Here is a 144179-nt window from a genome sequence, read left to right on the forward strand (position 1 = left end):
ATGAGGGACTGTGCAGTGAGGGACAGAGCTATCTGGCCCAGATACTATGTTTTTCCTAGCCTTCACAACCCACAGACCAGGAGATTTCCTTGGGTGCCTACACCACCAGGGCCTTGGGTTTCAAGCACAAAGCTGGGCAGCCATTTGGGCAGACACCAAGCTAGCTGCAGGAGTTATTTTTTTGTACCCCAGTGTTGGCTGGAACACCAGCGAGACAGAACCATTCACTCCCCTAGAAAGGGGGCTGAAGCCAGGGAGCTGAGTGGTCTTGTGCAGTGGATCCTACCTCCCACAGAGCCCAACAAGCTAAGATCCACTGGCTAGAAATTCTCGCTGCCAGCATAGCAGTCTGAAGTTGACCTGGGACACTCAAGCTTGGTTGGGAGAGGGGCATCCATCATCACCGAGGCTTCAGTAAGCAGTTTACCCCTCACAGTGTAAAGCCACCAGGAAGTTCAGACTGAGCAAAGCCCACCACAGTGGGGTGCAAAGCCCCTGTAGCCAGGCTGCCTCTCTAGATTCCTCCTCTCTGGGCAGAGCATCTCTGAAAGAAAGGCAGCAGCCCAAGTCAGGGGCTTATAGATAAAACTCCTATCTCCCTGGGATAGAGCACCTGAAGGAAGGGGTGGCTGTGGGCACAGCTTCAGCAGACTTAAACGTTCCTGCCTGCCAGCTCTGAAGACAGCAGCAGATCTCCCAGCACAGCGCTCGAGCTCTGCTGAGGGACAGACAGCCTCCTCAAGTGGGTCCCTGATCCCCGTGCCTCCTGACTGGGAGAGCCCTCCCAGCAGGGGTCAAGAGACACTTCAAACAGGAGAGCAAACTAACACAGGAACAGAAAACCAAACACCACATGTTCTCACTCATAAGTGGGGGTTGAACAATGAGAACATATGAACACAGGGAGGGAAACATCACACACTGGGGCCTGTCCTGGGGTGGGGGACAAGGAGAGGGAGAGCATTAGGACAAATACCTAATGCATGTGGGGCTTAAAACCTAGATGATGGGTTGATGGGTGCAGCAAACCGCCACGGCACACATATACCTATGTAACAAACCTGCACGTTCTGCACATGTATCCCATAACTTAAAGTATAATTTAAAAAAAGAAAAGAAAGTCAATTAAGCTAAAAGCTATTCCTTGGAAAGATTGATAAAATTAATAAAACTCCAGCTAGAGTAATTTCCTCAAAGAAACAAAAAACTTAGAGGTAATAAATTATCAGTATCATAAATGTAGTAGGGAAGGCATCTCAATAGACTTGGCAGACATTAAACTATAAAAAAAGGGATAATACAAACACCTTTATGCCTATAAATTCAACAACTTCAATAAAACTAAAAAGAATTCCTTAAAAGACACAGTATTATTAAGGCTCACAAGAAAAAAAACCTCAGAATACCCAGATCTATTAAATTATTTGAATCCATATTTTTTTAATTTCAAGTTTTATTTTAGATGCAACAGGTACATGTGCAGATTTGTTACATGGGAATATTGCATGATGCTCACATTTGGAGTACAGTTTCTGTCACCTGGTAGTGAGCATAGTATTCAATACATACTTTTTTACACCCAACCCCACCCTTCTGTAGTCCACAGTGTCTATTGTTCCTGTACTTATGACCATGTGTGCTCAATGCTTAGCTACCACTTATAAATAAGAACATGCGGTGTTTGGTTTTCTGTTCTTGTGCTACTCTGCTTAGGATTATGGCCTCCAGATGCATCCATGTTGCTCTATAGGTGATATTTCATTCTTTTTATAGCTGCATAGTATTCCATGGTGTATATGTACCACATTTTTTTTATCCAATCTACCATTGAGGAGCACCTGGGTTGATTTCATGTCTTTGCTATTGTAAATAGTGCAGTGATGAATATATGAATGTATGTATCTCTTCGATATGATGATTTATTTTCTATAGGGTATATATCAAGTAATGGAATTCCTGGGTCAAATGGTAGTTCTGTTTTAAGTTCTTTGAGAAATCTTCAGACTGCTTTCCACAATGGATGGTCTAATTTACAGTCATACCAACATTGTATAAGCATTCCTCTTCTTTCAAAGCCTCACCAGCATCTGTTTGTTTCCAATTTTTAAAAAACAGCCATTCCAACTAGTGTGAGATGGTAGGTATATCATTGTGGTTTTGATTTGCATTTCTTTGATGATTAGCGATGCTGTGCATTTTTTCATGTTTGTTGGCCATTTGTGTGTCTTCTTTTGAGAAGTATCTGTTCATGTTGTTTGCCCATTTTTAATGGGATTATTTGGTTTTTGTTTGTTAATTTAAGTTCCCTATAGATTCTGGATATTAGGCCCTTGTCAGATGCATAGTTTATAAATATCTTCTCTCATGCTGTAAGTTGTCTATTTGCTCTGTTGATAGTTTATTTTACTGCACAAAAGATATTTATTTTAATTAGGTCCCACTCATCTATTTTTGTTTTTGTTGCAATTGTTTTTGGAGGCTCAGCCAAAAATTCTTTGCAAAAATCAGTGTTGAGTATTTCCTAGGTTGTCTTCCAGGATTTTTATAGTTTGAGGTCTTACATTTAAATCTTTAGTCCATTTTGAGTTAATTTTTGTATATGGTAAAAGATAGAAGTACAGCTTCAATATTCTGCATATGCCTAGTCAGTTATCCCAGCACTATTTATTAAATAAGGACTCTTTTCCCCATTGCTTGTTTTTGTCGACTTTGTCAAAGATCAAATGGTTGTAGGTGTGAGGCTATTTTACTGAGTTTTCTATTCTGTTCCATTAATCTATGTGTCTGTTTTTGTACAAGTACAATGCTGTTTTGGTTACTGTCACTTTATAGTACAGTTTGAAGTCAGTAGTGTGATGTCTCTGGCCTCTGGCTCTGTTCTTTTTGCTTAGAATTGTTTTGACTATTCAGGCTCTTTGTTTGTTACATATGAATTTTAGAATACTTTTTAAAATTCTGTGAAGAATATCGATAGTTTGATAGCAGTAGCAATGAACCTGCAAATTGCTTTGGGAATTATGGCCATTTTTACAACATTGATTCTTCCAATCCATGAGCACGGAATGTTTTTCCATTTATTTGTGTCATCTCTGATTTCTTTCAGCAGTGTTTTTTAGTTTTCCTTGTAGAGATCTTTCACCTCCTTGGTTAGCTGTATTCCTAGGTATTTCATTTTCTTTGTGGCTATTGTTAGTGGGATTCTGTTCTTGATTTCACTATCAGCCTAGAAGCTGGTGTATAGAAATGCTACTGATATTTTGTCATTGAATTTGTATCCTGAAACTACGAAAGTCATTTATGAATCCTAGGAGCACTTTGGCAGAGTCTTTAGGATTTTCTTGGTATAGAATTATATTGTCACTGAAGATAAATAGTTTGACTTCTTTTCCTATTCAGATGCCTTTTCTTTCTTTCTCTTTCCTGATTGCTCTGGCTAGGACTTCCAGTATTTATGTCGAATAAGAGTAGAGAAAGTAGGCATCCTTGTCTTTTTCCAGTTCTCAGGAGGAATGTTTCAGCTTTTCCTCATTATTACATTGGATATAGGGTTGTCATAGATTGCTCTTATTATTTTGAGATATGTTCCTTTGATGCCTAGTACATTGATAGAATTTTTATCATGAAGTGATGTTGGATTTTATCAAACCTTTTTCTGCATCTATTGAGATGATCATATGGTTTTTGTTTTTAGTTCTGTTTATGCAGTGAATTGTATTTATTAATCTGCATATGTTGAACCAGCCTTGCATTCCAGGAATAAAGCCTACTTGATCATGGTGTATTAACTTTTTGATGTGCTGTTGCATTTGATTTCCTAGTATTTTGTTGAGGACTTTTGCATCTATGTTCATGAGGGCTAATGGTCTGAATTTCTCTTTTTTCATTGTGTCTCTGCAAAATTTTGGTATCAGGCTGATGCTGGCTTCATAGAATGAGTTAGGGAGGAAACCCTCCTCCTCCTCGACTTTTTTTGGGATAGTTTCAGTAGGATTGGTATCAGTTCTTCTTTGTACATCTGGTAGAATGTAACTGTCCACGTGATCCAGAGCATTTTTTAGTTGGTTGGTTCTTTATTGCTGATTTCATTTCAGAAGTTGATATTTGTCTATTTAGGGTTTCAACCTCTTTCTCTGAATCCACATTTTTTGAAGTCCCAGCAAAATAATGCCAGGCATAAATGGCTTCTGTTAAACCCCTAAAGAAGAAATACTGACAATTCATCCAAACTCTTCAAGAAAATGGAACAGACAAAAATATTTCCTGTGATGATTAATATAGAGTGTCAAATTGATTAGATTGAAGGATGCAAAGTATTGTTCCTGAGTGTGTCTGTGAGGGTGTTGCCAAAGGAGGTTAACATTTGAGTCAGTGGACTGAGACAGACAGACACACCCTCAATCTGGGTGGGCACCATCTAATCAGCTTCCAGTGCAGCTAGAAAAAAAAGCAGGCAGAAGAAGGTGGAAGGAGTGAACTTGCTGTCTTCCAGCCTTCATCTTTCTCCCATGCTGAATGTTTCCTGCCCTTAAACATCAGACTTCAAGTTCTTCAGCTTTTGTACTCAGACTTACACCAGTGGTTTGCCAGGGGCTCTTGGGTCTTCAGCCACAGACTGAAGGCTGCACTGTTGGCTTCCCTATTTTTGAGATTTTTGGACTCAGACTGGCTTCCTTGCTCCTCAGCTTGCAGACAGATGGCCTATTGTGGGGTTTTACCTTGTGATTGTGTGAGTCAATACTCTTTAATAAGCTTTCCTTTATATATACATCTATCCTATTAGTTCTGTCCTTCTAGAAAACCCTAATATACTTCCCAACTAATTTTATGAATCCATCATTACTCAGATACAAAAACAATAAAAGACATTACAAATAAATGAAACTACACACAATATTTCTTATGAATATGCACACAAAAATTCTCAAAAATATTGGCTAACTGAATCCAGCAACATATTAAAAATACAAAAATACAATGAGGAAATGAGACTTATACTGAAAATTCAGGGTTGGTTCGTATTTGCATGTTATATGATAATCTTAGTAAAAGAAGAAAAAAAACCATTTAATAAGATTCAACATCCATTAATATTAAAATCTCTCAACACCTAAAATGTGAAGAAAAAATTTTTTTAAAAAACTGACAATACCAAGTACTACCTAGGATACAGTGTAACTAACACTCTTACACATTGCTGGTGGGAATGTAAAATGACACAGACACTTTGGAAAACAGTTTGCCAATTTCTAATAAACTGTCTTAGTCCATTCAGGTTGCTATAACAAAATATCATAAAGTAGATGGCTTATAAACAACAGAAACTTACTTCTCACAGTTCTAGGGACTACAAGTCTGAGATTGGAGTGCCAGGATATTAGAGTTCTGGTCAAAGCTTTCTTCTGGGTTTCAGACAGTTGACTTCTGACCATAAACTCAGATGGTGGAAAGAGGGTAATAGAGCTCTTTAGGGTCCCTTTTATATGGGCACTAATCCCATTCATGAGGGTCCCACCCACAATACCTAATTACCTCCCAAATACCCCATCTTTTAATACCATTCCATTGAGATTTCAACATATGAATTCGATGGGGACACATTCAATTCATTGCAGAGACTTAAATATACACTTTTTATATGATCTAACAATCCTTCTCCTAGATATTTATTCAAAAAGGAGAAAAGTTATGTCTCCAAAAATCTCACGGATAGATTGTTAGACCATTTTCGTGTTGCCATAAATACCTGAGGCTGAGTTATTTATGATGAAAATAGGTTTAATCAGCCCACAGTTCTGCAGGTTGCACAGGAAGCATGGTGCTAGCATCTGCTTCTGGGGAGGCCTCAGGAAGCTTATAATCATGTTGGAAGGCAAAGAAGGAACAGGCATATCACATGGCAAGAGGGAGCAAGAGAACAAAGTGGGGAGATCCTGGACTGTTAAATAACCACATCTTGTATGAACTGAGTGAGAACTTGCTTATCACCAAGGGGATAAGTGTTAAACAATCCATGAGGCATCTGCCTCAATGATCTAATCACCTCCCACCAGGGCCCACCTCCAACACTGGGAAACACATTTCAACATGAGATTTAGAGGGGATAAACATCAAAACCATATCATTCCCCCTCTAGCCCCTCAAATTTCATGTCCTTCTCACATTTCAAAATATAATCATGCCTTCACAATAGTCTCCCAAAGTCTTCACTCATTCCAGCATTAACTCAAAAGTCCCAAGTACCAAGTTTCATCTGGAGATGAGTTCCTTCCACCTATAAGCCTGTGAGATTAAAAAAAAAAAAACAAAAAAAAACAAAAAAAAACATTTATTTACTCCCAAGATACAATGGTGGTACCAGGTATCGGATATACATTCCCATATCAAAATAGGTAAATGGGACAAAAAAGGGGGCTACAGGCCCTAAGTAAGTCTGAAACCCAGCAGGGCAGTCATTAAATCTCAAAGCTCCAAAATAACCTCCTTTGACTCCATGTCCACCATCTAGGACACACTGCTGCAAGTGGTGGGCTCCCAAAGCCTTAGATATCTCCACCCCTGTGGCTTGCAGGTTGCAGCCCCTGTGGCTATGTTAATGGGTTGGAGCTGAGTGCCCGCAGCTTTTCCAGGCTCAGCATGCAAGCTGCTGGTCGCTCTACCATTCTGGGGTCTGGAGGGTGGCAGTCTCCTTTACAGAACTCCACTAGGCAGTGCTCTGGTGGGGACTCTGTGAGGGGAGGACTCTAACCCCACATTTCTCCTCTGCACTACCCTAGTAGATTTCTGTGAGGGCTCTGTTTCTGTGGCAGGCTTCTGTCCAGGCAGCCAGACTTTCTTGTACATCCTCTGAAATTTAGAGGGAAGCTGCCAAGCTTCCTTCAGTCTTGCACCCTGTGTACCCACAGACTTAACACCACATGGAAACCACCAAGGGTTATGGCACTTTGTGCTCTCCAAAACAGTGGCCTGAGCAGTATCTGAGGCCCTTTTCACTGAAGCTGGAGCTGGAGCAGCCAAGATGTAGGAAGCAGTGTGCTGAAGCTGCACAGGGCAGCAGGACCTGGGGCCTGGCCAACAAATCATTCTTTCCTTCTAAGTCTCTGGGCCTGTGATGGCAGGCACTGTCTCCAAGATCTCTGAAATGCCTTCAAGGCGTTTTACCATTGTCTTGGACATTAGCACTTGGCTCCCTTTTACTATGTTAACCTCTCTATCAAGTGGCTGCTCCACAGTCTGTTTATATTCTCTCCTGAAAAATGGTCTTTCCTCTTCTACTACATGGCCAGGCTGTAAATTTTCCAAAGTTTTATGTTCTATTTCCCTTTTAAATATAAGTTCCAACTTTAAGTCATTTATTTGCTTTTGTATCTGATCATATGTTGTGAGCAGCAGTCAGGCCACATATTGAACACTTGGCTGCTTAGAAATTTCTTCCACCAGATACCTTAAGTCATCACTTTTAAGTTCAAACTTCCACAAATCCCTATAGCATAGACACAATGCAGCCAAGTTTTTTGCTAGGGTGTAACAAGGGTGACCTTTGATCCACTTCTCAATAACGTCCTCATTTTCATCTAAGGCATTATCAGCCTGGCCTTCACTGTGCATATTTCCATCAGCATTTTGGTTACAACCACTTAACAAATATTTAAGAAGTTCTGAATGTTCCCTTGTCCTCCTGTCTTCTTCTGAGACCTACAAACACTTCCGACCTCTACTCATTACCCAGTTCCAAAGCCACTTCTACATTTTCAGTTATCTTTATGGCAATGCCCCACTCCTCCCCAATTTTCTGTGTTAGGCCATTTTTACATTGCTATAAAGAAATGCCTGAGGCTGGGTAATTTATAAAGGAAGGAGGTTTAATTGGCCCATGGTTCTGCAGGCTATACAGAAAGCCTGGTGCCCACATCTGCTTCCAGGGGAGGTGTCAGGAAGCTTACAATCATTGCAGAAGGCAAAGAGGGAGCAGGCATAACACATGGTGAGAGGCATCAGTAGAGTGAGTGGGAAGAGGTCCCAGACTTTTAAACAATCATATCTCATGTGAACTGAACAAGAACTCACTTATCACCAAGGGGATGGCGCTAAACAATTCAGGAGGGATCTGCCTCCATGATCCAATCACCTCCCATCATAGCCCATCTCCAATACTGGGAATCACATTTCAACATGAGATTTGGAGGAGACAAATATTCAAACCACGTTATGGATCTTTGCAGTGGTTTTATCTCCAAGAAAGGAAAACAAATAAAGTGTCCTTCAATTTGTCCTTTAATCAAATAGTGTTAAATCCATACAGAGAAATACTACTCATCAATAAAGGGGAACAAAGTACTGATAGACAGCATGAATGAATCTCATGCTGGATAGCGAAAAGTAAAAGAAATGTAAAAGAAGCCAGGTGTGAAAAATTAAATACTCTATAATTTTATTTATATGATTCTACAAAAGGCCAAGCTATAGTGTTGGAAAACAGATCAGTGGCTGCCAGTGGATAGAGACAGAGGAAGAGGTTGACTTAAAAAGGGCAGAAGACAAAATTTTGGAATCATAGAACTATTCTATAGCTTGATTGTGGTAGGACTTATATACTGCATGCATTTGTCAAAACTCAAACTGTAGAACGAAAGAGTGAATTTTTCTGTAATTGAATTATGCCTCAATACTAAAAATAATGTCATATAGTAAACTGAGGCCCTACAAAGTAATTCAGATGTGACCCAGCTGATTGAACTATTGTACATCAAAGCATCTCATGCCAGCAAATCCACGGTATGCTTGGAACCACACAATCTTTATTCTGGAATAACTAAGAGTGTTGGATGGTATGTTCGGAAGACAACATACCTCAATTGAGTTACCCTGGAGGAACAGCCTTCAGTATTCAAAGCTGAGGAGTCACTGGTAAAGGTTTGGCTTAAGAACTGTTGAATTAAGTGAAAAAAGCAGCAGTGGAAAATTAAGCAATGGCTGTTACCAGTACCACCAAAGCAGACATTTTGTGAAGGAGGAGTCCCCCTTACACACAACTGAAGTAAATTCTTATCCTTGAATCTTGGAATTTTAGGTGCCTATGACTCTGATCGACCTGAGCTGTCTGGTACCAAGCAACGTGGAGGGGCTGCTGCCTCATCACTGGATTCTTAGCCTCGCGTTGCCCAACAGACACATCTGGTAATCTCTGGTCCTCCTGAGGTTTTGTTTCCCTATGTCATAGACTAATTTGTATAATTACTTTCCTCACCCAGAGAAGATGATCTTAGCAGCTGAAATAAATATCTCTTAGACCTCAAGGATCCCTGGCTGATGGAGGTTGGCATCCATCTTCAGTATGGCTTCTGACCCAGCCACACAGTTCCTCACAAAAGTCTATGATCCAAAGCTTGAGCAACAGAAAAACATTTTCAATCACCTTTAATGGGTAGACTTGAGAACAAACAGACCAGACTTTATGGGTTTATCTTTCTCTGTGGAGAAAACAATAATCTATCCATCTTCACTCATTGCCCAAGTTTTCTGTCTTCCCTTTGAGTGCTTCCATACCCAAATTTCTGAATCAAAGACAGTCATCAGATAACTTGGAGAGAACAGCAGAAATCAGTTTTCCCCAAGTTTCAGCGTGCCCCAAATTGAACTTAGTTCACTCAAAGCACTCCAACCAAAGTCAGTACAACTTAAGAATCCCTACTCCCCATGGGTTATCTTTTATCCTTTTCCAAAAAAAATTTAGGTTGTTGTCAAAGTTGGTGGCGGCGGGGGTCGGGGGTAGCAGTGCTTGCAAGTCTATGGGCAACATACAACTCCTACAACTCCAGTGCTGTGTACATCCTTCCACAGTAGAGGAAAAAAATGAGTATCCAATATGTTTTAGGAAGTTGCCTTCACTTTAGTATCAACAGGAGAGCTCAATTGGTTAAGCTGTATACTTATATTTCAGTTATCAATTAAGAAAAAGTAGTTTTAAAGTCTCTTAGAAATTAGGTAGCAAATAAAAAAGCATTCAATGAAAGACGGAAGTGAAACAATTTTAAAAGTTTTAAAAAAGGTGATATAGATTTAGATTAAGAAAATCTCTGGATACTGAGAAAAGAGAAAGAGGCAAAAGAAATTATCAGAGAAATAATGCAAAGAAGGCTGGGTGCGGTGGCTCACGCCTGTAATCCCAGCACTTTGGGAGGCCGAGGCAGGTGGATCATGAGGTCAGGAGTTCGAGACAGCCTGGCCAAGATGGTGAAACCCTGTCTCTACTAAAAATACAAAAATTAGCCGGGCATGGTGGTGGGTGCCTATAATCCCAGCTACTCGGGAGACTGAGGCAGAGAATTGCTTGAACCCAGGAGGCAGAAGTTGCAGTGAGTCGAGATCATGCCACTGCACTCCAGCCTGGGCCACAGAGAGAGACTCCATCTCCAAAATTTTTTAAAAAGCAAAGAAATGCCCCTAAACAAAGAAGGGCATGATTATCCAGCACAAGTGAAGAGTCTCAGACAAAGGTGTTTCACTGTACACTTTCATAATACCAAGAATAAATATAAATAGTAAACCCTTAAAACACACACACACTCTCTCTCTCTCTCTCACACACACACACACACACACACACACAAGACATCCAACCCAATAAAATATGTCCAACGCATTTGAGCAGAGAATACATGACAAATGAACACCTGAAAATGTGTTCAACATATTACAATGCAAATTAAAAGCAGGAGTATATACCACTACACAACTATTAGAATGACCAGAATTCAAACAATTGACTATACCAAGTGTTCATGATGGCATGGAACAACTATAGCCCTCATTTACTGCTAGTGGGAATGCAAAGTGGCACAGTCCACTTTGAAAAATATTTCACCTGCTTGGCAATAAAGTTCTACAACTGCAAACGAATTCAAGAAAAATAATTTATGGGACAAGCAAAGCAAACTATACATAGCATGTGAATGTTAATTAAAACATAAAACACTATTAAGAACAAAAAGATTATTTAGATTGGTGCAAAAGTAACTGCAGTTTTTGCCATTATTTTTCATTACTTTTAATAGCAAAAACTGCAGTTACTTTTGCACCAACCTAATATAATAAAATGTGCACATGAACTGAAAGGACTGAAAACTAGCTGTTCCACTGGCTAAAGATTTGAACTTGAATAAGATACTTACCTTCTCTGATCCTCAGTTACTTCATCTATAAAATAGAGATGATTAAGTGGAGAGATTTATATTTTTTATGAAAAAGGGAATAACAAACAGAGATTAAAAGTTATTTACAGTGAAACTACCTAGAGCATACACATCATCCCCTGGCAGAAGCTCCTCCCAACCACTCGGGTTTACATGGCCTGCTTCTGTGTTCTGAGCATCCCCTGGCTCATCCCTGTCATTGCTTGTTTTACATTTGTATTGTCACAATCTTCTGAATGACTGTCTATTCATTAGACTCTGAGCTCTAAGAACTCTTATCCTGCATGAAACATTCCTATGTCCTTAGCATCTTTCTAGACCAATGCCAAGAGCCTGATTCCCAGGTTATCAGACAAGTTTTGGTTTGTCTGCATGTTTGTAATATATGCTACTCACTTAACCAAATATGCCATTATTAAACCAGCAATTTGCTTACTGTGAATAATACATTGCAAATGACAAATCACAGGAACTATCTTTCCAAACTTCTGTTCTCTTACACAGGGCTTTGTGGCCTTCATCCCATACTTTGTCTGAAAGTGGTTAGTACTGTCGCATTTCCTACTTTTATATTCATAACAAATCTTGGACATCCTGGTCAGATTTTCCCTCAGCTAAGGGCTGTATTGGCCAATTCACTGATCTTCCCATATACAAAGGGGCTGAAAAACAGATCAGTCTATCAGTGAATATTTTTTTGAATCAAGACTGCCTATCTGGTTATTTTAGTATTTATAAGTGTAAGGCATAAATGTCACTCAACCTTATGGCAAAAATAATCAAGAATGTAAACCCAGTAATCAATGGATATGGGAAGTCCAATCTAGTGATTTTACTCTCATACTCACTCTTTTCCCTTTGACTCTTGATTCTAGGCTATGGTATTCATTGTTTTGTTGTTGTTTGATGGGCCCCTTGCCTGTGTTCCTCTTACTCTTCAACTGCTTTTCTATTTATGTGACTTTCTCCAATTAGAGTGTGGTATCCCTCATGGCAAGTACTTTTCAATTCCAGCATCCCAAATACTTCCTTAATATGGCAGGCATTAGTGCATGTCTATCATAATGACCCTAGCAATGGAAAGCATCTCCCTCACTTTGGAGTCATTATTGTGGATGTTATGTTTGAAGGTCCCACACATACAGCCTTTTGTTTTGTGCCAAACCCTGTAGGGGAACGACTCTGCTATGGTGCCCTGGAAACTCTGCATCTTGCCACATAGGCCCTGGTATACAAGCTTAACTGCAGTCTGAGCTGAGTCTTGGCAGAACACCCAGTGGTTCCTCTTGGCACAAGGAAAGCAAAGCAGCACAGTAAGTGGCTGCAATTAGGCAGTTTCTCACCTACCTCCCTATATTGCAGGAGCCTGACACAAGGCCATTACGCTTCCATCTCCCTAGTTTCAGTTGGGCACAGGATGTTCCTTCTTGCCCCAAATTAGGGGCACAAGGAAAGCAAAGCAGCACAGTAAGTGGCTGCAATTAGGCAGTTTCTCACCTACCTCCCTATATTGCAGGAGCCTGACACAAGGCCATTACGCTTCCATCTCCCTAGTTTCAGTTGGGCACAGGATGTTCCTTCTTGCCCCAAATTAGGGTACAGTTGTGGGCTACAAAACTGCCTACTATCATAGGGTATGGCTATGGGCTCATCACAGGCAAAGAGACCTACCACCTAGGCTCTCTGTCACTGAGCACGTCTGATTCAGTGTCATGCTGTAGCACTAGGGACACAGGGAGCTAACACAATTTGATCTTGCTTTTTCTTTCTCTGTAAGTTAATAAAATGTTTGGATCCATCAAGCTCATTGTCACCTTACAAGTTAAATCGATGTAAGTGTGACAAGCCAATCTAATAATACCAGTAGTGATACTTGAGTCTGTTTGACACTGCAGTGCTGCTTAGGAACAGCTTGACCACTTGACAGACTCTGGTACTGAGTTGTATGGTGTTGCATAACCAGAATATTGACTTACTTTCCTTGGCATCACACACCTCAAGGGACAGAGTTTTCAGCACACAGCAATATTTGTGGCAGATTTTGTCAGGTATGGGTAACTTGCAAATCAGCTTTAGAATTGATGCCATGTCTGATGCCAACTACATCATTCAATGAATATATTCAATTTAAAAAAGAAAAAGGCAATAAGGAAAAAAAAGAAAATGAAAATTCAAATCAGTTGAACTCAAATCCATCAAAAAAGTTAACTTAATATCCCCTACTTGAAATTCAAAAGCAATATTGTTTGCTAGAAGTGTAATTGTAAAGGTTAAAAAAAATGTAAAAAAGAAAATTTTAATGAAAAAATGTAATCTAACTAATGAACCAAATCTATTTATACTGTAATACCTAGCCATATATGTTTGCTCACTTATTCATAATAGCAGTAATTTAGTATACACATTACAATTTCTATTTTAGAAATATGGAAGCAGATCCAAATTAAGTATGTTTTCCAGCCAGGATGTTTCAGAACCAGGACAGAAACCCACAGCTGTTTCACGCCTTGGCCAAAAAGAGAGAGTATAGATATGACTCAAGAATCTTTGCCTCAGCCTATGGACCTCTCACATATTTTGTGGCAAATTGCGATACCTCTAAATTTAGGCTCATTTTTTATTTGGACCATAGATTTTAAATATTTTTGGATCAAAGAAATATACTTAAACCTCTGTCGAGGTAGAAATAATTGACCAATATAATCCCCTGCCATTCCCTAAGCACTGTGCACTCTGAATGAAGTCCTTTGTTGAAGAACTGTTTTTTAGATGTTAAGATGAAAATGGGGGCTCAGAGATCTAATGTAGAAACTTATCAATGTAATTCACCACATAAACCAATTAATAAAGAAAAAATCCAGCTGGGCGCCGTGGCTCATGCCTGTAATCCCAGTACTTTGGGAGGCCGAGGCGGATGGATCATGAGGTCAGGAGTTCGAGACCAGCCTGGCCAAGATGGTGAAACCCCATCTCTACTAAAAATACAAAAGTCAGCTGGGCACAGTGGCGGGCACCTATAATCCCAGTTACTTGGGAGGCTGAGGCAGAAGAATTGCTTGAACCCAGGAGGCAGAGGTTGCAGTGAGCTGAAATTGTACCACTGTACTCCAGCCTGGGTGACAGAGTAAGACTCTGTCAAAAAAAAAAAAAAAAAAAAAAAAAAAAACCTATGATCATCTGAATAGATGCACTACAAGTGTTTGATAAAATTCGACATATACTGAAGATAACTACTCTTAGTAAACCAGGAATAGAACTTCTTTACTCTGATAAGTTGCACCTATAAGAAAAGTACACTAACCATTATGGTGAAATGTGGAAAATGATCTGTTTCTGATTAGAAACAAGACAAGAATGTCTACAACCACCAACTGCATTCAAATTATACTGGGAAATTCTGTCCACTACCATGAATGAGAAAAGTAAATAAAAGGAATAATGTTAAAAATGGCAAAAAAAAACCCCTGTTATTATTAAAAGATTATACAATTGTGTATGTTAAAAATCCAAAAGGATATAGAGGTAAACTTTTGGAATTAATAAGCATAGTTAGAAAGGTTGCAGGATAGAAAATCAATGTACCAACATGTTCTCTCTATATACCATCTCAAACACAGGATTTAAACTTTCATAAAAGATGCAATTCTCAAGAGTATTAAAAATCTAGAAATAAATTTAACAAAAAAGTATAAGAAGTCTTTGCAGAAAACTGTAAAACTTTATTAAGAGAACGTTCAGCAGTCAAATTTCCAGCATAAGAACAATATTCTTGGTTTCAGTCCTCATTTGTCTTGGTTTAAACCTATAGTTGCCCTTCACCTATAATATAAATATAAAATTAGGGGACGTTACTCAGCAGATTTTTATTTAGATGACACTAGAGTTATACAACTACAGTGTTGATTAACTAAAATCAGAACCCTGAAGGTGTCCCTTTAGCTTACATCCAGCTAGCCTCTAAATAAACTTTGAAGGTAGACTTCCAGGCATATTAAGAATATTTTTTTATTATTATTATTATACTTTAAGTTCTACGGTACATGTGCATAGTGTGCAGGTTTGTTACATATGTATACTTGTGCCATGTTGGTGTGCTGCACCCATCAACTTGTCAGCACCCATCAATTCGTCATTTACATCAGGTATAACTCCCAATGCAATCCCTCCCCCCAACCCCCTCCCCATGATAGGCCCCTGTGTGTGATGTTTCCTTTCCCGAATCCAAGTGATCTCATTGTTTAGTTCCCACCTGTGAGTGAGAACATGCAGTGCTTGGTTTTCTGTTCTTGTGATAGTTTGCTAAGAATGATGGTTTCCAGCTGCATCCATGTCCCTACAAAGGACACAAACTCATCCTTTTTTATGGCTGCATAGTATTCCATGGTGTATATGTGCCACATTTTCTTAATCCAGTCTGTCACTGATGGACATTTGGGTTGATTCCAAGTCTTTGCTATTGTGAATAGTGCCACATTAAACATACGTGTGCATGTGTCTTTATAGCAGCATGATTTATAATCCTTTGGGTATATACCCAGTAATGGGATGGCTGGGTCATATGGTACATCTAGTTCTAGATCCTTGAGGAATCGCCATACTGTTTTCCATAATGGTTGAACTAGTTTACAATCCCACCAACAGTGTAAAAGTGTTCCTATTTCTCCACATCCTCTCCAGCACCTGTTGTTTCCTGACTTTTTAATGATCGCCATTCTAACTGGTGTGAGATGGTATCTCATTGTGGTTTTGATTTGCATTTCTCTGATGGCCAGTGATGATGAGCATTTTTTCATGTGTCTGTTGGCTGTATGAATGTCTTCTTTTGAGAAATGTCTGTTCATATCCTTTGCCCACTTTTTGATGGGATTGTTTGTTTTTTTCTTGTAAATTTTTTTGAGTTCTTTGTAGGTTCTGGATATTAGCCCTCTGTCAGATGAGTAGATGGCAAAAATTTTCTCCCATTCTGTAGGTTGCCTGTTCACTCTGATCGTAGTTTCTTTTGCTGTGCAGAAGCTCTTTAGTTTAATTAGATCCCATTTGTCAATTTTGGCTTTTGGTGCCGTTGCTTTTGGTGTTTTAGACATGAAGTCTTTGCCCATGCCTATGTCCTGAATGGTACTACCTAGGTTTTCTTCTAGGGTTTTTATGGTATTAGGTCTAACATTTAAGTCTCTAATCCATCTTGAATTAATTTTCGTATAAGGAGTAAGGAAAGGATCCAGTTTCAGCTTTCTACATATGGCTAGCCAATTTTCCCAGCACCATTTATTAAATAGGGAATCCTTTCCCCATTTCTTGTTTCTCTCAGGTTTGTCAAAGATCAGATGGCTGTAGATGTGTGGTATTATTTCTGAGGACTCTGTTCTGTTCCATTGATCTATATCTCTGTTTTGGTACCAGTACCATGCTGTTTTGGTTACTGTAGCCTTGTAGTATATTTTGAAGTCAGGTAGCGTGATGCCTCCAGCTTTGTTCTTTTGACTTAGGATTATCTTGGAGATGCGGGCTCTTTTTTGGTTCCATATGAACTTTAAAGCAGTTTTTTCCAATTCTGTGAAGAAAGTCATTGGTAGCTTGATGGGGATAGCATTGAATCTATAACTAACCTTGGACAGTATGGCCATTTTCACGATATTGAGTCTCCCTATCCATGAGCATGGTATGTTCTTCCATTTGTTTGTGTCCTCTTTTATTTCACTGAGCAGTGATTTGTAGTTCTCCTTGAAGAGGTCCTTTACATCCCTTGTAAGTTGGATTCCTAGGTATTTTATTCTCTTTGAAGCAATTGTGAATGGAAGTTCATTCATGATTTGGCTCTCTGTTTGTCTGTTACTGGTGTATAAGAATGCTTGTGATTTTTGCACATTAATTTTGTATCGTGAGACTTTGCTGAAGTTGCTTATCAGCTTAAGGAGATTTTGGGCTGAGACAATGGGGTTTTCTAAATATACAATCATGTCATCTGCAAATAGGGACAATCTGACTTCTTCTTTTCCTAACTGAATACCCTTGATTTCTTTCCTTTGCCTGATTGCCCTAGCCAGAACTTCCAACACTATGTTGACTAGGAGTGGTGAGAGAGGGCATCCCTGTCTTGTGCCAGTTTTCAAAGGGAATTTTTCCAGTTTTTGCCCATTCCGTATGATATTGGCTGTGGGTTTGTCATAAATAGCTCTTATTATTTTGAGGTACGTTCTATCAATACCGAATTTATTGAGAGTTTTTAGCATGAAGGGCTGTTGAATTTTGTCAAAAGCCTTTTCTGCATCTATTGAGATAATGATGTGGTTCTTGTCTTTGGTTCTGTTTATATGCTGGATTATGTTTATTGATTTGCGAATGTTGAACCAGCCTTGCATCCCAGGGATGAAGCCCACTTGATCATGGTGGATAAGCTTTTTGATGTGCTGCTGAATCCAGTTTGCCAGTACTTTACTGAGGATTTTTGCATCGATGTTCATCAGGGATATTGGTCTAAAATTCTCTTTTTTTGTTGTGTCTCTGCCAGGCTTTGGTATCAGGATGATGTTGGCCTCATAAAATGAGTTAGGGAGGATTCCCTCTTTCTCTATTGATTGGAATAGTTTCAGAAGGAATGGTACCAGATCCTCCTTGTACCTCTGGTAGAATTCAGCTGTGAATCCATCTGGTCCTGGACTTTTTTTGGTTGGTAGGCTATTAATTATTGCCTCAAATTCAGAGCCTGCTATTGGTCTATTCAGGGATTCAACTTCTTCCTGGTTTTGTCTTGGAGGAGTGTAAGTGTCCAGGAAATTATCCATTTCTTCTAGATTTTCTGGTTTATTTCGGTAGAGGTGTTTATAGTACTCTCTGATGGTAGTTTGTATTTCTGTGGGGTCGGTGGTGATATCCCCTTTATCATTTTTTATTGCATCTATTTGATTCTTCTCTCTTTTCTTCTTTATTAGTCTCGCTAGTGGTCTGTCAATTTTGTTGATCTTTTCAAAAAACCAACTCCTGGATTCATTGATTTTTTGGAGGGTTTTTTGTGTCTCTGTCTCCTTCAGTTCTGCTCTGATCTTAGTTATTTCTTGCCTTCTGCTAGCTTTCGGATGTGTTTGCTCTTGCTTCTCTAGTTCTTTTAATTGTGATGTTAGAGTGTCAATTTTAGATCTTTCCAGCTTTCTCTTGTGGGCATTTAGTGCTATAAATTTCCCTCTACACACTGCTTTAAATGTGTCCCAGAGATTCTGGTATGTTGTATCTTTGTTCTCATTGGTTTCAAAGAACATCTTTATTTCTGCCTTCATTTCGTTATGTACCCAGTAGTCATTCAGGAGCAGGTTGTTCAGTTTCCATGTAGTTGAGCAGTTTTGAGTGAGTTTCTTAGTTCTGAGTTCTAGTTTGATTGCACTGTGGTCTGAGAGACAGTTTGTTATAATATCTGTTCTTGTACATTTGCTGAGGAGTGTTTTACTTCCAATTATGTGGTCAATTTTGGAATAAGTGCGATGTGGTGCTGAGAAGAATGTATATTCTGTTGATTTGGGGTGGAGAATTCTATAGATGTCTATTAGGTCTGCTTGCTGCAGAGATGAGTTCAATTCCTGGATATCCTTGTTAACTTTCTGTCTCGTTGATCTGTCTAATGTTGACAGTGGAGTGTTGAAGTCTCCCATGATTATTGTATGGGAGTCTAAGTCTCTTTGTAAGTCTCTAAGGACTTGCTTTATGAATCTGGGTGCTCCTGTATTGGGTGCATATATATTTAGGATAGTTAGCTCTTCCTGTTGAATTGATCCCTTTACCATTATGTAATGGCCTTCTTTGTCTCTTTTGATCTTTGATGGTTTAAAGTCTGCTTTATCAGAGACTAGTATTGCAACCCCTGCTTTTTTTTGTTCTCCATTTGCTTGGTAGATCTTCCTCCATCCCTTTATTTTGAGTCTATGTATGTCTCTGCATGTGAGATGGGTCTCCTGAATACAGCAGACTGATGGGTCTTGACTCTTTATCCAGTTTGCCAGTCTGTGTCTTTTAATTGGAGCATTTAGTCCATTTACATTTAAGGTTAATATTGTTATGTGTGAACTTGATCCTGCCATTATGATATTAACTGGTTATTTTGCTCATTAGTTGATGCAGTTTCTTCATAGCCTCGATGGTCTTTACATTTTGGCATGTTTTTGCAATGGCTGGTACCGGTTGTTCCTTTCCATGTTTAGTGCTTCCTTCAGGGTCTCTTGTAAGGCAGGCCTAGTGGTGACAAAATCTCTAAGCATTTGCTTATCTGTAAAGGATTTTATTTCTCCTTCACTTATGAAACTTAGTTTGGCTGGATATGAAATTCTGGGTTGAAAAATCTTTTCTTTAAGAATGTTGAATATTGGCCCCCACTCTCTTCTGGCTTGTAGAGTTTCTGCCCAGAGATCTGTTGTTAGTCTGATGGGCTTCCCTTTGTGGGTAACCCGACCTTTCTCTCTGGCTGCCCTTAAGATTTTTTCCTTCATTTCAACTTTGGTGAATCTGGCAATTATATGTCTTGGAGTTGCTCTTCTCGAGGAGTATCTTTGTGGCGTTCTCTGTATATCCTGAATTTGAATGTTGGCCTGCCCTACTAGGTTGGGGAAGTTCTCCTGGATGATATCCTGAAGAGTGTTTTCCTACTTGGTTCCATTTTCCCCCTCACTTTCAGGCACCCCAATCAGACGTAGATTAGGTCTTTTTACATAATCCCATACTTCTTGTAGGCTTTGTTCATTTCTTTTTCTTGTTTTTTCTTTTGGTTTCTCTTCTCGCTTCATTTCTTTCATTTGATCCTCAATCGCTGATACTCTTTCTTCCAGTTGATCGAGTCAGTTACTGAAGCTTGTGCATTTGTCACGTATTTCTCGTGTCATGGTTTTCATCTCTTTCATTTCGTTTATGACCTTCTCTGCATTAATTACTCTGGCCATCAATTCTTCCACTTTTTTTTCAAGATTTTTTGTTTCTTTGCGCTGGGTATGTAATTCCTCCTTTAGCTCTGAGAAGTTTGATGGACTGAAGCCTTCTTCTCTCATCTCGTCAAAGTCATTCTCCGTCAAGCTTTGATCCGTTGCTGGCAATGAGCTGCGCTCCTTTGCCGGGGGAGATGCGCTCTTATTTTTTCAATTTCCAGCTTTTCTGCCCTGCTTTTTCCCCATCTTTGTGGTTTTATCTGCCTCTGGACTTTGATGATGATGGTGACGTACTGATGGGGTTTTGGTGTAGGTGTCCTTCCTGTTTGATAGTTTTCCTTCTAACAGTCAGGATCCTCAGCTGTAGGTCTGTTGGAGATTGCTTGAGGTCCACTCCAGACCCTGTTTGCCTGGGTGTCAGCAGCAGAGGCTGCAGAAGATAGAATATTGCTGAACCGCGAGTGTACCTGTCTGATTCTTGCTTTGGAGGCTTCCTCTCAGGGGTGTACTCCACCCTGTGAGGTGTGGGGTGTCAGACTGCCCCTAGTGGGGGATGTCTCCCAGTTAGGCTACTCAGGGGTCAGAGACCCACTTGAGCAGGCAGTCTGTCCCTTCTCAGATCTCAACCTCCGTGTTGGGAGATCCACTGCTCTCTTCAAAGCTGTCAGACAAAGTCGTTTGCGTTTGCAGAGGTTTCTGCTGCTTTTTTTTACTGTGCCCTGTCCCCAGAGGTGGAGTCTACAGAGACAGGCAGGTTTCCTTGAGCTGCTGTGAGCTCCACCCAGTTCCAGCTTCCCAGGGCTTTGTTTACCTACTTAAGCCTCAGCAATGGCCCCTCCCCCAGCCTCACTGCTGCCTTGCCACGAGATCGCAAACTGCTGTGCTAGCAATGAGGGAGGCTCCGTGGGCGTGGGACCCTCCTGGCCAGGCGTGGGATATAATCTCCTGGTGTGCCTGTTTGCTTAAAGCGCAGTATTGGGGTGGGAGTTACCCGATTTTCCAGGTGTTGTATGTCTCAGTTCCCCTGGCTAGGAAAAGGGATTCCCTTTCCCCTTGCGCTTCCCAGGTGAGGCAATGCCTCGCCCTGCTTCAGCTCTAGCTGGTCGGGCTGCAGCAGCTGACCGGCACCGATTGTCCGGCACTGCCTAGTGAGATTAACCCAGTACCTCAGTTGAAAATGCAGAAATCACCGGTCTTCTGTGTGGCTCCGCTGGGAGTTGGAGACTGGAGCTGTTCCTATTCGGCCATCTTGCTCCGCCCCCCTACTCTTTTTTCTCTACACTTATCTTCTAGCTTCATTTCATTCATTTGATCTTCAATCGCTGATACTCTTTCTTCCAGTTGATCAACTCGGTTACTGAAGCTTGTGCATTTGTCACATAGTTCTCGTGTTATGGTTTTCATCTCTATCAGTTCTTTTAAGGACTTCTCTACATTGGTTATTCTAGTTAGCCGTTCGTCAAATCTTTTTTCAAGGTTTTTAGTTTCTTTGCACTGGTTACATAGTTCCTCCTTTGGCTCTGAGAAGTTTGATTTACTGAAGCCTTCTTTTCTTGACTCATCAATGTCATTCTCCGTCAAGTTTTGCTTCATTGCTGGCGATGAGCTGCGTTCCTTTGGAGGGGGAGATGCACTCTGATTTTTTGAATTTCCAGCTTTTCTGCCCTGCTTTTCCCCCATCTTTGTGGTTTTATCTGCCTCTGGTCTTTGATGATGGTGACGTACTGGTGGGGTTTTGGTGTGGGTGTCCTTTCTGTTTGTTAGTTTTCCTTCTAACAGTCAGGCCCCTCAGCTGTAGGTCTGTTGGAGTTTGCTTGAGGTCCACTCCAGACCCTGTTTGCCTGGGTATCAGCAGCGGAGGCTGCAGAAGATAGAATGCTGCTGAACAGCGAGTGTTGCTGTCTGATTCTTGCTCTGGAAGCTTCATCTCAGGGTTGTACCCAGCCTTGTGAGGTGTGAAGTGTCAGTCTGCACCTAGTGGGGGATGTCTCCCAGTTAGGCTACTCAGGGTTCAGGGACCCACTTGAGCAGGCAGTCTGTCTGTTCTCAGATCTCAACCTCCATGCTGGGAGATCCACTGCTCTCTTCAAAGCTGTCAGACAGGGATATTTTCCTCTGCCGAGGTTTCTGCTGCTTTTTGTTTAGCTATGCCCTGTCCCCAGAGGTGGAGTCTACAGAGGCAGGCAGACATCCTTGAGCTGTGGTGGGCTCCACCCAATTCGAGTTTCTCAGTGGCTTTGTTTACCTACTTAAGCCTCAGCAATGCCAGGTGCCCCTCCCTCAGCCTCGCTGCTGCCTTGCAGTTAGATCTCAGACTGCTGTGCTAGCAACGAGGGAGGCTCCGTGGGCATGGCACCCTCTGGGCCAGGTGTGGGATATATCTTCCTGGTGTGCCGTTTGCTAAGACCATTGGTAAAGCACAGTATTAGAGTGGGAGTTACCTGATTTTCCAGGTGTTGTGTGTCTCAATTTCCTTTGGCTAGGAAAAGGAATTCCCTTCCCCCTTGTGCTTCCCAGGTGAGGTGATGCCTCGCCTTGCTTCAGCTCTTGCTGGTCGGGCTGTACCCACGGACCAGCACCAACTGTCCGACATGCCCCAATGAGATGAACCCAGTACCTCAGTTGAAAATGCAGAAATCACCTGTCTTCTGTGTCGCTCATGCTGGGAGCTGGAGGCTGGAGCTGTTCGTATACGGCCATCTTGGGCGTGCCCTCGGACTTTAAACTTTAGATCCTATTAACTGACATCTCAAGATAGAAATTTGTAATATGTAATCTATGATATAGTTAGAGGTGATTCTATTGTATGTGTCTTCAATCTAATTACACACAGTAGCTCATGAAGACTAACAGTAGGGCAAGGAGCATGCTCACTGACCTACATGCATTCTCCCTACTTCATGCGCCACAGAAACCTGTCTCCTGCCATTCTATTATTCAGATATTCAAGGCTTCACTAAGAGCTACAGAATTCAGAAGTTGACAAAATCCAAGAACAGTCATTAAGGTCTCCATATAGAGAAACAAATATCAAACAGAGTGGTTGTTTATTTTCTTAGGAGCAATGAAGTCTCAACTCAGATATTATAATTGAACTGAAGCTGATTATTATGATAAACAAATCATGAAAGTCGAGTATCTGTGTATTCTATCCAACAAAACCACAGCATGCAGAAATCAGCACTGAAATGGAATTTAATCTGATGTTAATTCACTATTTTCAATAAGAGCAAACGTGGGTGTAGAATTTATGGGATTCATTAAGAATCTCACAAATTATGGTAGAGCTGGTACTAGAATCCTCTTCAGTTCTCAGCACATTTCACACAAACTGTATTACAAATGATATTACAATGTATTTTTTAAAAGCAGAAATTAAAAACTAATCAGAAATTGTTAGCTGTTGGTTACACTCAGAAGAAAATGCTTTCACATTTGACGATTCAATATGGCTTTGACCCAATTTGTTTCTGTATCTGATAGTGTTTAAGTCTTGCAGTCAGGCATTCAGGGTCTGAACTACCTTTCAAAGAAAGTCTGCATTTAAGTTCTGTTTTTAAAGGGGCACTAATATTCTCTCTTTTTATTATCAAAAGTATAATTTTGTAGAAAACATAAAGCACCTAATTTTGCATTTAATGGATAATGTACCTGCTTCTGGCATTTTAAAATGCTCTAGTTTTGGCAGAATCTTCTCCTTGACATCAGGATCATCTCTGCATTCATTCCCAGTCTTTGACTGAGACAGCTCTTGGAGATCAGCTTCCAGGTCAGACACTTAAAAATGCAAAAATTATCAACTGAAGCAGACAAACATAAAATATAAATAAGGAAATGATAATATTCTTTTCCTCAGGATTATGAAATAAAAACCTGTAGGCTAGTGTCATAATAAATGTGATGCAAAAATGTTACAATTTCGTTTTCTTGTATTATGAAGTCTTATTTTATGTATTTAATTGTTTTTTGAGGCAGGGTCTCACTCTGTCCAGGCTGCAGTGCAGTGGTACCACCTCGGCCCACTGCAGGCCCAACCTTCTGGGCTCAACGGATCCTCCTGTCTAAGCCTCACGAGTAGCTGAGCCTACAGGTGAATGCCACCACCAAGTATAATTTTTGTATTTTTTGGTAGAGATGGGGTTTCCCCGTGTTGCCTGGCTGGCCTCAAACTCCTGGGCTCAAGAATCTGCTGGCCTTGTCCTCCCAATGTTTTGGGATTATATACATGAGGCACTGGTCCTGGCCTGAAATCTTATTTTAAATGACAATCTAAGGATAAACCACATTACACCTACATTTTCCATATGTTACCATTGTGTATTAGGAATAGCAAGTATCAACTATCTAAGATATCTGAAATCTGCCACATAAATAGCATTGTAATCATAACTTAAATGTAATTTTCTGAAAGTTTACATCAATGTATTGGCTGGCTTATGACAAGTCATACAGTCGTGACACCCATCCCTTGTTGAAGTAACTTGAAAATTTTCTGGTTAAAATTAATTAAAGTTATGCTTAGGTCCAAAGGCCCTATACGTAACTTTCCATAGATGAATCTCAATGAGAATAAAGTACCAACAACAACAGCAAAATCACTGTCCCACAGTGAGAGTACAGGAAGTTGAGTGCAAATAAATAACTGGGTATATGCCCAAAGGATTATAAATCATTCTACTATAAAGAAACATGCACACATATGTTTATTGCAGCACTATTCACGATAGCAAAGACTCAGAACCAACCCAAATGCCCATCAATGATAGACTGGATAAAGAAAATGTGGCACATATACACCATGGAATATTACACAGCCATAAAAAAAAGGATGAGTTCATGTCCTTTGCAGGAACATGGATGAAGCTGGAAACCATCATTCTCAGCAAACTAACACAGGAAAAGAAAACCAAATGCTGCATGTTCTCACTCATAAGTGGGAGTTGAACAATGAGAACACATGGACACAGGGAGGGGAACATCACACACCAGGGCCTGTTGGGGGCTGGGGGTGCTAGGGGAGGGAGAATATTAGAAGAAATACCCAATGTAGATTACAGGTTGATGGGTGCAGCAAACCATCATGGCATGTGTATACCTCTGTAACAAACCTGCACATTCTGCACATACATCCCAGAAACTTAAAGTATAATTTAAAATAAATAAATAAATAAATAAACAAACAAACCAGCATTATGGACAGCCATATTCTGGAAACCCCTTAACAGTGAATTGCTAAATAATCCATGGCCCAAATTCTGTCAGTGTTTACCTTGAAAATGCTACCTGTTGAGGAAACAATTTCTGTTTCATGATAATCTTATGGCACTTTAAGTTTTTTAATTATAAAAGTGTTTAAACAACTTTTAGAAGTCCCTCAAAATCATACTAATATAGCTATTCATATGCCAGTGTCCTGAATTATCCAACTTTTACCAAACATACTGTCAAAAACACCAATGAAAGGAAACAGTGGCTGTCATTCATTGAGCTTTTTTCTGGAATTTCTATCCTGCTTCACTGAGCCGTGTTTTGTCCTGAGCCAATACTGAAGTACCTTACAGTACAGCCATATTTGAGTATTATGCATCTTAAGCAAAACCAGTCACTTTCTCTTACAGCATAGATGATAGGAAGAATCATCATCTTGAAACGAAATATGAATTCTGTCTCCATGACTCAAGTGTTCTTTGGTAAACCTCAACCCATGAGCCTCAGTTTTCTTATTTATAAAATGGGGCTAACATCCCTATGCAAATGGGCTTTATTCAGGGTGTTACAAGGTAGGGTGACTTGGCACTCTACGTGCTATTAAAGGGTACATACAACACTGTGGACACCACAGCTGAGAAGATGATACAACATTCTAAGAAGATCAAATTACACTAGTGAAATAATGTACATTTTCTTACGTCAGATGGTTTCAAAACTCAAGTTTTGTTGGAATGCAGAGCCCCTCCCATTCGAATCTCCAGGGTGGAGTTGAGAAGATGCAACACAGTGCTGGGTGCTCTTCACTGGACACCTCTACCAAGCGCTCTACAGAACTCAAGGCTGTGGTCACCTAAGTCCTAATTTAGCAAGGACTGTATTTGCAAGCATACAAAGTAGATCGCAAAGAAAAAAGAGAAGATTCATTATATCCAGAGACTGCATAAGATGGCAAACTATACTCTTCACTTTTACAGCCAAATTTCAGCAAATGTTTGCGATCCTTTCCTAATGTTTTCTTTCCTCCCCTTACTGGTCATGGCATAATGCGTGATGCACACATAGGCCTCCTCCCCTTCCCACAGACATCTTTTTTTCCCTTCCCAGCACCTTGAATCTCAGCTGCACCCTGATCTTCTTCTCTTTCCTGACCAGGTGTAGGATCCTGACTTTCAGTTAGTGGTTCCTCTTCTTGAGACTCTTCATGACTGGGCTCCCGGGACCAGGAGCAGTGAGTGTGTGCAAATACACTGGCATACATCTCAATAATATAAGTGTACAGAATACATAGATACTTCTGATCATAAGTCTAAAGACATTTCTCCAACACTATTTCATATTCTTAATGTTTCATAAAGTTACTCTTCCCACAGAGAGTTTACTCTAAGACAGTCACCCTCAAGGGCTTTGGAAGCCATTTTAATCTATCTTGGTACAGATGTGTGCAATCAGTTATCAATAAGCACAAGAAGGAAGTCATGGGCAAAAAACCGGGGAACAGAAGATCATCCATTCAGACAAAACCAGAACATAATCCTCTTGCATTAGTCTGTCCTTCATGAGATGCCATGATCATTTTTGTATCAGCACAGAAGACCTTTACCAGTGTACGTATACTAGTTTAACAACACTATCACAAAAATAACGTTCTGCTAATAGAAAATATTGAATGTTAAGGCACTCACAAGCAGAGGCACAGTCAGCTCAGAAGGTCATAAACTTCATCTTGGTATAGGCCTATATGTTGATCTTCCTTGGTACCTCATATTTCACTATGCAAACAGAATATGGTGATTGGGAAAATGCACTTGAGAGGATAGCTATATTTGGCCACTTTTATGGACAAATGTTAACTTGTAATTTTTTTTTAATTTGGAAAAACTTTGAAAGTAAGTCCCAGGGGCAAATGTGTGTGTATGTCTTCTGAATCATATGTTTGCAAAGCAACTTGTTGGTCAAGCTAGCACAGCAATGTCTTAAGGCTCCTGGCAAAGACGCAGGAAATTTCTGATAAGGTTTTTGGTGTCACAATTGAACTCTTCATCATGGAGACATTTAGGAAAATACAGCTAGAGAATTAAAATTTGAGTGACAACGGCTTTTCTCACACACCCATTTGCTATGCCCATTTGCCCCCTAAAATCAAATTTTGTTGGAATGCAGAGCCCCGCCCATTCAAACCTCCATGGTGGAGTTCAGAAATTGCGACACAGCGCTGGCTGCTCCTCACGGGCCACCTCTGCCGGGCACTCTACAGACCTCAGGGCTGTGGTCACCAGCCCGCGGCATTCCTAGTTTCTAGGCTCCTTCCTTGCCACGCACTTCGTCCCTTCCCATTCCTTCCCACCCACCCAGACTCCCCACCTAGGAGTCTGGAATCTGTCCTCTGTTGGGGGTTCCAGATGCTTCCAGGACTCTGATACCTCCAAAAGCAACCCCAGCAGTTGCCCCATCTCCGCTGACCCCCCTCCACTCTGTGGCCCTCCTTCCTCCCTAGTTGTGGCCCTGCCAAGACCAGAAGGCCCATGGCTGTGGTGCCGCATGAGAAGGACAACGACCTTTAGGCATTTCTACCTCTGAGTCAGGGACCACGCAGCCTGACCCATTTAGAAGCTTACTGGCTCCTCCTCACACTCATTCTCACTTCACCTCCCGGAAGGACTGCCCTGCGGACCCACTCGCTACATTTCAGTAGGGGAGAAAGAGTTCAGACAGCAGGAAAGCAACCCTCACAACCTCTCAGCTCCATAGCGTTTGCAACGTGCTGCAAAGAGGTCGACCAGAAGAAGTCTAGTGAACATGCGCACTGAGGCGGCCACCCAAGAAGCATGCGCAGTGAGATCTGACTTTATCCTGTGGGCTGAGTTGCCCCTCCTTGTCCCGCCACGTCCAGTCCTCCTCTCCTTCCCAGGTCCCCACTAAGGAGGTTGAAATCCGTCCTCTGTGAGCGGATTCATATGCTCTAGGGACTCAAAGACCTCAAATAGTGTACCTCTTCACAACTCACTCCACGTTCAGCTGACCCTCCTCCCCTCCAGGGCCCTCCTTCCTCCCTTGTCTGGTCTCCCCATGACGACAAGGCCATGGCAGCATCACTGCCTTTTAGTAGAAGGATGACCACTTCGCAACCCTTTTCTCTATATGGCCATGGATCCAGTCGCCTGATGCACGCAAAGACCACCCGCCCCTCCTCACGCTCACTCCCCCTTCAACTTCTGGGAGGAATGATCTGCGGACCTATTGGCTGGATCCTAGTTGGCAAGAACGAAAGAAGTCACCATCTGTCGCCAGGCCCAGTGGCTCACGCCTATAATCCTAACACTTTGGGAGACCGAGGCAGACAAATTGTCTGAGCTCAGGATTTCGAGAACAGCCTGGGCAACACGTTGAAATCCCATCTCTCCTAAAATTCAAAAAATTAGCCGGGCACGGTGGTATGCACCTGTAGTCCCAGCCACTCGGGAGGCTGAGGAAGAATTGCTAGAACCTGGGAGGTGGAGTTTGCAGTGAGCCAAGATCATGCCACTGCACGCCAGCCTGGGCAACAGAGCCAGACTCCATCTAAAAACAATAAAAAATAAATAAAATAAAATAAAATAAAATAAAAAAGTCACCATCTGTCAGGGCTCTGCAGGGACAGGAGACAGACACTAAGGCACATGAGCAACAAAGGACTTGCCCAGCAAGGGGCATGCACACTATTAAGTCAGGCACATGCAGGGCCGGATAGGGTTTTCCTGCTGTCCCCAGACTCACATCCACAGGGTCTCAGGAACATAAAGAAAGGGACTTGAGAGATCTTTTTGTTTTGTTTTGTTTTGTTTTGTTTTGTCTCTTGCCCAACCATTCTCATGCATCCAGAAACTTTGGGAACAGACAGTCCCATATCACCCTTAGTGGAGGACGTGTCTCAGAAAAACCTTTTGTGAAAGAACTAAATTATTTTCATATCTATATTTATAAATGCTTTTCTTCAGACAGGATGTCGCTCAGTCACCCAGGCTGGAGGGCAGTGGCATAACCATACCTCACTGCAACCTCGATCTCCTGGGCTCAAGAAATCCTCAAGAAGCAGTTCCCCTGAGTGGCTGGTACTACATGTGTGGACACCACACCTGGGCAATTGATTGATTTATTTTTTTAGACAGTGGTCTCACTGTGTTGCTCAGGCCGGTCTTGAATTCCTGTGCTCAAGTGATCCTCCCACCTTGGCCAATTTTTATACATGCTTTGATTAACCAATTTTTATTTGGTTCTGTGTTTTCTATAATGCTTGCAATGAGTTTAACTAAATTCTAATGCAAACTAAATAAATACACACCTGTTTACTATTTTTAGGTTGTGTTATTGCACATTTAAGTCTCTGGAATAGTAACAGAGTTACATGAATATACCTGTAGGTCATTCAGGCAGTGTAAAGTTCAGAAATCTCCATAGATGTTGATGGTAGGATCTAGGCTCAGTCTACTGTGACATAATGCACAGCAGTAGTGACTGTGCTCATCATAAACTGTACTCCCCAAATAGCATCCAAATAACCTGTTCATAAAGCAGCTCCGACATTATTTGCATAACACTGTAAGGAAGAGCACTACCTCAAAAGAGCCACTAGTATGTCAGATGTGGACTGGCTTTAGGCACATTTATTCTGATTTTGAAATCTGGTGTAAAGTGGGTCTTTTAAAGTTGGGGATAGTTTTGTTAGAATTGGGTAGGAATCATAATGATTTAGGATTGATGGAGTCAACAAGACAAGGATTTTTAGACTAGGGCTTCAAAGAGTTTCGGGATTGAAAAACGTCATTTGACACTTTTTATTGAGGAGTTGATGGATCTTTCAGGCAGCTGCTGAAATGAACAGTAAAGTTCTTTGCAATGTTTATTTTCCTAGGCAAGAGATTCCTGTATTAGTAAACTTATGTCGATGAAGCTAGTGGAGTATAAACTCACACTAACGTAGACAGTAAGCTGTGTGCATGATTCCTGTTGTCTTTACTTTTATATTACTTAGCAGTTTAATGTGGGAAATAGTACATGAAAAGGAAGCATAGGAAGGGGGCCCTGATCAGACGTAGCTTTTTGTAAGTAAATTAGGAAATATAGTTGAGGTGACTCCTATATATTCCATCCAGCTGGGTTTCCCTTAAGGAAATGCCTTGAGTAGGAAAAGAGAGATGTCTCAATTTCTCTGTCTCTAAAAAGCAGCTTGAGTAGGAATTGTGGTTCTTCAAGGTGTTCGTTTGTTTGTTTACATGAAGTCTCACTCTGTCACCCAGGTTGGAGTGCCGTGGCACAATCTTGGCTCACTGCAACCTCCACCTCCCAGGTTCAAGTGATTCTCCTGCCTTGGCCTCCCGAGTAGCTGGGACTACAGGCATGCGCTACCACTCCTGGCTAATTTTTGTATTTTTAGTTCCACCATGTTGGCCAGCCTGGTCTTGAACTCCTGACCTAGTGATCCACACGCCTTGGCCTCCCAAAGTGCTGGGGTTACAGGCGTGAGCCACCGCACCCGGTCCTTGTTTTGGTTTTGGTTTTGTTTTGTTTTGTTTTTGTTTCTTTTTTGGAATAAGAGCTGTCATAATCCTGACCTAATATTTAGTGTATCTTTTATCTTTCTTGTTAATTCTAGTTTTTAGTATAGTGCACTCAGAAGTTCTCAAAGAATGGGAGATAGTGATTTCTGGATTTAGACTTTCTGTGAGCAACTAATTAGCACACGATCAAAGTCACAGCATCAGATGGCTGCATAGTTGTGCTTCATGGAGACCTGGATTTTAATGATTGCTGAGTAGCCACACTCCAGCTTAAAAGGGCAATGTTTAACCTCACGCCAAATTTAAGCTTCTTCCCACCATTCTTGTGGGAGATAACCCTTGACCAGCTGGATGAGTTCAAAGAATGATAATTTTAAAGAAATGAGATAAAATAATTAGTAAATAGTATCCATTGCATACAAAATATACAAATACATGGCATACCCACATATACATACTTATATTTCATTTGTGTACTGAAATATATACAAACTGTGTATTTCTCATGCATTATAATAAAAGAGTTTGAAGGTCACTACCTTAGAGATTACGAGACAAAATGTTTAGAGGCCCTTTCTTTAGCCATCTGTGAAGATGATGGATTAAGACTTGCTCAGAATAAATTCACTGTTGTCTGTAGCTTTCTACATAATGCTTTAAGTAACTCTCAGTGATGTTTAAATTGGTCAGTTTTATTGTGGGCATTTAACCCTTAGCAAACTCATTTGCGAACTCCTGAGTTGGTGAGAAAAAATCTAATTAGTGGTGGGGCTTTAGTTCCTACCATGTGTTTCTGCAGCTACAGGGTGTGTTCATGTGTGTACTTCTGCACTCGTCTGATGGTGCTTTGATGTGTTCCCTTTCATTTCCCCCCTTTATTATTGACTGTCTCTTGTGGTTCCTACTATGTACTTCATTAGCATCTAGTGACAGTGCCATCTGTGGCATTTGGATTTGATCCATTTTACACGTATTCCAAAATATTTTCAAGTGTGAATATATATTCTTACCAACTTTCCTGTAAGTACTTGGAGGAGTCCAATGCAATTAAATATGGATATTTGATGTTACATTTTACTGGGCAATAATTCTACTGCATTTATAATAGACTAACAGTTGTTACACTTGAGGTATGTCACCGTCAGGCTTACATAAATGACACATTGACCAAGACATAGAATGAAAGATTCTGAGATATTGACTTTTTTTTAAATGACCTTGAGAAATACACAGTCATGGAATACTTGGAAAAATTCTCCCTTTGAAACTGATGCAGGATAGGCTAGCCCCAAAATTGAAGCTTAGCCTGACACCGCTCTTGGCTTTGCCCAGGAGAGATTTCAAGTGTGAGCTGGTAGTGTCAGACAGCAATCCTTTATTGAATGGAACTGCTTCTTGCAGAGCAGGGCTGACTCATAGGCACTACACTCAGAGTCACCAACCTATGGGGTCTTTGCAAACACATTTCTATTGACTGATACGTACATTAAGGGCAGGTTAATGCAAGTTGAGGGGTGAGATATTTAGAACTTTCTATGAAAGGTGGTAACTTCCAGGCCATTGCCATGGGAAGCTGTTGTAACTTCCAGGTCATTCCCATGGCATTTGTAAACTGTGATGGTGCTGGTGGGAGTGTCTCATGCTAATAAGCAATAAGGGCAGCCAGGGATCACCCTTGTGGCCATCTGCTGGTTTCTGCCAGTTTATCCACTTTATTCTGTCTGAATCAGATCCTGTTTTAGTCAGCAGGGTTATGACCAGAAACAAGTCCTGACAATCTCCTACCTCAGATATATGTTTCTGTATTCATTTAAGCCCTGGGACAAGTTTCTCAGACCGAAAACATGGTTTGGTAAAGCTGGATGTTTTCTTAAGGGGATAGGGTAAGATCAGAAAGTAATCCATACTTTTCAGTCTGTGAGTAAATAAATTAAATATTGGTTGAAAATGTATGCCTTAATGTAATGCAGAATAGTAGATATTAGATTAATACAGGGTCATGAATTTTTCTTTAACAGGCTTGGCAATAAATGTTTTAGTCTTTGTGGGCCACATAGATTCTGTGGCATAATGCTGTGGTTTTTAAAAATAAGAGTTTAAAATGTAAAAAAAAAAAAAAAAAAAAACAGTCCTTCTCTTAAAGCTATGCAAAAATGAGCCATGGGCTGGATTTAGCTTCCAAGCCATAGTCAGCTATCCCCTGGATTATCTTTTAATTCAAATATTTGAATGCTGCATTTTTGTACCAGTAGTCAAAATATTAACAAAGGAGAGCTCTACCTCCACATAATATTTAGAAAGGCTCAAGAGAAGGTCACTTTAGCCCTAAAAATGAGAAAAAGCCTAATAATCTATATTATCATTTTTTTTTAGATCATGAGAGAGCTGAGGTAATAAGGCAGCCATGGAAACTGATACAAGAGGATGACAAGTCCCTCTGAGGAGAGATGAGACACACAAACTGTGTTACCTGTGGCAGAACATATGTGCGAGAAGTGACAGTCATAAAAGTGGGTAAGAAGGAAACAACTGAAATGTAACAAATTCATAAAGTTCAAACATAGGCAACTGAGAGAGCTGGAATCCCCAGAAGTCTCAGACATTAGTAGAATCCACGTTCACAGACAGATGAGATCCTGTCTCAAAGAAAAAAATAGTCAAACTGTATAAGGCTAAATAAAAAAATCAAGGACAAAAATAACAGATGCTGGTGACTTTATGGAGAAAAGGCAATGCTTATACACCATTGGTGGAAGTATAAATTATTTCAACCATTGTGGAAAGGAGTGTGGTAATTCCTCAAAAAGCTAAAAGTAGAACAACCATTTGACCCAGAATCCCATTACTGGGTATATAAAGACATATGCACAAGTATGTTCATTGAAGCACTATTCACAATTAAAAAAAGACAGAATCAACCTAAATGCCCATCAATAGTAGACTGGATAAAGACAATGTTGTACATATACATCATGGAATACTATGCATCTGTAAGAAAAAGAGAAACATCATGACCTTTGCAGCAACATGGATGGAGTTGGAGGTGATTATCATTAGCAAACTAATGTAGGAACAGAAAACCAAATGCCACATGTACTCACTTATAAGTGGGAGCTAAATGATGAGAACACATGGACACATAGCAAGGACCAACACACTGGGGCCTAGCAGAGGGTGGAGGGTAGGAGGAGGGAGAGGATATGGAAAAATAACTAGGCTTAATACCTGAGTGTCAAAATTATCTGTACAACAAACCCCTGTGACACACATTTACCTATATTGCAAACCTGCACATGTACCCCTCAACCCAAAATAAAAATTTCAAAAAAAAACCTCACAAAATTTATGAAATATTCTGATATTTCTACTGAGAAGAAATAAGTTCACTTATTTTTGTACAAAGAAGGAAGAAAGGAAGAAGGAAGGAAGGAAGGAAAGAAGGAAGGAAGGAAGGGAGGGAGGGAGGGAAGGAGGGAAAGAGGAAGGAAGGAGGAGAAAAAAACAGAGAAAAATAGGGCTGAACAAATGTGTCTGTCTCTACCCAAACAGCTCTTGATGAGAAGGCACTTCGAGCAACTTGAGTGAGAAGTAACATAAATCAGAGGATGTATTAGTCTGTTTTCATGCTGCTGATAAAGACGTACCTGAGACTGGGCAATTTACAAACAAAACAAAACAAAACAAAAAGAGGTTTAATGGAGAACTAACAGTTCCACATGGCTGGGGAGGCCTCACAATCATGGCAGAAGGCAAGTCACGTCTTACATGAATGGCAACAGGCAAAGGGAGGGAGGTTGTATAGGGAAACTCCCCCTTATAGAACCATCAGATCTTGTGAGACCCACTCTCTATCATGAGAACAGCATGGGAACGACCTGCCCCCATGATTCAATCACCTCCCACCAGGTCCCTTCCACAAGGTGGGGACATCACCAAACCATGTCAGAAGATCTCAATCATCTCCATTTCAAAAGTTATTATTTCAAAAGTTATTCTGGCTGTTGTTTCTGAGCAATTCAAAACTGCCTTGGGGCCCAATGAATCCATGTGTTCTCCTGTAGGCCAACTTTTCCCTGGATTAACAGCACAGCTGAGAACCAACACAGACCGGTTAGTTTAGGAAGAAAAAGAAAAGAAAAATACAGGAGATCAACATTTCCCTCCCCCATGATATTGTTCTCTTTTTACTTTTTCCATTCAATCTAGAGAAAGATTTTTGAATTCCAAAATTTCTAAGCTGAGAAACCTCTGAGAGATCATCCTATATAGCCATTTTCAAAATATTTTTAGCAACAGAACAGTTTTGTGAAATGAAATTTCATCTAAAACCCTACTGCGGAAAATGGGGCGATAAAGTAATACTTTTTCACATAAATGTGTCACTTTAGTTTCAAGTTATCTTTCTATAAAGGCTGTCAGTAATTTTGATTGAGGTTCTTTCAAGGAACCTAACAAATTATTCTGTGGATTTCTGCATAACACTTCAGTTCCATATTAGCTTCTACATCTGATTTTTTTGGTATTTTTACTGTTACTGTTTCACAGCTGCAAGAAGATCTTGATTTTCACAATATATTTATCACTAATCTGTATCTTGGGAAAAAAAGAACCTCACTTTAAAAATAAACAAGTTACAAGTAAAGGATGGAAGAAGATATACCCTGCAAATATGAATCACATAAAAACTCAAGGTGTCAAATTAATACCTCACAAAGCACACTTTGTAGTGGAGATTATTACAAGGAACAAAATGGGCCATTACATAATAATCATGAGGTCTGGTCATTTAAAAGTGTGTGGTGCCTCCCTCCCCTCCTCCAACTCTCTCTCTCTCTCTCTTGCTCCTGCTTTTGCCATGTGAAGTGCTTGCTCCTCCTTCACCTTTTACCATGAGTAAAAGCTTCCTGAGGCCTCCCCAGAAGCTGTTACCAGAAAGGGGTCCTGATCCAGATCCCAAGAGAGGGTTCCTGAATCTTGCCCAAGAAAGAATTCAAGTTGAGTCTACAGTGCAAAGCAAAAGCAAATTTATTAAAAAAGTAAAGTGGTGAAAGTACAGCTACTTTGTAGACAGAGTAGGGTATTCCCAAAAATAAGAAAAGGAATGCATCCACCTTAGGTACAATACTCATTTGTATACAGGATAAAAAAGATTATGGGGAGATGTGCTCTGCTACCAGGGTTTGTGATAAAGGATTTTCTTAATTTCTATATTTTACAAGAATCGATATTATGATTTTTAAAGCAAAAGTAGGAATGCTTCTGTTCTCAAGATATCGGGATATCAGGACACTCCTGAGTCAGGGTCTGTTCAGTAGAAACATCTAGAAGCTAGAAATACCTAACTTCCTGAGAATACAGCCAAGCAAGTCCCAGTCTCATTTTTCCTAGATTTTTCCTATTTTCTCAAGATAGAATTGCGCTGCTTCGAACGCCTCTGACAAATCCAGCGCCATGCTTTCTATACAGCCTGCAGAACCATGAGCTAATTCAAACCTCTTTTCTTTATAAATTACCCAGACTCCAGGTATTTCTTTACAGCAATGCAAGATGGTCTGCGTTGCTTAGGAGTCTCATGTTGATTGCAGTGTCCTCAGTGGTCTCTGAAGGAAGGCTAACTTATCTCCCAAATCCTGCTGGTGATGCTGATTTGCTCACAATATGTCTGTGGCTGGTGTAACTTGCATTTTTGTCTCTCTCATCTTGGTCAGAATCTGGTACTCCCTCGCTAACTCAGCCTCAGGCCATGTGTGCTGGCTTCTGCAGACCCCTCTGAATCTGGGCTTCATCCTCCCTTCCGCCCCTGTCCAGGGTTGTCCACTCCACAGCCTCAGCTGCAGGGTAACCTAGTCCCTATCTCCATAACCTCCAGCCCCCGAACCTTCCTCAGAGAATGCAGCCCCTTGGGGTCTCACCTACAACACAGCAGTAACCAAGATCAGCTCTAGAAAACAAAATCCCTCATTTCTAACCATCTATTTGCCCACTTTGTAGAAGACAGCATGATCCAATAGACATGGAGAATGTGGTGATTCAAGTAAAATGAATGATCATTACAAAAGCTTATTCCTTGAGAATGTGGAAGGGCATGGGATCCAAGTGAAGGATGTTAAGGAAAAAAATTATTCATGACATTTGTTAAAGAACAGTAAGGCAGACTTTATTCAGGACCATCAGGATAGGTGTAGGGACCCCTGGGGTTTTGTAGTGAAGGGAGAGAAACTGGGTTCCACTCCAAATACAACAACGAGAAGTGGGAATTTATAGCCAAGGAGCAGGGTGGGGAGCAAAGGATGGAAAATTACTAAGAGGAAACACCAAGGGTAAGGGGGTATTGTGGCTAAATTGAACTAACAGGATTCTTGGTGAAGGTGGGCCAGGGTGACCAGACATCACCTGAGGGATGAGGAACCTAACTGAGATACTGATGATGGGAAATTCTAACTAAACTAACTTAGCAGGATTCTTGCTAAAATTGCACAATGCAGAGACAAACATGGCAGTCTAAAAGTCCCCTGTCCAGGGCTGTCTTCTCCACAGTCTTGGCTGCAGGGTCACCTAGCCCCTAGCTGGGTTAGGCTTCCTTTATGGCACGATCTTTAGCTCTTGAATCAGTCACTTTCAACATCGGCCCCCTCCCCACCCCCATCCTCAGGGAATGCAGCCCCCTGTGGTATCACCTACTTAACAGCAAGAACCAGGATCAGCCTAAACTCTAGCACTCCCTTTGCCAACTTTATAGATAATAAAATACAGATAGAGGAACATGATAATTCAGGTGAAAGCATAACTGCAAAAGATGATCCCTTAAGAAGGTGGAGGGTATAGGATCCAGGTGAAGGGCCTTGTCTCAAGTAGGATCCTGTCACTTCCTCCAGGGAAGCAGCCAAGATTATAAGTGCAGGTCCACTGCTGTTGGGAAGTGGTGCGAGTTCCTCTCTGATTGTTTCTGTTTTCTCAAGGGAAAATCAGTGAATATCATGAGAAAATTGGGTGCTGGTGCTTGCGGAGGGATCTTGTAAGTAGACTAGACAGAGAAGGTACACTTGTGGAGGGTGTACATTGATTGTCTACTTGGCGGGGATTGCCAGGAGAGTAGGGAGGAGGCAGAGAGTTAATAGCTCTGGGTAAGCTGGCTAAGGAAGGTTAAATGGTGAGGAACGCGGTTGTGGTTAGTGGAGAGGTGGCCTCCTTGGGGCTGAAGGCTGTGGATGCTGGGGCATTGGAAGAGGGAGCTGTTAGGACAGGATCGGGTGCTGCCCGTTATGAGAGTGGGGGATGCAAGAAATGGCGGTCTTTCCTGAGGCTCAGGGCGTGACCGCGGGCGGAAGAGACTTAGGTGGGTGGGAGGAGAACCCCCCTAAGGACAGAGAGGCGCAGGCCACGGCCTGGTCAGCCCCGGGGGCGCTGAGATCGCCGAGGAGGATCAGCGGTGTGAGGGCTGTGAGGAGGACAGGGCGTGTACCACTTGAGAAGCGTGTTCAGAGGCTGGCTGGGTGGGAGGAGAATGTCCATGGGATTGGCACAGGTCTCGAACATGGGGCGGCTGGGGCAGTCGCGCAGCAGATCCTGACGCTCAGCGGATCGTCCCTCAGGTGTCAGCTCCCAACAGCAGGGAAGGAAGCCTGCGGCAGACCCAGAGGAGACCGGCGCCAACCTTCCCGGGCTCCGATGCACAGGCCCAGAGTCCGTCAATCCTATGCCAGCCCCGCCCTCCGGGCTGCGTTTGTCCGGCGGCGCAGGAACTTCCTGCGTGGTTGCTATGGTTCCGAGGGCAGGACGATGCGAGGCTGTCCTGTGCTATGGGAGGCTGCCCTGTACGGTAGGTTCGTCGGGGCCTTTCCTGCCGGTACCTGTTCGTTCTCTGGTCCCCACTGTCATCACGCTTTGCTTTCTCAGCCAAGATCTCGAGGCTCGGGGCGGAAACGCAGCGGAGATGTATTTTCTTCCGGGGTTGGTGGCGCTCTCATGACCTACAGGTGACAGTGTTGCCGGGCGGAGCGGCCCTGCTCGCCTCATGCCCCGCCCTTCTTGCTTGAAAAAAAAAATGCCGCGAACCCTTCTCCGAAAGAAAATGCTGGTCCTTTGGTTGTCAGTGCCTTACAAGCCCTGGAGGCGGGGATGAGGTGGGGATGTAGTCCCTCGCGAAAACTCAGTCAGTGGACAATAGCATTCTGTTTTTCAAATTGGCATTTCTTCGGTGAGGCTGCTAGGTACCCTAGCAACTAGTATTTCTATTTCTCTGATTGGTTTAGTCATCTTTCTCCACGTGATACGAGGGTTCTATGGGCCTTTATCAATGTATTCTTTCATTACAAACGTCTCTGAATCTCATGGTAGAAAACTTGGTTAGACTGTTAAAGCGTAATAAAGGAAGCCAATCTTATCCACAGTCCGATCACCCAGCCGTGACCATTAATCATATTTTGTGATAAAATTCCTTAGATGTTTTTCATTCATAAAGTTGTATTTTAAAAAATGAGATTAACATTGTTTCATGATTTGAACATTCCGCTTTTTAAACTCAGCTTCACACTTTGAAAATTCATTTTCATAGTATTAGTGTGTTTTTAAAAAAATGCAAACGTATTGTAAGCTGTTGAAAGTTTCAGTAAAACTTGAGCGCAAAATACTCAAATACTCAAAATACCATGATCAAAGACAAACATCACCATGCTCCCTAATGAAGGCAGGAGCTGTGGCATGTGTTTGTTTCACTCTTTTATCCTGGCACCTGGAGGAGTGCCTAGCACTTAGTGGATGCTCAATAAACATTGTGAAATAAAATAATATTTATATCCAGTCGTTTTTTTCTTTATATATAATGAATCATGTCATAACAGAGTGTAATACAGCAGCAGTTTTCTACGTGATTTTTTATTCAGCATTTTGTAGTCAGCATTTGCCTATGACATTAAGATATCTTAAAAATCAGTTTTACTGGCCTCAGCCAGTTCAGTTGACAAAGGCCATTTAGCTGGTTGGTAACAGACTCAAGACAAAGCCCAGATCTTTCCAGGTTCGAGGCTCTTTCTTTCATTTCATAATAATCTCACTGAGGCTTCAGTGAGTAAGATGTAGCATAGAATTTCCTTGGTAGATGCGGTGGATGTTTTATTGTTGCTCCATATTTTGATCAGCTGTTAGTATATTGGCTATCTTTTGACAAAGACCCTGCCCTGGATCAATTCATAGAACTGTGATTCTGGAAGGATAGGCATCCTAAGGTTATTTTCTGAAAGGTATGCTAAGGTTATTTTCTGGAAGACATCCTAAGGTTATTTATTCCGGTGGTGAAAAGCTAGTCAACCTAGCCTGCTGCATTGATTTAGATCATGTAATGAGGAGCTTGCAATATAAAGAAAAATACACTAACTATGAATTCAGGGGCCAAATTACCAACATGCTATTGGAATTAGAGACACAGACAGTTGACAGTAAACAGTATTTATGAAGCAAGCCTGATCTGACTACAAAGGTCTTTTTCTCCCCAAATCCCACTAAAACTGCTTTAGCATGTCTCACATATCTGGGTAAAAATCACATTTCCTGCCCAAAAAAAAGTGCCTTTTTAGACACTGTACACAAAGAAGCTGAATTCATTTATACTGGCAAGTTCTTTATCATAAAGATATTGTTTGATTTGGACATGCAGTTCTTCATTAACTTTTACTTCCTGAAAACTTTCCTGGAGGACCTTGGGCCAAGGCTAAAGAGAACTTTCCTTCCAGCCTCAGCTCTACCAGCCTTACTCATTTTACTGTCTGAGTCACTGTGCTTCTCTGGGCCTGCTCTTTCCTCAGTTTTAAGAAGAGAGGTCAGGCTATGTTAGTGGGTGGCACAGGAAGGCAGATCCAGGGAGGGATGTGGTTAAAGAGCCCCTGTTCCGAGTACAGGAACTCCTTTTTTTCCTATTATGTGTTGCTTTTTCTTTTCTTAAAGAAAGCAGTTTAATTTAACAGAGTGTTAGAAATCACTGCACTACATGACTAGTACTCAGTGTCCTAGAGATGAGAATTGATTAAAGAGTAATGAAATTATAAAAATTAGTAAACTCAGCCATTCTTAGGAGTGCCCATAACTCAAAAGTAGTCTCTAAGCAGATGGCTGGGGAGAATGTCTGATTAATAATAGAGTGCTGTGAAAACTATGTCAAATGCTGCAGTCTGATTACTTATTGACAAGGAACTTGAAACTGAAGATGTAATCTTACCAATCATTGAAAACAATTTTGAGAAATGAATGTTTCAAGGAAGTAATCAGCCACAATCTCATGGTGACAATCTAGTGCAGTAACTATGTCATAATACTAGCTGGTATGGCAACAGTAAGTGCCTAACCACATTCAGAATATGAGAAATATCTCTTCAGTGTCGCTACACCACTGGCATAAGAACTTAATAGTAGACACTGGCAGACACACATGTCTTAAGTGTTACTGAAGGGGTTCAAAATCACTTACCCTGGAATTGTAACTTCGTGGAGTCAAGACAATGAAACTAATTAGGTAGATTTTGAAAACTTAGCTATTAAATTCCTCGTATTCTTTATTTTCAAGGGTCATTTAAAGTTACGAAAATTATTTCTAGAAATGAAATGTACAGCTTGACTTTACTTAGAGTTCTTGTATTACATTTTTATCTTCATGCCTGGTGATGGAGTACTTATGACTTTTATATCTTGGGATAGCAGATAGTGACATATTTTTTCAGGCAAGGTCTCATATATGTATGTTGTCATTGCTTTACAGTTTAAGCATCCAAAAGATGAGTTGTTTCATCTAACAACTCTCTCTTTGCAATTTATTTTCAGGAAAAGAAGAAGAAATGGCAGTAAAGAGGGCAATCATCATTCTGCCCAGCCCAAAAGGAGTAAGAGAAACCCTATCTTTCAGGATTCTCAAGATACAGAGGTAGGAAGTATGGGCAGATACCCTCTATTTCGTTCATTGCCTACACTAAATTATCCAATTTGTACTCTGTAATGAAAAGAAATGTATTATTCCAAGAAACCTTCATAAAAGTTTTCTTAGTTGATTACAGTGGCTTTTGAGCTGGAGCTTTAAATTATGATATAGTATCTCACAGAAAATGGAAAAGAAGCACAGAAAAACTTTGCCAAACATAATCAGGAGGAATTAGCCCCTGTAATTTTGTCCCCTCATATGAGCAGGGAATAGTAGTCTTACTTCCCTTATTTTTATATGGAAAACATGTTTTCTAGTACATAGTGATATGTTATTAGCTGGAAGGCAAATCTTGCTTTCTCAGTGAAAAAAGTGAAAAATTTGGGGCAGTCTCATGATTTTTGCAAATTTAATGGTGCTAGAAAAAGAGTTTGAAGTTTTCAATTTTTTATTGATATAGAATAGTTGTACATATTTTGGGGGTACATGTGACATTTTGATACCTGTATGTAATGTATAATGATCAAGTCAGGGTAATTGGGATATCCATCACCTCAAACATATCTTTTCTTTGTGTTGGAAAATTATAATTCTTCTCTTCCATTTTGAAATAGACAATAAATTATTGTTAACTGTAATTTTCTTACCGTACTGTTGAATTCTGTAACTTATTCCTTCTATCTAACTGTATTTTTATACCCCTTAGCCAACTTCTTTTCATCCCCCGCCTTCCTCTTTTCTAAACCTGTAGTAACCACCATTCTAAGGAACTTGAATTTCAACTTCAAGGAGCATTCATTTTACCTTTCAGATTACTGAGTAGTACAAGAAATTAAGAGTGGACAATTAAGTAGATATACACACAAGTGGCTTATCTGGAGCAGATCTCTGCCTTTTTCTCTTCCCTACTGTATAGAGTAGGAAAAGATTTTGTGCCCTAATGCTACAGTTCCAAGGGGGTAGCAGAAGTAAGACAAATGAGAGAAAAATCCAGAACCAGGAAGCCCCAAATACATTTAAAATTAGAGTTCTATGAATCCTGTTATTTTTCAACTGACAGGAAATCTCCCCTTGTCAGGTTATCATTTTAAGTAATATCAATTCAGTTGACAACTGGGACTTTTTTTTTTTTTTTTTTTGAGACAGTCTCACTGGGTCACCCAGGCTGGAGGTGCAGTGGCACGATCTCGGCTCACTGCACCCCCACCTCCCAGGTTCAAGCAATTCTCGTGCCTCAGCCTCCCGAGTAGCTGGGATTACAGGCATGCACCACCATGGCCAGCTAGTTTTTGTATTTTTAGTAGAGATGGGGTTTTTCCATGTTGGCCAGGCTGTTCTCGAACTGCTGGCCTCAAGTGATCTGCCTGCCTCGGCCTCCCAAAGTGCTGGGATTACAGGCATCAGCCACCATGCCCTGGCCTTGGTGAAATTTTTTGAAGAACATTTTCTCTTAGATTCTTAGTAGTTTGCAGTCATTCTCATCACGTTTGATCACATACATTCTAAGAGACAGAACCACTTTGGGAGACATTTTGGGGAATGAAATCATTGTTGAACAAAATAATGGTCATTAGATGTGGTTTTAAACCCTGTGGGAAAATGGGAACCTTCTGAAATTAGCTTCTACTTAGAGATACATTCAAAATGGAGGAACAAGCTTTTATAAATTTAATTTCTGAGCTGGAAAATAACTTACAACTCAGTGTCTGTTCTAACTTCATCTTATGAGGGAAACTGAGCTACAAAAAGCATAGATTATTTACCCCATCAGCACAGAGAAGGTAACACATGACTATCATTGCCTTACTAATTTGGAAAATGGTTGTAATTCAACAACCTAATTAATTTGGTATTTTACAGTTCATAAGATTCCACAATGTTTCTAGTATTAGAGAATGCGTACACGTCATTTTAAATGCCTTGTAACTTTGGGAGCACATGTTTTAAGTGCCCTCTGATGGATTTGGTTAGGATCATCTGTTTACTTATTCAAGTTTCTATAGGTGCCTTTGAATAAACATCATATTATTATTCCAGGGGTAGACTGTGTATTAGGAGTGAATGTTTTGTTGTGGAGGTTCACATAAAGGAAAAGCTGTAGGCATGGAGGGATAGAATTGAGGGGAAAGCTAGGGCTTGAAAGAAAGTAAAATACTGGGCTGGGCATAGTGGCTCATGCCTGTAATCCCAGCACTTTGGGAGGCCAAGGCAGGTGGATCATGAGGTCAGGAGTTCGAGACTAGCCTGGCCAATATGGTGAAGCCCTGCCTCTACTACAGAAATACAAAAATTAGCCAGGCATGGTGGTACGTGCCTGTAGTCCCAGCTACTCAGGAGGCTGAGGCAGGAGAATCGCTTGAACCAGGGAGGCGGAGGTTGCAGTGAGCCGAGATCGTGCCACTGCACTCTAGCCTGGGCGACAGAGTGAGACTTCATCTCAAAAAATAAATGAATAAATAAATAAAATCCTGGGTTCATCTGCTTTTACAATTAAAAAGTGTTATATAATTTTATATCATAAATACATGCATGAATTTCTGCTCTTTTTTATGAAGATATTCCGTAATTAATATTCCTCCTCATCTCCTCAGTTTTATTTATCTCCTGTTTCCTTCATTAGCCTGCTAAGGCTCTCTTTTCACTCCCTAACTAATCTTGTGTCTAGTTTATTTTTCTCTCAAATATTGTGTCTTTTCCCTGTCTTTTAAATCCAAACTGTAATCTACATTCACTCCCTTTTATTCCTCACCTCCGTTCATGCAACTGCTCAGTAAACCTTAGCTCCTCCATCGCCTCCCTACTCCTTTGCTGTAACATATGTCAGGGAACGTCTGAGACTTCCTAAATTGCATTACCAAATATTTACTGAGCACCTACCATTTGCCAATCATTGTCCTAGGTGCCTGACAGCAACTTAGATGTCTCTGTCATTTCCTCAATGACTCCTTTCTATTCTACCTCTGCGTGTATCAGATATATCCCTTTCTTTACATTTCCACCATCCTAATTCAGGCTTGCATTGCCTCTTGCTTGATACATTGCAAAATTTCCCAGTGGTTTTTGTGGTCTCATCCACCCCCTATTTCATTCATCCATTAAAATGCTCTTCCTAAATATAGATCTGAGCATTTATCTTATGCTCAAATACCTGTTTGTACAGACTTCTTAGAGTGACATTCAAGGCCCCTGATAACCAAGCCATATCTTCTCTTGCATATTTTGGTTCTCACTAACTCTTCTCTCGGAGATACCAGCTACATCATCTGTGGCTTTGTCTCCTCAATAACTCTTTCAGCTTGCTTGTGTTCTTATTGCTCTCTCCATTTGTCACACCCTTCCTATTAATATTCTCTGTATCTTTGAAGGCCTAGCTTAGATGCATTTCATTTTAAGAAGGCTCCTCTATTTCCCCAGTCAGCATTCAGTGCTATATTCTTGTCATTGCAATAGCTTGATCCTGTCACTCTCAGAGTACTGTATTCTTCTTGATTAGGCTCAAGAATTACATGTTGAACCCCTAAGTATCCCAGGCAAAGTGCCTCCTTATACATTGTATGATATACATGCAAATATTTGTTTAGATATTGCTTGGGCATCAGAACAATCTGTGCCTACTTGAGAGCCTCTCAAAGGTTGGGCCCCAGCATGTGCACATGAGTCAAAGTGTCAGAAAGCCACACGGGTGATTTTGATGCCTATTCTAAAACAGAATGTGCTCTAGCAAATCCCTGCTGGTCTCAAAGTTTCTTTGGTTACAGGTAAGTATGCAGATTTCATTATGGCCCAAACTAACCTAAATCCTGCTTTTTCACACAGACCTGGACTCCAGGATTTTTGTAAAGTGCCTTTGTGAATTTTGCATAGTGAGATACCCTTCTTTAGAGTCTTCATAAATATAATTTTATTTTGCTATGTGTGTGAATTTGCAAGGGCTCTGTCCTTCATTTTCCTTGCACAGATATCAGCATTAAACCTATATTGAAAATTCAGAGAAAAAAGAATGAGCTTTGTAACTGTCAGGTAGGATAAGCATTCTGGTAAGACATTTGTATGAGGAATCAGGAGGGTGTTGAAGATGTTTTATATATTATGAGTCTTTCCAAATAGTGAGGTGCTTAAAATCTCATTTATTCTCTGATAAAAGAATTTGCACTTTGGGAGGCTGAGGCAGGAGGATCCCTTGAGCCCAGGAGTTCAACACTACAGTAAGCTGCAATTGCATTACAGCAATCCAGCCTGGATGATGGAGTGAGAGCTTGTCTCTAAAAACATAATAAAATAAAATAAAGTGTAGTAAGGTTAATGCTTCTGTACTAAGATAGCAGTTTCAAGTGTCAAAACCATACACCATCAAGAAGCAAATTTTCCTCTCAATCATTCTGACAAATAGTCCATTAAGTGGGATATCTCACATGAAATAGATCCACAGGGTAAGTGTGACAAAGCCCAGGTTGCATAATATAGGCTATGTTTATTAAATAAACAGCATTATTAGCCTAGAAAATGCTAGTGTATATGACTTTTTAGATGCTCTTTACTAGACTAAAGGAGGTTAAACTCTCTTCCCAAAATCTCATTTATGGAATTACAGCACTTTTTAAGTCTTTGCTTTGAAGTCAGAAGTAACTGAATCCATAAGCAGGAGATTGTATTTGGTTTTGTAGTAGCATTCTTTAGTTTGCCTACTTACAAATAAAATGTTTGTTTTTCACAAAAGAAATATATTTGTAGTAGATGAGTTAGAAAGTGAAGATCCAGGCTGGGCGCAGTGGCTCACGCCTGTAATCCCAGCACTTTGGGGGGCCGAGGCGGGTGGATCACAAGGTCAGGAGATCTAGACCATCCTGGCTAACATGGTGAAACCCCGTCTCTACTAAAGATACAAAAAAAAAAAAATTAGCTGGGTGTGGCAGCATGCACCTGTAGTCCCAGCCACTCGGGAAGCTGAGGCAGGAGAATGGCGTGAACACAGGAGGTGGAGCTTGCAGTGAGCGGAGATCGCGCCACTGCACTCCAGCCTGGGCGACAAAGCGAGACTCCATCTCAAATAAATAAATAAATAAATAAATAAATAAATAAGAAAGAAAGTGAAGATACAAAACTAAAATTTTTAAAACAGTATTTGAAGTCCCAACTATATGTATGAACTCAAAATATCTGAGACAGGTCTCGATTAATATAGAAAGTTTATTTTGCCAAGGTTAAGCATGCACCTGCGACACACACCTGACAACATATGCCCAAGATGGTCGGGGTACAGCTTGCTTTTATACATTTTAGGGAGATAGAAGACACCAATCAATATGTGTAAGATGTACATTGGTTCAGTCTGGAAAGACAAGACAATTTGAAGCTGAGACTTCCAGGTCATAGGTAGATAAGAGACGAGAGGTTGCAATCTTTTGAGTCCTTGATCTGCCTTTCACTGAATATACAATTTAGTCTGGCTCAGTGAATCTGCATTTTTACATAAACAATAGGGTAGAGGGAGTAATCAGATATGCATTTGTCTCAGGTGAGCAGAGGTGTGACTTTCTGTCTAACACCTGTGAAGATAAGTTATCAGTTTACATTGCCAGCTCAAAATTCAACAGGATTTCAAAGAGCTTGAAGCCCAAAAGAAATTTCTTTGTGGGCAAATTGTGAGAAAGGTATGTCGCTTTAAAAAAAATATTTGTAGCTGTCTGATTTAGGAATAAAATGGGAAGTGCGTTTGCCTGATGTAGTTCCTAGCTTGGCTTTTCCCTTGGCCTAATGATTTTAGGGCCCTGAGATTTATTTTCCTTTCACATTTCCCCCACTTTCTTTCTGAAATATTTTGGAGAAAGCATTTTAGAAGAAAATTAATCTCTGGTCTCAGATTTTGTTTGATCTCTTGTGGCAAGGATGGTTTATTTCTAGATGGGTAGGTCACACATTATTAGGAAACCTCATTTTTAGCAGGTTGTGAAGTATCATGTTCTGTGAAGAAAAAGTAGGGGGAGGAAGAGAGAAAGAAAACAACAAACAAAAAGATGGAGAACAATCCTGGAAAATCAATATAGGCCATATTACTCTGAAGTCCATACATCAGTAGGCAGGTATGAAAGTGTTTTATGTATGTAAATAGGTTGCTGTTATTTATTTCTGAAGCTTAAGTTGTCTAGCTTCAGTTCACAGGGTTTTAAGAAAGCACAGCTTAATTTTTAGTGATTTCAAATCAGGAAAAATGGGAAAAAGGAAAGGAAAGAAAGAAAAAAAACGAAAACATTATTTTTGGAGACTTGTAGCCAAGAAAAATTTTAGAATTCAGTCTAAACTAGAAAATAAGAAAAATTGAAAAAACATTCGGCAAGACTAGAATCTAACAACAAATGTACTATAGTTCATTTTGAAACATTATTTTTTCTCTTCAACCTCCATTTTCACTAAAAACAAATCATAGGACAAATTTGTGCATAAAATAAGTGTTAGTTCTATTATACTTTGCCTAAGTATTTGTATAAAGTCAGCAAGAATAACTATTTGCCATGCACACTCTTTTGTTTTTAAATTGGCTTTGCTGGAACTTTATTCCACAAAGAATCTCAGATTACACTTCAACGCCTTGAGCCCAGCCATGGATTTATCTGTGCCTGTAAATATCCACATTAATTGAGTGAATTCCTTACTGAGGTCCCAAGATAATGTGGGACTCCTTGGGCCTGTCAGAAAGTGCCATTCTTTACTTACCACAGGTCAGGAACCTGTACATGGACTGTGTAGACAATATATGAGGTCAGCTTTCTCAAGGGGATTTTATTGGCTCTATAAGTCAACTTTGATTACTTAAAGCAATCTGTTTGGATCTGCCATTCCAATCAAAGCCTCAGTAAAATCAGTGGCTTCAATTGTGTCCTGTTACAAAAGAAAACAGAGTCTTATCAAATTTTTGCAAATAACTATACTACCATAAACTACATATACTTGCAAATAGTTTTCAAATTCTGGAGAAATCAGGTAGAGAGAAATACGCTTCAGATTTTCTCACAGGAGCATAGTTAACCCAATATTAAAAGCTGTAAAATAGCTCAAAGAAAAATGGTTTTCTGGACTCAGAAACAAGTTAGAAAAAGAAACAAAGTTAGAATTCAGAAACAAAAGTTTCTGAGTTTCAAACAATGTTTCAAAGTCACAAAAAGATTATTTCAGTTTTCCATTAGTTTAGTCTGTGTAATTAACTCCTGTTCTGCTCAATGTTTATGAACACATTAGCTCTCTATGAAAGTCTTGGAAGTTTTTCCTCTATTCTAGTATCACAATCTCCAAAGTTATCAGAAACCTGCATTCAAGAGCACCGGTCAGAGTCCTATAGCTGATTATAAAACCACCTTTTGAAAGTGATAAAAGTAAAACAACCATGAATAACAAGAGTCTTAGAACAGTCATAAAGATGTAATTGACAAGGAAATTTGGTTACTTCTGTGGCATACAACTATTTTACATAATCATTATTACTACTGATAACATATACCAGGAGTTCCCAGTCCTCCGGCTGGCCGCAGACTTGTACTGGTCCATGGCCTCTTAGGAACCCGGCCGCACAGCAGGAGGTAAGTGGTGGGCAAGCAAGAACTACTGCCTGAGTTCTGCCTCCTGTCAGATCAGTGGCAGTATTAGATTCTCATAGGAGCACAAACTCTATTGTAAACTGCACATGTGAGGGATCTAGGCTGTGTGTTCTTTATGAGAATCTAATGCCTAATGATCTGAGGTGGAACAGTTTCATCCTGAAACCATCCCTTCCGTCCCCCATCTGTGGAAAAATTGTCTTCCACAAAACCGGTCCCAAGTGCTAAAAGGGTTGGGGACTGCTGACATGTACCAAGACATATCAGAATCACAGAAATTTCATACAATTCTTAAAAACATACTAAAAACACATTTATATAAATGTAATCCAAAGAAGGTTAAATGCCATTTTATATTTGACAATACTTCTGTATGATTATATTATATCAAATAACCCAAATATGTCTCTTTTGGACTTCAGGGGACCTAATATCAAAAGATTAATGAGGACCAAAGCTAGAATTTTATTTTGGAAAGTTTGTCAACTGTAAAAAGTTAAAAACACCTGATATCACAAAATAGGATCAAAGGTCATTGCACAATAAGTCATCCATTTAGCCGAGTGATGACTCAAAGATTTCAAAAAGGGACAAAAGTTTTTATTTTTTTGAGACAGGAGACTTAATTTCCCAAACAAGAAGCTTTAATGAAGGCAGCACAAGGCCCATTAAATCTGTCTTTTAAAATTTTCTAAACAAATTTATTAAGTTTTGGTCATCTTGACCATAAGATATAATTTCAATAAACTTTTTCATAACCTTTATTTTTTTTTTAATTAAGTACGTTAATGCTCCAAGGAAACCTTGCTACTCTGACATTGGGGCCCAGATGCTGGTCTTGCATCAGTGTGCCTTCAATATTAATAGTTAATTTATAGAGAAACCAAACTAATTTTATCTCTCAAAATTGGCCATTACAATCTCACACACCCACCTCTTCCATAATAGTCCCTAGGCCTTGAGGTATTTAATAGTTTTAATTTCTGGCCCTGTGTCTTATGCACATAGTGTATTTTGATTGGCATCTTCTACTGGGTCTGAAGATAAGGCTTTAACTGCTGTCATTGTTTAAGATTTAGCAAGACTTGGTGTTCTTTTTATATCCAGAAGTCAAAGCCCTATAACTTAAAGGTGCAAGGACTTTAAAAGCAAGAAATTACACGGATGTAGTAACCTTGATTTTTTAAAAAATGTAACCTCAGTTTTTTTTCTAAGCAAATTAAAACTTTAGTAACAATGACATAGGAGTTATTTTGATAAAATGTAAAATTTGTTTGTTAGACCAGTTACCAAAAGGGAAAAAAAAAAAAAAAAACCTCCTGTTGTTGCGGGAAGTCAGGGACCCCGAACGGAGGGACCGGCTGAAGCCATGGCAGAAGAACATAAATTGTGAAGATTTCATGGACATTTATTAGTTCCCCAAATTAATACTTTTATAATTTCTTATGCCTGCCTTTACTACAATCTCTGAACATAAATTGTGAAGGTTTCATGGACATTTATCACTTCCCCAATCAATACTCTTGTGATTTCCTATGCCTGTCTTTAATCTCTTAATCCCGTCATCTTCGTAAACTGAGGATGTATATCGCCTCAGGACCCTGTGATGATTGTGTTAACTGCACAAATTGTTTGTAGAGCATGTGTGTTTGAACAATATCAAACCTGGGCACCTTAAGAACAGGATAACAGTGATTTTCAGGGAACAAGGGAGATAACCTGGGCCAGGCAGGACACAGCCATATTTCTCTTATTACTGAAAACAGGTAAGAGAAGTATCGCTGAATTCTTTCCCCAGTAAGGAATATTAAATAATTAACAGCCCTGGGAAAAGAATACATTCCCAGGGGAGGCCTCTGAAATGGCTGCTCTGGGAGTGTCTGCCTTTATGCAGATATAGATAGGGATGAAACACGCCCTAGTCTCCTGCAGCACCCCCAGGCTTGCTAGGATTAGGAAATTCCAGCCTGGCAAATTCTAGTCAGACCAGTTCTCTGCTCTTGAACCCTGTTAAAATGTTCATCAATGACAATGCATACACAGCGGGACGTGGAAGTTCATTAGTGATTCTAGTTTCACCCTGACCTTGTGATCTCACCCTGACCTCCTGCCTTGTGATCTTTTGTTGCCCTTAAAGCATGTGATCTCTGTGACCCACACCCTGTTCATACACTCCCTGCCCTCTGAAAATTGCTAATAAAAACTTGCTGGTTTTACAGCTCAGGGGGCATCACAGAACCTGCCAACATGTGATGTCTCCCACGGACACCCTGCTTTAAAATTTCTCTCTTTTGTACTCTTTCCCTTTATTTCTCAGACCAGCCAACACTTAGGGAAATAGAAAAGAATGTATGTGAAATGTCAGGGGCTGGTTTCCCCCGATACCTGCAGTACAATTAATATTCCCTATGGAAAGTCCATTTAGGTAACCTGCAAATCAAAATTAATGAAAGTGATACTTGAATTAGTTAGACATAGGCAGAGTGTTTCCTGAGTAATAAGTGAAAATGTTTGGATTCATAGAAGAATTTAAAGCCAAGAGCACAGAATGTTATGTTGGAAGAAAACATTTTCTTTAGACCTTTAAGATAAAACATTTTTAGCGTCAGGTCATGACCAACAGTTAGAACCTGAGGAAAACAATTATGGAAGCTGAAAATGAGTTGAAGGAGACGGTTATTATCCTAGGCCTTTTCAAAGGGGAGAGAAAGCTGAAAACAGCAAGATAATAAAAGTTGAAAATTGGATTAAAAAAATTAAAATCCCTTGCAATTGTATTAAGAGTAAATCAATACCTTAAGAAAATTTTGTTGTTCTACCCAATTCTTTAGTGTATAAGTGTTTTTTAAAAAATCAAAACCCAATCTCTAAAAAGACTATTATAAATAATTTCCCTTTAATTATAGACAACTTGATACAAATCATTAATGAGATGCTCAGACTTCCTGTTTTATGCTAGACATCTTTCTTTCTTAAATAACCAGTTATTTTAGGATAGAAATTTACTAGACAAGATTCTTTCTCATATAAAGAAATTATTATTTCTCATAAAATAATTATTAAAAAATTATTTCCTTTTAACCTTTATTGCCAAAAATACCCCTTTATATTTATAAAGAGGTAAATATATAGTATGTAAAGAAGGAGATATTTCTTTACATTGCTCTTATTTACTGGTTACTTTCACCTTGTTTCATAAATAACTTTTAAGTAACCTTTGAATTAGACAAAAATAATTTTCTTTAAAATAAGAAAATATTTTTTAGAAAAATATTTTCCTATAATTTTTTAAAAATTGGAAGTGATCCAGACCTTTAATGAGTATTTATTATTTAACTTAATATAACTTTAGATTTTAAATTATATGACAAGTTTATTTATAGGCATTTATTCCCTTACATTTACCTAATTAATTTTTTAAATGGTTTACCCAGATGAAAGCTGTGTCATTGTTTAGTTATTTCTCTGTTAACTATTTTTATAGCCTATAAATTTAGACTTTTCTAAGAACCTGAAGTATAAAGACTTCTGATATAGAATGATATATCATTATTGTTAATGGCTGATGAGATTCTGTTGTATGAATGCATGCACTATAATTTAACTGCTTCTTTGTTTTTAAACATTTAGTTGTTTCTGATTTTCAGCTATTAAAAATATTGATAGTATAAAAATGTCTTAATGAGCATTTCTATTTATATCTGTACACGATTGAGTTTAAAAACTTTTAAAATGAAACAAATTAAAGGTAGATGTATTTTTTTCTTAATAATTATTCTAAAGAAATCCCTTCTAGCCTATGAATTTTTAATGTACACAGCATAGCATCACCCTAGTGTTGCACTGTAGTGTAAAATCAATATGATGTCATTGGAGATGAAAATTTGATTCATCAGAAATGATTTCTAGTTCTTGCCTTATTTTTCAGGCAGCACCTGTAACAAAAAAAAAACAACAAGGAAAGCCAACTAAGAGGAACCAAAGTGTGGGCTGTGGGTTTTTTATCCAATGTAATAGCTTACTTAATTTTGGAATATTCATAACTTCATTATTTTGTGACAGTGGGAGTTCTATATTTTTATACTCAGGCCTAGGAATTTTTTTTTAATTTTCTTTTTGAATTGACCTTGACATTTCATCCTTAAATCAATTTGATTGCTATTGGTAACTCTCACATCTGGCTTCATTTGGCCCCTTCTATCTCTTTTCCTGCACAGGTTCTTTTAACATATGTTTCTAGTTGGATAAAGATAAGCATAGGTTGTCTCTTGGTAGCTGTGGGCAGTGTACTGTGTGACCTAAGTTGAGCAGCTGCAAGAGACCTATGGACTATGACCATTCTTGGTTTAAGTCTTACTAATGTTGCCTTTGGAAAAAACTTACTTAGAAGAAATATAATACCAACATTATTAAATATTGTAATTTGAATAAGAGTCCTTGCCATTACCTTCTTCTTTTGGGAATTGTAACATTGGAAGGCAGGAAATTCTTGGAAATGACTGTTTACAGGCATCCCTGAGTAGCTTCTCCAATGTACAAAAGGCACTGAATCAGGTTAGTTCAATTAAAAAAAAAAAAAATCTTAAGAAGAAAATACACACCCTATTAAATCCATAAATATAGAAGAACAATAAATGCTAGTCATAAAATGCTAATAATTAGCATATAACTTTGACTAAAAGTATGTCAAATGCCTTTCAGGATATGTATGTAGCATTGAATTGATATAGGAAGACCATACATGTCCACTATCAGGATATGTGTACAAAATCATTGTTTATTTGTATCTATGTGTGTATGCATGTATGTATAAATGTATGTGTCTTATTTGCTTCATTGTAACTTTTACCCATAGTCCAACTTACTTGTTATGGTCATTATTTCTATTACATCCTTAGCATTAATTGATACTTCAGGTAAAGGATGAGTACTTATTTCTCTGATGCAGTAATTGGAATAAATGGTACAAGCAAGGGTAGAGAATGTGTGAAGGGGTTTGGAACTGGAAGGCCTGTGTTTGAATCCTCACCCTGCCACTTCATAGCTATGTGACTTTAGACAAGGCAGTGATCTGTTTCCTCATCTGTAAAATGGGGGCTGTTAATCCCAACTTAATTAAAGGGTTGTTGTGAGGATAGAATGAACTATCTTAAATGGCTTTTTAAAGCCCAGTATAGAGTTTTATGCTGCTATTCTCCAAGCCAAGTAGAAAAAATATTGTAATAGCATAATAGCAATCCCCTTTCTGTCTTTTTCCTTCCAGTTCTCATGGAGTGATAATGAAAGGAGCAGCAGCTGCATTAATATCCCAGAGAGAGCAAGTGGACCAGAAGGCAACTTAAACCAGATTGTTATTGAACCCAATGTGAACATTCCCCAGTTGTTGCATGAGGGGTATGTACCATGCCAAGGTCTTTACTCCCACATCAACCAGACCTTGAAGGAGGCTCACTTCAACAGCCTGCAGCAGCGAGGACAAGCTCCAACATGATGAACTAGGACTTCCTTATTCCAACCTAAACTGTGTTTATGAAAGCAATTGCATACACACCAAAAAAAGTCTATTGGTTTTTAAGTCTACATTTTAAATAACAAGTTAATGGGCAGTTGTTTAATTGGGGTTTTACTGCACTGTTGCAATTTTAAAGGGGCTGTGAAGAATTTTTTATGAAATTTTTATTTTTATTTTACTCTTTCTACATGGAGTTTTCAAATTGGGTGTCAAATTCATGTTAAGGTAGCAATATGAGGAAACTTATCCTGTGCATTGAAGCCATATGTCCAATTCAGATTGATTTCCAGATCTGTCAGTTAGAAACTCTATGTTAAACATCTTTTTAAAATACAAGTAAGTCTTCATTTTAAAAACTACAAGAGCCTAGTAAAGAGTATGTAGCTTTCATTTAAAAAACAAACAAAAAATCCACACTCAAAAAACTGTAAGTTAGTATTCCCAAATATGCAAAGCCAGATTCAGTCTTGCACTGAAATGAACTGCCATACTCCCCTCAGAAGGTAGATATTCTATTGAAATTGCCCTCTAGTTGTAATGGCAACAATCAGACCCAGTTTAGACTATGAACGTGAAAACCTCTCTCTAATAACTGTCTCTACACTTTGCATTTCCAGGGAGAATGTTTCTAAGGTTCTTGTATACTTAGATACCTTCTGTATCATTTATCCTCTAGAGTGTGCACTTCAGACTTAGTAGGAAACACTTCTCAATTCTGTCAGATAAGAAATATGTAATTACATTTTGTCTTAAATGAAAATTTATTACATTAGCACATTATGTGATCTCATAATTCCATCTATTATGTATAGAGTAAATGTTAATACAGTGTAAGCTTCTAAACTGATGTTTAAAGTAACAAGAATTGTGGAAGTGGGTTGGACAACTGCCCACTTTATGCTACATGGACCCTTTCATAGAGATTAGGGGGCTAGCTTCCATTATTAAAATTGAAAAGATTCGCATGGCTTAGAAACAATAAGCTGAGATGCCATTAGAAGAAACAGGCAGTAATATTGATTTAGAGATGGGGGGATCCCCATGTTTTAGTCATACTAAAGAAGCAACCAAATTTGAATAGGGAATTCATAGATGTGCTTCCTCAGTGGTGAGCTGTGCGAACAATGGACCAGGATGCATCAGGTTGTCTGCCCTGGAGTATGCAAGGGGTACAACCTGTTGGTAGATTTAAACAAAAATGCTTTAGAGTCTAACAGTCCTCTCCTCCCTGGTCACATTCTCCTTTGCACTGTATTTGGAGGTCCACAGAGTGGAAACTAGCAGATCTGTGAACTATGGATAGCTCTACCAAGAGGTGTTTGCCAATTGGCAAGGTTTGGAAAAGATGTAAGGTTACAGTTTTACTTAAAGAAGAATGAGACTTTATTAAATGATAGAAATAACATATGAAAATGAACACTATCCTAGGAAAAGAATACATACATACATACACACACACACACACACACAATTTTCATGGTTTTTTCCTTGAATATGGGTAGGATTTTAAGGAAGATACTTGTAGTAGAATTTTAGTGTTACGGGGAAAAAATTACAGCACCATATTGGCCCCAACCTTAGGGAGTAGGCATGAGTCAATTATTTCTCAATTAGATGGTTTGAGTAAAAACATTTTTTCTATGGCCAGTGCTTCCAAAGTCAATTCCAGATGTATGTGAGAAGAAATTTGAATTCTAAAAGGTTTTATGGCAGAAAATAGAGAAAGAATACCTGACCACCAGTTTCTCTAACAATAAAGTGAGCAACTAAACACTAAAGAAGATGAAATATTTGAACTTTCAACCCACATGTACACAACAGGATTCAGAAATACCTAGGAAGAATTTTGCGGGCTTAAATACACAGCATCCTACTGAAAGAAAGTGTCTATTAAAAACACAGTGTAGTTGAAAAGCTGAGAAAGCAAATTTCCATTCATTCCCCCTATTTAAAAATATGAAAGATAGAACTATCACCACGACAAAACACTATTTTTTCAAAGTAAAAAAAAAAAAAAAAAACATAATAAAGCAATTACATACACACAGAAAATGTGTTGGCTTTTCAGTCTCTATGACTTTTCAGTACTTAGTTGAACTGAGTAAGCACAGTCTTATTCCAGGGTGGTCAGTGTAAATCTCGTGTCCTAGTAAATACAATATGCAATCTCTGTCCTGTCTTTTGCAGATTGTCTAAACCTGTTCATGTCATAAACTGGTTTATGTCCTTTGGTCCTGAAATAAAACTCAATACTTCACAGCAGGGAAGGAACCAAGCTGTTTAAAACTAATTATCTCCGCTATGAAGGAGAAGTATTTTCAAGGAATATCAGAAGAAAGTAGAAAGTGAGAGGAGGTTCCAGCTGAGCTTCCTGGGTCGAGTAGGGGCTCAGAAAGCTGTGAAACTCACTCATTTCCTGCATCAGGACTTACTTTGGTCCTGGATGAATAATATTGAAGATACATGCTTAAAATATTCCTAACATCAGAATTTGTGCCTGTGTTTCCTTTCCCCAAGAAAGCTATAAACAGCAAAAATTTTGTTGTAAGCTTCGCTATGTCCTCTCTCTCTCTCTCTCTCCCCCTTCCCCTTCCCCTGAAACTAAAAGGAATGTTAAAAGCCCCTTTTTCTGTGACCAGCAGACCTTATCTATGCTCCCAATTCCAATTCCTTGTAAACACAATATGTAAAATCCTGTGAGATCCTGTTTCCTTTGCCATGCCACTGCAAGGTTATAAGTGGATCAAACTTAAGTTACAATTCCGGTTTGCCTCAAGATCTGAGTCATGTTAATTGTCTTTGTTTCTCGCTCTGGTAGCATCTTCCTGCTGCACATATTTCCCGCCTTAAAGAGTTTAAAAGGTGTTCAAAAAATCTAACACTGGCTACCCGCTTGGTACCTCTTCCACACTGTGGAAGCTTTGTATGGTCACTCTGCTTAATAAAGCCTACAGCTTTTTCTCTCTCGGTCCAATCTGTGTCTCTCTCTTTGGCGTGGCTCAGGCAAGAACCTTTGGTGTTAAAAAAGGACTTCTCTGGATTTTTTTTTTTTTTTCAAAATTAGGAGTTTAAAAAAAGGGAACCAGATTAGTTTAAAAGGTAAAATTGGACCCTGTTATATATTTTTAAATGAGAGTATAAAGCAAGGGCAGAATGCTGCACCAATAATGAGGTGTGGTGGTGCTTGGGGAAAGAAACTGCCCTTAAATTCAAACCCACCATTTGTCATATTCTGTGTGAGTTACTCATTAACCCCTGAGGTAGGTGGAGTGGGCTCTCCATTTCATAGGTGAGGAGTGGGAGGTTGACAGTAAGTTATCCCTATGACTACATACAATCCTGAGAAGACTGAGAGTGGTTAATGATTTGCTAAAAGAAACACAGTGGTCAAGCAGCAGTGCCAGGGTATCTCTGCTTATATAGTGAAGACCAGGGCTGCCAGGATACCTTCTCTCTAGGGAATAGTTCCCTGTTTACATAACCAAAGAAACAGTAGAATGAAACAAAGTTTACTCTAAGCTCTTCATCAGAGTCTACATGTTGAATGATTTTCTAAATTCATTTCTTTTTATACAGCAGCATTTTCAAGTGAATACTCTATAATATTGTCAATTAAATCCCTGCAGAGTGAGTCAGATCTTAAAGCTGACACGGTTACCAGACTGTCTCCATCTCAATTTCTTGTTCCTCCTTGCTGGAGGCTGTGGTCAGAGTATAACCTATATCATCTGAATGGAACAACTGTTGAATACATGAACCGAGGCTGGGCAAAAGAGGCAAATATTCTGACCAGGAAGCCATTGAGATCTATTTTATATTTTGTTTAAGACAATTTCTTGAGACCAACTGTACAAAGATGGTACACCTGCCTAAATCACATGTGGGATTCCACACTGATGCACATTTGACTAGTTGGCAATTTCCATGTATCTTCTGGCCACAGTATTGTTATAATGAAGGGAAATTTTCTGGTTACAAACAAAACTAGAAATTCAGATGCCAATTAAGATACTGGTGGAGACTTTAGGGAAAATATATAGCCTTCTCCAGGGAGAAAGTCATTCATTCATTCTCATCTGATGGAAGGGGAAAAAATCCAACTTTTTGGTCTATAAAATCTAATTAAAATGAAAGGAAAAGATTTTATATCTGTGCTATTTCTCAGGGATCAAGTGAAAGTAATTGTATAGAGTTAGACTTGCTCTTCCTTTACTACTAAAAGACTTTTTTGAAGTAGCCAAGATTGTAACATAATAAAATAAAACAAATAGATGATTAACAGATTAACATGGAAAGTATAAATTTACACATCACTCACTTTGACAATCCCCAGACTCCAGATTTGGTATTCCTTTAGACTAAGGAGTAGGTCTTTAACTTCCTGTCACTTAGATTAAGTAGAATCAATTTCTTCCATGTTTCATTGGCCCTGGTTCTTTTTTTGTCTTCTGTGGTTTCTCTGAGCTCCTTGAGTTGCCCCAAATGCATTTGTTTAGATGGTGTATTCGTCTGTTCTCACACTAATGTAAAGAAATACCCGAGACTGGGTAATTTATAAAGGAAAGAGGTTTAATTGACTCACAGTTCTGCATGGCTGGGGAGGCCTCAGGAAACTTACAATCATGGAAGAAGGGGAATGACAGAAAGGGAATGACAGAAGAGGAAGCAGGCACCTTCTCCACAAAGCAGCAGGAAGGAATGTGAGTGTCTGTAGGAAGAAATATCAAACACTCATAAAACCATCAGATCTCATGAGAACTCACTCACTATCATGAGAACAGCATGAGGGAAACTGTCCCCATGATCCAATCACCTCCCACTGGGTCCCTCTCTTGACACATGGGGATTATGGGGGTTACTATTAAAGGTGAGATTTGGGTAGGGATACAACCAAACCATATATTTCCATCCCTGGCCCCTCCCAAATCTCATGTCCTCACATTTCCTTTTTTTTTTTTCTTTTTTTTTTTTTCTTTTTTTTTCTTCTCTCTCTTTTTTTTTTTTTTTTGAGACAGAGTCTCAATCTGTCGTCCAGGTTGGAGTGCAGTGGCACAATCTTGGCTCACTGCAACCTCCACCTCCCAGGTTCAAGCAAGTCTCCTGCCTCAGCCTCCTGAGTAGCTGGGACTACAGGCACCTGCCACCACATCTGGCTCATTTTTGTATTTTTAGTAGAGACAGGGTTTCACCATGTTGGCCAGACTGGTCTCAAACTCCTGACCTCAAGTGATCTGCCTGCCTCAGCTAGGATTACAGGCATGAGTCACCACTCCTGTCCTCACATTTCAAAACACTGTCATTTCTTCCCAGCAGTCCCCCAAAGTCTTAACTCATTTCAGCATTAACCCAAAAGTCCAAGGTTTCATCTGAGACAAGGCAAGTCCCTTCCACCTAGGAGCCTGTAAAATCAAAAGCAAGTTAGTTATTTCCAAGATACAATGGGAGCACAGGCATTGAATAAATACTTCCATTCCAAATGGGAGAAATTGGCCAAAACAAAGGGGCTACAGGCCCCATGCAAGTCCAAAATCCAGCAGGGCAGTCATTAAATCTTAAAGCTCCAAAATTATCTCCCTTGACTCAATGTCTCACATCCAGGGCACACCAATGCAAAGGGTGGGCTCCCATGGCCTTGGGCAGCTCTGCCCCTGGGGCTTTGCAGGATACAGCCCCCTGTCCTGGCTTCTTTCACAGTTGACATTGAGTGTCTGTAGCTTTTCCAGGTGTACTATGCAAGCTGTTAGTACATCTACCATTGTGGAGTCTGGAGGACAGTGACCCTCTTCTCATGGCTCCACTAGCTGTGCACCAGTGGGGATTCTCTGTGGGGGCTCCAGTCCCTCATTTAGCCTTTGCACTGCCCTAGCAGAGGTCCTCCATGAGGGCTTCACCCCTGCAGCAAACTTCTCCCTGGATGTCCAGGCATTTCCATACATCCTCTGAAGTCTAGGTGGAGGTTCCCAAGCCACAATTCTTGACTTCTGTGTACCTGCAGGCCCAACACCATGTGGAAGCAACCAAGGCTTGGGGCTTGCACCTCCTGAAGCAACAGCTTGAGCTGTACCTTGGCCCCTTTTAGCCATGACTGGAGTTGGAGTAGCCGGGACATGGGGCACCAAGTCCTGAGGCTGCACAGAGCAGGGGGACCTGGGACCAGCCCATGAAACCATTTTTCCCTCCTAGGCCTTCAGACCTGTGATGGGAGGGGCTGCTGCCAAGATCTCTGAAATGCCCTGGAGACACTTTCCCCATTGTCTTGGCAATTAACATTTGCCTCCTCATTACTTATGCAAACTTCTGCAGCTGGCTTGAATTTCTCCCCAGAAAATGATTTTTTATTTTCTATCACATCATCAGGCTGCAAATATTCCAAACTTTTAGGCTCTGCTTCCCTTTTAAATATAAGTTCCAATTTCATATCAACTCTCTCAAGTTCAAAGTTCCACAGATCTCTAGGGCAGGAGCAACATGCCACGAGCCTCTTTGCTAAAGCATAGCAAGAGTGACCTTCGCTCCAGTTCCCAATGAGTTCCTCATCTCCATCTGAGACTGCTTCAGCCTGGACTTCATTGTCCATATCATTATCAGAATTTTGGTCAAAAGCATTCAACAAGTCTCTAGGAAGTTCCAAACTTTCCCACATCTTTCTGTCTTTTCTCTGAGCCTTCCAAACTGTTCCAGCCTCTGCCTGTTATGTAGTTCCAAAGTTGCTTCCACATTTTCAGGTATCTTGATAGCAGTGCCCAACTCTCCACAGTACCAATTCCTGTATTAGTCCATTCTCACACTGCTATAAAGAAGTACCCGAGAGGGGCGTGCCCAAGATGGCCGAATAGGAACAACTCCAGCCTCCAGCTCCCAGCGTGAGCAACACAGAAGACGGGTGATTTCTGCATTTTCAACTGAGGTACCAGGTTCATCTCAATGGGGTGTGTCGGGCAGTTGACGCTGGTCTGCGGGTGCAGCCCAACCAGTGAGAGCTGAAGCAGGGAGAGGCATCGTCTCACCTGGGAAGCGCAAGGGGAAAGAGAAGTCCTTTTCCTAGCCAAAGGAAATTGAGACACACAACACCTGGAAAATCGGGTAACTCCCACCCTAATACTGTGCTTTACCAAGGGTCTTAGCAAACAGCACACCAGGAGATTATATCCCACACCTGGCCCAGAGGGTCCCATGCCCACGGAGACTCCCTCATTGCTAGCACAGCAGTCTGAGATCTAACTGCAAGGTGGTAGCAAGGTTGGGGGTGGGGTGCCCACCCTTGCTGAGGCTTAAGAAGGTAAACAAAGCCACCTGGAAGCTCGAATTGGGTGGAGCCCACCACAGCCCAAGGAGGCCTGCCTGCCTCTGTAGACTCCACCTCTGGGGACAGGTCATAGCTAAACAAAAAGCACCAGAAACCTTGGCAGAGGTAAATGTCCCCATCTGACAGCTTTGAAGAGAGCAGTGGATCTCCCAGCATGGAGGTTGAGATCTGAGAACAGACAGACTGCCTGCTCAAGTGGGTCCCTGACCCCTGAGTAGCCTAACTGGGAGACATCCCCCACTAGGTGCAGACTGACACCTCACACCTCACACGGTGGGGTACACCCCTGAGACAAAGCTTCCAGAGCAAGAATCAGACAGCAACACTTGCTGTTCAGCAACATTCTATCTTCTGCAGCCTCTGCTGCTGATACCCAGGCAAACAGGGTCTGGAGTGGACCTCAAGTAATCTCCAACAGACCTACAGCTGAGGGTCCTGATTGTTAGAAGAAAAACTAACAAACAGAAAGGACACCCACACCAAAACCCCATCAGTACGTCACCATCATCAAAGACCAAAGGCAGATAAAACCACAAAGATGGGGAAAAAGCAGGGCAGAAAAGCTGGAAATTCAAAAAATCAGAGCGCATCTCCCCCTCCAAAGGAACGCAGCTCATCGCCAGCAATGGAACAAAGCTGCACGGAGAATGACTTTGACGAGTCGAGAGAAGAAGGCTTCAGTCGATCAAACTTCTCAGACTTCTCAGGACTTAAAAAAAAAAAGCCAATATATGGAACCAACCTAAGTGTCCATTGATGAATGAATGATAGGGAAATTGTGATAATTGTGGTATATGTGTATAAATGTGAAAATTATTCAGCATTAAAAATGAAGGAGATCTTGTCATTTGGGACAACATGTATGCACTTGGAGGACACTATACTAAGTGAAATAAACCAGACACAGAAAGAAAAGCACTGCATGATCTCATTTATACATAGAATCTAAACAAAGCTGTAACGTTTCCACGATGGGCAAATAAGTTCTTTCCTGTGACTGCATGCATTTTGATGCAGTTTGTGGAGCCGAGTTCGAAAAATAAAAATAAAAAAATAAAGTCGTCAACAGTTTTTCTCTCAGATTTGACTTCAAACATATGAGCAAAAGATTCTACACCAGACAGTTTGGGAGTTAAAATGACTTTGCAAGATTTGTTCCCAAAATCAAAAGGAAGGGAAGAAAGAAAAGGATTGCTATATGTGTAGTTTACAGACCTAACATTGAAGGAGAGGCTGGGAGTTAGGTGGTGCATGTGTGGGGAAAGCAGTGGAGGATCTGATCATAATAGCTGAGGTATACTAATTGCATCCTGTGTATCCAGCAGTGTATGCATTATTTCGCCTACTTGACCTGCTTGACCTCAGTCAGTCGGTCACAAAAGTACTATAATTTTGCTGCTATCATTATCTGCAATTTATTGAAGGGAAAAATCAAGCTCAGAGAATTTAGAACTTCGCACAAGTTTAAAGAACTTGGATGTTGCTGAGATAGAATAGGAATCCAGGGAATCTGACTTCATTTTTAATGACCATAAGCTCTGATGAATGTCAAGGGTTAAGAGTGAGTTCAATATGCCAATGTTATACCTGCAAACATCAATATTTACATTTTTAACTCATAAAATCACCACTGTAAAGTTATGGGTGTGAGCATATAATTATGCCCCTTTGCAGAGAGGTCTCACGGAGAGTCCCATTGTGAAATAAAGATGCAAGCTCTGGGCAGATGGGAAGTTGAGTAATATGTAGATGATGGATAGGTTGTGATGATGGAAAACCATGCCCTTGGGAGAACAGTCTTCCTTGTCTCCTTGATGGTGGACCTCAAACTTTCTGTTCACTGCTGGCATCCTGAGACAGAATTAAAGAGGGGCAGATTCAATTTTCTCAACATAAAGTCCATGACTCTGACCTCTATGAGGGTTGTGGTCAGGTGAGGGATGCTAGGGTTGCCCACAGAGAAGGCAGATTTCTTTCATCCATAAAGTTTTAGGGTATAACACCCAGAAGCAATTGCAGGGGAAGAAAAGTATCTCTTTTGTGAAGGCAATGGTCAGTTTCTTTAAGGTTTTGAAGCAACCTGGGTAATAAGAACTTATTGCAAGGATACCAAGGGAAAGGAGGGAGAAGAGAACTCTGCTTACTTCTTAGGTGCAAATCCCTCAAAGTCCCTATCCTTACAGCCTGGGAGAGACTCCATGCCTCACAGAGAATCCCAACATTCAAGCAACTCCATTAATATTAATGACAATCTGAGCCCCCCCCAAAAAATGCGCTTTCTCCATTTATCTGATTGGATTATTTTCCTAACACCCAATGAAGGACTCCTCCTCTGAGCAGAGTGACTAGTACAACCATCTTGGAGGCAGGTGTTCTCCCCTTTGTCCATCCAATTCATAGCTGCCTTTTTGTCCAAAATTTTGGAAGACAAAAGTAAACTTTGGAGAATGGATCCTCCAGCCTCTCTCATCTCCTTTTTGGCTCTTACATGTTCTCTCTTATGGAGAAACAGCCCAATAAGTTGTTTACTTGACTAGATAAAATGCAAGAGGGAACCCCAAATTTCATGATGAAGACCTCATTGATTGCCAGAGGTGAGTGGCCAAGAGGCCATTTTGGATTTCTATGTCAGTGTTTGGTATTATTAGTGGTCACTGGACCTTCGGCACTTCCATGCTTGCCTAGGGTGTGAGATCTCATAGGGCAAGCAGCAGTCTTCAAACTGTGTTCCTTACATTTATGGGAACTTGGGAATGCACAAAGTCTTTCCAAGATGTTGTGAGACCAGGTGGCTTCAGAAACTCCATTTCCAAGTCTTCAGACTTCCATAAGTGCTAGACTCATCTGCTGGAGAATGGCTTATGGGTTACACTTTTTTTGCCCTCCTTTTTCATAATCCTCCTCTTCCTACTTTACAAAAGAGAACTCTACTTCTAGCACATCCCTAATGTTATAATGGTGGATTAGACTCAGACTCTAAAATCTACGGGCACCAAAGGAAGAATTTGAATATTTGAATATTGATGTTAGCAAACATCCTTTGATTCAAAGACCCCTAACATAAGTCTGCTCCATCCATCTCATTAAGATACTCATTCCCAATGAAATTATATATATATAACATATATGATATCTAGAAAACATATATATAGGATATATCATATTTATATGTAACATTTAAGACTATATGTACATACATGTGTATATATGTCTATATATATATATATTCTCAAAATGTATGTGTTATTATAAATATGTGTGATGCATATGCCATTATGTACATATTATGTCACATGAATAAAGCACAAAAAACAGTAAAATTAGATAATAAGCCTTTTTTTTAACATAAAATAAATATGCTATTTTATGTCCAGACTGGTAGAGGTTCCTATTTGTTGCCAGATTTTTCTATTACTTCTTAGTGCATCTTGAGATACTCCTCAATCATTTATTAAATGATTCTTTACTGTTGAAAAAATTTAAGTTCTCATGCATACCGCTGTTGATTACCATGTGATTTACAATGTTGCCTATACATATTTCTTATCCTTAGATGCTTAATACTTCTATATTGCCTACTCTACCAAATATTCTTGATTTTGTCTTTCCTTGACTTTTAGGCCTAACTCATTGTGTGCTTTCTTAAAATGGCCTTAAAGGAACACAGTGATTTGCTCCTTTGCCCTAGAAAAGGAAAGACAATGAGATTAATTAGGCATATCTAAAATTCTACAAATGATAATTAATTCCAAAATAATGATAATCTTTTGTTTACAAAAATCACAGAAAAACACTGAAAATGAAAATTTCTCTTCCTATGTTAATTTTCTATAAAATATCCTAACAAAATATATTTCAAAGATTGTATAAGTTTTAGGTTAAAAGAAGTATAGGCAAGTTTAAGCAGAAAGACTGGTGTAGTAACTATGAAGAGAATTCTTTATGGAAATCTAGGTTCACAAATCCTTTTCATACTTTGTCCATTAAAATTAAAAGTTTGCAAAAGCACTAAAGGTCCTTTTAAGAATACATAGGAATTGTAAGAGGCCAATTACTTATTTTCAGTCTTTTATTAGATCTGGGTGCCAAGGCATATCTATCTACCTTGTCTAAAACCAATAGCAGCAAGAACCAAAGGTGCAAAAACTTTAGCTAATTTAGTTATTGGGTCTCCACTAAACTTACTGGTTCCCCAAACTATGTATAATATTCTATAGACAGGAAATCCTCAGCACTTCTTGGCTAGTCACCTACCCTCCTATGAAACATCATTGCTTTCCCCTTAACACATCCCTGTGCATTGCTGCACCTTCCTCCTTTGCCTGACAAAGAAAAGTATATGATTTCTTAACTGTGTTAGGCAATTATCCATATCCTGCACAGACCTTCTAAAGACATCCTTGGATATCCTTGATTTAATTCTGTTTGTGGTTCATACTGAAAAAGAAAAGTTAATAACTGGCAAGTGAGTTCTGCTACCTCAGACTGGAATTTACCCTTGAAATGTAAGTTTCTCTCAGAAATTAAATCTGTTCATTTGGTTAAGTTACTTGCCCTTGTCTGGTCCTGCCATCTGACAAATTATGAATGAGCAAATATTTATACTGGTCACAGGTGTGGTTTAGGGTTAGTCCATAACTTTGAAATGTTATAGAAACAGAGTTTTCAGGACTCTGTTAGAGAGGTCTCTCTGTTAGATAGATAAAGAAACTAGAAATGTTTACTAATTAACTTAAAGAGATTGCCATCATAAAAGTGGGGGTTAGAAAAATTATTTTATGTATTACAATAGCAAAGACAAATTGGCAATTATATAGAATCAACATTGATGGGATAATTTTCCAATTATTGCCACACACTCAGATGATGCCTCTAGTTTTGCTACCAACAGTTACAAGCTGCATTTCCAGAACACACACCTAAGCAGCCTCTGCATGACCTAATACCTGGAGATCTGTTCTTCTGGAAAAAAGTCGTTGAGGAAACACTGTCCTCAGGCAGCAGTGGAAAAGACCTTATCAGGTACTGTTAACAACATCATTTCATCCAAACTACAAAGGCAGACAACTTCTGTTCAAGACACCATTTGTTTTCCAATTCATTGGCACCTATTTTTTCCATTTAACAATTAAAATTGCTTATCCTAGTATTAGATAGGCAGACATGAGCAGGGCAGAAGAGCCCCCCTCCACCCCCTGCCCAAGGAATGTCAGGGGACCATCAGGTGATGGTCAGGCAGTTAAACTGTTTCTATAAAACAATAATTGGGCACAGCTGATGCCAGGGAACGACAGTCTCCTAATAGAAAACACTTGGAACTGGTGATCAGCAGCTTCCTGATAAGATCTCAGGAGTTGGGCGAGTGGGCTGAAGCATGTGCACTAAGAAGCAAAATGACAAAATTTAACCAGTCACACGTTCACAGACCTTCCTCTGTGAACGGGTGACTGCTTAGGGAATAATGCCTCAAGTGAGCATGCACACAATTTCAGTAAACAGGCTGTGCATATGGCCCCTGCCTAGTGCTGGCAGGCCACTGTGCATGCAGACAGTCCTCCTCAAGGGAAAAATCAAGGGAGAAGAAATGCAAACCCAGAACCATGCCAATGTATAAAGTCCCAAGTCAAGGGCCAAATGGGGCACTTGGATCTCTCAAGTCATCCACTTGGCCCTCTTCCAAATATACTTTTCTTCCTTTCATTCCTGCTCACTCCTGCTCTAAAGCTTGCCTTGGTCTCCCCCTCTGCCTCATACCTAGTTCTACCCCTCGACTGAAATCTTTCCTCTGAGGAGGCAAGGATCAAGTTGCTGAAGATCCATATAGATTCACCGCTAGCAGCACTGGTAAAAAATGAGTGACTGCAGCTTTTTTTCCAACTAAACCTTTGAGCATGGTTTTATCTTTGCACCTTCAAGATAAAAATTTAAAAGATGATGTAAAGTAAAAGTAAAATCCCAAACCCCCCCACTGCCTGAATGGACCCCTTCTTGACCAAGGGAACCCTAGAAAACTTTTAAAACTGTAACTGAAAAGCAGGTTAGTTGCTTGCTGCATGTAGAGTTTTAATTAACAAGAGCAAGGCCTAATACAAAAAAAGTGAATTTATTCCTAAGATAGCTTGGGGGAAGGGGCACAAAGCATCCTGCCTTTAAATGTGCCACTTCACCTGTGGAGCAGAAAGTGGGCATTTTTATAAGGTGAGGGGGAAGTGAGCAAGGGCGGGGGTCCCCTGCTAGCTTAGTGTCTTATCTATGGAACAGGTGAGTTGGTGCCTTTCTGGGCAGAAAGTGGCTAAGCTGGCGTGCTTTCAATAAGCCCTCCTGGTGGATGAAAGTTCCAAGGCAATCCCTGGAAGATGGAAGTTCCAAGGCAGCCCCCTGGAGGCAAAAGTTCCATGGTGCTTTGCTCTGCAAATCAGCTGTCAGCTCTGGAGAAGCGATCTGTCTTGGAGCAGCACATAGTTTGAAGAGCTTGTCCTGTAGGGAATGTCTGGTAAGAGGGAGGTGAAAGGTTATATTTGTATTTCTGAAGGACTAAGTAGGAAATGGAGAGCTGGGGAAATGAGAAAAGAGAGAGAGAGGAAAAAATAATTGAACAACCTCTAGAAAAATGAAGGTACTCAGTAAAAAAGCTGAGCTCCTGGCCATGAAGGGAAGGGAAGTCAGACATGCCCCGTTAAACCCCTCCCTTTTACGGTTAAGACACAGCAGCTTCCCAGCATTAATGTTAAAATAGAGATCATAAGACTGACAGAATGGACTCTTTGTGGCAACAAGATACCAAACTACAAACAAGACTTAAGGCCATGCCAGACAAGAGTAACAAACTCTGTTCTAACTGCCACAAGGTGTTTCTTTTTCTCTAGCAGCTAAAGGAGCGCTTGCCTAGAGATAAGCAATATTAAAACGATTGTAGCTTATCACCAGATACTAACTGACCTCCTGTTTCACAAGCCATAATGACAATTTTGATTGGACAAGAGACTGATTTCAGGAACTTTCTCCAGATAAGAAGACCACCAATCATAGACTAGTTCTGGTCAGTTGAGAGGCTTCGCACTTGAGTGCTTTTGCATCCTGAAAAGACCTTTTGACATATAGGGCCTAATTGTAATATGTTTAAATGTTAAAGTCTCCACCACAAGCTGAACACAGGTTTGTCATATGTTACACACATTTGTTCAGTAAGCATGCATCAGGACCACCTTCATGAATATTCATAGCTTCTCTTGTAACCTGATGAATATGTATATTTAGCCAACCTGTTCAGAATAAAGCACTTTACCCCAACCCTGCCTCCTTTGAAGTGCCCCTGTCTGATCTTTACCAGAGGCTATGCTTCCCAGCCTGTGAGAAGGCCACCTTGCAGGCTGTAACCCCTTATAAGAAATAGTCTCCTTTTTCCTAATTTATAATTCTGCGATTTTTTACATTAACAATACTTAATCATAGAAGTATCCCCCACTTCCTGACAGACAGCGTTCAATTAGAGAAAAGCCCCACTTTTTGAGCCCTCCTGCAAATCACCTAACATAATCCCAAGTCCTATAGAAAAGACTTTAAGAAGTACATTCTAGCACCATATTAATGAGATGCCCCAATGTGCTCCACGGTGTATGTTTTCTCCCTCCGTGAGACTTTGTTCAAGGTGTTCCTCATGTTCTTTGTCTGGAGGGTACCAGCAGAAGATACACGATGGGTTTGCATAGCACAAATGATTAAAGTCCCACAACTTATGCCTATTTGGCACTTTATTTTAAAATATTTTAGAGTATCATTTTGTTTTATGCCAAGAGATTTTTCTAAAATTAAGTATAGCATCATCATAAAACAGTACAGCTGAAGTGCAGGGAAAGCAGCAACTGTAAAAGTGACTTTTGATTGCAGGGTTCGAGGAAATGCTATCCTAAGTCATACTCTGCTAAGAATTATGTCAGCTTTCCTGCGGAGTTCATGGAAAAGTTAATCAGGTTCTCATCTTCATCCTTGAATCTTACAGCTGACTAGAAGTGTTTGCAGGATAATATAAATATACAAACTCTGGATTGGAATGGGAAGATTGAGGAGAGGTTTCTGTCAGTCTTACTTCCAAATGAAGTTAGTTAGTTCAATAAGCAGGAACTCAGTGACGTTTAGCAGGTTTCATCTAGCCAACTGATGCTGGATCTGCAAAGACCAATTAAACATAGTTCTTGCCCTCAAGGTGTTATAGGAGGCAGAAAGAAATTATTTAGGTAGACATGATAAAGCGAGTCCCCAGTAGAAAACTCCTTTTAACAAAAAGCGGCTCAAAAATAGCTCCCTTTCTAACCTTATGCAATTCAAAGAAATCACTTCTCTTCTAACAACAAGCAACCTGAAAGAGCAGACAATAAAACACAGATAAGACAACTCAAACACAGAAGGAGGTGGGGGAAGTCTCCTGGGTAATTACCAAACTTCTCACTTATACAATGGGCCCCAGTAAAACAGTGGGCCTTAATAAGGACATTCCTTTTCCTTTAGGCACACTAAGATACAGAAGCTAAAAACACACTCCGGGGGATGCCTGCAGTTGCAAGAAGATGTATTGGAACAGACACAGAAACTCTCCCTCCCAGATAAGCAGGACAAAGAAACACAGACTAAGAGTCAGCCTTTGTGGTCAGGGAATGGGATGGGATAAGAGCTGATAAAAACAAAACAAAACAAAACAAAACAAAAAACTCTGCTCTGTACAGATAGCACACCTGGTCCTAACTAAACAGTCAGGCCCTAGGAGGATAAGACATCCCCTCCTCACAAGCCCCCTCCTCGCTAGCCCATTTATAAAACCCCTGACATTTTTACTACAACTTAGCAACCCGCTCAGGATCCCTCTCTGGGATGGAGAGCTGTTCTTTCCTTTTGCCTATTAAACTCCTTCTCCAAACTCACCCCTGTCTGTGTGTGTGTCTGCAACCTCGATCTCCTTGGCCATGAGACCAAGAACCTTGGTATTTACCCCAGTCAATGAGGCTGCTTCAAAGGGTCTCACAGTCTCCTGGGAGAGGAGACCCATTAATTCAATCCAGTTACCTGTGATGGCCTGTGGTGTGCTGGGCACTGTGCTAGCCGCTGTGCATACAACAGTGACAAAAAGAGGCAGCGGAATCCACCCTGGAGGGGTCTACATTCTCTGAGGAGTGACTTTAGGGGAGTGACTGACAATTTACAAGAATTGAAAGACATTAATATGTAACAAACCTGCACCTTGTGCACATGTACCCTAGAACTTAAAGTATAATAATAAAAAAAATTGTATTACATTTAAAAAGTAATCCCTAAACATTAAAAATGAAAAAAGAAAGACATTAATAAGCAATGGCTCTACTAATCCAAACTCAAAGTAGCTTTGAGAAATCCTATATGCTACAAATTCTGTATCACATGCTGTATTTCCATTATTCCCTGTTCTTACATGCCCACACCAGAGTCACTGAGCTGAGTAAGGCACACCATGATGCAATTGTGATCACATATCCACCAAAAAACACCCCTGATGGGCCAAGAGATCACAACAGCTCTGTACATGTTACATGAAGAGGCTGGGTTGTGCAGAATTTGTTACCTAGGGGAGCCCTTGTGGTAGCTTCCTCCAGTGGACAGCAAACCCCCACGACTATACTTAAGCTATATTAGCTTGTCTCTCTATTCGTTTTCATTTTCTTTGAAAACTCCCAGGAATGTTTTATTCTTCTCTAACTGCTTTTAAGCTGTAAACAGGAAACCTACAATAATCATATAATAATAACCACAAAAACCCACATAGCTGAAATTTTTTAAAAACACTAAGTATCTCATTACTCAAAGGATAGATTTTGCTGAAAGATACGAAATACTTTATTTGGGAGGATGTCTGTGGAGTAATGCTCCAAGTAGTAGAGTCTACTGCTGCAGACTCTGTGGGGATAACATATTCCTAATATGTAAGTTCCAGACTCTTCAAACACTACTCTAGCCCTGGATAAAATAGCAAAAGGGTGAGCTTACAGTTCAGTAGGAGTGCAGAAACAGATAATTATGCAAGCAATTACAACAAACTGATGTGCTCTACCTAACACTTTAGGAGAATGAAGGTAGGCTAAAAGAGGATTTGGCAGGGTAAACTAGCCTAATGGAGGGGTGACAGAGAAAGCTTGCCTGAGGAAGTGCTCTGCAAGCTGAAATAACCAGGAGATCCCCAGAAGAAGGCAGAGGGTGTGTTTGGGGGGAATATTAAAGAAAGATGGAAAAACATGGCTAAGGTTCTGTGAGCCAAAGACAATACAGATAACCTGGTGGCCTTGATTGTCTCAATCCCTTCTCTACAGAGGCCACGTTTTATTTCCTGGATTTGACCTGAAGATCTCGTGGCCCACCTAGAGTTTTCAATACATTCCAGTGTATGGATATATATCAATGTTTTCAAGCAACTTCCTTCTGATGGGCATTTAGGCCATTTGAAGTTTTCTGCTCCTGCCAAGAAAACTAGGGTAATAACATTGTTCAAAAATCTTTGTATGCCTGTGTTATTTCCTAAGAATAAATAATTTTTTTGGGGGGGGACAGGGTCTTCCTCTGTCACCCAGGCTGGAGTGCAGTGGCATGATCTCTGCTCACTGCAACCTTCACCTCCCAGGTTTAAATGATCCTTTCACCTCAGCTTCCTGAGTAGCTGGGACTACAGGCACACGCCACCATGCCAAATTAATTTTTATATTTTTTGTAGAGATGGGGTTTCGCCATGTTGCCCAGGCTGGTCTCAAATTCCTGGGCTCAAGCAGTCCACCCACCTCAGCCTCCCATAGTACTGGGATTATGGGATGACCCACTGCCCCTGGTTGGAATAAATAATTTGAAGGGAAGTTACTGTATCTGAGGGTTTTTGTGCTTATACCATTGGTGTTTATTCCCAGGCTGTACAGTCCTACCTGCAAGGGTGCTAATGCTGGTTCACCACATCCTCACTGTGGTAGGTATTCTCTAAATATGGTCACCATCAAGAACTTGCTTCGCTCTCTGCATTTGTTGATTGTCATGCTATGAGATGGAGTCTAACTCCCTTCCCCTTGAATATGGGCTGTGTTGGAGCAATAGAACATGGCAGAAATGATGCATGTTTCTTCCAAGTCTAGGTCATAAGAAGACTTAATTCCACTCATGTCTCCTAAAGCTCTTACTCCTGGAGTGTTCCCTCTGAGAACACAAACATCATGCTAAGAGAACCCCAAGAGATAGGGAAAGGCCAGGTGGAGGATACAAAGTTGTAAACCTCAAATAAGCCAACAGTCAGCATGAAAAACCAGTCATGTGAGTGAGTCTACTTGGAAGTCCAGGCCAATAGAGTCTTTGGAACACCACAATTGCCATTCACAACTGACTACAACTGCACGAGAGACCCCAAGTAAGCTGATACCCGCCAACCCATAGAACTGTGTGGGACACAGACACATTTTTTGCTTTAAGTGGCTAAGTGGTGGAGCATTTTTTTAAATGTAGCAATGGATAACTGGATCATTCACCATCACTTTTTCTCTTTTATTTAATTATCTTACCCTGCGAGTAGGTATAAGGAGGATGATCAGATTTTAGCCCATATATAGAATATCTTTTATGCCCTTGTTTAATTAAAGAAATGAGATCCAGGCAATCCTACTGATTAGATATTAGGTGACTGGTATAATGATGAGTCAGAAGGTGTCATTGCCCAGGACCCCAGGACCAAACACTAGAACCTTCTAACATATTTTACTATTCCTTGAGGCAAGACATTACAGCACAGGGGTTAATAAAACTGGCTTTGGAATGAAGCAGATCTGAGTTATAATCTGAGCTCCAGCACTTACTACTTGTGTGAACTTAGGCAAGTTACTATGATTCTGTGGGCCTCCATTTCCTGATTGGCTAACTGGGATAATGGGAACAGTTGAAAGATAAGCGAAGGCCCATCTTTTGATGCTGTGTCTGGTACATTAGAAGGAGTAAGTAAATGAGAACTGTTATTGTTATTAGTATTATTAGTAGTAATAGTAGTAGCAGTAGCAGCAGCAGTATTGTGATTTATTGAATGCCCAATATATTCTAGGTATTGTTATCATTACATAAGGATTTTTTAATCAACAGCAATTTGAATCTCCTCTTGTCTGCCTGGTAACATGGCATCAATTCTAGATCCACATCACCCTCTTCCACTCTTCCTTGATCAGGGAAGATATAGCTTTTCTCTGCAGGATAACTTGTAGGAGGCCAGCCCTGGTTATAGCCTCCATGGGTCTCGTCTGGGTGAGGCCCTGAGACCTAATTCCATTTCTCCTGCTCTCCTTGAAGTGGGAAACATGGAGACCCAAACAGCCCAGCCAGAGCCTGGGAAAAGTCATTCACACTATGCCTCGGTAAGCCATACATCAGCATGGAGGACTATGTCAGGACACCTGGACGTCTAGTCTATCCTTGATCCAGAAAAAGGGCATTGAGTGTAGGGGCAAGATTTATGTCATTTTTTTCATTTCCTTTTTTTCTGCAGACCCTTACTACTATTAGTTGTGCTGTGCTAAGGGGAATTAAAATGACAAACTAAGTAAGTGAAGAGCTCACAGACAGATTTCACAGATGTGTCTGGAGAAACTAGCACCATTTCCGCCCTGGGTTTGTGGGACCTTTTGTAAGTGCCAATGGGATAGATGAGGCCTCTTTAAAGTCTCTGAATGGGATCTGAGATTCCTGCCTTCTTGGTAACTCGGAGTGAAAAGAAAACAAGTCCCCCTGGCACAGTGAGAAAGTGTACTCAGATGAGCTACTTTCTTTTATTGGAGGGACATCGTGGGAAAATCAGTTTAAATCATTATGGCAAATACTATCTCATGTAACAAAACATTCATGAATAGGGTTTCTAAGACTGTTTCATGGTTTCGATGACATCACAATTATCTCCACATTGCTCTTCTTTCTTTTTCATTGCACAGTTCCAGGATGCATTGTCAAAAACGGTAGTTTTTGTGAAGTGCAAAATATGGAACTGACTCTTAACCATGTGTTTCCTACTAAGAGCAAAGAGTCTTTTTCTAGAAACAACCAGACTCTGTTTCCACTGAGCTCATTCTGAAATTGAATAATATCTTAGTTCAGTGGTGAAATGCATAGAGAGCTTCCATCACATTTTATTCAGTTAAAGTTTCACATCCTTCCCCTTTGCTTTTTCATCTAGGTATAACTTTCACTGGCAGGTTAGAAAATTGACGTTTGTTTTAACATCTGCCCGCTGTCCCCATCTTAACATCTGATCTTCAACTGTAATACAGTTTATTCAAACCCAGGTGCCAGATACTGTGCTAGCCTCTTGGAATTTAGGGCTTTTTCACTCATGAAGATCACAAACTGTTGTAGAATGAGTGTTTGTGTGTGTGTGTGTGTGTGTGCGCATGTGTTTGCATGCACACATGTGTGGGTCAATAAAAGTAGCAATTACAACAACCTGAGAAGAAGTCTTTATTACAGGGTCACTCATTCAGTGGGTTCTGAGAGCTCATAGCCAGGGAAACTCGCCCAGGGCCAATACAAGTTAGGCAGGTGAAAAAAGAGGGTAGAGTGAAGTAATGTTTAATTGGCAGGTCCCTGTGACTGATTGGATATGTCGGGGTGGTGAGAGCAGTGGAGGAGTCTGAGCTAGTGCATGCAGGTAGATAGATGTCTTTCACAGAATTACTGATGCCAGAGAAGGCACTCTTCTGCAAGGTTGTTGGAGAGCATCAGTAAATTCAGGTTTGTGCACATGGAGTGTCAGGTATCTATGGGACTATCAGATAGAAATGTCTAGGAGGCGAGTGGGTACCTAGGTATTGTCACCAAGGAGAGAGAAGAAGCTGAAGATATGGGTCTGAGAGTCATCAGCAAATGACAGCACAATGTAGTGGGTAAGATCCAGAATACCTGGGTTTGACTCTAGGCCCTAACACTTATGACATGTATTACTTTGTGTAGCATACGTCAGTGAGCCTTCTGTGCCTCAGTTTCGTAATCTAAACAATGAGGATGATGATAGTTTGTAACAATCGCTTTTGTCTGTTGTGATCATTTAGTATAAAATAATGTTCCATTCTGTAAAATTCAAATGGCTGTTGAAGTGTGAGTTATTCCCTTGGCAAAAGGGGATTCCTTTTTTATGTATCTGTTTGAGTATGCATACAAGATGCATTGAGTATTTTAACACAGATGTATGTTCCTATTAGAAACAGATGTAAACAATTGAGCATAAATCTATTCTTTGATATGTACTCTAAAAGAAATAAAATTTCCAGCCAGTCACACAAAGATGCCCACCTGCTTTAAATCTCTCGACTCATTATTTCCACCTATCTGGACCTTCCCCCCACCACACCCACACCCACCACCAGAAGATTGGAGTTTATGATCTATTTCTCTATCACTCCACTGTTACATCACCTCTGGCACCTTGGAAGCTCTTCTTTTGTCATCAGGAGTCATGTGTCTCAGCAAACAACCAAAACATGAGGGAAGGCACCTCTAGTGTTGCCACACTGTCCTGTGAATGGGGCGCGTGTTGGTTTCTAGGGTCTCAATCAGGGAGTAGTGCTTTATTTCACATGAAAATGACAAAGAAATCTAACCGGCTTGTCACACCGAGAAGCTAATCACCATTTAGATGCTGGACCTTCCTCCTTCAGTCTCTCTAGACCTATAGGGTGAGAATTTAGGACACTGTTTATCTAATTTGTCCTATTCCTGTAAGGAAAGCTCCATTCTTCTAGAGAGTCCTGCTTATCTCAAGAATTGCTTGCCACATTCAATCACTACTCCCTAAGGGACAGCTGCTGGAGGATGCAGCTTTTCTAGGATCTCAGGAGGACTTCTGCTCTCAGTGGTCTAATGCCTATCTTCTCTAGGGGAAGCTCTTCATTTTGTGCCCAGAAGATTTGAGGCACCACTTGGTATTGAGACAGCACAGATCCAGACAGAGAAAGATGATCTCCTAAACACAGGTCAGGTGTTAGTTTGTGTTTCTATAATATCATGCACAAATGTAACCTTTATTGCTAACCATAAATGGGACTTCCTGCCTGAACAACTGTATTCCTCCGATGCCCTGTCTCCAGTGTCACAGCTTTTACAACTCTGTGTATGGAATGTTTTGTCTTTTTGTGGTTGGAGAAAGAGAATCTTTAGAATTTATATGGCACCGAAGAGCTAACTGGGTTTCAATCACTGTCAGAGATCATTCTTTCCTTGGCTTCTTGCTGTACAACTTGCATCCACCTTACAGAAAAGATAAGAATAATTTAAGTGTTTATGTGGGTGGTAGGCAGAATTCTACAGACATTCTGCCAAGATTCCCATCCCCTAGCTATTCCATTGAGCACATATCTAGGTATACTGATGGGAAGGGACTTTCTGCTATAATTCAGTTGACCTTAAGATAGAGAGATTATCCTGGATTATGTGAGTGGGCCCATTGTAATCACATGAGCCCTTAAAAGCAGAAGAGGAAGTCAGAGAGAGATGCTGCATGAGAGGGAGAGAGACTCAAGCTGTGGTTGCTGGAGAAGGTCAGAGGGAGAACATGAAAAGGAATTCAGGTGCCTCTAGGAGCAAAAACCCACCCTCAGTGAGAGGCAGCAAGGGAATGGGGCCCTCACTCTTAAGGCTGCAAGAAACTGAATTCTGCCAATAATCTAAATGAGCCTGGAAGCAGGTTCTTCCTCAGAGCCTCCATTAAGGAACACAGCCCTGTGGACATCTTGACTTTGGCCTTGTAAGACCCTAAGCAGAGGACCTAACCAACCCCACCCAGACTTCTGACATACAGAAACTGTGAGATAGTAAATTTCTGTCATTTTGTCATGGGACAATCAAAGACTGGAGAGACTGAAAAAGGTTCAGGAAAGTTTATTAAATTAAGGTGATCACCAGCTCAGCCAGACATACATCCAGAAAGTCTGAGCCCTGAACAAAGGACTTTTCCTACTTTTAAACATGTTAATGTGGGAACTACGGGAGGCAGGGAGTTACAGAAGCAAGAAACAAAGGTAGCATTACAACATTTCTTACATCTTGAGAGAAACATGTCTTGCAACCTAAACTTATCAGTCTTGTGACCCTGCAGCCATGCAGGAACTCGCTGGGCCTGTAATAAACTTTGAGGAATGTGGAGTTGGAGAGTATAGATAAGGTTCACTGTCTACAGAGAGAAGACAGGCTGTTAACATTCTCTTTTAACTTGAGTGTAAGGGAGGGGGCGTCACACTTTGCAACAAATTTGAGAGGATTTTAAAATTTCTGTTACTACTATTAGGTTATAGTTGATTTCATTAATTCCTTCTTCATTTCCCCTCTTTGGTGCTCGACACAAATGTAGATTAGTAAAGAGCAACACAGTTAGCTATTTCTTCTTGAGTGGGTACATACTCATTTTGGGATACCAGTTGGTACTTTTGCAGAGCCATTATTCGGGTGGTGATATGTCTGTCCTTGGTGGCTCTACTGCTGACTCTTTTTGTCCTAGATTTTTACAGATGGTCCCAATATTATTTAGTTTACTGAGATGTGCAGTTCGGCAGGCATCAAAATATATGGAGACAGGCCCTTTATGCGAGTAAGGGAATACTTCCGTTTTGTTTACAAGTTTACCAACCCCAGTTTCTGTGGGGTTTGTATATGATGGCATTAGGGGTTTGCCAATTTGGACTTCAAACCAGAAGTCATAAGGCAAGAACTCTAGGTCATAACATACTTGAGACTGCCCATTTCCACAATCACAGACTGGTTAACTAGTCTGGTTATAGACACAAGTTCCTATATGAGTCCCTGTACACTCATAATAGGTCTGGTATAACAGAGTTTTAGTCATACCTTTCCTGGACCAGGCTTCTATCATACAGTGATGACAGTCATCCTGGTCCCCTTTTATAACCATAGGTGAAAGTGTACTTATACTATGCATGGGCACCCTTCTGGGTAACAAGCTTGACAGCATCAGCAAAATAATCAGTACAAGTAAGAGTATAACTACATTTGTAAATTCAATCCACATTTACTTATCGATCGTTGACTTCCTCAGGCGTCAGCCATACGTAGACTAGTCAGCTTCCAGCTGTATGACTAGAGCAGGGCTCAATGTTTCTGCAAGCTTCAGCCATGCGTGGACTGACCAGCCTGTGGTGTGGTTGGAGCAGGGCAGTTGTTCTTGTCATCAGTGGCTGGGTTTTGCCACAGGATCAACCATGTTGGGTAGTCTGGGTTTTGTTGACAGGTCCACTGGTGCTGGGCGGTGGCTGCTGCTGGTTTCAGTTGGCTATGATGAACCCAAGGTGTGACTTTAACAGCAGTGGGGGTAGACAAGATCACAATATGGGGACCAACCCATAAAGGCCCTAAAGTGGTTGGGTTCCATTATTTGACCCAGATTGGAAGGGATGTACTGCATCTGTGAGGCTAAAAGGTATTCTTTCTCTTACCCACCCTTGCATTTCCTGCACGGCCTCACCTAAGGTTTGCATTTGCTTTATTAAGGTTAATTCCCCAATTTCTTTTAAGTCCCCATTTATCTGAGTTATGATTGGGGGTGGTTAGCCGAACACTATCTCATAGGGTGAATATCCAGTTAATTTAGTAGGGGCGCACCTGACTCAGAGAAGGACGATGGGCAGCACCTGATCCATCTTAGATGAGTTTCTTGGCAAAACTTCTTTAACAGCTGTTTGAGTGTCCGGTTCATTTTTTTAACTTTTCTAGAACTCTGTGGGCAATCAACTGTATGCAGTTTCCATTTGATTTTTAACATCTGCGTTAGCTGTTGTACTATTTTTGCCACAAATGCTGGGCCATTGTCTGATCCTAAAGTTACAGGCAGTCCAAATCTAGGAATAATGTCCTTTAGTAAGATTCTGGTTACTTCCTGAGCTTTCTCTGTCCTTGTGGGAAATGCCTCGACCCACTCTGAGGAAGTGCAGACAAACACTAGCATGTACCGGTAGCCTCCGGCTCGAGACAGCTTGGTAAAGTCCACAACCAGGTTTTCACAGGGTGTAGCTCCAGTTTCTTGAATCCCTGGGGGCTGTGTTGGCCCCTGCCATGGATTGTTTTGGGCACAAGTTAAACATTGCTCTCAAATGGCTTGAGTGATGGCAGTTAGGTGTGGCACATAGAAATGCCGTCCTACAAGAGTCTCTAATGCAGTTTTTCCCACATCCTTTCCTTGATGAAACTACTTTATGAACCAGGGGGCTATTGCTTCTGGGATGGCAAGCCTCCCGTCTGAAAACTCCCACCAACCTCCTTTCTGGTAACTTCTACTCTCCTGCTCAAACCAAGCCTTTTCATTAGAGGAGTAGTTAGGGGATTCTGTAGGGGGAAACTCCAGTAAGGGCACGGTAAGGGTTTCCTTTTTCTTCTTAGTTGCCTCTGTCATTGCAGCCCTTTGGCTTCTCTGTTTGCCTGTTTCCTCTAGCCACGTCACCTCCTCCTGTTTGATGCCCTTTGTAATGGATGATTGCTACCTCTTTTGGAGCCCATATGGCTTCTAAAAGCTGCTCTATTTCCTTTTTATTTTTTATTTCCTTTCCTTCAGTAGTTAATAATCTTCTTTCCTTATATCTGCCTCCATGGGCATGCAAAGTGGCAAAAGTATACCTTGAGTCAGTATAGATGTTTACTGACTTTCCTTTGGCCAAGAGCAATGCTCTAGTTAGAGCTATTAGCTCAGCTCTTTGGGCCGAAGTTCCAACTGGCGGAGGGCAGGTTTCGGCTACTGAATTCAGTGTTACCACTGCATATCCAGCCTGTCTGATACCTTCAGATATGAAGCTGCTTCCATCAGTAAAGCATTCAACATCTGGATCCTTTAAGGGCTGGTCCTTTAAGTATTTTCGGCTTGAGAAAACCTCATCCACTTTTTCCACACAACAGTGATATCCTGGGCCACACAACAGGGGCTTTCCATACTCTGCCCATCCTATTGACAGCAGTGTGGCTGGATTTAGAGTATTCACAGTCTCCAAGGTTATGTAGGGATTTTCACACAAAAGTCCTTGATATCTTAATATCCCAGGGTTAGAAAGCCAGCAATGCCCCCTCTGCTCCAATGATATTGACATAATTTTTATACAATGGCCCAATCGCTTGAGTTACTACCGAGTGCTCCACACCAGTATCGGCCATAAAGTCCATTTTTCAGCCCTCTACCTCCATTGAGACCATAGGCTCCTTGGGGCCTAATGAAATGGAGCCCGGTCTGTCTCAGTCCTCATAATAATCATTGATTCCTGCCAGTCCAATGAAATCCATGTCTGACTTCTGAACCCCTTGACTGGCAGCAGGGGGTTCTGGCCAGCCGTTTTTCCCTGACTGTTGCCTCTATCCTTTTCTCCTTCTGGGCATTCATTCTTCTAGTGTCCTATCTGCTTGCATCTCGCACATTGATCTCTCTCAAGCCTAGGTTGGCCCTCTTGTCCTGCTTAGCTTCCTGGTTTTGCTAGTCTTCTACCACGACTGCAACCACGACCACGTCCTCTCACAAAACTAGTTTCTCTTCCAACTAAGGCCACCACCAGCAAGTCTGCCTTTTCCTTAGCTCTGTGTCTAGCTTCTCTCTTGGCTTTCTCATCCCGATTTACAAACACCTTAGTAGCCACCTGGATAAACTGGGTAATATTCATGCCTTCAAAACCTTCTAACTTCTGAAGCTTTCGCTTTATGTCTCCTTGAACCTGGTTTACAAATGCCGCATTAACCATACACTGACTACCCACAGCCTCTTGGTCAAATGGCGTGTAAAGCTGGTAAGCCTCGCAGAGCCTCTCATAAAATTCACTGGGACTTTCATCTTGCTTCTGGTGGACCTCTGAGACCTTTCTGATATTGGTGGCCTTTTTCCCTCCAGTGTTTATTCCATTTAGGAGTTCCTCTTGATACTGCTGCAAACTTTGTAGCCCTTGAGCCTGGTTAGGGTCCCAGCCTGGGTCAACCTCTATTGGGAGTGCTTGTTGTGCATACTGCCTGGTATCTCCTGTGCCTGTAGGCGCATTGTTCTCCAGCCACTGGACAGCGGCTTGTATAACTCTACAGCACTCCTCCGTATTAAATAATGACAGAAGAAGTTGTTTGCAATTAGCCCAGGTAGGATTGTGAGTTAGGAAAATGTACTGCATTAGATTTATAAGAGCCTGAGGTTTCTCTGTATAGGAGGGAGTATGTTGTCTCCAATTTAAGAGATCAGTAGTAGAGAGGGGCTGATAAACGAAGAGCCATTCTCCCCCTTGGACTTCATTCTGTGTATTCAAATAAATTTGTCCCCATGTTTCTTGGAGGGGCATCTGCTCGGGCATGGCCTGACCTAAGGTGGCTGACCTCATCCCCCTGGAGTTCCTCCCTTGGCTTTTCAGGCAAGGGCTCTGGCTCCTCTCTGCATTGTGTTGCCTGAGGGGTGCTTTCTTCTGAGTCTGAACCTCCAGGGGCAGCCGGGGCAGCCTCCTGTCTAAGCCTTGCCAGCGATGGATAAATTGATACATGGCGGGGGGGTGGACTTTCTAACTCTTCAAGTGGGGCCTGTAGGACAGATTTTTTTCTGCTTTTTCCTGTGACTCTTTTTCTTTTTCTGATGCTTTGCAGTCTCTTTCTATGGTTCCTGGTTTTGTCCAGGCTGTTAGAGTCTTACAGTAGGTCTCAAAGCAGGTCTGCAGCCATTTAGGGAGGGTCTGAATTACACCTAGCCAGGAGTCGATATATGAAAACTGATCGAGGTGCCCGGGCTGTTCTCCAAGCCCGGTGACCACCCAAAACACTCAGTCAATTATCTCCCTGTCTATTGTTCCCTCGGCCGGCCACCCTACATTAAAAGATGGCCAGTCTATCTCACAAAGGGTTCTCAGTTTCTGTGGAGTTAGCTTAATCCCATAATCACCATTAAAACCTTTTTAAAAGTTTTTCAGTATGCACTCCAGTGCAGTAGGCTTTGATGCTTTTCCTCCCATTTCCTTTCTCATGGCATGCTTTCACTCTCATTTTCACTCTTGCGTCCACCAGATCGGATCCTATTATGGGAAGTCTGGACACTGCTTAGCCAGGAGTGTGCCTTGATTCCTGTCACAGCTAGCTGCAGCCATGGAACTGGTCCTATGGGCTGTATGCAGTGCCATAGGTCTGGTTTTTCCCACACTCGCCTCAGAGCACACAGTCCAGGCTAAGAGACCTGTGCCTCCCCACGTCACGCCCCATGTTGGTCTCTCCCAAGACCATCTCTTTCACACACGTTCACACACCTCCCCCGGCCCCGAAACGGTTTTCCTTTCTGACTGACTCATGAGCCTCACCTGCATCTGGTGTCGGTTAGGGTGTGAGTTTCCTCCGGGGAATCAATGGGCCTCTCCTGTTGTCCCAACCCCCTCAGGTCGGACTAGTTGTCACACCCTGGGAGGTGATCAGGCTACCCTTCCGTCCTTACAGGATGGGTCTTGCCTCAGGGCCCAAACCTTACCACTGTTCAGATGTCTGCATGCTGCTCCCGTGACTGTCCTGCAACCCTTTCTACTGGTTCTGTTTGCGCTGTTGGGGGAGGGCTCTGGAACACAGGAAGGTCATTCTCCTTTTGGGCTGAAACTCTCCTGGTGACACCAAGGACCCCAGGTCTCCTGCATCCTGGGACTCTAGCCCACAGGCAAAGGAGACAGAAAATCTGCCATCTCTAATCCCAGACAAGCTCCCAGAAATGTTACGGGACAATCAAAGACTGGAGAGACCGGAAAAGATTCAGGAGAGTTTATTAAATTAAGGTGATCACCAGCTCGGCCGGACAAACGTCCAGAAAGTCTGAGCCCTGAACAAAGGGCTTTTCCTACTTTTAAACATCTTAAGGTGGGAGCTATGTGAGGCAGGAAGCAAGTTACAGAAGCAAAAAACAAAGGCAGCATTACAACATTTCTTACATCTTGAGAGAAACATGTCTCGCAACCTAAACTTTTCAGTCTTGTGACCCTGCAGTTATACTCAGTGTAACAGGCTGGTTAACACCTTGGCAGCAGTGATCCATTTATTTCTCATTAACCTACTCTGTGGATGGAGAATGGATTAAAGCTTAACATTTTAGTAACAATCCAGCCTGTAAAAGAAGAAAGGCCTCATGTAACTAAAAGGTGTATTTATTATACTTTGCAGATTTGAAGAATGTAAAGGAGTGAACCAAGATAAGGAGGAAGTATGGGTGACAAATGTGAATAAAAACAGATGACTATATCATGATGGATAACATTCACAAGATTAGTAACATTCACAATGCAAAAGACTTTGCATTTCAAGAGACATAGGTTGAAAATGTGTTCCACCACTTGAGTTGCTTAACCTCTCTGATCCTCAGTTGCCTCATCTGCAAGTGAGGATGATACTGTTATATATCATAGCATGTCCTGAGAGAAGCTGTTCCTGACCACTTGGGCTAAGGGTCCCCCTGTGTGTTCTGAAGCTCCCCTTTCTCATGCCCACCATGGTTTTCATCCCTTGTTTTGTCATTATCTTCAATATGGCTCCCTGTCCCCACCAACTGTGAGCTCTTTGAGGTCTGCTATCCTGCAGAAAACATGGATGTGTGAGAAAAGTCCACCAAAGCACAGATCCTGGAGCCTGCTGCTCACAGATGCTCTGATACATTTATGTATGAGTGATGATGACCCATGCCACTCAGTACAGTGTAGCTATTTTTTTTTGTGGGGGTGGGATAGAGTCTCGCCCTGTTGCCTAGGCTGGAGTGCAATGGCACTATCTCGGCTCACTGCAACCTCCACCTCCTGGGTTCAAGCGATTCTCCTGCCTCAGCCCCCCCAGTAGCTGGGATTACAGGTGCATGTCACCAAGCCAGGCTAATTTTTTTTTTTGTATCTTTGGTAGAGATGGGGTTTCACCATGTTGGCCAGGATGGTCTCGAACTCCTGACCTTGTGATCCATCTGCCTCGGCCTCCCAAAGTGCTGGGATTACAGGCGTGAGCCACCGCGCCTGACCCAGTGTAGCTATTTTTATACAACTAATAAACATCAGTTTGTGTATTGGAAACAATACACAAATTCAGTAAATGACTGAATACAGCAAATCTTTCTATTAATAGAGAGGGTTTATGTGTTTTTTATCCCTACACCTTGTTCAGAACCTTATCATACCACTATAAAACACACATTTTCCCTTTCATAGTGCATCTTGGACAATGCAGTTTGAAGCTGCTATGAGTACTTCTTTGGAGCCTTCCTGTATACAATGAATTGATATAGCAGAGTAGGACTGCAATAAATACTTATTGGAAGAATGCAACATTCTTGTCCGTTATTTTTACTTTGTAGATGGGAGGCATGTATGCCATTTAGGCTTATCTCAGCAGGTTCAAGAACGTGAACCCAGTGATTATGGGACTTGGAAAGTCCAGGTAACCTTTTCCACTTCTACAGAAAGCCTACTCTGCTTACTTTCCTCCTGCCTCTGCCTCTTTTGGTCACTCCTTCTCAGTCTGTTTCCTTGAATCCCTCCCCTTGCTATTTCATATATATATATAGTCAGATGTTACAGTATTCTCTAGAGGTCTTACCTTATGGTGTATCAATTGGGTCATGCTCCTGATGATCATCAGTGATGCAAAAAAATACAAAAGTGCCACATAACATAATCATTCTAGCAATGGTTTTCAGAAATATCCTGTTCCCATGTCACCTGGATGTGGAATCCAGATGGTGGCCTGAGAAGAGGCTCTAGCCTTGGGCTCCAGGCATAAGTCTCAGAACATGCCAGAATAGGGATTTACTTTTGAATCATAATTATACTGCAAAATAAGGAAGAGGAACCTTAGACCTGAGAAGTTATGGGCAATTCCTGATTCAGATTGACTGAGAAAACCCCAAGCAAACACTAAAGAGGCATAAGAAAAGAGAGCTGTAAAAGTACACAGTAACTCAAGTGGGAATTCCAAATGTGAACTCAGTTCACAGGTCAGAAGTTGGGATACTGAAGAAGGAACAGTATTGGAGGCAGGCAGTGGGGCCCCACTCCCCACTATGGAAAGCAGTTGGAAGCATAGGCTCCTGCCTGCAAGTGTGAGTACCTTCCACCTTCACATTAGTGCTGATGTCCTTTGCTTAGATGTTCCATGTTTCTTTCTTTGTTCTCCAGTGCCTACTGCGGGATGACTATGAACAACAATGTAATGACTTTAGTATGGAGCCCAGAGCACCACTACGCCATTTCAAAATGGTATGAAGGTTAAGATATGTGTTCTGCTTTTTATGACATGTAAAGGATTAAATCTGTTTTCCTCATACAGCCCTCTGGAAAGTACCCAGCCAGTCACAACGACAGTCTCCTCATGAGAAAATAAGTACTACTCTGGGAAAATCTGTTTTTAATGACATATACATGGGTCTGTTGTGGCAAAAAAATAACTTCTTGTGTACCCAGAAAAGACTTCTGAACGGGTAAGTTCATGTGAACTCAGTTCCTCCGGTGGGATCTCAACAGAAAGTTTGAGAATTAAAGTGACCCTGGATGGTTCTTCCCCTGTCTCAGGGAGAGATGGGGAAGGATAATAATATATTTACTCTTAATTTAAAGGCCTAAACTTGAACAGAGGACTCAGGCTGCATGTATGTTGTGGGGAGATGTTATTAATCATGATATGTTGCCCTAAGCTGAAGTGTAGCAATTGTGTCTTGTGTGCCAGGCACCGTGCAGAGTATTTCACATGCTTTACCTCATTTAATCATCTCCAATAATTCTATAAGGTAGGTACAATCATTATCCTCAGTTGACAAACGAGATTCCAAGGCCCAGAGAGGTCACACAACTTGCTCAAAGATACAGCTTGTGAATGTGTGATCTGGGATATAAACCCAGGCTGTGGCTCTAGAGCTTGCATTCCAGATGGCTTTCCCCATTGCCTCTAAGGAATGGATGTTAAGGGCTAAGAGACAGTCCCATGAGTCAGGGTTACACTTGCAAGCACCAACATTTATATTCCTTATATCATATAATCCTCAACACAAGAGGTGCGAGTGTATAAATATGCTTACTTTTTAGAGAGATCTCAAGATAGAATTGTGGGGGAGCTGAGACTGAGGCTCTGGATTGTATGGGTGTTTTCCCTAACATCAGGTGGCTCTGAAGGGATCTACTGCATTGTTCTAGAAGCCACATTGTGTTAGCCAGTCAACCTTCTTTTATCCCTTCTCCTCGACCAGCTCAAATGCTTTTGTACCTATTCTGCTAGATATTTTGGGGGGCAAAGCCAGAACCAGAAGACAACATAATCCCTGTCTTTGAAGCATAGACATTCTATTGAGGGGCAGAAAATCAATGCACAAAATAATTAAGAAACACTTAATTGATTCCTTACGGGTCAAATTCTAGTAGGTCAGAGAAGATATATGAAGTGCTTAGAATAGTTCAAACCATTAGATGTGTTACTACTTCTGTAGTGGTGTTTGATGCCAACTGTTGCTTATAAATTATAAATAATTTTCCTTGGCATCATTCTCCTAACATCACTCTGCCACTATCACTCCACCCAAGAAATTATTTAAACTTAAATCTCCAGTATTGGTATCATCAGAACATCTTGTTTTGCTGTTTTTCAAAAATTATTTATCGATTTTAATGCACACATAAAAATTGTATATATTTATCAAGTACAACATGATTTTTTTTTTTAGATGGAGTATCACTATGTTGTCCAAGCTGGTCTCAAACTCTTGGGCTCAAGCAATTCTCCCACCTCAGCCTCCTAAGTGAGGCAGCGCTCCTTTCGCGGGGGCACTAGCTGCGGGGAGTCTGTCCCTTGCAGACCCCTGGCCCGGCAACGGATAAATAAAGTACATTGACTTACAGATATCCTGCTTCGCCAGTGCAGCTGAGGGTCCCAGGCCACTCAGAGACTCCAAGGAGAGTCCTGTAAACAATGGCAGCCGTGGTCCTGAGCACCTGGCACTTCAGGCATTTATTTGGTATAGAATTAACAACAGAAGCTTTGAGTAAACACACTTGTGGATAATTAACATGATTAAGAGGGTAGTTTTATGAATGATTAAAGCTCAGGTGCCATGATCTAAAGTAAATACCATTAGGGTGCAATTTCCCTGGTCAACCTTCCCCTCCCCCGGCCCAGCCCAGAAGGCCATCTGGCTCAAAGGTTAGTCAATGGAGGTAGGGTAAACAGACTTAACTGGGGAAGCCTCTATTGTCCCTAGTATTTACCCTATGACCTAATGCTCTAAGATAAGAACCGGCCGCCTTGAGCCTGTTCAATTATTACAAGCTATGTAACTTTTCGGCCTTCCAAAAAGGTTTGTGACTATTCCCTATAACTTTCCCTAATATTTCTGCAACCATCCTGAGTGAATCCCAACACCTGAGTAGCTAGGATTACAGGTGAACACTACCATGCCTGGTTTACATGATGTTTTGAGATATGTATTAATTGTTGAATGGCTCAATCGAGCTAATTAACATAGGCATTACTTCACATACTTAGCATTTTTTTGTGTGTGGAGAGAACACAAAATCTTCTAGCAATTTTCAATAATACAATACATTGTCATTATTATAGTCAACATGATGTACAATAGATCTCTTTTTTTCCAAAGTGAAAGCAAGTTTATTAGGAAAGTAAAAGAATATGAAAACGACTGCTCCATAAAGCAGCCCCAAGGGCTGCTGGTTGCCCATTTTTATGGTTATTTCTTGATGATATGCCAAACAAGGGGTGGATTATCCATGCTTCCCCTTTTTAGGCCATATAGGGTAACTTCCTGACACTGCCATGGCATTTGTAAACTGTCATGGCACTGGTGGGAGTATAGCAGTGAGGACAACCAGAGGTCACTCTCATTGCCATTTTGGTTTCAGTGGGTTTAGGTCAGCTCCTTTACTGCAACCTATTTTATCAGCAAGGTCTTTATGACCTGTATTTTGTGCTGACCTCCTATCTCATCCTGTGACTTAGAATGCCTTAACCAACTGGGAATGGAGCCCATTAGATTTCAGCCTCATTTTACTTAGCTCCAATTCAAGATGGGGTTGTTCTGGTTCACATGCCTCTGACATTTCCCCCCTCCCTTTTATAAGAGAACCCTTAATCCTAAGCGTTGCAGAGGGATGAAAATCCATCTTCTGTAACTTCTTCAGGTTAAGCAGGGGTGATGATATTCCTGCCTAACTATTAGGATCTCTTGTGTTCAGGGTAGAGAGGAGCTCAGTTAGAAAGCATCAGTTTGTTGAGGGCCATTTATGACTCTTGAGTTTTGACAAGAGGTGATATCTGGAAGATTAATAAGTGTTTAGTTTAAGAAAACATTCAGTAAGCTTGTCCTGTATTCCTACACAAAGAGCATAACAGCAATATATTCCACAAGAGTAAAGCAAAATAAGTAAAGTTATTCCAAGTAAACTAAATTAGAAGGTTTTTCATGAACTGAGCAATTATTGGAATTAAGCTGATATGGGGTTGTTAGCTGACTGTAATATGCCCAGAATTGGAATACTGATCCAGATTTTTACATTACCCATAATCCCTCTTGTTTCTTCTGAGCAGCAGTCAGAGATCACTGGTTGATTTACAGACATAAGCAGGGTTAAACTAAATTGCAGAAACAAACTTAAAAACAACTGATGAGACTAGAATTTAATGACAAGTGTACCACAGTTCTTGAGACATAACTAAAAGGCAGTACACCTTTTACTTTTCTGATAAAATATTTGATTTAAGCTCTTATTTTCAAACTAACTAATTAAAGCTCTTTCATATATAAACATCACACACATAATACATATAAATACATAGACAGAAGATAAAGGATCATCCCCTAAGCTAGGAATTGAACCCTGAACCCAGGCAGCCATTGTGAAAAGAGAAAGCATGGCCACATCGTTACAAGGTCAAGCTCCCAAGGGCATAACTGACCAGTGGGAAACATTCAGTTTACACACACACACACACACACACGGGGGGGGGGGGGGGAGAGAAAGAGAGAGAGCCAGAAATCTGACTGGCAAGAAATTCTTATCCTTTTGCTGGCATGCCAGGCTTCTGAGTTCCCTTTCCCTAAGCAGGCCTAGTGACCCGGCTGGCTACACCATAGCCATAGGAACCAAGCCACAACACCAAGGAAAATTATCTTTTTCTATTCTGGCCAGAGCAAAATACGTGTGAAAAAATACAGACATTACCCACTCTGGTTAGCACCCACAATTAAACTTGCAAGGCTTAAACTTGTCCCTGGTTGGGCCCTGTCATTGTTAATCCAACCTCCGACTAGGAGTTTCAACATGTGGCTTCTGGGCAAGATTGTTGCCCTGAGTAATAGAAAAGAAAGAGAAAGGAGAGAAAGAAAAGCATTGCCTGTGGCAGGGTGGGGAAGGCGAAATGATCAGGGAAGCCAGAGAAAGACCCACCCATTGCAGTGACACTGAAAAGTTCAGGCGGCTGCTGTCAGTTGAGCAGGGATCTTTTCCAGCAATCCTATCAGCTCTCAAGTTTCCCCTTTTAGGGAGGAAAAAGCTTCCCATGTCCCACGATCTTGTACATGCCTAATCCTATCACCCATTGCCATCAGCAAAGAGTGAAAGGCAGATTAATCCAAAGAGAATAGCAGTTCACATTCCATAGTGCTGAACCTGTTCTTAGCTGAGAGGGACTTTACCGAGAGGGGCCTCTAACCCCCTGAATCTTAGAAGGGACTCTAACCCTCCTAAGTCAGGCCTCTAACCCAAGGTCAGTCAAGCGTCCTTGCCTTTTATTAAGAGGGGCCTCTAACCCACTCTGTCTTAGGAGAGACTCTAACTCCCCTAAGTTGGGCCTCTAACCCAATCCCATTCTTTACCCTAGTACCCCACCACTTACCCAAAGTCATCCAATCAGTGCCGCACTCTATTACCTTTGGGTTGGTTGTGGGGGGGGGGGGGGTTCTTCAGTATTGTCCCTTCAGGATTTACCAGAAAGATGTTACAGGACCCCAACATTTACCCAAAGGTAGCTGTTGAGTCAGGGTTTCTGCACTATAGTCCCTTCTGTGGTTGCCAGAAATATGTTATAGGACAGGGGTGCAGATCCAGACCCCAACAGAGGGTTCTTGGATCTCATGCAAGAAAGAATTTAGGGTGAGTCCAAAGTGCAAAGTGAAAGAAATTTATTAAGAAAGTAAAGGAATAAAAGAACAGCTACTCCATAGACAGAGCAGCATACAATAGATCTCTTGAATTTATTCCTCCTATCTGAAATTTTGTATTCTTTAACCAGTATCTCCCCACTCACTCCCCAGCCCTGGTAACCCCATTCTACTCTTTGCTTCTAGGTTCAACTTTCTACATTCACACATAAGTGAGATCATGCAGTATTTTTCTTTCTGTGCCTAGCTTATTTAACATAACATAATGCCCACTTTATATTACAGTGTTGATGTGTTCAACACATAGTGATTGGAAATAATAATCATCATTACTCTTGATAGTCATTTAATAGAAGGGAATGATCAGATTGCACTGTAATTGCATTCATTTTTAGTGGGGTAATATTAATATTATTATCTGTTATTAATACTGACAACTGAACAGGGGGTGACTGGGAATTTGAAGCACTTATAAACTTGAGGCTTGACGAGGTAGCATAAAGGAAACTACAAAGGAATCAGGCTCCCACTTCCTGCCTCAGGGCTCCTCTCCATCCTGGGTGTGGACCATTTGACTAATAAGGGTGGCACCTGCTCAATCAAGAACAACTGCTAGGGTGCTGGCCTAGGCAACTAGGTGGATGTTGGTGACTATATCCAAGCAATTTCCTTCCTCAGTGTCTCGGCAACTTGTACTGTTCTCTCATTGACTATCTCCTCTCCTCTCCTCTTAGCTTCAATCAACCAGGAAAGCAGCAATAATAAAGGCTGTAATTCACTCAGCACCCTCTCCGTGCCAAGTACTTCATTCATTCCAGATATAAACATTAATTGAGGGCCTTTCTTTTCGGTGTATGCACAGTAGTGGAATTGCTGTATCATATGATAGTTCTTTTTTTTTTTTTAGTTTTTTGAGGCACTTCTATACTGTTTAAAAATAAAAATATTTTACAAACATGCATTCAAGCAGACAGACATATCAAATATAATAAATAGATTCTACTTTTAAGTACCCTTTTCTGAGGCAGAATTAAATCTTGGTCCATTCAGAAAATTTAAAATCCACCTTCTTCATATTCCTTCTAGTAAAATTTAAGTGTTTCTGCTTATAATTTGCAAGTAACGGAAACTGGTGCAGCATCCAAATCTGTCTACTAACCCCCCCCCACCCAGTAATTGACCTTTCACTGTGGCCTTCCACAGTTGTTCCCAGCAATGTCAATATTTTTACTTGAAACATGTGATGGAAAGTTCACAGGCTCTAGAGCCATATATTGTCCATTATTACCAAAAAAAAAAAAAAAAAAAAAAAAAGACCAGTGTAAACATCTTCGATCATAAGTCTTTTTACATTCAGTTATTTCTTAGAATCAATTTTAGAAGGGAAAATGTGGCCATTTCTAAAAAGCCTAAAATGGACAAGCTCTGTGCTAATCACTCACACACAATGTAACAAGAAATAGTGGATTTTATTCTTTTTTAATTGAAGTAAAATATACATATAAAATGTATCACCTTTATCATTTTTACCTGTACAATTTAGTGGTAATGAGTGCATTTATTTTCTTTTTTTCCCTTCATCCCTCTCTCCCTTTAACCTTCCTCGCCTCTCATAATCACCATTCTCCTCTCTTACCTTCACGCCACCCACTTTTTTAGCTTTCACACAAGAACATGCAATATTGTCTTTGTGTTTTATTGCACTTAACATAATGGCCTCCAGTTCCAACCACGTTGCTGCAAATGACAGATTTTCATTCTTTTTTTATAATGAAATGATATTCCATTTTATATATGCACCACATTTTATTTATCCATTCATCTGTTGATGAAAACTTGGGTTGATTCCATGTCTTTGCTATTGTGAATAGTGCTGCAATAAACATGGGAATGCAAATGTCATTTTTATATATTGATTTATGTGAATAATGTCATTGGTATTTTGATAGGAATGGCACTGAATTTGTCAATTACTTTGAGTAATATGGTCATTTTAACAATATTAATTCTTTCAATTCATGAGCACGGAATATCTTTCCATGTTTAAGTCTCAATGACATTTATGTATGTTCTGATCTTTATTGTTTATTTTCTTCTACTAATTTGTGGTTTGTTCTTTTCTAGTTCCTTGAGATGCCTCATTAGGTTGTTTATTTGAAGTCTTTCTACTTTTTTGATAGGAGCATTTATTGGTATAAACTTCCCTCTTAGTGCTTTTGCCATATCCCATAGATTTTGGTATTTGCTTTAAGACATTGTTTAATTTCTTCATTGACCCACTGGTTGTTTAGGAGCATGTTGTTTAATTTCCATGTGTTTGTGTATCTTCCAAGGTTCCTCTTGTTACTGATTTCTAGTTTTATTCCATTGTGGTCAGAAAAGATCCTTGATATAATTTCTATTTTTAAAAATTCATTTAGACTTGTTTTGTGGCCTCAGATATGATGTATTCTGGAGAATATTTAATGTGCTGATGAAAAGAATGTGTCTTCTGCAGTAATTGGATGAAATGTTCTATAAATGTCAGGCCTATTAGATCGAGTGTGTAGTTTAACTCTGATTTTTTTGTTGTTGTTGATTTTCCATCTGGATCATTTGTCCATTACTGATGGTGGAGTATTAAAGTCCCCTACTAATATTGTATTGCAGTATGTCTCTCCCTTTAGATTTATTAATGTGTGTTTTATATACTTGGGAGCTCCAGTGTTGGGTGCATCGAAACTTAGAATTGTTATATCCTCTTGCTGAGTTGACCCCTTTATCATTATATAGTGATCTTTTTTGTCTCTTTTTAAAATCTTATATTTGTAGTCTATTTTATCTGATAGAAGTATAGCTTCTCCTGACCTTTTTTTTTGCTTCCAGTTGCATGGAATATGTTTTTCTACCCCTTCACTTTCAGTCTATGTGTGTTTTTATAGGTGAACTAAGTCTTCTGAAGGCAGCATATAGTTGGGTGTTACTTCTTTATCCATTCAGCTACTCTGTGCCTTTTAACTGGAGAATTAAGACCACTTACATTCAGTGTTATTATTGTTCAGTAAGGACTTACTACTGGCATTTTGTTCTCCGTTTTCTGGTTGTTTTGAGACTCCTCTCTTCTTCTCTTCCTTTATTACTTTGTGGTTAAGTGATTTCTCTGGTAGTATGTTTTAATTTGTTGCTTTTAATTTTTAGTGAATCTATTAAAAGATTTTTGTGCCATTGTTGTCATGAGACTTACACAAAATTGTATAGATATAACAAGTTATTTTAATGATACAACTTATATCACAAATAAAAATAGAAACAAATGAAGACAAAAACACACAAAATGTCTACACTGTAACTCCACCTCCTCCCCATTTTGCTGAGGTTGGGGGATACCACCATGTTAAGACCAGAAGTTATTATTCTTTAGTTACAGGGAGAAAACAGGTTCAGAGAGTTAGAGGGTCTTGCCAAGAGCCACTTCTTCCTCTGTTAGTGTTCTCAGCTTTTCTTCCATTCATCACCCACTTCATTGGGATCCTGAACAGGAACTACCCACTCCCAATGCATGTGCCCATGTCTAGCAATTATAAATATATAACCCATAGATTGTCTGGATCAGTTGAGCTCATGCCCAATTCTGTCCCCAGAGATATTGCAGCTTCATGCTGGATGGAGATTGTTCCAGGCTGTCATATGGTCTGTGCCTTTGTTGCTGCTCTTACCACAGCATTCGGTGCTTTCCATGACCTAATCCTGACTACATTTTCATTCCCAGCCCCCTTTACTCTTCCATTCACAATTATTATTGACATTGGTTTTGGTGTAATATAGAACACATATGAATTCCAATCCTGGCCCTGACACTTAAGTCATTCTGCCATTAAGCCTCAGTTTCTTCATCTACAAAATAACAATAATCTTACCTACTTTGTAAGTTGCAGGGAAGATTAGTAAGCTAATGGATCTAAAACTCCTAACTCTCAGTACCTGGCCCACAGGCTACACTAAATAAATAGTTGTTATTATCTGTCACATATCTCTGTATCACTGGCACAGGAGAGGTCATGAGACAGGCACTCAGTAAGTGTGTGTAAGACTAAGAGGGAAATCTTGCAAAAGACTGGAAGAGTAAACTGTGGGAAATCACCCACCAAATGGAATCTGTGGCCAATGACTTTCTCTTTCGGTTCATTTTCCTTTTTTCAAGTCTTTTGCTTGTCTTAAGAAAGGATGTGGGTTGGTGAAGGAAACTCTAGGTAATGAGCAATTTGAGCACATATTTGTTCCAAGGAATATTGAATATTTAACCCTCTAGAGTGAGTAACTGTAGCTGAGGGAGAGAGGAGTCATAAGGAGCTGAATTAGTTGCGGCTTGCTTTTATTGCTTTCATTCTTCCAGTCCAAATAAATAACACTGTAAATGTATCACTGTCCCTAATATCTTACCTCCTAGGATCAGGAATAAATTTATTCATGGGGCCTAAGAATCTCAAGGTGCCCATTGAGATAGGACTGCCTCATATTACACGAAACTAATGGAGGGAGTCTGAGGTGGTGGGTTTTTTTTTTTTGTTTGTTTGTTTGTTTGTTTTCTTTCCCGGAGTCTTGCTCTGTCACCAGGCTGGAGTACAGTGATGCAATCTCAGCTCCTGCAACCTCTGCCACCCGGGTTCAAGCAATTCCCCTACCTCAGCCTCCTCCTGAGTAGCTGGGATTACAGGCACATGCCACTACTCCTGGTTTTGTATTTTAGTAGAGATGGGGTTTCACCATGCTGGCCAGGATGGTCTCGATCTCCTGATCTCGTGATCTGTCCACCTTGGCCTCCCAAAGTGCTGGGATTACAGGCATGAGCCACCGCACCTGGCCTGAGATTTTTTTTTTTAAGCCAAAGAGTAGGCTTTTTGAGGAACAGTGCTGCAAAAGATCTCAGTATTTGTACCTTTAGAAATTGTGATATGTACTCTCCACTTAAACATGTGTGATCCTGAGGTTTCTTGTGGCATGTGTAATCCAGTGGGGATAAAATAGGGTTACAGCCAATATTTCCCATTTTTGGACTACATTATTTGCTTATGTTGGTGCTTACCAAAAGAAATTACTAAATAAATTAGATTTCAGTTGCTGAAATTATCAGGGACTCTTCCTGAAATGTGTGTGTTTATAGGCCTTCCAGGAATAATATGCAACATAACATGTTTTAAATACAATCTTTGTGTTTCTAATATATGTTTTTATTTTCTTTGAGAGGATGGAAGAAGATCAGCAGTGGTAAAGTTCAAGGTTACCTCAGGCAAAAAAAAAAGTTAGTAGAATGCATGAGACAGAAATATATCAAGCCCGTGACACCTTATCAGGTTAACAGAAAAGCAAAAGCCTCCTTCTCATGTGATACAGATCAGAAGAGATTCAAATGTGAATGCCACTGCTGCCAGAGGTATATGGGAAACACTTCTGGGATCTCAAGCAGGAAGAAAGTAAACTTCCATTCTTCCTGGGGTAACCTAACACAAGAACTCAATCACTTGATGCTCAATTCTGAAACTATCCATCCAACCTACTCTCCTACAAGAAAGGGCAGAGGAAAGAAAGCCCAAAACAGAATAATCAGAAAAGCAAAATTACATTTCAGAGGCTCCTATAAACATAAGCAGAATAACTCTTGAGACTACCATCCTCAGGTAAAGGAAGATCAAAATAAATGGGATCATGAACGTCAACATTACCAATTGCTTGAGTGGAATCCTTTTGAAAACATGGTCAGGAGGAGTAACAGCATCCAGTTTTATGACAAAGAATCACATCAGCTGGCAATTCAATCCAATTGTGGCATCAGCATCTGTCCTCCAGTATTTTAGCATCACCCTGGCATATGCTGGAAGCAATTGCTCTTTGGCAATGGCAACAGGGTAGCAATGATTCTATACTCTTGGTAATATTGTTTTCATGGTGCAAGCTGTCATTTTCCCTCCTTAGGTTTCAGTCTTTCCTCCCTTACCATGTTGACAATAAGGTATAAAGCATCTATGCAGTGTTTCTGACTTCCTGTTTTTTAAATGGTTTCATTTCACTTTATTGATTGGATCCCAGAAGCACTAGGTCTGTTGAAATATACTTGTGTATGTGTGTGTGTTCACTTTTTATTTTGAAATTATAGATGCACAGGAAGTTGCAAAAAGAATACAACCTTCACCTAGTTTCCCCCAAGACAATTTATAGCTTACATAACTATAGTATCAAAATCAGGAAATTGACATTGGAACAATGTGTATGTAGTTCTGTGTCATTTTATCATATGTGGAGATATGTGTAATCACCAATCCAATCAAATTACAAAACTTTTTCATCACCACAAAGATCTTTCTCATGCTATCCCTTTGTAGTCACACTCACCACCATCCCAGCACAATTTCTAAGCTCAGGTAACAACTCAACTGTTCTCCATCTCTCTAATCATTTCATTTTAAGACTGTTACTTAAAAAAGAAACATGCAATATGTGTCCTTTTGGGGCTGGCCTTTTCCATTCAGCATAATGCTCTCAAGGTCCATACAATTTGTTGTGTGTATCAAAAGTTGCTGATTAGCATTCCATGGTATGGATATGCCATGGTTTCTTTATCCACTCGCCTCTTGGTGGACATGTTGGCTCTCAAATTTGGGCTATTACAAATAAAGCTTCTATGAACAAATCTTTTTGTGAACATTTGCTCTCATTTATAATAGCCAATTCAGCTGCTCTAATAGATATCTACTGATATCTCATTGGAAGTCTCTGTAGACCCCTCCAATACCTGTACCATCAAAACCCACTATTTTTCAACTCTACTCATTTTTTGTTAATGAATAGGAATTGCTTCATGGCTTGAAACAGTTTAGGTGGGAATATTCTGGTACTTTTGTTCAGAATCATCCCTACTAACACAATGAGCAAAGTAGTTGTTTTTAAGGATGCATTTTATTATACTCCAAAATAACCTCCATGAATTCTAATCCCTTGTATGCTATTTTAAAACTCTGCAATCATTTGCAAATTACACAAGTTCTTTGTGTCTCAGTGTTCTGATCTGAGAAAAAGGAATTGTAGTATTACCAAACACAGAGGACTTCAGCTATATGAACTAAATGCAATTATGTCAATAAAGTGTAAGAAATGCTTCATAGTATGTTAGTTAAATTAGTTATATATCTCTTAATCCTCTTACTAAAGATATTATGGAGGTACAGATGGTATTTTTTGAATGTCTGACATGATGATCAAACGAAACAAAATAGAAAAAGTTCTTAGAATAGTACAAACTATTAGATGTACCATTACACCTACTATGATATTTAAGATATCCCATAGTATGGTTTTCACAATAGTTTATCATTGCATTTATCAGATGATACCTTTTGAATCAAAAATATATATTAAATGAAAAATACTTTTATGCATCAGAAGCATAAACTCTGAAAATGTAATTTACTGTTTGAGACTTGGGAAATGGTACCCTAAATTTCACACTATACTGAGAACTGTGTCAGCTACTATGTGGATTTTCATAGAAAAATTTCTCATGTTCTAGCCATTGAATACCTCATAGCTGACTAGACAGATTTTCAATGTACGTAATTTTTTAAAAAGTCACACATACTGTGCATATGAAGGTAAATTCCATCTTATCTCCTGACAGGAATGGAAAAGATGTTCCTATTTATGCTACTTCCAAAAGATCAATTAGTTCAACAAACATTCATTGACACCTGCCAGCTTTCAAGCAATATCTTAGATTCTGAAGGTGGTGATATTGAGAAAGACTAACCAATCAATGTGTTAAATTCACAAATTGCATGGTATTTTAGAAAGTGCTAAGTGCTGTAGAAAAGGGGGGAGTCAAGCAAGGCAAGGGAAATTTGGAGTTTGACAAGGAACTGGGTGAGCTGCAGATTAAATTATTACACAGAGTGACCAGGGTAGGCTGCATTGAGAAAGTAACATTTTGATGAAGACGTGAAGGGGTAGAGGAGTCAGCCAAACAGATAAATGGGGTCAGAACTTTCCAGACAGATGAAACAGTTTGGAAAAAGTGTCAGAGGCAGAGCCTGCCTGACATAGCTCAGACGCTACAAGGACAACAGTGCAGCTGGGAGCAGGAATGAGGGCTGAACAGAAGGCAGGAGATGACAGGGTGACAAGGACAGGATCTTGTTGGACCTGGTAAGCTTTGACTCAGCAAGCTAGTCTGAAAAGAACAACCAAGGGGCATAAATACTGAAGGCAAGTCTGTGTGGGGTAGTCGAGTTCAGGCAAAGGAAGGCCATGGGAAGAACAGAGAAGAGGACATAGGGATAATCTGCATGTCTTTTATATATGTGTGTGTGTTCAATTTAACCTGCAGCTCATCCAGTTCCCTGTCAAACTCCAATACATATAATACATATACACACACACACATAATAGTGTGTGTGTATATATATATATACAATCTGCATGTCTTATAGTAACACACATATATGTGACATGCAGATTATCCCCCTTATATATCCCTTATATATATTTATACACATGCACACACATATAAAAGATATATATATACACACACATACACACATACAAACACACATAATGCTGAGTATCTCTGAGAAAAAGGTAAATGATTAATGAGTGATTATCAATTATTTGTCATGAAAAACAAAGATAAATACCTACACCCTCAACAATTTTTAATTAACCCAATGATTCCATGAGATCCATGCAGCAGGCATGAGCGTGCTATTAGCACTCCCACACAAGAGATACCAGACCAAATGGAAAGCTTCTGTATCTATTAAGCTGAGGCACTAGCACCAACATGCAGAAATTCATGCTGTGGGTGGAGGAATCTACTTCCTACTGCTTCATGCCCTGGGTGTTCTTACTGCCTTATATATTCCACAATGGAAACTAGAGAAGCAGGCAATCCAGAGCACCCAATGGTTGCAGAAAAAAGAAAGCCCCAAGAAAAGCTTGCTGTGTTTAGCCAAAGAACCAATCAATGCATGAGACATGTAATTGAGTAGCCCCAATTCTACATGCACCTTGAGATTCTCAGTCCTTACACACAAAACTATTCATGGTCCCTGAAGGGAAAAAGTACAGAAAACAAGCCCACTAGGCTTCCATCATGTTTATATTTGTCTATTAGAATACACTCTCTCTTCTGTGAAGGAACATGAGGTCCAGTAAAGCAGATGTGCTATCTGTTGTGGCCACTGCTTTATTCCCTATTCCTAGAGCAGGCCATGGCGCAGCACAGGCCCTCACTGCCTGCTTACTTCATTAAATGAATGAATGAATATGTAAATATGAAAGAGGATGGAGAGACAAGGCTAGAGGATGAAGCCAGTCATGAAGTCTGTGAGTGGCAAAGGAACTGGCTGTTCCTTTTTCCAAGAAGAGTTGCAAGTCTTATGCTCATTATTTCACCTAGGTCTCTCAACAGACCTTCAAGCTAAGTACTCTAATCCTCCTTTGACATTTCAAGGGAATAAAGATGTCGTCATGTACCCATGTTCTTTCCTCTCTGCTCTACCCTTTTACATGCTGGGTTAAACCTCAAAGTGGTCTCAAGATAGCTATACTTTTTCCAGGCCTCATGGATCAAAATGTTTATATCCCTAAGCAAAAGAAAAATTTGTGCGTCTGATATTTTCTAGGAGCAAAAAATTATTTCACAGGAGTCCCCAGGATATATTTTCTTCTTTCACCTAGGCCAACACTGGGTCACATACCCATTTCTCAAGATAGAAAGGACGACCATTAGTCTGAGATGGAAAGATTTTGGAATACAATGGATGCTGCAGAGTCAAGCACAATATTCCCTACACCAGCATATACACTGTTGTGAGAGGCTTTGTGTGTGTAGGAGGAAGGCAGGGAGAGTGAGACAAAGAGAGCCTGTAGCAGGATAGATTTCAAAGTGCAACATTGCGCACTGAGCAAAAACAGACTGAATGTTTTGATATGCTGCTTATTCCCACTTTATAGGTGAAGAAGTTGAAACTCAGATTATTAAGTGATTAGCTCCAGATCACATAGCTCTTCTAAGAAGAGCCAGGTATTCCACAGAGGAGTCCACTTTCCTAATCTCCAAGCTCTACAGGTTCTATAGGCTGTGAGATGTTGTCTCCCTTAGCCATGCTGAGCCTCAGATTCCTCATCTGTATAAAAGAGATAAGGGAAATACGTACTCTACATGGACACTGTGAGACTTAAGTGAGACAATACATGTAAAACACTTGGGAACCCAGTAGATTTAGTAAACAGTAGCTCTTCCCATCATTGAATCTATTATACAACATCCACCACTTGGATGACACACAGACACTCACCTAAATGAGCAAACAATTACTGAGGGCTGGAGGTAGGATCCTCTGGGGGAGGGGACATTGTCAGGACAGGAAAGACTACTGATGCTACAGATCCCACAGCAAAATGTCACAAAATCTCCTGTGAAAACTTCTACCATTTCCCTAAGGATGCTGTGTGGGCATCACCCTCCTCCATGACATTTTCTTCAGCAATATCCTTCATTCAGTCTCTGGCCATCAGATCTCACCTCCCCAGCTCCCTGGTCCCAGGCCCAGCCACAATCTCTATTCAGGACTGTAACAAGGTATCTCTTCAGTGAATTATGGAATGCAGGCCCATTTTGATGGCAGATTTGAGGTTGAGGGAGTAAGAGTCCATCAAACCTTTGTTATGAATGAAAATCACGTGGAGAATGTACAACTACTAGATGCTCCCGGTCAAAGTGTGGGACAACAGTCACAAACCCTAGTGAATTCATGCACAGGGATTTGCTATGGTCACTCATTACTAATATATTATTTTTAATTATTAGTAATAGGTATAGTAGTTATACTTTGTTATCAAGTACTATCATGCTAGCAATAAATGAACTCTAGGCATTCTGTGAGGTAGGTCATCATCTACTTAGAGAATACTTCTCTGACATGCCTCTAAAATATTTTCAGCAGGTGGTAGTCATTTATAATTATCATAAAATATTTCTAGCATATTTTCTATGAAGATATATAATTGCACTTCCTGGGTAGTGTCATGTAACTAGTTGTGGCCTACATAAACAGAAGTAATTCATATCATATCTGAGACCGAGTATTTAATTTCTAGGGCAAGACTCTCCAGAGCATTCTCTTTTCTTCTGGCACAGTGACCAGTAATATTCAAGATGGTGGCTGTTTTGTTAATTGTGGTACCTAAATAACTACAAATACCACATTACCACTCTTGTTTAATGATGTATGTGTAGTGTGGTTAAGAAAAATCCTATCTATCTACCACTGAGCTTGTGGGTTTGTTTCTGTAGCACAAGCAAGTCTGTCCTTTATGATACACTGTCCCCTCGATAGTTATTTTCTGTCCTTTCACTCAATTATTTCCTGTGTTGGCAGAATTCTAAAGATGGCCTTTCAAGATTCATGTCTCCTGGTTATTCAATCAAATGTCTATCTAGATGCTGCTTTAAAGGGATTTTACAGATGTAATTAAAGTCCCCAGTGAGTTGACCTTGAAACACAGATTTTTTTGGGGGGTGGGCCTGACCTCTTTAGGTGAGTCCTTTAAAAGCTGAGTTTTCTCTAGCTGGTGGCACTGGGGGAAATTAGAGAGATTTGAAGCATAAAAACTTGAGGAACCATTGCAGGCTTGAATATGGAAGAGGCCACCTAATGAGGAATATGGATAGCTTCTAGAAGCTAAAATCAGCACTCAGATGATAGCCAAGGAACTGAGGACAGTCCTACAATCACAACGAACTGAGTTTTTCCAAAAACAGGAATGAACTTGGAAGAAGACTGCAAGTTCCACATGAAAACACAGTAAGTGGACATCTTGATTTCAATGACGGTGGACCAGTCTTCTAACCTACACAACTGTGAGTTAATAAATGGGTGTTGTTTGAAGCCATTAAATGTGTAGTAATTTGTAATGAAACAATACATTTCCCTTGTAGCATTCATCACAATCACGCATTTTCCTATTCATTCATTTTTTTAATGTTCTAACTTTTCCACTAAAATAAAAGGAGTAGTTTTTCTTGTCTTGCCGCCCATCTAAGCCTTGAAATTATTTTGTGGTCATTTCCTTTTGTTCTCCTGGCTCAAGAATTAACCATAACAAATGAGAGTGAGAAACAAAAAGAAGCTATTAGCCAAGTCACAATTTATCTTGGCTTTTATGTACTCTCAGAAATAACAAAAATTATGTAAATTATTGCCTCAACCTAAATTTATTTTTGGGACCAAAATATAAGGATTTTCCCTTATCATCCAGAAAGCATCTCCTTCTCACATCACTATAAAAAAGTCATAAACCATACCCCTTCCCCATCTTGGAAAGGAGTAGGGGAGTGGGGTGAAATCTTAAGAAACAGATTTTTCAGATAAAATTCAACATCCCTTCATGTTAAAAACTCTTGATAATCTAGGTATTGAAGGAACATACCTCAAAATAATAATAGTGATACATGACAAACCCACAGCCAATATCATATTGAATGGGCAAAAGCTGGAAGCATTCTTCTTCAAAACCAGCACACGGATGCCCTCTCTTACCATCCTATTCAACATAGTATTGATGTTCTCGTCAGGGCAATGATTCAGGTAAGAGGAAGAAATAAAGGGTACTCAAATAGGAAGAGAAGAAGTCAAATTACCTTTGTTTGCAGATGACATGATCCTATATCTAGAAAACCCCATCATCTCAGCCCAAAAGCATCTTTAGGTGATAAGCAACTTCAGCAAAGTCTCAGGATACAAAATTAATGCACAAAAATTGCTAGCATTCCTAAACACCAACAACAGGCAGAGAGCCAAATCATGAATGAACTCCCAATCACAATTGCTACAAAGAGTATAAAATACCTAGAATACAGCTAACGAGGGAAGTGAATAACCTCTTCAAGGAGAACTACAAACCACTGCTCAAGGGAATGAGAGATGACACAAACAAATAGAAAAATACACCGTGTGTGTGGATAGGAAGAATCAATATTGTGAAAATGGCCATACTGCCCAAAATGATTCACAGACTCAAAGCTATTCCCATTAAACTACCACTGACATTCTTCACAGAATTAGAAAAAAGCTATTTTAAAATTCATATGGAACCAAAAAAAAAAAAGAGCCTATATAGCCAAGACAACTCTAAGCAAAAAAGAACAAAGCTGGAGGCATCACGTTACCAGACTTCAAACTGTACTACAAGGCTAGAACAACCAAAACAGCATGGTACTGGTACAAAAAGACACACATAGACCAATGAAACAGAATAGGGAACTCAGAAATAAGACCACACACCTACAACCATCTGATCCTCAACAAACCTGACAAAAACGAGCAATGGGGAAAGGGCTCTCTATTGAATAAATGGTGCTGGGAGAACTGGATAGTCATGCCAAAAATTAAAACTGGACTCCTTCCTTACACCTTATACAAAAATTAACTCAAAGTGGATTAAAGACTTAAACGTAAAACCCAAAACTCTAAACACCCTAGAAGAAAATACATTCAGGACACAGGCACGGGAAAGTATTTCATGATGAAAAGGCCTAAAGCAATTGCAACAAAAGCAAAACTTTATAAATAGGATCTAATTACACTAAAGAGCTTCTGCACAGCAAAAGAAACTATCAACAGAGCAAACAGATAACCTACAGATTAGGAGAAAATTTTTGCAATCTATCCATCTGACAAAGATCTAATATCCATAGGCTACAGGAACTTTAACAAATTTACAAGAATAAAACAAAACCCCATTAAAAAGTGGGCAGAGGACATGAACAGACACTTCTCAAAAGAAGGTATTCATGAGGTATTCATGTAGCCAACAAACAAATGAAAAAAGCTCAACATCACCAATTATTAGAGAAATGTAAATCAAAACCACAACCAGATACCATCTCATGCCAGTCAGAATGGTGATTATTAAGAAGTCAAGAAATAAGAAATGCTGGCAAGGATGAAGAGAAACAGGACTGCTTTTACACTGTTGGTGGGAATGTAAATTAATTCAACCATTGTGGAAGACAGTGTGGCAATTCCTCAAAGATCTAGAACCAGAAATACCATTTGACCCAGCAAACCCATTATTGGGTATGTCCCCAAAGGAATATAACTCCTTCTATTATAAAGATACATGCATGCATATGTTCACTGCAAAACTAGTCACAATAACAAAAACATGGAATAAACCCAAATGCCCATCGAAGATAGACTGGATAAAGAAAATGTGGTACATATATACCATGGAATACTATGCAGCTATAAAAAGGAATGAGATCATATCCTTTGCAAGAAAATGGATGGAGCTGGAAGCCGTTATCCCTAGCAAACTAATGCAGGAACAGAAAACCAAACACCACGTTCTCACTTATAAGTGGGAGCTGAACGATGAGAACACACGGACACATGGGAGGAACAACACACACTGGGGCCTGTCGGCAGGAGCAGGGGCAGGGAAAGCATCCAGAAGAATAGCTAATGGATGCTGGGCTTAATACCTAGGTGATGGTTGATCTGCGCAGCAAACCACCATGGCACACGTTTACCTATGTAACAAACCTGCACATGTATCCTAGAACTTAAAATAAAAGTTGAATAAAATAAAAAGAAGAAACAGATTTATCAGGCTGGACATGGTGACTCACACCTGTAATCCCAGCACTGTGGGAAGCCAAGGTAAGAGAATCATTTGAGCCCAGGAGTTCGACACCACCCTGGCCAACATGGCGAAACCCTGTCTCTACTAAAACTAAAAAAAAAAAAAAAAAAAAAAAAAAAAATTGCTGGGCATGGTGGTGCATGCCTGTAGTCCCAGCTACTATCCTCTGGCTGAGGCCAGAGGATCACTTGAACTTGGGAGGCGGATGTTGCAGGAAACTGAGATCGTGCCACTGCATTTCAGTCTGGGCGACAGGGGGGGACTTTGTCTCAAAAATAAATAAATAAAAATTAGTGACAAGGGATCTGGCAAGATGGCCGAATAGGAAGAGCTCCAGTCTGCAGCTCCCAGGGAGACCAATCCAGAAGGCAGGTGATTTCTGCATTTCCAACTGAGGTACTCTGTTCATCCCACTGGGACTGGTTAGGTAGTGGGTGCCGCCCACGGAGGGCAAGCAGAAAGACAGTAGGGCATCACCTCACCCAGGAAGTACAAGGAGCTGGAGGGCCTCCCTTTCCCAGGCAAGGGAAGCCGTGAGCTTGGAACCACAGCATGACAGACCCCTTCACTCCACTAGAAAGGGGGCTGAAGCCAGGGAACCAGTGGTCTTGCTCAGCGGATCCCACTCCCATGGAGCCCAGCAAGGTAAGAACCACTGGCTTGAAATTCTCACTGCCAGCACAGCAGGCTGAAGTCGACCTGGAAGGCTCGAACTTGGTGGGAGGAGGGGCATCCGCCATTACTAAGGCTTGAGTAGGCAGTTTTCCCCTGACAGTGTTAAGGAGGCCAGGAAGTTCGGACTGAGCAGAACTCACCACAGCTTGGCAAAGTGGGTGTGGCCAGACTGCCTCTCTAGATTCCTACTCACTGGGCACGGCATCTCTGAAAGAAAAGCAGCAGCCCCATTCACGGGCTTATAGTAAAACTCCCATCTACCTGGGACAGAGCACCTGTGGGAAGGGGCAGCTGTGGACGCAGCTGCAGCAGACTTAAATGTTACTGCCTGCCGGCTCTGAAGGGAGTAGCAGATTCTGACAAGGAGGTTTCTCCCACTCGAGCTCTGCTAAGGAACAGACTGCCTCCTTAAGTGGGTCCTTGACTCCCATGCCTCCTGACTGGGAGAGACCTCCCAGCAGGGGTCAACAGATATCTCATACAGGACAGCTCTGACTGGCATCAGGGCGGTACCGCCTGGGAAAAAGCTTCCAGAGCACAGAGCAAGAAGCAATCTTTGCTGTTCTGCAGCCTCCACTGGTGATACCCAGGAAAACGATCTGGAGAGGACTTCCAGCAAACTGCAGCAGACCTGCAGAAGATGGGCCTGACTGTTAGAAGAAAAACTAAAAAACAGAAAGCAGTAACATCAACAAAAGGACCCCCACACAAAAACCTCATCGAAAGGTCATCAGCCTAAAAGATCAAAGGTAGATACATTCACAAAGATGAGGAAAAGCCAGCGCAAAAATCCTGAAAATTCCAAAAACCAGAATGCCTCTTCTCCTCCAAATGATTGCAACTCCTCTCCAGCAAGGGCACAGAACTGGACGGAGAATGAGTTTGACAAATTGACAGAAGTAGGCTTCAGAAGATGGGTAACAACAAACTCCTCAGAGCTAAAACAGCATTTTCTAATCCAATGTAAGGAAGCTAAGAACCTTGATAAAAGGCTACAGGAACTGATAACTAGAATAACCAGTTTAGAGAAGAACATAAATAACCTGATAGAGCTTAAAAACACAGGACGAGAATTTCGTGAAGCATACACAAGTATCAACAGCTGAAATGATCAAGCAGAGGAAAGGATATCAGAGATTGAAGACCAACTTACTAAAATAAGGCATGAAGACAAGATTACAGAAGGAAAAATGAGAAGAAATGAACAAAGCCTCCAAGAGATATAGGACTATGTGAAAAGACCAAACCTACAATTGATTGGGGTCCCTGAAAGTAACGAGGAGAACGGAATCAAGCTGGAAAACACACTTAGGATATATTATTCAGGAGAACTTCCCCAACCTAGCAAGACAGGCCAACATTCAAATTCAGGAAATACAGAGAACACTACTCTGTTGCTCCTTGGGAAGAGCAACTTCAAGACAAATAATAATCAGATTCCCCAAGGTTGAAACAATGGAAAAAATTTTAAGGGCACCCCGAGAGAAAGGTAAGGTTACCTACAAAGGGAAGCACATCAGACAAACAGTGGATCTCTCTACAGAAACCCTACAAGCCAGAAGAGAGTGGGGGCCAATATTCAACATTCATAAAGAAAAAAATTTTCAACCCAGAATTTCATATCCAGCCAAACTAAGCTTCATAAGGGAAGGAGAAATAAAATCCTTTACAGAACATCAAATGCTGAGGGATTTTATCACTGTCAGGCCTGACTTATGAGGGCTCCTGAAGGAAGCACTAAACGTGAAAAGGAAAAACCAGTACATAACCTGAACAGACCAATAACAAGCAACAAGATCAAAGCCATAATAAAAGTCTTCCAGTAAAGAAATTCCCAGACCTCATGGCTTCACTACTGAATTCTACCCAACATTTAAAGAGGGACTAATATCAATCCTACTCAAACTATTTTGAAAAATAGAGGAGGGAATAGTTTCAAACTCATTCTATCAGGCCAGTATTACCCTGATACCAAAACCAGACAAAGACACATCAAAAAAAGAAAACTACAGGGCAAAACCACTGGTGAATATTGATGCAGAAATCCTCAACAGAATACTAGCAAATCACATTCAACAATACATTAGAAAGAATAATCATCATGACCAAATGAGATTTATCCCTAGGATGGAAGGATGGTTCGACATATGCAAATTAATATATGTGATAATGCATATCAATGGAATAATGGATACAAATCACACAATCATTTCAATTGATGCTGAAAAGCATTTAATAAAACTCAGTACGTCATCATAATACAAAGCCTCAAAACACCAGGGAAAGAAGGAACATACTTCAATGTAATAAAAGCCATATACCACAGACCCACAGCTAGTATTGAAGTGGCCTCATTGTCTGGGGTAACACCCAGAGTTCTTGATCTCACAGCCAAGGAAATCAAGGACATGGGCACACCAAGAGTGAGGTTTAGAGCAGAAAGTTAATACGAGAAACAAAGAGAACAGTTTTGTACTACAGAGAGGGGTCCCAGAAAAAAACAGTTACCATCCTGCAGTGAAATGCAGGGGTTTTTACAGATGAGCTACAGGGGAGGCAGTATCTGATCACCTACATAATGTAAACATAACCCGTTAGGACCAGGTGTACCATCTGCATAGGGTGTGAATCTCTGGCAGCCCCCACCCTAATCTTTTATTATGCAGGCGGGTCCTCAGCCTGAGCTACAACATGTTGCTCATTTCGTACGTACCGTGCATATGCTAAAAAACGGGAGATGGAAAGCCCATGGTGGACATGCCTGGCCCCACGTGGCCTTTTCTATCAGTGCAGCTGTTGGCATCCCCCATGAAAGCTTCCAGCTTCCTATCTATCTATGATAGAAAATCAATGTACCAACATTTTATCTCCATGTACCATCTCAAACACAGGATTTAAATGTTCAAAAAAGATACAATTCTCAAGACTATTAAAGATCCAGAAATAAATTTAACAAAAATGTGCAAGGATTCCTTGCAGAAAACTGTAAAACTTTATTAAGAGAATGCTATCAGTCAAATTTCCAGCATAACAATAATATTCTTGGTTTCAGTCTTCATTTCTCTTGGTGTAAACCTATGGTTGCGCATCACCTAAAACATAAATATACAATTAGGACCCGTTACTCAGCAGATTTTTATTCATATGACACTAGAGGTATACAACTACCATGTTGATGAACTAATATCAGAACCCTGAGGGTGACCCTTTAGCCTACATCCAGTTAGCCTCTGAATAAACTCTGAAGGTAGACTTCCAGGCCTATTAACAATATTTTTAATTCATGCCACTTTTTCTAGTAGAATAAGGACACAAAGAGACTGTTCAACGTCAGAATGAATTCAATCACGTGAATCTATTTGTATGTATAAGTGGAAAGCAAAAAAAAAAAAAAAAAAAAAAGCATACACTTTCAATTAAAATTCAACGAAACAAAATCCTAAGGGAAAAAGATATTTTTAAAGTATCATTTAAACATTTTGATATGAAATAACACTCTGAATACAGAATATGTTTAGAACTCCCTAGGTGAAGGAAATAGAAAAGTCAGTATTACATTTGTTTTGTGTCTCTTGTGAAAAAGTGTAAAAACGTTACTTTGGACTAGTTTAGCCATTATGCAGTTGCTTTAAGTAGGGCGAACATTTGTCCCTATATTCACCGGTCCTCCTGCCTCTTTACATGCCTAAAAGCAGTTCACTTTATACAGTAAAGTGAATACCCATGCTAGCTGTAAAACATTACCATCACAGTTAACATCACAAAATAAACTGATGCTTATTATAAACACGTTACATATTTGTTAAAAACAGACCTCTATAAAAATATCTGAAAATTACTGGCTGTTGGTTAAATCACTTACATACAAAAGTCAGAACATGTTTTCAAATCTTTTTTAAAAAATGACACATAAAATCGTATATATTTATCACGTATAACATGAAGCTTTAAAATATATATACACATTGTGAAATGGCTACATCAAGCTAATTAATATCTGCATTACTTGAAATACCTGTGAAGACACTCGGTATCTACTCTCTTAGCATGTTTCATATCTTTCATATCATAATCCAATTAACTTTGACCCAATTTTTCTCCATCTCTTGAAGTCCTGGCCTCAAGTGATCCTTCTGCCTCGGCCTCCCAAAGTGCTGGAATTAAAACCATGAGCCAGCACACCTGGCCCTCTATCTCTAATAGTGTGTAAGGCAGCCATTTGGGGTGTGAACTACCTTCAAACAATGTTTAGACGTGAAGTAAGATATTAAAGTAGCAGTAATTTTACCTCTGTGTCACAAAAAATATAATATTGTGAAAACAGACACCCTCTAGTTTGCATCTTAATTGAACAACATACCTGCTTCCAGCACTTTAGTGGGATCAGAAGTGGGCAGAGTCCCCTCCCTGACATCAGGACCATCTCCAGGCTCATCCTCTATCTTAAGCAGAGCCAGTTCCTGTTGAAAAGCTTCCACGTCAGGCCCTTAAAACATAAAAAGGTCATCAGTTTACAAATTAAAACGTGAACTATGAACGAGGAAATGATAATGTGTATTCCCTCATCATTATGAAATAAAACCTGTAGGCTAATTATTTCAGGAGTCTGTTGCCAGGAAAACAGGAAAGCAGAGATGTTCTAACATCACCCTTTCCTTTCCCAAGGCTGGCCCTAGACAACTTACTTGCCCCTTTTGTACTCATTTGCTCTTATTCTTATCACATTAAATCAGTGATTTCTTTGAGTCAGTCTGACTAGACTATGAGCTTTAGGCTACAGTTTGGCACTGAGGTTTCCAGCACTTAGTAACATGGCATGACGAAGCATTAATAAATGTGTATTAAAAAGTTTCTTAAAAAACACATGAGATGTCTGCAGATGGCAGACTAGGAAGCTACAAGGAGCCATTCTTCCACAGAAACATAAAATACAAAACAAACCAAAAAACAGAAAATGACTGAACAAACCATACAGGAGCTCTGGAAAACACTCACGGGCTTATGACAACCATGCAAGTACCCAATCAATAAAAAGCCTCTGTCAAAATGGTAGGAAAGTTTTGTGGCTTTCTATGTGTCCTTGTCCCACCCCTCCCCACAGCAGCAGCAGGAAATGTTTAAGATTCCTTCCTAATGTTTTCTGGCCTCCTGTTACAGGTATGTCATAAAGTATAATGCATAAATATACCTCCACCACCCACAAGCATTATTCTCCACTCTCCCTTCACCTTGAACAGCAGGTGCTCCTTCATTTTCGATCTCCCCACTAGGTGCAATACCCTGATTTTCAGTTGGTGCTTCCTCTTCTTGACGTTTTTCCTCAGTGGGCTGCTGGACCTAAGGGTGTAAGTGTGTGTGCGAATAAAAACTCAATAATATAAATACACAAATGTATATGTGCATCGAATCATAAATCTAAAGATATTCTTCCAACAGACGTATATATATATATACACACACACAGAGAGAGATAGAGAGGGACAGGGAGAGAGAGAGAGAGAGAGGGAGAGAAAGAGAGAGAGAAATATTCATATCCATACAGGTAACACCAGAATATAATATTCCTGAAACAAAGTTTCCTTCATGAGATGCAATCATCATTTTTTATCAGCATGGAACCCCTGGACCAGTGCATGCACACTAGCTCAAATATATTTTGTAAAATAAATTGTGTTAATAGAAAACATCAAATGTTAAAGGACTCACAATCACAGATTCAACCGGCTGGGAAGACTCTTGTTCATTTCCTCTTTCTGAGGATTGGGATCTTGTTCTTACACGCTCACTCATATTTCCCACTGAAAACAGAATATTGTTAGTTGGAAAAAGTGTGTAAGAACTTAGCTATATATAGGAACATTCCATGGCAAAATGGTGATTTGTACTTTTAAAATTTTGAATTTATCTTAATTTTGAAAATATTTTCAAAATAATTCACAGAGCAGTGATAAGTACTCATGCTTTCCAATCAAACTAAGGACAGATTTGTTTGTATCACAGTTGAAGAGGCACAGAAATCACCTTAACGCCATAGCAAAAGACAGAAGACATTTCTGAGTTTTGGTTTCACAATCAGACTCTCCATCATGAAGACATTTAGGAAAACACGGGCAGAGAATTGAAACGGAAATGACTACTGCTTTCGTCCCACTCTGATTTGCTAGGCCCATTTCACCCCCACACCCTTCCCAAAATCGAGTCTTGCTGGAAAGCACCGCCTCACCCATTCCTTCCCATGACGTTCACGGCGGAGGTGAGAAATTGTGAAACAGAGTGAACGTTATGCTCCTCACGGGACACCTCTGCCAGGCACTCTACAGACCTCAGGGCTGCAGTCACCAGCCCACAGCGTTCCCAGTTCCCAGGCCCCTTCCTTACCAAACACGCTGTCCCTTTCCGCGCCCCTACCTAGGAGTCTAGGAACTGTCCTGTCTCAGAGGGTTCCGGGAGTTTCCGGGACTCAGACACCTCTAACAGCACCCGCAGCACTCGCCCCATCTTCACGAGATCCCTCCCCTCTGTGGCCCACCTTCCTCCCTCGTCCCAGCCCAGCCACAATGAGGAGTCCCATGGTGGCATCTCGACCTGGGTGGAGCCGGACGAGGCCCTTTTCCCTCAGAAGCCACGGACTGTGCTGCAGGACCTGTCCAAAGCCAGCTGGCTCCTCCACACACTCACTCACAACTAAATTCCCAGGAAGACCGCTCTGTGGACCTACCGGCTGCGTCTCAATCAGTGAGAAAGAATCAAGATGGCGGAAAGAATGAAGACACGACCTCTCCTTGCAGAGCTCTGCGTGGACAGAAGGTGGGCAGCAAGGCGCATGCGCAACAACAGACACGCCTACCAACAGACATGCGCAGCAACAGGTCTGTGCAGCATGCGCACTGAGGGGGGCATTCGCCTCGTGACTGAAGCTTTCCTGCCTCTGTGGAGAACCTAAACCACCAGCGCTCCTGACATCGAAAATGAACTTGCAAAGCACTTTTCTTTTTCTCCCGCCCAACCTTTCTTTCCCTTCCAGTGGCTTTGGAGAAGATGAGTCCCAGCTTACTCTAATAATGTGTTTCAGAAAAATTCACCATCACAGAAATAAATCTTAAATATTTTAATACCTGTTTTATATACGCTTCCAGATATCATTTTCTTGCCTCCTTCACGAGTTTGCTGTCATGCTTGCAGTGGTGTTACCCACTCCAATACGATAAGACATTCATAGTTCTTGGTTGCATTACTGTACGTTCAAAATCATTGATCCAGCTGGACAACATTAAAGTGGTAGGAACTCAACCTTAGTTGTTGAATCCCGGTTTCACCCACTGTTTTGAAATGGCTCTTTTATCATCACCTACATCCCCACTCAATTTTGTATATAACTCTCTTAATTTTCTTCCACTGAGTTGTTTATACCTGTACCACTACTGCACTATTTTAATTGCTGTAGCTTAATGATATTTGAAATGTGAAGTAATGCTTGCCCTCCCTCACTGATTTCTCCTTTTCTATCAATTCTGACACATTGGTCTTTCAGATGAACTGCAGAATCATTTGATCAGGTACTAAAATATTCCTGTTGAGATACTAGTTACCATTTTTTTTTTTTTTTTTTTTTTGAGGCGGAGTCTCGCTCTGTCGCCCAGGCTGGAGTGCAGTGGCCGGATCTCAGCTCACTGCAAGCTCCGCCTCCCGGGTTCACGCCATTCTCCTGCCTCAAGACTCCCGAGTAGCTGGGACTACAGGCGCCCGCCACCTCGCCCGGCTAGATTTTTGTATTTTTTAGTAGAGACGGGGTTTCACCGGGTTAGCCAGGATGGTCTTGATCTCCTGACCTCGTGATCCGCCCGTCTCGGCCTCCCAAAGTCCTGGGATTAGTTACCATTTTTATATCACATGTTAACTCTGCGACAATAGCCATCTTTCTATTTTAGAATCTCTCAATCAAAAAAAAAAAAAAAAAAAAAAGCCACTCCTCAATTCCTCAAGTCTTTTAACACATCCCACACAATGACTGTGTTATTTGCTTCATATTACTTCTTCACATTCAAATTAAATTTATTCATGGGCATTTGTATTTTTCCATTCCATTGCTGACACGTGTTTGCTTTTACTCCACTGTGTTTTTCACACAAGTCAAACAATCTCTGTTTGCAAACAATATGATTCCATACCTAGAAAATCCCAGACTCTCTGCCCAAAATCTGCTTGATCTTATAAACAACTTCAGGAAAGCTTCAAGATACAAAATTAACGTCCAAAAACAGGAGCGTTTCTGTACACCAACTACCTTGAAGCTCAGAGCCAAATCAGAAACACAATCCCATTCACAATTGCCACAAAAAGAATAAAATACCTAGGAATACAGCTAACCAGGAAGGAGAACCGTCTCTACTATGAGAACTAGAAAACACTGCTCAAAGAAATCAGAGATGACACAAATGGAAAAACATTCCATGCTCGTGAACAGGAAAAATATTGTCAAAATGGCCGATCTGACCAATGCAATTCATACATTCAGTGATATTCCTGTTAAACTACCAATGACATTCCTCACGGAATTAGAAAAAAAAAAAAAAAAACTACTTTAAAATTCATATGGAGCCAAAAAAGAGCCAAACAGCCAAGGCAATCCTAAACAAAAAGAATGAAGCCAAAGCATCATATTACCTGACTTCAGAATATAATACATGGCCACAGTAAATGAAATAGCATGATACCAATACCAAAACAGTCACAAAGACCAATGAAATAGAATACACAGCCCAGAAATAATGCTGCACACCTCACGCCTATTACCATCTGATCTTCAACAAAGTTGACAAAAACAAGCAATGTAGACAGGACTCTGTATCCAATAAATGGTGCTGTATGTAGAAGACTGAAACAGGATCACCTCTTATTAAGAAAAATTAACTAAAGGTGGATTCAGAAACTAAATGTAAAACCCAAATCCATAAAAATCCTGAAAGACCCAGGCATTCTCATCCTGGACGTAGGAAGGAGCAAAGATTTCATAATGAAGATGCCAAAAGCAATTGCAACAGCAGCAAACATTGACAAATGGAATCTAATGAAACTAAGAGCTCCTGTACAGCAAAAAAAAAAAAAAAAAAAAAAAAACCAAAACAAAACAGAATAAAAAACAACTATCCACAGAGACAACACACAACACAGAGAATGGGAGAAAATGTTTGAAAACTATGCATCTTTCCAAGGTCTCATATGCACAATCTATAAAAACTTAGAGAAATTTAAAAAAACAAAAACAAAAAAAATAAAAAGACACGCCATGTGCGGTGCCTCACACCTGTAATCCCAGCACTTTGAAAGGCCAAGATGGGTAGATCACTGGAGGCCAGGATTTCGAGACCAGCCTGGCAAACATGAAAATCCCTGGCTCTACCATAAAATACAAACATTAGCTGAGAGAGGTGGTGCGCGCCTGTAATCCCCGATAATAGCGTGGCTGAGGCAGCAGAATAGCTTGAACCCAGGAAGTGGAGGTTGCAGTGAGTGGAGATCGTGCCACTGCTCTCCAGCCTGGGCAACAGACCGAGACTGCGTCTCAATAAACAAAACAAAACAATCCATACCAGTAAAAAGTGGGACAAGGACATGAACAGACACATTCAAAGGAAGACATGCATGAGGCCACAGCATATGAAATAAAGCTCAAAGTCACTGACCATTGGAGAAATACAATTCAAACCACAATGAGATATCATCTCACACCAGGCAGAAATAACAGATGCTGGTGACATTGTAGAGAAAAAGAAACACTTATTCACTGTTGGTGGAAGTGTAAATTAGTTCAACCATCGTGGGAAACAGTGTGCTGATTTCCCAGAGACCTGGGATATTATCCAGGAGAACTTCCCCAATCTAGCAAGACAGGACAACATTCAAATTCACGAAATACAGAGAACACTACTCTGTTACTCCTTGGGAAGAGCAACCTGAAGACAACAATCATCAGATTCTTCAAGGTTGAAACAAAAGGAAAAATGTTAAGGGCAGCCACAGAGAAAGGTCAGGTTACCTACGAAGGAGAGCCCATCAGACTAACAGCGGATCTCTCTACAGAAACCCTACAAGCCAGAAGAGAGTGGGGGCCGATATTCAACATTCATAAAGAAAAGAATTTTCAACCCGGAATTTCATACCCAGCAAAGCTAAGCTTCATAAGGGAAGGAGAAACAAAATCCTTTCCAGGACAGCAAATGCTGAGGGAGTTTGTCACCGTCAGGCCTGCCTCATAAGAGCTCCTGAAGGAAGCACTAAATATGAAAAGGAAAAACCAGTACCAGCCACTGAAAAACAAAGAGAAATATAAAGACAATGACACTATGAAGTGAAGACACTGCATCGACTAATGTGCAAAATAACCAGCTAGCATCATGATGACAGGATCAAATTCACACATAACAATATTAATCTTAAATATAAATGGTCTAAATGCCCCAATTAAAACACAGAGACTGGCACATTGGATAAAATATCAAGACCCACCGGTGTGATACATACCGATGTGTGACCCATCTCATGTGCAAAGGACACACAGGCTCAAGATAAAGGGATGGAGGAATATTGATCAAGAAAATGGAAAGCAAAAAAAAAGCAGGGGTTGTGATAAAACAGACTTTAAAACCACAAAAAACAAAATTAGCTTGGCATGGTGGTGCACGCCTGTAATCCCAGGTACTAGGGTGGCTGAGGCAGGAGAATCACTTCAAACAGGGAGGCAGAGGTTGCAGTGAGTGGAGACCATGCGACTGCACTCCAGCCTGAGCAACAGACTGAGACTCTATCTCAGAAAACAAAACAAAACAAAAAATAATACCATTAAAAAGTGGCCCAAGGACATGAACAAACACTTTCAAAAGAAGGCATGCATGCGGCCAACAAACATATGAAATAAAGCTCAAAACCACTGATCATTAGAGAAGTTCAATTCAAACCACAATGACATATCATCTCCCACTAATCAGAATGGCTATTAAAAAGTAAAAAAGAAAATAAAATTTAAAAAATAACAGGTGCTGGTGATGTTGTGGGGGAAAAGAAACACTTAAGCACTGTTGGTGGAAGTTTACATTAGTTCAACTATTGTGGGAAACAGTGTGCTCATTGCCCAGAGACCTAAAAACAGAACTACCATTCGATCCAAGCAATCCCATTACTGGGTATACAGTCAAAAGGATATAAACTGTTCTGTTACAAAGACACATGCACACATATGTTCACTGCGGCACTATTCACAATACCAAAGACATGGAATCAACCAAAAAGCCCATCAATGGTAGACTGGATAAAGAAAATGTAGTACATATATACCACGGAATAGTATGCAGACATAAAAACGAATGACACTATCTCCGTAGCTGGAATAAGGATGGAGCTGGAGGTCATTATACTTAGCAAAGCAAAGCACGAACAGAAAACTAAATACTGTATGTTCTCACTTATAAGTGGGAGCTAAAAATGAGAAAACATCAACACACAGAGGAGAACAACAGACACTGGGGCCTACCAAAGACTGGAGGATGGGAGGAGGGAGAGGATCAGGAAAAATAGCTCATGAGTACCAGGCTTAATACCTGCGTGACAAAATAATCTGCACAACAAACCCCATGACACAAGTTCACCTGCATAACAAACCTGCACCACATGTATGTCTGAACTTAAAAGATACAAAAAGAATAAGAAAAAATAGATTTCAAAACAAAAACTTTGAGAAGAGACTAAAAGGTCACTATATAATAATAAAGGGCTCAATTCATCAAGAGGATATTAACAATTTTAAATATATATGCACCCAACACTTGAGCACCCAGATACATAAAACAAATGCAGTTAGAGCTAGAGAGAGACATAGGCCCCAATAAAACAATAGATGGAGACTTCAGCACCCCACATTCAGTATTGGACAGATCTGCCAAACAGAAACTCAACAACAAAAACAAAAAGTTAATCTGCACTATAGACACATGTATCTAATAGACATTTACAGAACATTTCATCCAACTGCTACAGAATACACATTCTTTTCCCCAGCACATGGATCATTCTCAAGGACAAGACCATATGTTAGGTCTCAAAACACTAAAAAAAAAAAACCTGAAATAATATCATGGATCTTGTCTGACCACAGTGGCATAAAACTAGAAATTAATAACAAGAGGAATTTTGGAAACTATACAAATACATGAAAACTGAATAATCGGATCCTGAATGAATAACGGGTCGATGAAGACGCTAAGAAGGAAATTTAAAAATTTATTGAAACAAATGACGATGGAAACACAACATACCAAAACCGATGGGATACAGCAAAAGCAGTACTCAGAAAGGGGTTTATAGCGTGCATACAACCAAAGAGGTAAAAACTTCAAATAAACAATCTAACAATGCATCTTAAAGAGTTGCAAGAAAGAGCAAACCAAACCAAAAATTAGAAGAAGAAAAATAATGAAGATTCCAGTAGAAATAAATGAAATTGAAATGAAAAAAACCCCACAAAAGATCAATAAAACAAAAAGTTGTTTTTTTAATAAGTTAACCCAAATTGACAAACCATTAGCCAAGCTAAGAAAAAAAGAGAGAAACCCAAATAAATAAAACCAGAAATGAAAAAGGATTTGGGAGGCTGAGGCAGGTGGATCACTTGAGGCCGGGACCTCAAGACCAACTTCGCCAATATGGCAAACTCCATCTCTATATAAAAATAAAAATAATTAACCAGGCATGGCGGTAGGTGCCTGTAATCCCACCTACCACCAGGGTGGTGACTACGGTAACTGAAGCAAGATAATTGCTTGAACCCTGGAGGTGGAGGTTCTAGTAAGCTGAGACTCTGCTATTACACTCCAGCATGAGGACAAAAGGAGACTCTGTCTCGAGAAAAAAAAAGAAAAGAAAAGAAATGAAAAACAAGACGTTACAAAACTGATGCTGCAAACATTCAAAGGATCATAACCGGCTCCTACAAGAAACTCCATGCCTATAAATTGGAAAATCTAGAAAAAAGTGGACTAATTCCTAGATACATACAACCTCTCAAGACTGAACCAGGAAGAAATCCATAACCTGAAGCAACAAGATCAAAGCCATAATAAAAGTCTTCCAGTAAAGAAACACCTGGACCTGATGGCTTCACTACTGAATTCTACCCAACGTTTAAAGAAGGAATAATACCAATCCTACTCAAACAACTTTGAAAAATAGAAGAGGAGGGGATAGTTCCAAACTCATTCTATGAGGCCAGTATTACCCTGATACCAAAACCAGACAAAGACACATCAAAAAAAGAAAACTACAGGGCAAAACCGCTGATGAATATTGATGCAGAAGTCCTCAACAAAATACCAGCAAATCAAATTTAACAATACGTTAGAAAGAATCATCATCATGACCAAGTGAGATTTATTCCTGGGATGGAAGGATGGTTTAACATACACAAATTAATGTATGTGATAAATCACATCAATGGAATGATAGACAAAAACCATATAATCATTTCAATTGATGCTGAAAAGCATTTAATAAATCTCAGTGTGTCATCATGATACAAATGCTGAAAACACCGGTGAAAGAAGGAACATACTTCATTGTAATAAAAGTCATATACCACAGACCCACAGCTAGTATTGAAGTGCCTCGTTGCCTGGGGTAACACCCAGAGTTCTTGGACTCACAGCCAAGGAAATCAAGGACATGGGCACACCAAGAGTGAGGTGTAGAGCAGAAAGTTAACAGGAGAAACAAAGAGAACAGCTTTCTACTGCAGAGAGGGGTCCCAGACAAAAACAGTTGCCATCCTGCAATGAAATGCAGGGGTTTTTATAGATGAGCTAGTGGGGAGGCTGTATCTGATCACCCACAGAGGGTACAAACAACCGGTTAGGACCAGGTGTACCATCTGCATAGGGTGTGAATCTCTGGCAGCCCCCACCCTAATCTTTTATTATGCAGGCGGGTCCTCAGCCTGGGCTACTCCATGTTGCTCATTTTGTTCTTACCGTGCATGTGCTAAAAAAGGGGAGGTGGAAAGCCCATGGTGGACATGCCTGGCCCCACATGGCCTTTTCTATCTGTGCAGCTGTTGGCATCCCACTATGAAAGCTTCCAGCTTCCTATCTATCTATGATAGAAAATCAATGTACCAACATTTTATCTCCATGTACCATCTCAAACACAGGATTTAAACGTTCAAAAAAGATACAATTCTCAAGACTATTAAAGATCCAGAAATAAATTTAACAAAAATGTGCAAGGATTCCTTGCAGAAAACTGTAAAACTTTATTAAGAGAATGCTATCAGTCAAATTTCCAGCATAACAATAATATTCTTGGTTTCAGTCTTCATTTCTCTTGGTGTAAACCTATGGTTGCGCATCACCTAAAACATAAATATACAATTAGGACCCGTTACTCAGCAGATTTTTATTCATATGACACTAGAGGTATACAACTACCATGTTGATGAACTAATATCAGAACCCTGAGGGTGACCCTTTAGCCTACATCCAGTTAGCCTCTGAATAAACTCTGAAGGTAGACTTCCAGGCCTATTAACAATATTTTTAATTCATGCCACTTTTTCTAGTAGAATAAGGACACAAAGAGACTGTTCAACGTCAGAATGAATTCAATCACGTGAATCTATTTGTATGTATAAGTGGAAAGCAGAAAAAAAAAAAAAAAAAAAAAAAGCATACACTTTCAATTAAAATTCAACGAAACAAAATCCTAAGGGAAAAAGATATTTTTAAAGTATCATTTAAACATTTTGATATGAAATAACACTCTGAATACAGAATATGTTTAGAACTGCCTATGTGAAGGAAATAGAAAAGTCAGCATTACATTTGTTTTGTGTCTCTTGTGAAAAAGTGTATAAACGTTACTTTGGACTAGTTTAGCCATTATGCAGTTGCTTTAAGTAGGGCGAACATTTGTCACTACTTTCACCGGAACTCCTGCCTCTTTACATGCCTAAAGGCAGTTCATTTTATACAGTAAAGTGAATACCCATGCTAGCTGTAAAACATTACCATCACAGTTAACATCACAAAATAAACTGATGCTTATTATAAACACGTTACATATTTGTTAAAAACAGACCTCTATAAAAATATCTGAAAATTACTGGCTGTTGGTTAAATCACTTACATACAAAAGTCAGAACATGTTTTCAAATCTTTTTTAAAAAATGACACATAAAATCGTATATATTTATCACGTATAACATGAAGCTTTAAAATATATATACACATTGTGAAATGGCTACATCAAGCTAATTAATATCTGCATTACTTGAAATACCTGTGAAGACACTCGGTATCTACTCTCTTAGCATGTTTCATATCTTTCATATCATAATCCAATTAACTTTGACCCAATTTTTCTCCATCTCTTGAAGTCCTGGCCTCAAGTGATCCTTCTGCCTCGGCCTCCCAAAGTGCTGGAATTAAAACCATGAGCCAGCACACCTGGCCCTCTATCTCTAATAGTGTGTAAGGCAGCCATTTGGGGTGTGAACTACCTTCAAACAATGTTTAGACGTGAAGTAAGATATTAAAGTAGCAGTAATTTTACCTCTGTGTCACAAAAAATATAATATTGTGAAAACAGACACCCTCTAGTTTGCATCTTAATTGAACAACATACCTGCTTCCAGCACTTTAGTGGGATCAGAAGTGGGCAGAGTCCCCTCCCTGACATCAGGACCATCTCCAGGCTCATCCTCTATCTTAAGCAGAGCCAGTTCCTGTTGAAAAGCTTCCACGTCAGGCCCTTAAAACATAAAAAGGTCATCAGTTTACAAATTAAAACGTGAACTATGAACGAGGAAATGATAATGTGTATTCCCTCATCATTATGAAATAAAACCTGTAGGCTAATTATTTCAGGAGTCTGTTGCCAGGAAAACAGGAAAGCAGAGATGTTCTAACATCACCCTTTCCTTTCCCAAGGCTGGCCCTAGACAACTTACTTGCCCCTTTTGTACTCATTTGCTCTTATTCTTATCACATTAAATCAGTGATTTCTTTGAGTCAGTCTGACTAGACTATGAGCTTTAGGCTACAGTTTGGCACTGAGGTTTCCAGCACTTAGTAACATGGCATGACGAAGCATTAATAAATGTGTATTAAAAAGTTTCTTAAAAAACACATGAGATGTCTGCAGATGGCAGACTAGGAAGCTACAAGGAGCCATTCTTCCACAGAAACATAAAATACAAAACAAACCAAAAAACAGAAAATGACTGAACAAACCATACAGGAGCTCTGGAAAACACTCACGGGCTTATGACAACCATGCAAGTACCCAATCAATAAAAAGCCTCTGTCAAAATGGTAGGAAAGTTTTGTGGCTTTCTATGTGTCCTTGTCCCACCCCTCCCCACAGCAGCAGCAGGAAATGTTTAAGATTCCTTCCTAATGTTTTCTGGCCTCCTGTTACAGGTATGTCATAAAGTATAATGCATAAATATACCTCCACCACCCACAAGCATTATTCTCCACTCTCCCTTCACCTTGAACAGCAGGTGCTCCTTCATTTTCGATCTCCCCACTAGGTGCAATACCCTGATTTTCAGTTGGTGCTTCCTCTTCTTGACGTTTTTCCTCAGTGGGCTGCTGGACCTAAGGGTGTAAGTGTGTGTGCGAATAAAAACTCAATAATATAAATACACAAATGTATATGTGCATCGAATCATAAATCTAAAGATATTCTTCCAACAGACGTATATATATATATACACACACACAGAGAGAGATAGAGAGGGACAGGGAGAGAGAGAGAGAGAGAGGGAGAGAAAGAGAGAGAGAAATATTCATATCCATACAGGTAACACCAGAATATAATATTCCTGAACCAAAGTTTCCTTCATGAGATGCAATCATCATTTTTTATCAGCATGGAACCCCTGGACCAGTGCATGCACACTAGCTCAAATATATTTTGTAAAATAAATTGTGTTAATAGAAAACATCAAATGTTAAAGGACTCACAATCACAGATTCAACCGGCTGGGAAGACTCTTGTTCATTTCCTCTTTCTGAGGATTGGGATCTTGTTCTTACACGCTCACTCATATTTCCCACTGAAAACAGAATATTGTTAGTTGGAAAAAGTGTGTAAGAACTTAGCTATATATAGGAACATTCCATGGCAAAATGGTGATTTGTACTTTTAAAATTTTGAATTTATCTTAATTTTGAAAATATTTTCAAAATAATTCACAGAGCAGTGATAAGTACTCATGCTTTCCAGTCAAACTAAGGACAGGTTTGTTTGTATCACAGTTGAAGAGGCACAGAAATCACCTTAACGCCATAGCAAAAGACAGAAGACATTTCTGAGTTTTGGTTTCACAATCAGACTCTCCATCATGAAGACATTTAGGAAAACACGGGCAGAGAATTGAAACGGAAATGACTACTGCTTTCGTCCCACTCTGATTTGCTAGGCCCATTTCACCCCCACACCCTTCCCAAAATCGAGTCTTGCTGGAAAGCACCGCCTCACCCATTCCTTCCCATGACGTTCACGGCGGAGGTGAGAAATTGCGAAACAGAGTGAACGTTATGCTCCTCACGGGACACCTCTGCCAGGCACTCTACAGACCTCAGGGCCGCAGTCACCAGCCCACAGCGTTCCCAGTTCCCAGGCCCCTTCCTTACCAAACACGCTGTCCCTTTCCGCGCCCCTACCTAGGAGTCTAGAAACTGTCCTGTCTCAGAGGGTTCCGGGAGTTTCCGGGACTCAGACACCTCTAACAGCACCCGCAGCACTCGCCCCATCTTCACGAGATCCCTCCCCTCTGCGGCCCACCTTCCTCCCTCGTCCCAGCCCAGCCACAATGAGGAGTCCCATGGTGGCATCTCGACCTGGGTGGAGCCGGACGAGGCCCTTTTCCCTCAGAAGCCACGGACTGTGCTGCAGGACCTGTCCAAAGCCAGCTGGCTCCTCCACACACTCACTCACAACTAAATTCCCAGGAAGACCGCTCTGTGGACCTACCGGCTGCGTCTCAATCAGTGAGAAAGAATCAAGATGGCGGAAAGAATGAAGACACGACCTCTCCTTGCAGAGCTCTGCGTGGACAGAAGGTGGGCAGCAAGGCGCATGCGCAACAACAGACACGCCTACCAACAGACATGCGCAGCAACAGGTCTGTGCAGCATGCGCACTGAGGGGGGCATCCGCCTCGTGACTGAAGCTTTCCTGCCTCTGTGGAGAACCTAAACCACCAGCGCTCCTGACATCGAAAATGAACTTGCAAAGCACTTTTCTTTTTCTCCCGCCCAACCTTTCTTTCCCTTCCAGTGGCTTTGGAGAAGATGAGTCCCAGCTTACTCTAATAATGTGTTTCAGAAAAATTCACCATCACAGAAATAAATCTTAAATATTTTAATACCTGTTTTATATACGCTTCCAGATATCATTTTCTTGCCTCCTTCACGAGTTTGCTGTCATGCTTGCAGTGGTGTTACCCACTCCAATACGATAAGACATTCATAGTTCTTGGTTGCATTACTGTACGTTCAAAATCATTGATCCAGCTGGACAACATTAACGTGGTAGGAACTCAACCTTAGTTGTTGAATCCCTGTTTCACCCACTGTTTTGAAATGGCTCTTTTATCATCACCTACATCCCCACTCAATTTTGTATATAACTCTCTTAATTTTCTTCCACTGAGTTGTTTATACCTGTACCACTACTGCACTATTTTAATTGCTGTAGCTTAATGATATTTGAAATGTGAAGTAATGCTTGCCCTCCCTCACTGATTTCTCCTTTTCTATCAATTCTGACACATTGGTCTTTCAGATGAACTGCAGAATCATTTGATCAGGTACTAAAATATTCCTGTTGAGATACTAGTTACCATTTTTGTTTTTTTTTTTTTTGAGGCGGAGTCTCGCTCTGTCGCCCAGGCTGGAGTGCAGTGGCCGGATCTCAGCTCACTGCAAGCTCCGCCTCCCGGGTTCACGCCATTCTCCTGCCTCAAGACTCCCGAGTAGCTGGGACTACAGGCGCCCGCCACCTCGCCCGGCTAGATTTTTGTATTTTTTAGTAGAGACGGGGTTTCACCGGGTTAGCCAGGATGGTCTTGATCTCCTGACCTCGTGATCCGCCCGTCTCGGCCTCCCAAAGTGCTGGGATTAGTTACCATTTTTATATCACATGTTAACTCTGCGACAATAGCCATCTTTCTATTTTAGAATCTCTCAATCAAAAAAAAAAAAAAAAAAAAGCCACTCCTCAATTCCTCAAGTCTTTTAACACATCCCACACAAGGACTGTGTTATTTGCTTCATATTACTTCTTCACATTCAAATTAAATTTATTCATGGGCATTTGTATTTTTCCATTCCATTGCTGACACGTGTTTGCTTTTACTCCACTGTGTTTTTCACACAAGTCAAACAATCTCTGTTTGCAAACAATATGATTCCATACCTAGAAAATCCCAGACTCTCTGCCCAAAATCTGCTTGATCTTATAAACAACTTCAGGAAAGCTTCAAGATACAAAATTAACGTCCAAAAACAGGAGCGTTTCTGTACACCAACTACCTTGAAGCTCAGAGCCAAATCAGAAACACAATCCCATTCACAATTGCCACAAAAAGAATAAAATACCTAGGAATACAGCTAACCAGGAAGGAGAACCGTCTCTACTATGAGAACTAGAAAACACTGCTCAAAGAAATCAGAGATGACACAAATGGAAAAACATTCCATGCTCGTGAACAGGAAAAATATTGTCAAAATGGCCGATCTGACCAATGCAATTCATACATTCAGTGATATTCCTGTTAAACTACCAATGACATTCCTCACGGAATTAGAAAAAAAAAAAAAAAAACTACTTTAAAATTCATATGGAGCCAAAAAAGAGCCAAACAGCCAAGGCAATCCTAAACAAAAAGAATGAAGCCAAAGCATCATATTACCTGACTTCAGAATATAATACATGGCCACAGTAAATGAAATAGCATGATACCAATACCAAAACAGTCACAAAGACCAATGAAATAGAATACACAGCCCAGAAATAATGCTGCACACCTCACGCCTATTACCATCTGATCTTCAACAAAGTTGACAAAAACAAGCAATGTAGACAGGACTCTGTATCCAATAAATGGTGCTGTATGTAGAAGACTGAAACAGGATCACCTCTTATTAAGAAAAATTAACTAAAGGTGGATTCAGAAACTAAATGTAAAACCCAAATCCATAAAAATCCTGAAAGACCCAGGCATTCTCATCCTGGACGTAGGAAGGAGCAAAGATTTCATAATGAAGATGCCAAAAGCAATTGCAACAGCAGCAAACATTGACAAATGGAATCTAATGAAACTAAGAGCTCCTGTACAGCAAAAAAAAAAAAAAAAAAAAAAAAAAACCAAAACAAAACAGAATAAAAAACAACTATCCACAGAGACAACACACAACACAGAGAATGGGAGAAAATGTTTGAAAACTATGCATCTTTCCAAGGTCTCATATGCACAATCTATAAAAACTTAGAGAAATTTAAAAAAACAAAAACAAAAAAAATAAAAAGACACGCCATGTGCGGTGCCTCACACCTGTAATCCCAGCACTTTGAAAGGCCAAGATGGGTAGATCACTGGAGGCCAGGATTTCGAGACCAGCCTGGCAAACATGAAAATCCCTGGCTCTACCATAAAATACAAACATTAGCTGAGAGAGGTGGTGCGCGCCTGTAATCCCCGATAATAGCGTGGCTGAGGCAGCAGAATAGCTTGAACCCAGGAAGTGGAGGTTGCAGTGAGTGGAGATCGTGCCACTGCTCTCCAGCCTGGGCAACAGACCGAGACTGCGTCTCAATAAACAAAACAAAACAATCCATACCAGTAAAAAGTGGGACAAGGACATGAACAGACACATTCAAAGGAAGACATGCATGAGGCCACAGCATATGAAATAAAGCTCAAAGTCACTGACCATTGGAGAAATACAATTCAAACCACAATGAGATATCATCTCACACCAGGCAGAAATAACAGATGCTGGTGACATTGTAGAGAAAAAGAAACACTTATTCACTGTTGGTGGAAGTGTAAATTAGTTCAACCATCGTGGGAAACAGTGTGCTGATTTCCCAGAGACCTGGGATATTATCCAGGAGAACTTCCCCAATCTAGCAAGACAGGACAACATTCAAATTCACGAAATACAGAGAACACTACTCTGTTACTCCTTGGGAAGAGCAACCTGAAGACAACAATCATCAGATTCTTCAAGGTTGAAACAAAAGGAAAAATGTTAAGGGCAGCCACAGAGAAAGGTCAGGTTACCTACGAAGGAGAGCCCATCAGACTAACAGCGGATCTCTCTACAGAAACCCTACAAGCCAGAAGAGAGTGGGGGCCGATATTCAACATTCATAAAGAAAAGAATTTTCAACCCGGAATTTCATACCCAGCAAAGCTAAGCTTCATAAGGGAAGGAGAAACAAAATCCTTTCCAGGACAGCAAATGCTGAGGGAGTTTGTCACCGTCAGGCCTGCCTCATAAGAGCTCCTGAAGGAAGCACTAAATATGAAAAGGAAAAACCAGTACCAGCCACTGAAAAACAAAGAGAAATATAAAGACAATGACACTATGAAGTGAAGACACTGCATCGACTAATGTGCAAAATAACCAGCTAGCATCATGATGACAGGATCAAATTCACACATAACAATATTAATCTTAAATATAAATGGTCTAAATGCCCCAATTAAAACACAGAGACTGGCACATTGGATAAAATATCAAGACCCACCGGTGTGATACATACCGATGTGTGACCCATCTCATGTGCAAAGGACACACAGGCTCAAGATAAAGGGATGGAGGAATATTGATCAAGAAAATGGAAAGCAAAAAAAAAGCAGGGGTTGTGATAAAACAGACTTTAAAACCACAAAAAACAAAATTAGCTTGGCATGGTGGTGCACGCCTGTAATCCCAGGTACTAGGGTGGCTGAGGCAGGAGAATCACTTCAAACAGGGAGGCAGAGGTTGCAGTGAGCGGAGACCATGCGACTGCACTCCAGCCTGAGCAACAGACTGAGACTCTATCTCAGAAAACAAAACAAAACAAAAAATAATACCATTAAAAAGTGGCCCAAGGACATGAACAAACACTTTCAAAAGAAGGCATGCATGCGGCCAACAAACATATGAAATAAAGCTCAAAACCACTGATCATTAGAGAAGTTCAATTCAAACCACAATGACATATCATCTCCCACTAATCAGAATGGCTATTAAAAAGTAAAAAAGAAAATAAAATTTAAAAAATAACAGGTGCTGGTGATGTTGTGGGGGAAAAGAAACACTTAAGCACTGTTGGTGGAAGTTTACATTAGTTCAACTATTGTGGGAAACAGTGTGCTCATTGCCCAGAGACCTAAAAACAGAACTACCATTCGATCCAAGCAATCCCATTACTGGGTATACAGTCAAAAGGATATAAACTGTTCTGTTACAAAGACACATGCACACATATGTTCACTGCGGCACTATTCACAATACCAAAGACATGGAATCAACCAAAAAGCCCATCAATGGTAGACTGGATAAAGAAAATGTAGTACATATATACCACGGAATAGTATGCAGACATAAAAACGAATGACACTATCTCCGTAGCTGGAATAAGGATGGAGCTGGAGGTCATTATACTTAGCAAAGCAAAGCACGAACAGAAAACTAAATACTGTATGTTCTCACTTATAAGTGGGAGCTAAAAATGAGAAAACATCAACACACAGAGGAGAACAACAGACACTGGGGCCTACCAAAGACTGGAGGATGGGAGGAGGGAGAGGATCAGGAAAAATAGCTCATGAGTACCAGGCTTAATACCTGCGTGACAAAATAATCTGCACAACAAACCCCATGACACAAGTTCACCTGCATAACAAACCTGCACCACATGTATGTCTGAACTTAAAAGATACAAAAAGAATAAGAAAAAATAGATTTCAAAACAAAAACTTTGAGAAGAGACTAAAAGGTCACTATATAATAATAAAGGGCTCAATTCATCAAGAGGATATTAACAATTTTAAATATATATGCACCCAACACTTGAGCACCCAGATACATAAAACAAATGCAGTTAGAGCTAGAGAGAGACATAGGCCCCAATAAAACAATAGATGGAGACTTCAGCACCCCACATTCAGTATTGGACAGATCTGCCAAACAGAAACTCAACAACAAAAACAAAAAGTTAATCTGCACTATAGACACATGTATCTAATAGACATTTACAGAACATTTCATCCAACTGCTACAGAATACACATTCTTTTCCCCAGCACATGGATCATTCTCAAGGACAAGACCATATGTTAGGTCTCAAAACACTAAAAAAAAAAAACCTGAAATAATATCATGGATCTTGTCTGACCACAGTGGCATAAAACTAGAAATTAATAACAAGAGGAATTTTGGAAACTATACAAATACATGAAAACTGAATAATCGGATCCTGAATGAATAACGGGTCGATGAAGACGCTAAGAAGGAAATTTAAAAATTTATTGAAACAAATGACGATGGAAACACAACATACCAAAACCGATGGGATACAGCAAAAGCAGTACTCAGAAAGGGGTTTATAGCGTGCATACAACCAAAGAGGTAAAAACTTCAAATAAACAATCTAACAATGCATCTTAAAGAGTTGCAAGAAAGAGCAAACCAAACCAAAAATTAGAAGAAGAAAAATAATGAAGATTCCAGTAGAAATAAATGAAATTGAAATGAAAAAAACCCCACAAAAGATCAATAAAACAAAAAGTTGTTTTTTTAATAAGTTAACCCAAATTGACAAACCATTAGCCAAGCTAAGAAAAAAAGAGAGAAACCCAAATAAATAAAACCAGAAATGAAAAAGGATTTGGGAGGCTGAGGCAGGTGGATCACTTGAGGCCGGGACCTCAAGACCAACTTCGCCAATATGGCAAACTCCATCTCTATATAAAAATAAAAATAATTAACCAGGCATGGCGGTAGGTGCCTGTAATCCCACCTACCACCAGGGTGGTGACTACGGTAACTGAAGCAAGATAATTGCTTGAACCCTGGAGGTGGAGGTTCTAGTAAGCTGAGACTCTGCTATTACACTCCAGCATGAGGACAAAAGGAGACTCTGTCTCGAGAAAAAAAAAGAAAAGAAAAGAAATGAAAAACAAGACGTTACAAAACTGATGCTGCAAACATTCAAAGGATCATAACCGGCTCCTACAAGAAACTCCATGCCTATAAATTGGAAAATCTAGAAAAAAGTGGACTAATTCCTAGATACATACAACCTCTCAAGACTGAACCAGGAAGAAATCCATAACCTGAAGCAACAAGATCAAAGCCATAATAAAAGTCTTCCAGTAAAGAAACACCTGGACCTGATGGCTTCACTACTGAATTCTACCCAACGTTTAAAGAAGGAATAATACCAATCCTACTCAAACAACTTTGAAAAATAGAAGAGGAGGGGATAGTTCCAAACTCATTCTATGAGGCCAGTATTACCCTGATACCAAAACCAGACAAAGACACATCAAAAAAAGAAAACTACAGGGCAAAACCGCTGATGAATATTGATGCAGAAGTCCTCAACAAAATACCAGCAAATCAAATTTAACAATACGTTAGAAAGAATCATCATCATGACCAAGTGAGATTTATTCCTGGGATGGAAGGATGGTTTAACATACACAAATTAATGTATGTGATAAATCACATCAATGGAATGATAGACAAAAACCATATAATCATTTCAATTGATGCTGAAAAGCATTTAATAAATCTCAGTGTGTCATCATGATACAAATGCTGAAAACACCGGTGAAAGAAGGAACATACTTCATTGTAATAAAAGTCATATACCACAGACCCACAGCTAGTATTGAAGTGCCTCGTTGCCTGGGGTAACACCCAGAGTTCTTGGACTCACAGCCAAGGAAATCAAGGACATGGGCACACCAAGAGTGAGGTGTAGAGCAGAAAGTTAACAGGAGAAACAAAGAGAACAGCTTTCTACTGCAGAGAGGGGTCCCAGACAAAAACAGTTGCCATCCTGCAATGAAATGCAGGGGTTTTTATAGATGAGCTAGTGGGGAGGCTGTATCTGATCACCCACAGAGGGTACAAACAACCGGTTAGGACCAGGTGTACCATCTGCATAGGGTGTGAATCTCTGGCAGCCCCCACCCTAATCTTTTATTATGCAGGCGGGTCCTCAGCCTGGGCTACTCCATGTTGCTCATTTCGTTCTTACCGTGCATGTGCTAAAAAAGGGGAGGTGGAAAGCCCATGGTGGACATGCCTGGCCCCACATGGCCTTTTCTATCTGTGCAGCTGTTGGCATCCCACTATGAAAGCTTCCAGCTTCCTATCTATCTATGATAGAAAATCAATGTACCAACATTTTATCTCCATGTACCATCTCAAACACAGGATTTAAACGTTCAAAAAAGATACAATTCTCAGGACTATTAAAGATCCAGAAATAAATTTAACAAAAATGTGCAAGGATTCCTTGCAGAAAACTGTAAAACTTTATTAAGAGAATGCTATCAGTCAAATTTCCAGCATAACAATAATATTCTTGGTTTCAGTCTTCATTTCTCTTGGTGTAAACCTATGGTTGCGCATCACCTAAAACATAAATATACAATTAGGACCCGTTACTCAGCAGATTTTTATTCATATGACACTAGAGGTATACAACTACCATGTTGATGAACTAATATCAGAACCCTGAGGGTGACCCTTTAGCCTACATCCAGTTAGCCTCTGAATAAACTCTGAAGGTAGACTTCCAGGCCTATTAACAATATTTTTAATTCATGCCACTTTTTCTAGTAGAATAAGGACACAAAGAGACTGTTCAACGTCAGAATGAATTCAATCACGTGAATCTATTTGTATGTATAAGTGGAAAGCAGAAAAAAAAAAAAAAAAAAAAAAGCATACACTTTCAATTAAAATTCAACGAAACAAAATCCTAAGGGAAAAAGATATTTTTAAAGTATCATTTAAACATTTTGATATGAAATAACACTCTGAATACAGAATATGTTTAGAACTGCCTATGTGAAGGAAATAGAAAAGTCAGCATTACATTTGTTTTGTGTCTCTTGTGAAAAAGTGTATAAACGTTACTTTGGACTAGTTTAGCCATTATGCAGTTGCTTTAAGTAGGGCGAACATTTGTCACTACTTTCACCGGAACTCCTGCCTCTTTACATGCCTAAAGGCAGTTCATTTTATACAGTAAAGTGAATACCCATGCTAGCTGTAAAACATTACCATCACAGTTAACATCACAAAATAAACTGATGCTTATTATAAACACGTTACATATTTGTTAAAAACAGACCTCTATAAAAATATCTGAAAATTACTGGCTGTTGGTTAAATCACTTACATACAAAAGTCAGAACATGTTTTCAAATCTTTTTTAAAAAATGACACATAAAATCGTATATATTTATCACGTATAACATGAAGCTTTAAAATATATATACACATTGTGAAATGGCTACATCAAGCTAATTAATATCTGCATTACTTGAAATACCTGTGAAGACACTCGGTATCTACTCTCTTAGCATGTTTCATATCTTTCATATCATAATCCAATTAACTTTGACCCAATTTTTCTCCATCTCTTGAAGTCCTGGCCTCAAGTGATCCTTCTGCCTCGGCCTCCCAAAGTGCTGGAATTAAAACCATGAGCCAGCACACCTGGCCCTCTATCTCTAATAGTGTGTAAGGCAGCCATTTGGGGTGTGAACTACCTTCAAACAATGTTTAGACGTGAAGTAAGATATTAAAGTAGCAGTAATTTTACCTCTGTGTCACAAAAAATATAATATTGTGAAAACAGACACCCTCTAGTTTGCATCTTAATTGAACAACATACCTGCTTCCAGCACTTTAGTGGGATCAGAAGTGGGCAGAGTCCCCTCCCTGACATCAGGACCATCTCCAGGCTCATCCTCTATCTTAAGCAGAGCCAGTTCCTGTTGAAAAGCTTCCACGTCAGGCCCTTAAAACATAAAAAGGTCATCAGTTTACAAATTAAAACGTGAACTATGAACGAGGAAATGATAATGTGTATTCCCTCATCATTATGAAATAAAACCTGTAGGCTAATTATTTCAGGAGTCTGTTGCCAGGAAAACAGGAAAGCAGAGATGTTCTAACATCACCCTTTCCTTTCCCAAGGCTGGCCCTAGACAACTTACTTGCCCCTTTTGTACTCATTTGCTCTTATTCTTATCACATTAAATCAGTGATTTCTTTGAGTCAGTCTGACTAGACTATGAGCTTTAGGCTACAGTTTGGCACTGAGGTTTCCAGCACTTAGTAACATGGCATGACGAAGCATTAATAAATGTGTATTAAAAAGTTTCTTAAAAAACACATGAGATGTCTGCAGATGGCAGACTAGGAAGCTACAAGGAGCCATTCTTCCACAGAAACATAAAATACAAAACAAACCAAAAAACAGAAAATGACTGAACAAACCATACAGGAGCTCTGGAAAACACTCACGGGCTTATGACAACCATGCAAGTACCCAATCAATAAAAAGCCTCTGTCAAAATGGTAGGAAAGTTTTGTGGCTTTCTATGTGTCCTTGTCCCACCCCTCCCCACAGCAGCAGCAGGAAATGTTTAAGATTCCTTCCTAATGTTTTCTGGCCTCCTGTTACAGGTATGTCATAAAGTATAATGCATAAATATACCTCCACCACCCACAAGCATTATTCTCCACTCTCCCTTCACCTTGAACAGCAGGTGCTCCTTCATTTTCGATCTCCCCACTAGGTGCAATACCCTGATTTTCAGTTGGTGCTTCCTCTTCTTGACGTTTTTCCTCAGTGGGCTGCTGGACCTAAGGGTGTAAGTGTGTGTGCGAATAAAAACTCAATAATATAAATACACAAATGTATATGTGCATCGAATCATAAATCTAAAGATATTCTTCCAACAGACGTATATATATATATACACACACACAGAGAGAGATAGAGAGGGACAGGGAGAGAGAGAGAGAGAGAGGGAGAGAAAGAGAGAGAGAAATATTCATATCCATACAGGTAACACCAGAATATAATATTCCTGAACCAAAGTTTCCTTCATGAGATGCAATCATCATTTTTTATCAGCATGGAACCCCTGGACCAGTGCATGCACACTAGCTCAAATATATTTTGTAAAATAAATTGTGTTAATAGAAAACATCAAATGTTAAAGGACTCACAATCACAGATTCAACCGGCTGGGAAGACTCTTGTTCATTTCCTCTTTCTGAGGATTGGGATCTTGTTCTTACACGCTCACTCATATTTCCCACTGAAAACAGAATATTGTTAGTTGGAAAAAGTGTGTAAGAACTTAGCTATATATAGGAACATTCCATGGCAAAATGGTGATTTGTACTTTTAAAATTTTGAATTTATCTTAATTTTGAAAATATTTTCAAAATAATTCACAGAGCAATGATAAGTACTCATGCTTTCCAGTCAAACTAAGGACAGGTTTGTTTGTATCACAGTTGAAGAGGCACAGAAATCACCTTAACGCCATAGCAAAAGACAGAAGACATTTCTGAGTTTTGGTTTCACAATCAGACTCTCCATCATGAAGACATTTAGGAAAACACGGGCAGAGAATTGAAACGGAAATGACTACTGCTTTCGTCCCACTCTGATTTGCTAGGCCCATTTCACCCCCACACCCTTCCCAAAATCGAGTCTTGCTGGAAAGCACCGCCTCACCCATTCCTTCCCATGACGTTCACGGCGGAGGTGAGAAATTGCGAAACAGAGTGAACGTTATGCTCCTCACGGGACACCTCTGCCAGGCACTCTACAGACCTCAGGGCCGCAGTCACCAGCCCACAGCGTTCCCAGTTCCCAGGCCCCTTCCTTACCAAACACGCTGTCCCTTTCCGCGCCCCTACCTAGGAGTCTAGAAACTGTCCTGTCTCAGAGGGTTCCGGGAGTTTCCGGGACTCAGACACCTCTAACAGCACCCGCAGCACTCGCCCCATCTTCACGAGATCCCTCCCCTCTGCGGCCCACCTTCCTCCCTCGTCCCAGCCCAGCCACAATGAGGAGTCCCATGGTGGCATCTCGACCTGGGTGGAGCCGGACGAGGCCCTTTTCCCTCAGAAGCCACGGACTGTGCTGCAGGACCTGTCCAAAGCCAGCTGGCTCCTCCACACACTCACTCACAACTAAATTCCCAGGAAGACCGCTCTGTGGACCTACCGGCTGCGTCTCAATCAGTGAGAAAGAATCAAGATGGCGGAAAGAATGAAGACACGACCTCTCCTTGCAGAGCTCTGCGTGGACAGAAGGTGGGCAGCAAGGCGCATGCGCAACAACAGACACGCCTACCAACAGACATGCGCAGCAACAGGTCTGTGCAGCATGCGCACTGAGGGGGGCATCCGCCTCGTGACTGAAGCTTTCCTGCCTCTGTGGAGAACCTAAACCACCAGCGCTCCTGACATCGAAAATGAACTTGCAAAGCACTTTTCTTTTTCTCCCGCCCAACCTTTCTTTCCCTTCCAGTGGCTTTGGAGAAGATGAGTCCCAGCTTACTCTAATAATGTGTTTCAGAAAAATTCACCATCACAGAAATAAATCTTAAATATTTTAATACCTGTTTTATATACGCTTCCAGATATCATTTTCTTGCCTCCTTCACGAGTTTGCTGTCATGCTTGCAGTGGTGTTACCCACTCCAATACGATAAGACATTCATAGTTCTTGGTTGCATTACTGTACGTTCAAAATCATTGATCCAGCTGGACAACATTAACGTGGTAGGAACTCAACCTTAGTTGTTGAATCCCTGTTTCACCCACTGTTTTGAAATGGCTCTTTTATCATCACCTACATCCCCACTCAATTTTGTATATAACTCTCTTAATTTTCTTCCACTGAGTTGTTTATACCTGTACCACTACTGCACTATTTTAATTGCTGTAGCTTAATGATATTTGAAATGTGAAGTAATGCTTGCCCTCCCTCACTGATTTCTCCTTTTCTATCAATTCTGACACATTGGTCTTTCAGATGAACTGCAGAATCATTTGATCAGGTACTAAAATATTCCTGTTGAGATACTAGTTACCATTTTTTTTTTTTTTTTTTTTTTGAGGCGGAGTCTCGCTCTGTCGCCCAGGCTGGAGTGCAGTGGCCGGATCTCAGCTCACTGCAAGCTCCGCCTCCCGGGTTCACGCCATTCTCCTGCCTCAAGACTCCCGAGTAGCTGGGACTACAGGCGCCCGCCACCTCGCCCGGCTAGATTTTTGTATTTTTTAGTAGAGACGGGGTTTCACCGGGTTAGCCAGGATGGTCTTGATCTCCTGACCTCGTGATCCGCCCGTCTCGGCCTCCCAAAGTCCTGGGATTAGTTACCATTTTTATATCACATGTTAACTCTGCGACAATAGCCATCTTTCTATTTTAGAATCTCTCAATGAAAAAAAAAAAAAAAAAAAAAAGCCACTCCTCAATTCCTCAAGTCTTTTAACACATCCCACACAAGGACTGTGTTATTTGCTTCATATTACTTCTTCACATTCAAATTAAATTTATTCATGGGCATTTGTATTTTTCCATTCCATTGCTGACACGTGTTTGCTTTTACTCCACTGTGTTTTTCACACAAGTCAAACAATCTCTGTTTGCAAACAATATGATTCCATACCTAGAAAATCCCAGACTCTCTGCCCAAAATCTGCTTGATCTTATAAACAACTTCAGGAAAGCTTCAAGATACAAAATTAACGTCCAAAAACAGGAGCGTTTCTGTACACCAACTACCTTGAAGCTCAGAGCCAAATCAGAAACACAATCCCATTCACAATTGCCACAAAAAGAATAAAATACCTAGGAATACAGCTAACCAGGAAGGAGAACCGTCTCTACTATGAGAACTAGAAAACACTGCTCAAAGAAATCAGAGATGACACAAATGGAAAAACATTCCATGCTCGTGAACAGGAAAAATATTGTCAAAATGGCCGATCTGACCAATGCAATTCATACATTCAGTGATATTCCTGTTAAACTACCAATGACATTCCTCACGGAATTAGAAAAAAAAAAAAAAAAAACTACTTTAAAATTCATATGGAGCCAAAAAAGAGCCAAACAGCCAAGGCAATCCTAAACAAAAAGAATGAAGCCAAAGCATCATATTACCTGACTTCAGAATATAATACATGGCCACAGTAAATGAAATAGCATGATACCAATACCAAAACAGTCACAAAGACCAATGAAATAGAATACACAGCCCAGAAATAATGCTGCACACCTCACGCCTATTACCATCTGATCTTCAACAAAGTTGACAAAAACAAGCAATGTAGACAGGACTCTGTATCCAATAAATGGTGCTGTATGTAGAAGACTGAAACAGGATCACCTCTTATTAAGAAAAATTAACTAAAGGTGGATTCAGAAACTAAATGTAAAACCCAAATCCATAAAAATCCTGAAAGACCCAGGCATTCTCATCCTGGACGTAGGAAGGAGCAAAGATTTCATAATGAAGATGCCAAAAGCAATTGCAACAGCAGCAAACATTGACAAATGGAATCTAATGAAACTAAGAGCTCCTGTACAGCAAAAAAAAAAAAAAAAAAAAAAAACCAAAACAAAACAGAATAAAAAACAACTATCCACAGAGACAACACACAACACAGAGAATGGGAGAAAATGTTTGAAAACTATGCATCTTTCCAAGGTCTCATATGCACAATCTATAAAAACTTAGAGAAATTTAAAAAAACAAAAACAAAAAAAATAAAAAGACACGCCATGTGCGGTGCCTCACACCTGTAATCCCAGCACTTTGAAAGGCCAAGATGGGTAGATCACTGGAGGCCAGGATTTCGAGACCAGCCTGGCAAACATGAAAATCCCTGGCTCTACCATAAAATACAAACATTAGCTGAGAGAGGTGGTGCGCGCCTGTAATCCCCGATAATAGCGTGGCTGAGGCAGCAGAATAGCTTGAACCCAGGAAGTGGAGGTTGCAGTGAGTGGAGATCGTGCCACTGCTCTCCAGCCTGGGCAACAGACCGAGACTGCGTCTCAATAAACAAAACAAAACAATCCATACCAGTAAAAAGTGGGACAAGGACATGAACAGACACATTCAAAGGAAGACATGCATGAGGCCACAGCATATGAAATAAAGCTCAAAGTCACTGACCATTGGAGAAATACAATTCAAACCACAATGAGATATCATCTCACACCAGGCAGAAATAACAGATGCTGGTGACATTGTAGAGAAAAAGAAACACTTATTCACTGTTGGTGGAAGTGTAAATTAGTTCAACCATCGTGGGAAACAGTGTGCTGATTTCCCAGAGACCTGGGATATTATCCAGGAGAACTTCCCCAATCTAGCAAGACAGGACAACATTCAAATTCACGAAATACAGAGAACACTACTCTGTTACTCCTTGGGAAGAGCAACCTGAAGACAACAATCATCAGATTCTTCAAGGTTGAAACAAAAGGAAAAATGTTAAGGGCAGCCACAGAGAAAGGTCAGGTTACCTACGAAGGAGAGCCCATCAGACTAACAGCGGATCTCTCTACAGAAACCCTACAAGCCAGAAGAGAGTGGGGGCCGATATTCAACATTCATAAAGAAAAGAATTTTCAACCCGGAATTTCATACCCAGCAAAGCTAAGCTTCATAAGGGAAGGAGAAACAAAATCCTTTCCAGGACAGCAAATGCTGAGGGAGTTTGTCACCGTCAGGCCTGCCTCATAAGAGCTCCTGAAGGAAGCACTAAATATGAAAAGGAAAAACCAGTACCAGCCACTGAAAAACAAAGAGAAATATAAAGACAATGACACTATGAAGTGAAGACACTGCATCGACTAATGTGCAAAATAACCAGCTAGCATCATGATGACAGGATCAAATTCACACATAACAATATTAATCTTAAATATAAATGGTCTAAATGCCCCAATTAAAACACAGAGACTGGCACATTGGATAAAATATCAAGACCCACCGGTGTGATACATACCGATGTGTGACCCATCTCATGTGCAAAGGACACACAGGCTCAAGATAAAGGGATGGAGGAATATTGATCAAGAAAATGGAAAGCAAAAAAAAAGCAGGGGTTGTGATAAAACAGACTTTAAAACCACAAAAAACAAAATTAGCTTGGCATGGTGGTGCACGCCTGTAATCCCAGGTACTAGGGTGGCTGAGGCAGGAGAATCACTTCAAACAGGGAGGCAGAGGTTGCAGTGAGTGGAGACCATGCGACTGCACTCCAGCCTGAGCAACAGACTGAGACTCTATCTCAGAAAACAAAACAAAACAAAAAATAATACCATTAAAAAGTGGCCCAAGGACATGAACAAACACTTTCAAAAGAAGGCATGCATGCGGCCAACAAACATATGAAATAAAGCTCAAAACCACTGATCATTAGAGAAGTTCAATTCAAACCACAATGACATATCATCTCCCACTAATCAGAATGGCTATTAAAAAGTAAAAAAGAAAATAAAATTTAAAAAATAACAGGTGCTGGTGATGTTGTGGGGGAAAAGAAACACTTAAGCACTGTTGGTGGAAGTTTACATTAGTTCAACTATTGTGGGAAACAGTGTGCTCATTGCCCAGAGACCTAAAAACAGAACTACCATTCGATCCAAGCAATCCCATTACTGGGTATACAGTCAAAAGGATATAAACTGTTCTGTTACAAAGACACATGCACACATATGTTCACTGCGGCACTATTCACAATACCAAAGACATGGAATCAACCAAAAAGCCCATCAATGGTAGACTGGATAAAGAAAATGTAGTACATATATACCACGGAATAGTATGCAGACATAAAAACGAATGACACTATCTCCGTAGCTGGAATAAGGATGGAGCTGGAGGTCATTATACTTAGCAAAGCAAAGCACGAACAGAAAACTAAATACTGTATGTTCTCACTTATAAGTGGGAGCTAAAAATGAGAAAACATCAACACACAGAGGAGAACAACAGACACTGGGGCCTACCAAAGACTGGAGGATGGGAGGAGGGAGAGGATCAGGAAAAATAGCTCATGAGTACCAGGCTTAATACCTGCGTGACAAAATAATCTGCACAACAAACCCCATGACACAAGTTCACCTGCATAACAAACCTGCACCACATGTATGTCTGAACTTAAAAGATACAAAAAGAATAAGAAAAAATAGATTTCAAAACAAAAACTTTGAGAAGAGACTAAAAGGTCACTATATAATAATAAAGGGCTCAATTCATCAAGAGGATATTAACAATTTTAAATATATATGCACCCAACACTTGAGCACCCAGATACATAAAACAAATGCAGTTAGAGCTAGAGAGAGACATAGGCCCCAATAAAACAATAGATGGAGACTTCAGCACCCCACATTCAGTATTGGACAGATCTGCCAAACAGAAACTCAACAACAAAAACAAAAAGTTAATCTGCACTATAGACACATGTATCTAATAGACATTTACAGAACATTTCATCCAACTGCTACAGAATACACATTCTTTTCCCCAGCACATGGATCATTCTCAAGGACAAGACCATATGTTAGGTCTCAAAACACTAAAAAAAAAAAACCTGAAATAATATCATGGATCTTGTCTGACCACAGTGGCATAAAACTAGAAATTAATAACAAGAGGAATTTTGGAAACTATACAAATACATGAAAACTGAATAATCGGATCCTGAATGAATAACGGGTCGATGAAGACGCTAAGAAGGAAATTTAAAAATTTATTGAAACAAATGACGATGGAAACACAACATACCAAAACCGATGGGATACAGCAAAAGCAGTACTCAGAAAGGGGTTTATAGCGTGCATACAACCAAAGAGGTAAAAACTTCAAATAAACAATCTAACAATGCATCTTAAAGAGTTGCAAGAAAGAGCAAACCAAACCAAAAATTAGAAGAAGAAAAATAATGAAGATTCCAGTAGAAATAAATGAAATTGAAATGAAAAAAACCCCACAAAAGATCAATAAAACAAAAAGTTGTTTTTTTAATAAGTTAACCCAAATTGACAAACCATTAGCCAAGCTAAGAAAAAAAGAGAGAAACCCAAATAAATAAAACCAGAAATGAAAAAGGATTTGGGAGGCTGAGGCAGGTGGATCACTTGAGGCCGGGACCTCAAGACCAACTTCGCCAATATGGCAAACTCCATCTCTATATAAAAATAAAAATAATTAACCAGGCATGGCGGTAGGTGCCTGTAATCCCACCTACCACCAGGGTGGTGACTACGGTAACTGAAGCAAGATAATTGCTTGAACCCTGGAGGTGGAGGTTCTAGTAAGCTGAGACTCTGCTATTACACTCCAGCATGAGGACAAAAGGAGACTCTGTCTCGAGAAAAAAAAAGAAAAGAAAAGAAATGAAAAACAAGACGTTACAAAACTGATGCTGCAAACATTCAAAGGATCATAACCGGCTCCTACAAGAAACTCCATGCCTATAAATTGGAAAATCTAGAAAAAAGTGGACTAATTCCTAGATACATACAACCTCTCAAGACTGAACCAGGAAGAAATCCATAACCTGAAGCAACAAGATCAAAGCCATAATAAAAGTCTTCCAGTAAAGAAACACCTGGACCTGATGGCTTCACTACTGAATTCTACCCAACGTTTAAAGAAGGAATAATACCAATCCTACTCAAACAACTTTGAAAAATAGAAGAGGAGGGGATAGTTCCAAACTCATTCTATGAGGCCAGTATTACCCTGATACCAAAACCAGACAAAGACACATCAAAAAAAGAAAACTACAGGGCAAAACCGCTGATGAATATTGATGCAGAAGTCCTCAACAAAATACCAGCAAATCAAATTTAACAATACGTTAGAAAGAATCATCATCATGACCAAGTGAGATTTATTCCTGGGATGGAAGGATGGTTTAACATACACAAATTAATGTATGTGATAAATCACATCAATGGAATGATAGACAAAAACCATATAATCATTTCAATTGATGCTGAAAAGCATTTAATAAATCTCAGTGTGTCATCATGATACAAATGCTGAAAACACCGGTGAAAGAAGGAACATACTTCATTGTAATAAAAGTCATATACCACAGACCCACAGCTAGTATTGAAGTGCCTCGTTGCCTGGGGTAACACCCAGAGTTCTTGGACTCACAGCCAAGGAAATCAAGGACATGGGCACACCAAGAGTGAGGTGTAGAGCAGAAAGTTAACAGGAGAAACAAAGAGAACAGCTTTCTACTGCAGAGAGGGGTCCCAGACAAAAACAGTTGCCATCCTGCAATGAAATGCAGGGGTTTTTATAGATGAGCTAGTGGGGAGGCTGTATCTGATCACCCACAGAGGGTACAAACAACCGGTTAGGACCAGGTGTACCATCTGCATAGGGTGTGAATCTCTGGCAGCCCCCACCCTAATCTTTTATTATGCAGGCGGGTCCTCAGCCTGGGCTACTCCATGTTGCTCATTTCGTTCTTACCGTGCATGTGCTAAAAAAGGGGAGGTGGAAAGCCCATGGTGGACATGCCTGGCCCCACATGGCCTTTTCTATCTGTGCAGCTGTTGGCATCCCACTATGAAAGCTTCCAGCTTCCTATCTATCTATGATAGAAAATCAATGTACCAACATTTTATCTCCATGTACCATCTCAAACACAGGATTTAAACGTTCAAAAAAGATACAATTCTCAGGACTATTAAAGATCCAGAAATAAATTTAACAAAAATGTGCAAGGATTCCTTGCAGAAAACTGTAAAACTTTATTAAGAGAATGCTATCAGTCAAATTTCCAGCATAACAATAATATTCTTGGTTTCAGTCTTCATTTCTCTTGGTGTAAACCTATGGTTGCGCATCACCTAAAACATAAATATACAATTAGGACCCGTTACTCAGCAGATTTTTATTCATATGACACTAGAGGTATACAACTACCATGTTGATGAACTAATATCAGAACCCTGAGGGTGACCCTTTAGCCTACATCCAGTTAGCCTCTGAATAAACTCTGAAGGTAGACTTCCAGGCCTATTAACAATATTTTTAATTCATGCCACTTTTTCTAGTAGAATAAGGACACAAAGAGACTGTTCAACGTCAGAATGAATTCAATCACGTGAATCTATTTGTATGTATAAGTGGAAAGCAGAAAAAAAAAAAAAAAAAAAAAAAGCATACACTTTCAATTAAAATTCAACGAAACAAAATCCTAAGGGAAAAAGATATTTTTAAAGTATCATTTAAACATTTTGATATGAAATAACACTCTGAATACAGAATATGTTTAGAACTGCCTATGTGAAGGAAATAGAAAAGTCAGCATTACATTTGTTTTGTGTCTCTTGTGAAAAAGTGTATAAACGTTACTTTGGACTAGTTTAGCCATTATGCAGTTGCTTTAA

General features: G+C 40.3%; 3 protein-coding genes across 4 annotated transcripts; 1 reads left to right on the top strand and 2 right to left on the bottom strand.

Moving 5' to 3' along the window:
• Positions 1-14885: 14885 nt before the first annotated feature.
• On the bottom strand, positions 14886-114240 carry LOC140710771 (putative G antigen family E member 3). Its single transcript, XM_073013202.1, has 5 exons — positions 113351-114240; positions 112339-112430; positions 111861-111969; positions 110993-111118; positions 14886-15008 (listed from the first exon to the last, which is right to left on the bottom strand). Exons 2-5 carry the CDS (start codon positions 112420-112422, stop codon positions 14992-14994), a joined length of 336 nt encoding a protein of 111 aa, XP_072869303.1. The 5' UTR covers positions 112423-112430; positions 113351-114240; the 3' UTR covers positions 14886-14991.
• Positions 23533-27063, bottom strand: LOC119622589 (X antigen family member 3-like). The gene is given in 4 exon segments (XM_037994894.1): positions 23533-23612; positions 23741-23866; positions 26408-26510; positions 26983-27063. Coding segments are annotated over 4 exon segments (390 nt in total).
• On the top strand, positions 38213-57812 carry VCF2 (VCP nuclear cofactor family member 2). 2 transcript variants are annotated; one of them, XM_007991839.3, is made up of 4 exons: positions 38213-38653; positions 41644-41743; positions 54590-54720; positions 57026-57812. In XM_007991839.3, exons 1-4 carry the CDS (start codon positions 38634-38636, stop codon positions 57120-57122), a joined length of 348 nt encoding a protein of 115 aa, XP_007990030.1. In that variant the 5' UTR covers positions 38213-38633; the 3' UTR covers positions 57123-57812. The 2 variants fall into 2 exon arrangements, with proteins under 2 accessions (XP_007990030.1, XP_007990031.1); XM_007991840.3 differs by lacking the exon at positions 38213-38653 and adding an exon at positions 41310-41338 and having other exon boundaries at positions 54590-57812.
• Positions 114241-144179: the final 29939 nt, after the last annotated feature.

Source organism: Chlorocebus sabaeus, chromosome X, assembly GCF_047675955.1.
Source record: "Chlorocebus sabaeus isolate Y175 chromosome X, mChlSab1.0.hap1, whole genome shotgun sequence".
In the NCBI taxonomy this organism is placed as follows: domain Eukaryota; kingdom Metazoa; phylum Chordata; class Mammalia; order Primates; family Cercopithecidae; genus Chlorocebus; species Chlorocebus sabaeus.

Coding starts and splice junctions, on each gene's coding strand:
- VCF2 (XM_007991839.3), top strand. CDS start 38,634: ATGGGAGGCTGCCCTGTACG. Junction 41,744..54,589: donor AGGATTCTCAAGATACAGAG/GTAGGAAGTATG, acceptor TTTTCCTTCCAG/TTCTCATGGAGTGATAATGA. Junction 54,721..57,025: donor CCCCAGTTGTTGCATGAGGG/GTATGTACCATG, acceptor TGTCTTTTGCAG/ATTGTCTAAACCTGTTCATG.
- LOC140710771 (XM_073013202.1), bottom strand. CDS start 112,422: ATGAGTGAGCGTGTAAGAACAAGATCCCAATCCTCAGAAAGAGGAAAT. Junction 111,970..112,338: donor AGCCGGTTGAATCTGTGATT/GTGAGTCCTTTA, acceptor TTACACCCTTAG/GTCCAGCAGCCCACTGAGGA. Junction 111,119..111,860: donor AGGAGCACCTGCTGTTCAAG/GTGAAGGGAGAG, acceptor TTATGTTTTAAG/GGCCTGACGTGGAAGCTTTT.